General features: G+C 42.1%; 1 protein-coding gene across 1 annotated transcript; it reads right to left on the reverse strand.

The window, feature by feature from the left end:
- Positions 1-19,360: 19,360 nt before the first annotated feature.
- On the reverse strand, positions 19,361-86,162 carry LOC147624254 (clathrin heavy chain 1-like). The gene is made up of 30 exons (XM_086819219.1): positions 85,857-86,162; positions 85,034-85,238; positions 46,982-47,070; positions 46,753-46,831; positions 37,888-38,015; positions 37,700-37,798; positions 37,487-37,595; positions 35,562-35,641; positions 35,252-35,479; positions 35,078-35,143; positions 34,587-34,703; positions 34,298-34,495; positions 34,075-34,191; positions 33,874-33,933; positions 33,672-33,758; positions 33,313-33,396; positions 33,099-33,233; positions 24,922-24,984; positions 24,720-24,824; positions 24,524-24,636; positions 24,056-24,308; positions 23,809-23,945; positions 23,309-23,587; positions 22,213-23,215; positions 21,590-22,075; positions 21,033-21,203; positions 20,737-20,922; positions 20,298-20,420; positions 20,099-20,209; positions 19,361-19,991 (listed from the first exon to the last, which is right to left on the reverse strand). The coding sequence occupies exons 1-30, from the start codon at positions 85,899-85,901 to the stop codon at positions 19,827-19,829; spliced, it is 5,121 nt and encodes a 1,706-aa protein (XP_086675345.1). The 5' UTR covers positions 85,902-86,162; the 3' UTR covers positions 19,361-19,826.
- Positions 86,163-144,179: the final 58,017 nt, after the last annotated feature.

Genomic DNA, 144,179 nt, shown 5'->3' on the forward strand with positions numbered 1-144,179 from the left:
TAGACAAAGGGAAAACCCCAGGAGGGATTACAACCTCTAAGACTAGGAGAGGGAGAAGAGTGAAAAAGGTGGGCAAGGGTGATACCTTGGTCGTAATTCAGGACTGATCCGATGAAGATACCATTGACACCTGTTCCACTCGTTTAAAGGAAGGAGACGATCAAGTGCCGAGGTCATATGAGCAGGCAAAAGAGAGACCAGCAACCCCCAAGGGTGTTGGAGAATATCCAAATGCTGAGGAGGAAATAAGAAAGCTTGAGGAAGCTAAGGCCCTTGTAGAGGAGTGTCAGGTCAACCATGAAGCCAAATTGAGGGCTAACAAGGCTAGGGATACAATGTATCCAGAATGAGATGTTAAAGGAAAGAAATTTGGATGCACCTACTCCAATCCAAAAGAGTCCAAGGAAGGGACTCATAGTAGTGATATGACCCATATCGATGACCATGGGCTTGCGCACGAGGCTATTTTCTTTGTGGTCCCATGAATTTCTGTGTCCTTCACCTCCTAGTCCTCCTCTTCTAAGTCATCGACTTAGGCCATGTCAACCCATTTTGTAACTTTTCTTGTCTATTCTTAGTTTCTTGCTGCTGCTGCTGGGCTTTACATTTTAGTGCACCTTCTTTTGTTTTCTCTTCTTTCTTTTGATGAATAACCTTTAAGACATAAATAGTTAAAGGACCATAGTAGCATCCAAGTTTCCTACCATTGAAGAATCCTTGTGTTTCCATAGTGCAATGATCCTTATGGGGTGAGTTTGCACACAAGGAATGGTCCAATACCTTTAAGACATTCTTGAAAAATTTAGATATCCTCATCTCGTAACTTGGGGATGATCCTTCAGCATCTTTGCTTGTTTTTACAAAGTGGCATCCTCAACTGGATAGAATTAGTCCAATAGCTCTTGGTCCCTCAATCATTGAATGATCGGTTGAAGATTGTAAATATGAGGCTTGTATGTAAGTCATTTTAACTATTGAGAACATAAATAATCCCATAATCATAATTAAGTCTAGATTTGGTGCTCTTATGTTGATGCTTGCTTGTATGTTTGCTTTCTCTTGATCAATGATGTCTTGTTTGGGTTGTGCAGTGAGTATGTTGGATAATGTTGCCTGATCTCTTCCTTCAAACCACAAATGGCTAAGGGTGTAAACCAGCATAGACTCTTGCATTACTCATTGTTTCTCTCTCATTCAAGGCAACTAACTCCCTAGCTCTACTTAGTTTTTGGTGTTTTGTCACTGGCCGATTGGAATGCAAATCCACCGGTTTCTGTTTGATCTAACTTGTTTTCTCTTGTTTCTTTTTGTGTTTTGATGGAGCTATAGACTTTGGATCAAACCCTCAAGGTCAAGATTCAAGGGTGCAAGTTTCGACTTCTTCGTTTTCTTGTATTATTGTATTTTTTAAGTTTTTCAAGGAATTTACAATTTAATCAAGCCATTAATCTTTGTGTAAACACAATTAGATTTCATTGGAAATATGAAAGGAAGGTTAGGAATAGCGAAATAATTCTATTCAAACTAAAATTTAAAAAAAACACTATTAAGTTGAAATTGAAGAGAAAATTTGGGTTTTATTTTGGAAAAAATAATGAAAACTTCTCTTTGGTCAACCTACGTATGAACCCGATTGGGCAAAAATAGTGAAAAATGCTCTCTTTGATCGAGCTATGTATGTGCCCAATTAGGGCTTGCAAATGTACTCATAGGAATGCACATTTCTACATCAGATATAGAATAATATAAAATCTACTTATCAAGGAGTATCACTTTAATTATTCTTTTCAAAATTAGCCATAAGTTTCAAAATGACCATTTCCAGACTTGCCCAAATGGACACATTCCTACATCTTATATACATATGTTCCTTGGTGTAATAGTGACCAAGTTTTTATAGAATTGGGAAATACCCATATTATTCTTGTAATCATCAGTGAGAGAAACTATAGTGAACCAAATTGGCCCCTCCATCCAAGACTCCTTTCATGTACACATGGTATGGGAGATTAGCAGGACATAGTTCACCCTTAGAGGAAAGCATTGGAAATGATGTAGAATCTAGAGAACCTTATAAGGAGGAATTAGTGCACCAAGATCTCAGAAGACCTAGCCCCAAGATCGTCAAGTATAAATCCAAGAGGCCTTGGGGTAGCAGGAATGCCATAATATTTAGGGTGGGAGGTGGAGGAAATGTAGAAGCCTTAAGCTTCACCTCCTCACTATGGGCGATAGGAACCATTAGTGAGTCTAGTATTATGCTAGGTCATTTACATAAGTTAGGGCATCTAGAAAGAAGTTTTGGCATGAAAAATGTTGGTATAGGAATGGAATGCTATAGTAGGAATGATATGAATCCAATACGAATAAAATAGGGGTGCAAAATAGGAATGTAATGTAGTGTAGAGATGAGATTAATAATTAATAAAATATTATTATTGGAGGTGGATAAATTTTATGTGATAATAATTAATGGTGAGTAGTCTGATAAAAACAATGGTTTGCATGCAAGGTTAGGTCATACACAAAGCTATGGCTTATAATTCAAAAGCACTAAAAGAATCCTAATAATATAAGAAAACCCCTTTCTGTTGTACTTAGCCTATTTGAAGGTTGTAAGAGGATACAACATATGGTGTATACAAGAGAACACACACAGAAATAGGATCTTTCACTACATAATACCTTAAAACTCAAATTGCACTACAACAAGGATAGATAAGAATAATGTATTACGGAAGTGATACAATAGATGATAAAGCATGGAGCAGGGAGCTCTAAACTCAACCCACCGTATACACAACTATGGGAACCTTGCGGCATGGAGTAGGGAGCTCTAAACTCAACCCGACCCTAGGAGGATCATACATGCCATAGTATAAATCGACCTTGCATGGCTACCCTCCATAATACCCCAACTTGTCTCGGGGCAAGGGCAACACCTAGCATATACCATACCTCCACCAACCTACCCATACCCATACTATCACCCCTAGCCATACTATCACCCCTAGCCACTGCCTCAACCTCCACCTACACCACTACCCTCTCCTCTAACCGCCGCCAAAGATATCTTAGGATAGTAGCCCAGATAAGAAGGGGATAAAAAATGAGACTAGTAGAGCAACACAACCAACAACTGTAGAATCCTAGACACCAAAATACTATCAAACCCATGAAAATCACAAAATTAATGCCCAAGTTTAAGGAGACTCAAGACCCCATTGCACACTTGAAAGTGTTTCATCAGACGTGCGACACTTATGGTTGGCCTAATGACCTTGTACAAGTAAGCGCTTTGGCCTTACCATGGAAGGAAAGATAGGTTAATGGTTTTGATCTCTGACCTTGTAGTACAAGTAACTTCCTTTGGCCTTACCATGGAAGAAAAGGTAGGTCAGTGGTTCCAATCTCTGAAACTCAAAGACAAGGTAGTCTTTGACACCCTGAAGAATACTTTCACAATTGGATACTCCTACCAGGGAAGCTAATGGAACCCAATTGGTCAACTTTACCATGTCAAATAGTAAGAGAAAGAATTAATCAGAGAATATATCAATAGAGTGAGATAACTTCACTCTCGATGCTCTAATAATGAAAAGTTCTCTAATGAAGGAATCCTTGATTCAACCTTGTATATAATGCCTTGTACTCAGAAAAGCATAAAAAGTTTGGGCCATGTTATTGAAGTATCGTAGACTTTGAGACAATAACTTCATGGGAAGATCGAGTGATAGTTCAAGAGGGATCAGGTAAGGATACAATTTTCATCACCCCTTTGTCCTCTTCAGAGAAAGAATTGAATCCCCAGAGACTTGGAAGAACTAGTCATAGACCCTAGCAACCTGCCTAAGAAGATGGTAGAGTATCCTAATCCTATTCAGGAAAAAGGTAGGCTAGAAGTAGCCTAGGAACTAGTAAGGTCATGCCAAGCACAAATCTATGAAATGAACATGAAGACTAAATGGATGGAAATTTGAGAAAACGAAGTCTACGAAATGGACTTGAAGAGTAAATGATCTTAAAGAGTAAATGATCTTAAAGAATGGCAATTTGAGAGTATGTAATTCTGATGCTAATGAACAACTCCTTAACTAGAGTTGAGTATTGTTGAGGAACTAGAATGTGAAAATGTAGCATAAATATACCAGTGAATAAGCTTGGTGACTACTTTGAGCAGGATGAATCAAATGCAAGTCTACTAGTTGTGTGTAGATGTTAGACAGTCACAATAATCTTGGATAGAGGTTCTTAGTTCTAACTAATATTTGCTAGGAACAAGGGGTAAATCATCTCTAGAATGCACGAACTTAACTGTCAAATTTTTTGATGAAATGGCTATAAGACCAATAGTGCGTATTGTATGTGATCTCAAGATCAAAATATTTTTATTATATTTCACCACACATGCATGGTGATAAACTTCCTCAAACAACTAGGATAATATATTATGTGATCTCAAGTTCAAAATATTTTTGTTACATTTCACCACACATGCATGGTGATAAGCTTCTTTAAACAACTAGATTTATAGGATGTTATTTTGGGACAACCTATTATGATAGAAACATCACTTGTACATGATAGGTCTATTGATCATGTATACTTGAGAAAGGATAGTTAAATCATAAAAGAAGGTGATTTGAAAACATGGAAAACAATCCCCCCACGGGTGATGGATTATTTGGAGGAGTCTGATATGATAAGTAGAATAGTCTCTATTTAAGTTTGTCAATCATGTCAAGAAAGAAAAGAGATAATTAGTAAATATTTTGTGTATACACACCACTTCCTAAGATAAACTTTCATGAAAATAGGATGCATGTATTGAATAAAATTGATGTGATGCCCCCAAGGTAGGCCCAAGGTACGTACTAAGTACTTGGAACTTGACCCACCTTCAATCTACAAATGCTCTAGGTGTTAAAACAAATGCTCTAGGTGTTAAAACAAATCCATATGGGATTTATGATACGCTGACATATTAAAAGAAACATAACCCAATGGGGGTTATAGTCAACATCTTGAGTGTAATAGAAAATCCAGTGATCAAATCTCATCACCCCCTAGTGATTAAAAAAAAGGAAAGAATGCAAGATTTGGTTATGTTTTCCTACTTATAAAGGTGATAAATTTAAATAAACACTCAGACATGAATTAAAATTAATGTGATTTGATGTATGGAAGTAAAAAATCAATCTTGAAACCAATGCATGGTTATATTCCATTAAACTAAGGTTGATGTGTGGAAGTTAGTCTTGAAACCAACACATGGTTATGTTCCATTTATGGGCGAAGCTGGTTATTTTGAGCAATGTATATATGTGAGAACTAACCTTGTGGAATGTAGACTTTATGTTATTGATATATGTAACAGTAGATCTATGAGAAGAAGTAATCCTTGGGTGGGAGGAGACCTGATGTACCATTTGTTGTTGGTCTAAGGGAGATGGCCAATATGTTAGTCCATTCCAAAGGGAGGAGGCCTAATGTACCATTTTTTATTGGTCTAAAGGAGATGGACAATCTATTAGTCCATTTTAAATATGTCATTGTACCTCTCTAGGCTAAGGAGGAGCATCAATTGTCAAATCTCAAACCATAACAAACTCTCCAAAAGGAACTATTTTCATCCTCAATTGCCTCTCAAAAGGCATAACCTTGTCGTCGGCTTTTATAAGCCCTAAAGTTCTGTTGGCGAATAGCCTCTACAATAGAAACCATCACAACCAATGCCTCAAGTTCCTTGTTGATTTATGGCAAACCTTCATCATCGCTAAGCCAACCCTTCAAATAAACATCACTAGCCAACCCTTCAAATAAACATCACTAGCCAACCTTCATCATCACTAGCCAACCAACATGTGGAACCAAGGATTATAATTAAAGTCTCTACCAACAATACTCTTCTAGCAACAACCTTGTGGTGGAAATTTAACCAAGCTGCCTCACCAAAAAGTTAATTTCCTTTGTAACTAAAGAAGGCAGGTGCCCAAGGGAACAAAGGCAACACTCCTAGAAATGGGTTCCCAATGCAATAAAGATAACACCAAGATAACACCGAGATAACATCAAGCTATGATGCTGGTCATACTAACATTTGGATTCCTAAAATATAATCAACTCCTATAAACAAGAAGTTTAAACAAAAGTATAAAGGTGATCACTATAAAATTGTGGATGATGGTCATACTAAAGTTTGGATTCCTAAAAGAAAACCATCAACACTTATAAACAAGTACTTCAAGAGAAACAAAAATATGAATATGATCAACCAACACTACAGGATTGGATGGTGTCAAATAAACTTCTTAAAGCTCAAAGATACTTTGAAGGTAACACATTATTATGGTTACCTAGACATCATAGAGCTACAATATCAACTCAAGTGAGGAGACAATATCAACTCAAGTGAGGAGCTACACATTATTATGGTCCCAAACATCATAGAGCTACAATATCAACTCAAATGAGGAGTAAACATAAGTCATTAGATAATTAAATGCTTTCTCCAACCTTGGAGGTTACCAAAGGAGGTGTTATATGCTCAATAATTCTACCAAGCTAATAACCAAATTTGGATCTCCAAAGCAAAAAGTGCTCTTGCCACCCATCAAAAGATAAGGTGAAAAAGAAGCATCAAATGACCATGGCACTGATAACTCCATAATAAAGGAGTTTATTCCAATAGTCTCTAAACTTGGGGTAAAACAAGAAAAAAATGCTTGCTTCATAAGGTAAGGAGATTTTGATAGAAGTATCAATGGTTGATTAAGAGAAATCATCTAGTTCAAGAGGATTTTTCTCTCAATTGATTCAAAATTTTTATTTGAATGAAGATGGGTAGTTCTTGGCAAAAAAAGGGAGAAATGAAGATGGTCAGTTCTTGGAAAAAAAGGAGAAATGTGAAAGGATAAAAGCCAAGGGTTACCGATTTTAGGGGAAGCCAACATTTAAAATGTGGAGGCCAAAAAATTTCTAAGTCTATAATGGTGCATATACAACCTCAACTTGTACATCATACATGTACATACATCTTGAACTTGTACATCATACATGTCAATGTTATGCATACAACTTCCATATCAAGTCCTAAAACACCTCTTGGACATGAATTCTAGAGCATCTTTGGGACTTAAGTTCTAGAGGTAACTCTACCATATGCACCTCTAGGAATTAAGTCTTAGAGTACTTCTTGGACATGAATTCTAGAGCATCTCTAGGACTTGAGAGACCTAGAGCTCCTCTAGGTCCCAAGTCCAAGACATCTAAGACATTGAGAGTCCTAGAGCTCCTTTAAGACCCAAGTCCAAGACATCTAAGACATCGAGAAGCAGAAGAGTAAGGAAAGTGGGTAAAGGTGAGGACCAAGTCTTGGTCCATAGTGGTTTAGATTATGATATGGCTACCATCACTTCTATTCATTCTCATTGCTAGGACAAGCTAGCATACTATGATTTAGAAGTTTAGATAATGATATGGCTACCATTAGTTCTGCACATTCTTCCAAAGAGGATCCATTGCTAGGATAAGCTAGCAGACTACGACTAAGCATATGAAGAAAAAAGTCCCACCAAATACTCCCAAAGGTATGGGAGAATGCCCCAATGCTAAACATGTGTTAACCACATTGGCTAACATTACTCCATGTGCAGCAACTTCTTCAAGCCGTATTTTGTTCCGCTCAATAATGCACTTCATGTAAAATGATTATGGGAAATCTCCGAGCTTACGATTTGTGTAATGTTTGAAGATGCGAGCTTATGACTTGTGTAATGCCGGTTATGTACATTTAGGCTAGGAGATTAGCCTAGACTAGCTTATTGAGTCCTTGGACATTAGTTGGGTGGTTGACCAATATACAAGTAAGTATTGTATATAAGACATGCTGAATAATGAGAAAAAACATAATCCTATTCTCCCAGTAAAGTTTGAGTCTTGTTTCTCTTGTGATTGAAGTTGTTTGTATGCTTTTCTCTTCTTCTTTCTCTTGTGATTGAAGTTGCTTGTATGCTTTTCTCTTCTTCTTTGTGTCATGCATGGTTAGGGATTGTGTGGGTGAGTTTATTTTCTCTTCTTCTTTGTTGCATGCATGCTTAGGGATTGTGTGGGTAAGTGTGATGGTGATGACTCTCACCGTGGCATCAAAGTAGAGATTAATCTTTCCATAGCTCTCCCTCTCTTTGCTCCCCATCCATTTGGAAAGCTCATTTATGGTGACAACAAAAGAGACAAGGTTGAGGACCCTAGCTCTCCACAAGAGAGAGTTACTCTACCAAGAGTGGCTTTAGGTGCAAACCAGTATGAACCTTGCACTCTCTACTTCTTCTCTCTATCTAGCAAGGTTTAAGTGTTATCTCCAGTGAATATCTTTGGCATGCCGCTCCTAGGAAGTGCCTTTAAAGCCTTGCTATACTTTTTCATTTGGAGTATTAACATAGCCCAATTGTAAATCCACCAGTTTTGTCTCTTGTTTGTTGTTGTTTTATAGTTTATTTGCTTACCTTGATGTAGTGGATCATGGAGAAACCCTTTGGGCTCAAGTTGTATGGATACAAGTGCTCAAATTAAATTTTTTTTATTTTGGCTGACTCCTTGCATTTGTAATTTTCTAAGTTGTTGTTCATCTTAGGACTTAAACTGATTATTAATCTTTGTATAAAAATTGTTAGGTTGCATTGTGTACATCATTAGATAGATTAGGGGAATCTAAAGTCTGTTATCGAATTAAAAATCCAAAATATGACCCATCAAGGAGAAATCAGAGAGAAAAATGTGGATTTTTAGACCAAAACTCAAAAATTACTCTCGTTTGCCTCCGTACATGCTCAACTGGGCCTCGGTATTGCATTCACAAGTCCAAATGCATGTTAGTAGGGAAGATCTGCATAATATTCTCATTACGGAAGGGTCAGATAATATTGTTTATATAAATGCTCATAACGATAAAAACGGTTTAAAACTGATTATCACGTGGCCCTGATTCCACCACTACCAAAATATGACCCATCAAGGAGAAATCAAAGGGGAAATTCAAGATTTTTAGACCAAAACTCAAAAATTACTCTCTTGTTTGCCTCCGTACATGCTCAACTGGGCCTGGGTATTGCATTCACAAGTCCAAATGCACGTTGGCAGGGAAGATCTGCATAATATTCTCATTAAGGAAGGGTCAAATAATATTGTTCACATAAATGCTCATAATGATAAAAACGGTTTAAAACTGACTATCACGTGGCCCTGATTCCACTACTACAAGTGGGAGACCTGTCAAAATCTTGTACGTATATGCCAAAGTGAGAACGCATGTTCTCACATACACATGTTCATAAGCCTTGGCCATGCACGCTCCTAACTTTCCTAGCCATGTACGTTCTTATCTCGGAATGCTCGTTCACAAATCCATAAATTTCATCTAGCCATGCACATTCTCAACTCCCCACACATTCCAAACATTGTGAATGTACCATTGCAAGTCCAATTGGACCTGGCCACACACGTTCCCAACTCTTTTAGCCACACACGTACCTACTCAGAACGCACGTACTCTTGTGAATGCATGTTCACAAGTCTAACAAAGAATATTTTTAAAAATTCAGTTGAATCTAGAATATCCCAAGACCACTGTTGAACTTGTGTCAGTAGGGGGAATTCTCTAAGATGATAACCCTTACATGAATATCTAGGATCACTGCTGGACAGGGGGAGTGCTATAAGATGATCGATCACCCTTACATGAACATGAGGTCAGGTCACTTAATCCCTAGAACCTCACAGGAGCCAAGAAACCTTAGAAACCGAGTATTTGAGCGATAGCGAGGATGCTAGCTTGAGTGAGACCTACTCTTGGAAACCTATTTCTTCAAAGATGAACCAAGAAGTTGGAGTGTCTAGACTCCCTCCCCCACAACTACTCAAAGGAGTTTTGTAGATGTCATTAGAAATATCATCACAGGTGGTCCAATTGAGGAGTGGGAGTCAAAGGCATCAAATTTCTAGCAACAAGAGAGAGACCGTCCGCCCGCTAAGACCAAACATGGAGGAATCCGCTCCCAATATAAATCCTAACCAATCTAGCTCAAAAACGAGAAGCATTAACATTGTAGAGGAAGGAGTCATCCTTCCTAGACCATCAATTAGAATGGTTGCTAAGGTAACGGTTGCATCTGTAACTTTTAGCTTAACTAGCTCAAAGAACATGAATCTTGAAGTGTTTGGACAGCATGGAAACCCATTGTTCCTTATGGCTTTGTTGCATCAGAACCTAGTAGTATGAGTAGTGCGGGGGGATTTAGGTTCAACATGACCACAGAGGCCACAACAACCACTCAGGCCACTAGAGTTGAGGAGTCATTTTTACAAGCCGATGAATACATGACTATGGGAGCCATGTGGATTGGACCAAGGATCCTCGAGCTACAGCCAACTCTAGGATGAGCATATATGCTACCACAGGACAAACCAGCCTTGTACGACTATCCTCCATAGTACCCAAACTTTCCTCAGGGAGACAAGTTCAACACCTAGTTTATACCATGCCTCCACCAACCTACCCATGTCCATACTACCACCCACAACCTCTACCCACACCACTACTCTCTCTACTCTAATCAACTGAGGATATCTTGAGATAGCAGCCCAAATCACCAGATGCCTCCTTGTCTCGGTCTTAGGTGGGGGCATCTATTGATGTAATCTTAGATTGAGTATTTCTCTTGCTATTTGTCATGGTAAAGTTGATCGATTGGGTTCTATCGGGTTCCTTGGTGAGAGTACCCAACTATGAAAGTAGTCTTCAGCGAGTCAAAGTTAGCCTTGTGTTCTGGTTTTAGTGATCAAAACCATTGACCCACCTTTCCTTCCATGGTAAGGTCGACTGGGTGGTGGCGGAGTGTCCCACGGGTTAGGAAGGCTATGGCAAATTGCACCAACCAACACCCATTAGAACCGCTCTATACAGGATGTGGTATGGACCACATGTACAAGGATTTCCCATTAAGAGCATCCAATCCAACCCAAGAGCACAAACCAACTATGAGCATTAATTTGCTAAGTGTCAAGGATGGGTTGTTACAAATGGTTTCTCTAAATGTTTCCACCACTGCTCACAAAGTTGGATAGGCTTCAAGTTCCTGTACTCAAAGAATGCATAAGCTAGCCCGATTCCTACTAGTTGATGAAGTTTCGAAACCTACTAGAGTTACCTCTAAAATCAAAAGATGAAGAACCAAGAAGATAGGTCAAGGAAGACCGTGTGTCATTCAAGAGGGATCAAGTGAGTACACAGTTTTCAACATCTCTTCATCCTCTTCGAAGGAAGAATTGAATCCCTAGCTTGCTTGGTGGACCCTATATAAAGGACAAAAAGTAGGGCCTCATGTTCTTTATATAGGGTCCACCAACAAGGGCTAGGATTGGGCTAACCCTAGATCCCTTTATTTGAGTGTGTTCACACTCTTCCTCTCATCCTTAACCTTGTAAATAATATATTTCAACACCCCCTCTCAATGCCACCATGGAACAAGGTGAGCATTGGACATACAAGTTCAAAAAAGACCCCCTCTCAACCATAGGATAGAAGATAAGGTAGGTAGCCTTTATATGATAGGCTTTTACAAAAGAGATGAGTTATAGAGTGATGTGGTTCACTCCCAATTCTAGTAAGCATGCTTCACATCCCAACTAGAGGAGTTGCCTGGTATGTGAGGAACTTACAAAATTCCCCTCAACCTTAGTGACATCTTTGGTACAATCTCTTCCAAAATAGTATTTTTTACCACACTTGTTACATTTTCGCTTTGACGGATCTTTCTTGAAGCATTGAACTTCAACATAACCCTTCTTCTTTAAAAAAGTACATTTCAAGTTGGATTTGGAGTTTTTGACTTCCTTATGATCTTTTTACAACACAACAGCTTCGAAGATGATAAATGACGGAAAACGCAGACAGAAAAATTCGACAAAAAATGCGCTGACGGAACTATAGCGTTTTTTTTCCTCCTTCCTCTTCCACTTCTTCTTTCCGATAAGGATTGTCTTCTTTTTCCAAGTTTCAAGATCTTACTGATGATGCAAGCTTCATCTTGATGAAGCTGTTCAGCACTCCTCCGTTCTTTTTTGAAGCTTCTCTCCTTATCACCGCCTTCTTAATTGGGAATGGTTTATGAGAGAGAGAGAGAGAGAGAGAGAGAGAGAGAGAGAGAGAGAGAGAGAGAGAGAGAGAGAGAGAGAGAGAGGATCTTAACCTTAGCAAGGCTCTAATACCATGTTTAAGAATTATGGGTATCTAGAGCATGCAACATTAGAAGTAATAGAAGCAATGAAAACAAGGGGACAACAAGAATGAAAGAATGATCGAGCATAAACAAGTTACTGAATCCTCATGACACCATAGCTTGAGAGAACACAAGATGTATAGAAAACTTCTTGTATTACTTTCTATTTCAGCCATTCCAAAGTTGGCTTACCCTTCTCCTTCATGTGTTAAGGATCTTATTACAAAAAGTAGGGTCTCTTGCCCTTTATATAGAAAACTTCTTGTATTACTTTCTATTTCAGCCATTCCAAAGTTGGCTTACCCTTCTCCTTCATGTGTTAAGGATCTTATTACAAAAAGTAGGGTCTCTTGCCCTTTATATAGAGTCCACCAAGAGCTAGTAGGGTTGGGCTAACCCTAGATTCCTTTTCCACCCACATACCCACTTTATTTGAGTATGTTCACACCTCCATTACCCCTTCCTCTCATCCTTAACCTTATACATCATATATTTCAACAACCAAGCACAAATGGAGAACCTTCAATAGTCCCTACTATTGGAGAGGATGCCAATGCCTCTAACTAGTTTCATATCCCATGACCCAAGAAAACTCAGAACAGGGTTTAACGAATGAAGACAAGCTTTGAGGCCATGGCCTCCAAACTCTTGGGTGATGACCAAAGAGTACCACACTCAAAAGGGCCTATACACCTCCCATACAACATTACCGGCTCCGAAGGCTATGTGAGTGATAATGGACAAACACCTAGAGACATAGCTGGACTCGCTGCCTTCCTTTCCTTCCACGTGCAAATTTATATTGGCTCCTTACTCCAAGAAAGTTTAAGTCTATGGAAGGACTGAATGGATGGGAAATTAAAGGCAAGAATGGAAGAACAACCGATTCAAAGTCATATGGAAGAGGTAGTTCTCACCAAGTCTTTCCAAAGGGTACCTATGTGAACAAGCTAGGCCACTACTTTAAAAGTGATGACATGACTACCATCCTCCTTGTAAAATACAGGGACAACCAAGTCACCACCATCTTAGATAGAGGAGCTGGAGTCAGCATCATTACCAAGCAGTGTTGGTAAAAATGGAAGCAACCATCACACTTGACACTCAAAGCCTAGTAGTCAAGCTTGCTGATGGAGCCATATCAAAACCCATGTGGCAATTGCAAAATCCAAGAATTAAAACTTTTGGCCTAAGTTTTAACCACTCATTTATGGTGATGAACTTCTCAAACCAGCATGATTCCCTTCCTATGACTGTATCCTTGGCCGACCCTTTATGAGAGAGACCCGAATGGTCCATGATTGGAACATGGACCACATCTACCTTCAAAAAAGAAATGAAACCCTCAAAGTGAACCTACAAACATGGAAAACTTATCCTATGAGTGGTGGGAACCTTCTATCGAAGACTCCATAACCACCAGTAACATCACTAAGCTAAACACGTGTCAAACCTGTTCACAAAGCATTAGATGAGGAATGTGAAAGTTTCGAGTTTGCCTCAAATCCAGAGCCAAAAGGCTTTGAAAATTGGATGCACATCCTTGCAGCTATTGACATCCTCCCAATGTAAACATGCACAAGATATACAGCAAATAGCAAGGGAATCATGTTGAGCGCAACAATGCAACATGCATCAGAATTTGAAGGCGATATCCCACGACTAAGAGGTGGTAGCTTGGGGCCCAAAAGAAGACCATTGGCTTCATTGGCTTCAATACATCGAAGCCATAGACTCCCATGTAGACTTCTGCCATCAATGGCAGAAGGAGCTCAATCTTTCTGAGATTTAGATCCAAAAAGGGATGAACTAGGGACAAAAAGAAGACCGTTGGCTTTGATACATCGAAGCCATAGACTCCCATGTAGATTTATGGCAGAAAAAGAAGCTAAGCGCGCCCTACAAGAGACCACCTATGCTGAAGACCTAGGACAGGTGCTTGAGCATTTCAAAACAACATACAATGTGGGTGACCACTTTGTACACTTTGAAAAGTGTAAGAGAACCCTTGATGGGAAGCTTCAAACATCTTAACGATGGATTGGTTGAGTAGTAAAGTCTAACAAGGATCCCAAATCTATATACATTGAGAAGGGCCTATCTCTAGAAGAAGAAAAAGGCCTCATTGACCTACTCACAGAATTCCAAGACTGCTTTGCTTTGAAATATACCGACATGAAGGGTTTACTCCCAGAGGTGGTCAAGTAGAGGATTCCCATTATGAAAAAAGCATTGCCATCACCGCATAGGACTTACCAAATCAATCCTAGGTACTCCATAATGGTCAAGGATGAGATTGACACTCATCGAAGCTAGATTCATTTACGAGATAGAGCACATGGAATGAATATTCCGAATAGTCATAGTACCTGAGAAAAACGAAAAGATCTGGGTTTGTTTTAACCTCAAAAAGGTTAATACAACCATAGTAATGGACCATTATCCACTATCATTCACCGAGTATGTAGCAAGCAAGGAGGCCTACAACTTCTTTGATGGGTTCTCAGGCTATAACCAAGTGGAAATAGAACCAAATAATCAACATAATACTGCATTTACCATAGAGTGGAGCACTTATGCGCAATGGAAAGCACATCTCTGGTGCCTTAGAAAGGTACTGGAAATGTGTAGATTATACAGAATATCCCTTAATCCACTGAAATGCCAATTTTGTTGAGGCATGGTGTAATACTAGGTGTGGTGTAATACTAGGCCACATTGTTTCTGAATATGGCATCTCCATTGATGACAGCAAGGTAAAGCTAATTCTTGAGCTTCCACCACCCACTAGGTGTAATACTAGGTGTGGTGTAATACTAGGCCACATTGTTTCTGAATATGGCATCTCCATTGATGACAGCAAGGTAAAGCTAATTCTTGAGCTTCCACCGCCCACTAACTTCAAGGGTGTCCAACGTTTCATGGGACATGTCAGATACTATTGGAGATTTATAATCCTATATGTCGACATAGCGAGAACCTTGTACAAGCTCCTTGTCATCTTTGAGTGGATGGTTGAGTGTCAACGGGCCTATGACACTCTCAAGAAAGCGCTAGCAAGAGTACTAGTTCTAAGATCTCCCAAGGATATTATTTTCTATGTGCACATAGATGCTTTAGCTTTCGCAAATTCACTGCGTTTTGGCACAACCAGGAGAGCATAACATGGATTTCCTTGTTAGCTTTGCCAAAATCGCCAGTTAAATGATGCTAAACAATACTACACCACCATGGACAGAGAAGGACTTTCAGTAGTCTATGTTGTAAAGAAGTACTGCCATTATCTATTGATGAACAAATTCGTATTCTCCGTAGATCATCAAGCACTTCTCTACTTGGTCGATAATCCTTGTGCCACGGGTAGGATAACCCAATGGCTCCTAATCCTTCTAGGGTTTCATAGTGATAACCGTGCAGAAAGGCTCAAACATGTGCACGCCATGCTGATCACTTGTCACGCATCCCCACTGCCAGCTAGAGTGGAGGTTAAACTACCTGATGCCTCGATCTTCAAACTCTACGTTGTTTCGGATTGGCCCGAAGTATTTTGGGTAATGGCTTTCCCCAAGAGAGACACCTCAATTGTGATAGAGCGCAACGCCTTATCAAAAAGGAAGCCCCTTACAAACCAACTATGGGATAATTGTACGAGTTAGCTCAAGATGGAATCATGAGACAACTGTCCTCATCAGGAATTCGAATACGTTGATATCCTTGAGCAAGCCCACTTCAATGTAGCTAGAGGACATTTCTCAACAAACACCACTACCAAAAAAGTTATACTCATAGGCTTGCAATTGAATTTGTAAAAGGTTGTGATGAATGTCAACTATTCATCACTGGTGTTCACAACCGCGATAAAATGTCCATACATCTTGTAGTGTCTCTTTAACCATTTGAGAAGTGGAGCATTGGCTTTGTTGGACCAATTAGTCCCGTCGCTTTCAAGAACCCAAGCATGATTTATCATCGCTGCTATGGACTATTGTACCAAATGGGTTGAGGCCCATGCGACCAGAAAGGTTGATGCAAGGGCAACAACCAAATTCCTTTACGAAAATATAATTACTAGATTTGGATGTCCGCTCGAACTAGTGTCAGGGAAACCCACTTCATTAATGATGTAATTAAATTCTTGCTATGAGTGAATTCATGGCCGGGCATCACAAATCCTCACCCTACTACCTCCAAGCTAATGGTCATCTATGCTATCTTAACCAAGACTATGAAAGCCTCAAGCAATGATTGGGAGCTAAAGTTACAGAATAGCCTATAAAGTAGCCATCCACACATCTTTTAACTTGACATACGGAACGAATGTTGTCATGCCCATGGAATTCTTAGTAACTGATTATTTGAACTTGAACGCTTGGATAAAGCCAGACTAAGTTGAGGCACAAGAAATGGTTCGATGAAAAGCTCAAGGACAAAGATATCGAACTCAAGGATCTAATTCTGAAGCACAAAAAACCAAAAGCATAAGCTAAAGTATAAAGGGATGGGACCATAAAGATCTGCACCAATTGAAATGCTTGGCGGTATCAAAATGCAAGGATTCTTCGACGGTAGCAAACTTAGACGCTTTTATGGCCCTTTAACTGTGAATGCCTCAAAGGCCATCACCAACAAAAAGAAGAGAAAATGAAAGAAATCGCACTAAAACGAGAGGCCCAACAAGAAGCTAGGCTCGACAACAAAAGTTGTGTAACCTAGCCCAAGTTGTTGACCTAAAAGAGGAGGACTAAGCCCAACAAACTTTGGCTAGCCATGACCACAGTGACTGGCTTAGAACATAGGCTCACACTCGTCGCCCTCATGTCCCATGAAACTTGGTGTCCGCTAAGCCAAGCTCCAAAGCATGACTTTAATTTGGTCTTCCTCTCCTCCCCTTTTCTCCAACGGTGTCCTCTCAGTATGAAGCTCCATAACACTTAGATGGCTCAAGCTCTCTCTCACACTCCATCTTCCTCTCCTTCGTTTTCTCGAACGATGTCCTCTCAATATGGTGCTCTATAAACACTATGGCTCACTCTTTGGCTCAAGCTCTCTCACTCCGTCTTTCTCACACGCATGAAGCAAGGAATCAAGAGTCTCTCTCTCTCTCTCTCTCTCTCTCTCTACTTAAGCAAAAATCTTTAAGAGTGTGTCCATATAATAGTGAAACCTACTAATAAACAAGGCCAATCATTACTTCAACTAATTAGGGATTATAACATTAGCTTTTTCTGCCTCTATAGATCAAAATAACATGAACTCTAGACACAACTCTTAGCTGAGCTTTTCCTAGCTCTATATATCAAAATATATTAAAAGGTATATATGTACAAATTAGTATAGAAAAACCCAAGATGGTGCTCCATGCCCCCTTCTTGAGATGAATCTACTCAACATAGTGTGATCTCCATTGGGTTGCTTCTGCAGAAGGAGGTGATGCTATAGGAACACACAATAGAATCATTAGAAGCTATACGGGTGGGAGCTTTTGATTCTCCCACAAACCTCAAAACACAAAGACAAAGATGTAATTAAGAAAAGGATAAGTTATGAGGTCCACGAAGTAATAGCATGAGATTTTCAACACAATGAGTAATTAAAAAAAAGTTCACTTATGAAGTCCATGAAGTAATAACATAAGACCGTCATCACAATGAGCTATCAACCTCCAAAAAAAAAAGAAAGAGGACTTCTACTCAATGTTCAATAAAAAAAAAGAGGACTTCGCAATTGAAAGGAAAACTAAAAGAGGACCAATGTTCAAAAAGGTGTTCCTTTCAATTCACTCCTCGATTTTCAAGGTGTAATATGGTAGGTGCATATTCTCTTTTTTATTGTAAGTGCATTAATTAACTGCCATGTAATGCCACTTACATGGCATTTAATTAATGCCTTACGAAATACCATACCCCCCTCGCCCTCCAAAGCTTCCTACTCACCACCGCCTCCCCCGAGCGGGCATCCCCTCTGCAAAGGCTTTCTGTGCGCCAGCCCCAACCCTACCGGCATCTCCCCCTACTCTCATCTCAGCTCCCCTCTACCGCTTGTTCGCCTTGCCTCCGGAGCCTCACTTCCTACTCGCCTCTTCCTCCGTCGATTGCTTGCCTCCCTCAACTCGAAACTCCACCCCTGGGCAATTCGTGTCCCCTGACCTGCCTCTATCCATCCCTCCCTTGCACACTGGGAGGGATTATAAACAGTCTGCTCTACGAAAGGAGGGGGTGTAGGAGTGCCCAACAGGTGGAGGAGGGAGGAGGTGAAGGAGGATGATGTAGGACGTGTAGCAGTACGCAATTTGCTCTAGCGTTCCTCGGAAGCATCCAAAAACACCATATGTCAAGATCATGCGAGATTCTTGCCCAAAAAAAAAAAGTGAATCGTTTTCAGGACGGGAAGAATCCATTTCGCAAGAAGACTCGCGACTTCACAACTGCATCTTTCATAGCAAATGTTAGAACTCAACCTTTTAGCGAATCTCCCTTCAAGAGCACATTCAATTGGGAAATGAAGGTGATATTCTTAATGCAGCATCAATGTGTCATAAGTTTAAATTTCTATGTAAGATGTCCACTTCTCTCCTTGACCTGTATTTTTTATATCATTTCTCCTTGCCGTGTATCTTATATGTCACTGTTTTTTCCCGCACGTCAATTGGTTCTCACTTGCAAGAATCACCACATGCATATGAAGGGATTCGAATAGAATTCAACTCGTACTAATGACAACAGTTTGATAAGATTAGTAAAGCTGCATTTTACAATCTGACAATAATGACAATTCTAGAAACCGATAAGAATATTTCAACAAAAAAAAAACTGGGATGAGTTAAGTGGTTAAATTCCACACCCCACCACAATTTTGGAAATCACCATTTCCGGACAGTAACAGTACAGAATGATTTCAACAAAAAAAAAAAACTAGGATGAGTTAAGTGGTTAAATTCCACACCCCACCACAATTTTGGAAATCACCATTTCCTTGGCACCCAGCAGAGAAAGATTTAGTTGGATGAGAGAGATTGGTAAGAGAACTTCTCAAAACTCCAGTCACAGATCTTGCCTTCCATGACCATACGAATTAAACAAACATTGTTGCAAGATAGAACAACTCTCTTGTTTAAATTTCGAAGTTACAAAAGCTCCCTTGTACAACTATGCACATAAAAACTGTCTCTTCAGTGTATTAGCTTTATGTTACAGGCCTCTCTGCTTCTCCATAGAAATCAAGTAGGCAGTAAAATAGGTTAGCTTTCACTACAAATGCTGACCTACGTCTTATTTTAAAAGTAACCAGATAGGGGTCTAAACCTATCCTACCAGTACCATCTACAAAAAATAATAATAATCACTCACGTCACAGTTGACTAGTTCTAAGCCATCCATAAGATGGCAATGGTAGCACAAGCCCCCCTCACATCAGTGTCACAACAGAAACTGCTGTCTGTATAATCCATCTGCAGTGTGCTTTGAAAAATAGAGAACAAAATTGCCAGGTTCCAACCACGTCCAGGGGAACCATCAGAATAGTTTCCTCAAGCCATCTTCATGCATCAGAGAGTTAATATCCAGCCATAGGAGGCATACCATACACAGGCATACCAGGCATCCCTGCCACACCAGGCATTCCTGGAATTCCTCCCACAAATCCTGGGTCATAGCCACCACTCATGCCAGGCATTGGAGGGGCAGGTAAGGCGAGTGGCAGTAATTGGGCGTACATATTCTGCACAAGCAAAACAAAAACCATTTCAAATGAGATTGAGATTAAGCAATTAAATACAAATCTTCTTCCTCCAACCACCGAGAGAAGAGAGAGAGAGAGAGAGATACCTGCTGTGCAACCAGCTCTTTTTCCTCTGCCTCTTTTGATTTTACCTCTTCCTGGGCTTGGAGTTTGTCCTTCACCAGGTCATCAACTTTACCAGTGTACTCTCGCAAAAACTGTAACAAGTAAAATATGCAGTCAGCAAAAGTTTCTCCTAAAGTTGCTCTTTGTACCCTTCAATCCCAAACCAATCTAGATACTAACCTGCATCAAGTATGGGAATACAAAATCAACCATATTGTTCATCCATGCGAGCTCTAGAGCAACATCAGCCCGAATCAAGTCATAACAAGTAAATAAGCACGATGCAAAGCACTCTTTCTTTCCCTGCGCACACAAAACACCATAAACATTGAGCTCAACTTTAGTGGCAGAAAGCAACCAATCTCTATCCTGTCCCACACACCCCCCCCCTCTCCACCCCCCCACGGTCCTCATCATTTTGTCCATTCCCCCGCATTATTGACCAAAAGTCAGTGTCTACATGCGTAAAAATATTGATGCCTTTTCTAGACCTGCCTATTACTAATCTGTCATGCAATGTGCTAATTAATCTGTTGGCTTCGATCCACAAAAGTACAACACTGCTTATCATCAACAGCCAGCAAAAAATAAAAGTTAAAACCAGAAAAAAGAAAAGCACCTGGTCCACAAAGAAAGCCAGAAGCTCCTCAGCAAGATCACGATCACCAGATTGCGAGCAGGTCTCCATGGCATCTTTGTACAAGTTATCCTTCTTCGAGAGGGCCACAGACTGTCTCCATCTTCCAGCTTTCTTGTAGATAAGAGCAGCAATACGTCGGAACTCCAGAAGTTCATGTTTCTCAACCTGTTGCACATCACAGCAAACAGCTTCTACATATTTGATCATGTGGTCAAAAAAATGTCTGAATAAGAGAATCCGAGTGAAAATAATCTCAGAAATCAATTGAATGTTACCTTCTGTGCCAACGTGATTTGATCAAAGTTGTCATGCATGTCAATTGATTCCCTAAGCCTGTCATAGTCCTCTTCTTCAATGTAAAGTGCATTTAAAGCATCATTGACTGCAGCATTATTGGTACTTTGAACTGCGACCATATATGGCTTCACCAGCGGCAAGTGTCCAGCCTGCAAAGAGAACACAATTATGATGATGAATCAACAAAAAACAGCTTTGAGAGCATAACTTTCATAAAAAAACACAACAAGAAATTTAAGCTCAGACAGCACCACAAAAAGAAGCAATTAACGAGTGCAATCTCCACTTTCAAGAATGACAAAACATGGCTATTATCCTGACAGATTCTCTTATTTGATACTCACTTGTACAAAAACCAGACATACAGAGATCATTTGAGTAAAACAGGTGCGGGTTGAACAGTTGTGAAAAGTGACCATAGAAGTGAATGTAGCAACATAGCTACAACCATGTCTTGAAATAGTAAACCCCAAAACAACCAGGCCCTAATTTCAGGAATAAAACTACATAAAATAAGTAAGACTGGATAACTTACCTTCCGCATGATATCTACTACTCGGGTATGGTCCACTCTGGGAGCCAGAACATTCAAAAGATCATTAATTAGGTCAGGGTGTTCTTGTAAATAGAAGTGGACAGCCTTATAATACAGCTCTACATTGGCCACCTTGACAGCAACATCCTTGAATTGCATATGATCCCATGCTTCAGGAGAATGATTCATGATAGTTGTAGCTGCATTGTCAAACTCGTCATACTGTATATATAGGTAAGTCAGCTCTTTCCAATGCTGTTGCTCATCACATACACGGATAAGCTTAGGAATATTGATCCGAGTTGAGAAAAGTTTCAAATGCTCCATCAATTTTTCTGGCCGATATCGTGCATAAAGACTTCCAAGCTCTGTAAAGATGCCCATATGCGCTCTTTCCAAGCCAAGGCCACTCTCCATCAGAGTGATAAGCTCATCGAAACGGCCTCTATTTTGATAATAATCACTGACTTCCTCCAAGTCATCAACCTGGGTGCAAAATAACAATGAAAATATAAAATCAATACTCAAAACACACAACATTGCATGGACACCAGAGAAATAGAATAGCAGGCACACCTATTTGCTTAGGAAGGTGGACACAGGTCAAAAGATGGATAAAGTACCTGAATAATGATGTTTAAACCGCATATTTGAGCTAGCCTGAACTCTTCAGCATCAACACAAGCAAAGCAAACCTCCTTCCAAGTCTTTGAGCTGTTAGCCTTGCGTGCTGCATCAACTGCACCTTGAAATTGGTGGAGTTTCACAAGAGTACTAGCAAGTCTAGGCCAATTGGAAATGTGAGTAAATATTATTTTTGCTGCCTCATAGAGAGCTTCATCAAAAAGACGATCTCCCACAGTTTGTAGATTTGCCACATTCGGCTGCAGAATGAACTCTTCTATATCACCCAACCTGTCTATTTTGCCATAAGCATAAATAAGCTCAGAATCAACCTTGGGCTCCTTCACCTTTTTCCTCACCATCAGCAAATACTTGACAAGGTCCTCGAAAACCCTTGCTTGCTCTGCAGCTCGGATAACATCAAGAAATTCAGTTGCATCATTGGCCCGAATGAAGGACTCAATTGCATCACTTACAAGCCCCTCTTTCAGCTGTGCTTTTGCAACTTGACTCCAGACCTCATCCTCCTCAACACGAGAAGCAAACTCAACAGCTCGCTCAATGCTACGAATATTGTCCAAAAGGACATTAACAGCCTGGACGTTTAAGTTGAACTTTTTGAAAATAGCAAAAGCCTCCTCGTACAATTCTGAGCCAACAGCAATCTCTCCAACAGCGGGCCCATCAAAATTATCCAGACGATTCACGTAATCCATGACTCGTGACTTGTCAGCCTTTATAGCCGTGAGTATAAGTAAGTTTTGCAGGTTGGGATTGCCACTGAATGCCGAGTTTTGGAGTACAATCTTCTCAAGAAGTTCAATAAGCTCATGAGGCAAATCTGCTGTCATAAAAGCCTTCACTGTTGCTGAAACCTGCTCGGGGTTCTTACTCTCTGGCAAAGCTGTTGATACGACCTGGTCAATGAGCTGGCGCCTGTAAGGATTTTCTGGATCAAGTACCTTTGCCCACAGATCTGGGTCCATCCTTTCCACAATGTACCTGAAATCGAAGCAGAACAGCATCAAAATACGAGATGCACTGTTGCATTAAGAATGTCGCCAAAGAAAAGCAGCTTGAACCAAGTAACAATACCTTGCTTGAAGCTTGAAAAGTGAGTTTTTATTGGTCACGTTTACCAACTCATCATCACATTGGCCACGTCTGTATGCAACAACTGCCAGAGTTGGGTCTCTCTTCTCACAGTACTTGCCCACAACTCGGGAATCATAGTAAGGGTTGGTAGTAAGAAAGTGCTCCGGATTGTTGTTGGAGTCAATGATAATCTTGCCAAGTGCATTATGGACATGCACATCTTGACTCCCCTCACTAACAAGATGCTCCAAGAATTGTGTAAGAAGCTTCAGGCGGTTTCTGAAAAACAGGGAGGAGCAGAAAAAGCAAAGCCACAATAAGACTTCAGAAAAAAGAATAACAAAACGGTACTCAGGCTTCAGAAAAGATATGCAAAGCTGCACTAAGATCTAGGACACAACTTCACAACAACATAACGGTACTCAGGCTTCAGAAAAGATATGCAAGGCTGCACTAAGATCTAGGACAACTTCACAACAACATAAAGGCACACTGATCACCTTTTTTCACACTCTTCCACGAGAGGTTCAACTGGAAGTAGAGAGCGAACAGAAAGAATTAGGCCCTTGATAAAGTCATCAGGGCAATCATCATCTAGCAACTGACCAACAACAAGTGGGGCATTGCCTGGATTGACCTGAGGAGCATTGTCCACTTGGTTTTTCAGTGTTAAATATAAACATTCTAGAAATTAAGTTCAGCTCTTAATGCCATGACAAAAACATAAAATCAACAAGTTGCACTCACCTTCTGCACATATCCTTCAATATAACGAAGCATGTTGTTTGAGTAAAGATAGTGTGTAAGATCCGGAACAAAACCAAACCGGTCACAAACATTGATCAATGGGCGAGCATCTGGAAGTTTTGCTTCCATCAGGAAATTCTTGGTTTTCTCAGCATCATAGAAATTGGACTCCCTTGTTACCCGTTCAACTTCCTTGATTTGGCCAGTTTTAGCAGCAGCCTCAATGTACTTGAAGTGTATATCCGGATCCTCACTGGAGGTTTACAAAAATATCCAATCAGGCCATGAACAAACACGTATATTAATTTTGGGGGTTTCTGCCAGTTTTTTGCACATGTTTTGGGATGTTCCTGGCCTTACATGCCATTAGATCACTACCTAGCAATAATATCATGCCTTGGATTCAAGAATAAACCTCTTCTCCCCATAGAATTTGATTTTGTAGATAGCAAGGCAAAAGGCAACTACCTTGAGCTCAGATAAGATCCAAGGAAGAAGTACAGCCCCTCGTAGGACTTGAACTGTTCAAAAAGTTTGACACAGAAATCTACTCCCAGCTGTTCTGAATATTCTTTTGCAACCTGTTGCGTAGCAATTTAACTTGGTTCGTACATCAATAATCCACTCATACAAAAGCACTTGCACACAAACAAATCTTCCTTGCCTGCACAATGATCTGTAGGTTTCCACGCATATTGACCAGCAAAAGCTCTTTCATGCATTCAAGAGCCCAGTCCCTTGACAATGTTCCAAAAAACTCCACCAAGGACTGTCCACTCAACAACAAGAATACACATGTTACACCTCATCTCCTCAGTAAATAGTCTTAGTACCCAAGGAAAATATTTAGACAAGTGAAATCAAACCTGTGGCTCAATTGCATGAGTGTTGATTATGACTCGCTTGATGTCTGTCAATTCTGTGTAGTGCTGCAAACAAACATAATGTGAAAAACATCGAAGCTCTTACAAACACAAGAACCTGCTCTCTCAAAAATGAGAGTGGACACAAGAACTTGTTGCTCACAAGGAGGTAAAAATAACACCAAGGGAGAGTCACAAGAACCGTAGGGAGGGTAGACAACTTGTTGCTCACAAGGAGGTAGAAAATAACATCAAGGGGTACAAAACAATAAGTAACAGAAATATCTAGTACAAGGTGGTTCCAAACGTAGTGAACGATACATTTAGTACATTTGGAAAACGTGCTAAAAAGGTGCCAAACATAGTGAACGCTGCCCCCGATATATATATATATATATATATATATACATATACATATATATATATACATATATACATATATACATATATATATATATATATATACATATATATATATATATATACATATACATATACATATACATATATATACAAAATTCATAGTTTACTTATAAAATTTTGAAATATGAAGTTTGAAGATTCATCAATGAGCATTAAAGCACTTACTAATGCTACCTTTAATTTCAATTTTGCGAGGGAGAGGGAGAGAGAGAGAGAGAGAGAGAGAGAGAGAGAGAGAGACTTAAACGTGTGACAGATCTCTCCAAATTAGCCTTTATGTTTGAAAAGCAGCTCAGGACCACAAAAGCAGTCCTACTTTTTGCGATATAACTCTCTAAAATAAGTTGAATGGTTGAAAAGAAACCTTCAGCCATAAAAGCAATCTGCTTTTCGCGATAGAACTCTCCGAAGTAACATGTGGATATGGAAAACACCCTTGGTCCACAAAAGCAACCTCCTTTCCACAACCAAATTGTCCAAAACATCTCTGAATCCACTTGTCCAATAGCGGGCAACCCCTATATAAGTTCAGGAATGGAAAGCACCATTACTGTCCATCTCTGTATTCCCTATTTTCAGCACCTGGGCAGCCAATAGAATCAACAATGATGTCTGGAAAATTTTACAAACATGCGACCAACTTATGTAGGCGTGCACGCTGCCATAGGCAGCTGTTTACAGTTCTGTCCAGCCCTGTGGGTAAGTGCTTCAGTCAAAAACAGCATGTAAGAAGGATGCTTTTCAGCCCAGGAGCCTCAGATATCAACGATCAGCACATGTGTGCTTTCCTTGCAAGCAATCAGCCTTGAAAACCTGCTAGGAGAAGGCAAAGGTTCTGGCAGAGACAAGCAATGCGCACAGGTGCAGACTGCACAAAAAGAGGGCGTTTTTCAAAAGCTTGATGATGGTGATGATAACGATGAAGATGGTCTTCACACACTCCACGATCTCCTTCATGATGCTACAAGAGACTATGAACTTTTTATACTTGAAGAGGACTCCGCTTTTTGCCAAAATCTTAACCAAGCTTTTGCTTTTGTCTTTTTCCATTTGCTTTCCACTTTATAATAAAATATTACTCACTTTTGTCAAAATTCTTTAACTTTGTTTTTCTAACTTCGGGGCCTTGCTTTTCGGCCTTTAAGTTGCTTTTTGAAAAAGTGGCTTTCAGCTTTTTGATCCAGCTCAATCTCCTCTTGCCACACCTCTTGCCAGTGGTGCCCCTAACTCGCTATGGTTGAGGAATGACCTACATAGCTCGTGCCTGACTTATCCTGGACTGGGATTACGATGGGATCACGCCTTAGGACAATTATCATCCTAAAGGGTGCTAATAATGTACAACGTTGCACTGATGATGATGAGCCATCTTGTCACCATGCACTACAGTGTAGAGTGCATGTGACATTCCCTCCTGCTTAGCTTGGTAGGAGGTTCATGGCTTCCAAGTAGTCCGCCAACAACTGGGGGTACTCTTAAGAGAACTCCTCGTCTAGCCTAATGGCTTCGTAGGTACCCCGATCTCGGAACTTCGTATAGAACTGACGTATTCGTTGATCGGAACCATGCTTCCAACGATGAAGGAGGATCTGCTCAGGCTCAATGACTTATGCTTCGTCAACCACGTTTGGCTACCATTCATTTGAAACATTAAACACGTCTGGTCCAGCATATGGTTTTAGCCAAGAAACATGGAAAACATCATGCATTGTCCAAGCATTGTCCAACTGTTAGGCAACTTCAACTTCATGGAAACATCACTTATCTTTTTAACTATTGGAAAAGATCCAAAACTACGAAAAGAAACCTTGGGACAAAGTTTGTCCACTTGTTTCAATCTATGTTTCATGATGCGCAGATAGATCCAATCCCCTTCCTTGAAGTGGACATCTCATCTAGACTTGTTTGCATGTCTACTATAAGCTTCCTATGCTTTGGTCAAGCAGTCTTTAACTGACTCAATGATTTCGAAAAATGCTTCCGTTGTTTTGTTAGCCACAATCTCGTCAAAAGAGAAGAGAAACGACGACCAAAGGCTGCTTCATACAGAGTCCGTCCGACACTGGATGAATGAGTATTGTTCAAAATGGCTTGGACCAATGGAAGATAATGTTCCCATTTGGACTGCAAGTCATGACAATATGACTTGAGAACATCAAAGGCCAACTAGTTATAGATTTCTATCTGGTCATCTGTCTAGGAATGAAATGCACTAGAGAACTGTAAACATAGTTCCAAGGTTTTCGAATAATGCTCTCCAAAAATGCAAGGTAAACCTGGAATCTCTGTCCGAGTTAATGGTGCTAGGCAAACCACAAATGGAATACCAATGTTTGAGAAAAAGAAGGGTTACGTCCTCACTTGTGCCCGTATGTTTGCATGGGATGAGCATGCAGAATTTACTGAAGCGATCCACAATGAAACACTGAGTGTTACGGGATCCGGTGGATGCTGGTAGAGGCCCTACAAAGTCCATAGATATGTCGATGAAAGGTCTGTCGGGGATAGGCAAAGATTGAAGTAACCCAGCCTTCTTTGTATGTGGATCCTTAACTTTTTGACAAATCTTACGGGCTTGAACATGTGTATATACATCACGCCTCATTTTTTGCCAATAAAAGGACCATTCTAATTTCTCGAGGGTACTCTTGATACCTCTATGTCCTCCAACTAAAGAGTCATGGGCATCATGGAGAAGAGCCAATCACTTTTTCCGAATAACACAGAGGCGGTTCTTGAAGAACAACCAACCGTTCTGCACTGAATAATGTCGAGGCTCAGAAGTATCGAGTAGCAAACTCAGGGGAGTCGACATACTAGTCTTTCATGCTATCTAAGTCCTTCCCCGTGAATTCAAGAATGGTAGACTCATGCACTGCCTAGACACTGGCCTTTCGACTAAGAGCATCTGCAATTGGGTTATGCTTACCAAGAATGTACTCGATCGTTCCTCCAAATTGTTGGAAGAGCTAACTCCATCTGGCTTGCCGATCACTCGACTGGGCACTTGGCATGGTTTGAAGCCACTTAACTACCTGGTGGCCTATTTTAATTGTGAAAACCTGTCCATAAAGGAAAGGCTTTCAATGTTTGAGCGTTGTGATCACACCCAAAAGCTCTTTGTCATAAACCGAATAATTTTTTTCGGCGACATCCAACTTTCGATTGTAGTAGGCCACAAGTCTATTGTCCTGCTGGAGAACTCCACCTATGGCTACATTGCTTGCATCGGTAATGACCCCAAAAGGTTCATCCCAAGATGCTAACTTCAAAACAGACGCATCTGAGGCAGCTTTCTGGAGTGCATGGAATGCATCAAGCGCCTTGCCTGTGATTGAGACTTTTTATCTACGAGTCTTCAACCCCTTGGCCAAGTCGGTGAGAGGTGCTGCAAGGTTGGAAAACTGGTGAACATGGGTGTTGTAGGCTTGGCAAAGACCTACGAAAGAACGGATCTCTTGAGCGGTACGAGAGATGTTCCAATCCAAGATCTCTCTTGAATCTTAAAGGGGCCCAATCGAATCCAACTGGAACCGATGATATAGCCCAAGTATTGAAACTCTTTAATGCCGAAGATAGACTTTTTGGCAATTATGTAGAGCTCATTATCTCGCAAAAGTTGCAAGACTTTCTCGACATCTTTCTCATGCTGCCCCGCAGTGGCTGAGAATACAAGTATGTCATCAAAAAATATGAAGACACACTTACCAATGAGGACTGCGAAAATCTTGGACATCATTTTATTGAAGGTTGCGGATGCATTGGTGAGCCCAAAAGGCATGACTACGAACTCGTAGTGACCATGCTCTGTCCGAAAAGCTGTTTTTGGAACGTCAGCTTCAAAAATGCGGACCTAATGGTAACCACTCTTAAGGTCGATGCTAGTGAAAAATTTTGCACCGTCTAAACGCTCCAAAATGTACTCAATCCTTGGCATAAGAAACTTATTCTAAATGGTGAGTTTATTCAATGCCCTATAGTCTACGCAAAGGTGTGCAGACTTGTTCTTCTTTAGGAAAAATAGGATGGGTGCGGCAAATGGTGAGGAAGAAAGCCAAACGAATCCGGCTCGGAGGAGCTCAGATAACTGTATTTCTAGCTCGCTCTCTAAAGTCTTGGAAGGACGACAGGAAAATCTGCTAGGAGGTTTTGATCCAGGGACCAAATCGATATGATGATCCTCATGACGTGATGAGGGGAGACTGGGCAACAGATCGTCCCTAAGCAAAATGTCCTAATGTCTAGACATGAGGCCTACTAACTAAGGGACTGAAGATGAGATAGTTGCTACCGATGAGGTAGAGGCTATTTGAGTACGAACATAAAGTAGTGCCCCTTCCACTCCCTTGGGATAGCTCGTCGGGCCTGGAGATGAGAAATCAATGGGATGCCAAGAATGCTTCTATCTCCATGAACCATGACAGGCTCAGGAAAACCTTTACAGATAGTAAAATTGTTCCACTCCCAATCAGGAATAGGCTCATATTGACGAAACCACTGGATTTCTAAGATCATGTCACACCCCAAAAGAGGCGAGACAGTGAAATCTTGTTGGAATGAGGTCTTTTGAACTTCAAAGGCAAACTGTTGTGCCTTTTGAGATATGTGGATGCGGAGACCAAGTGTGAACCCGTCCACATCCAAATGATATGCCACTATTGTGCAATTCATCTTGTTAGCCAACTGGGGAGAGATGGCGTCCTCAGATCTGCCCATATCGAATAGGACTACAAACTGTCAACCCTTGGTAGAGCCATAAGCTTGGATGAGGCTTTTCTATACAACATCTCTCACCCTCCTGCTTAGAATCAAATACCACGACCACGGATGGCATATGATGCATAGAAGTTAAAAGCTCAACTACATTTGTGGTAGTAGGTGGGACTGGAGGAGCAAGAGATGCTGTGAAAACTGTGGCAGAAGGTGCTTTGGAGGCTTGCAACGCTTGCAATTTATGGCAATCCTTCTTACCATGCCCGATGGTATGACAGAAAAAGCATCTGTTTTCTGACTGATATTTCCTTTGCTCCTCTGGAGGAAGAGAACCTCCAGTGATGCCTGCTTTAGCCTTTTCCTCAAGGATTTTCTTAGACTTGGATTCCTTATCCTTCTTACCCCCTGAACTACACAGCACATTGCTGTTGTTTGCTGGGATTTGGTGCTGGACTGTGAAGTCTGATTGCTTGGGCTTGCCTCCGTTCATCTTCATTTCTTCATTTTGAGCAAGAGTCAAAGCCCGGTCATATGTACTGGGTTCAAAGTTACGAACTATGAACTGGATGTTGGGATCTAATCCACGAATGAATTGCTCCATCTTGACCTGCTCACATAATCCTAACTATTGTGCTTAAAGTTATAAGCTTTCCAGAAAACTAAAGCACTGGAGACCCGTTCTGTTTGAGTCCATAGAAAAAAAAACTTGAGTCCTTTCCAGGCTAGTTATATATTGGGCAGAAGAAATCTAATACATAGGTCATGAACAAATGTATCCCAGGCTCCAGCTAAAAGCTATGACACCTGTGGTTTGGTCTGTATGAAGACTACACTAATGCTGCCACCAAGTAACTGCCTCACCCGTAAGTCGGGGGGTTGCTGGAGGTGGAAGTCGTGCTGTTGTTGCCTCCAAGAGTTGGAGACACTCCATGAGAAGCAAGTTCTGAGCTCTGAGTAGAGCTATGGTGCCTCCAAAGTCTCCTTCGGGGGAGACTTCTTCGGCTGATGTGTACTCTCCTCTGTAGACATGATGTTGAAGTCGGTGGTCGGCAATCTGACCATCAAAGGATGTCCTCACGCTAGGATGCAGCGTGTGGACAAGCTGAATCTGATATCAATGTAACATATAGCGGAAGTATTCGTAATTAAGGATCCTGTCACACAAGTCTCACACATATCCTGACTTTCGCAAGTTTAGCAATCCACTTTTATGCCTTCAAACTTTAAGAGATTTGAGAGAGAGAGAGAGATTGTACACCGTATGGAGTCCCAAATTACCCAATACACCGTATGGGGTCCCAAATTACCCACTAAAGGACCCCCTGTCCCATTACCAAAATAGTATTTTCTTTATTACTTTGAAGAGACTAACTTTGGATTGACGATAAGCCAAACGCAAGATCTCGGAGGACCAAGAGTCGGGCTGAACTGTACACGGCTCTAGAAGCACCAATGATGACCAATCTTGAGCCTATGCATCTCCCCAATGGAATGAGAGAAGGCTGCAAATCTGAGGCTAAGGTAGGGGCTGATTGGGACTGGTTCTAGGCTGTGAATGAATGTTGAAATGAATATGAATGCTGAATTTTACCTTCACCAAAGTGAAGTAGCAAAACGATGAAGATATGTATGCTGAAAACGCAAGGTGATCTAAAGGCTGAATGTTGTATGCTGATGCGTTTAGGTGGATGAAGCCTGAATGCTCATGCGTTGATGCTCCTAAGTGCTGATGGATGAAACGCTGAGGGCTGAAGGGCTGAATGCTTCAATCGCTTATGCTCCTTTGGCTGAAGGCTCCAATCGTTGAAGGCTTGATTTGATGGCTGAATTATGATTGACTGAGAGGAATGATGCAAAAGCATGCCTATTTATATGAACAAAGAGCTGGTCAACTGGCATTTAATGCTGGCCGACTGTAGCATAAAAAGCTACACGACTTGTTCATGCAAAATAATGATTTTAAATGCTGTAAATTGTAGGAAAAAATACCTGATAAATGCTAAATAAATATTCTAAAAATACTAGATGTTATTTGAAGGCTTCTGCAATGATCTATATGCAATGGATGAATGATATGCAATATGCAAAGTGCTTTCTAATGCAAACCCTAAGGTTTCTAGTGACTCTACATGCATGAATGAATCTCTTCAAGTGAGTTAAGGGACTTGATTGACGACTAACTCGCTATGGTTGAGGAATGACCTACGTAGCTCGTGCTTGACTTATCCTAGACTGAGGATTACAATGGGTCACGGCGTACGACAATTATCATTCTAAAGGGTGCTAATAATGTACAATGTTGCACTGATGATGACGAGTCATCTTGTCAACATGCACTACAGTGCAGAGTGCATGTGACAAGTAGTGCCGCCCGGGCCAAGAGGTGGAGAGGCGACGACGAGGAACACGCCTACGTAATCTCAGTGGCACGCACAAGGGCAACATGCTCTAATACCAAATGTAGACTTTAGGGTTAGGGTTACACACGCCTAAGCTAAGGAGGAAGAAAGATGTCCATGGTTGTGGATGTAAATAGAGAGAGGGGTAGAGAGAGAACATAGCTCAAGAGAGACTGTATTGCACATACAATGTATGCTTATGATTGATATGTTAACCTTCAAAATACATTGCCTTGTCTTTCTCAACACTTTACTCATGGGGCAATGTCACTTGGCTAAACCAATGACATCACTACTTACACTAACACACTAGTGGCTATAAGCCCCTATTCACACACACACACATACACTCTTTCACCTCTAAGAGGTGTTCACACACATGAACTCCAATTTCCCCAACAGTCCATGATAGATAGTCGCAAAATGTCATCACTCCTACAAATTTAATATAACCCTTACACAAGTTCAAACCAATAACACAAGTTATCCCTTCTCTAACTAGCTCATCTCCCCTTCTGTAATGATTTCACAGCACTTGTCTACCCAACTTACATTTAGGTGAATGAACTACAAATTGCATTTTTAACTTATACAACAACCTGACAGCATCAATATGTCCAGTAGACCAAAAACTTGCCACATTACCTGGAGTGCGCGCATGTATAATCCTGCCTTCTCACACAGCTGAGCAACACGAGGACGATCGTAATGGCTAAACATTCCATTTGCTAAAATTGCATCAGCGACATTGGGAAAAGTTACTAGATTGATTTCCAACACCTGCCATCATTTCTGGGACTTAGCTTACTCTTACCACAAAGATACAAAAGCAGCGCAATAAACCATAAGCATTCATTACCTTGGTCTGTAACATGGCATGCTCTGGTAAGTTTGGCTTCAGAACATCCAAAAGGAAGGATGTGGCCTCCCTTATCAAGTTACGCTGCAAAAATAAGCTTCCATAAGTCTTAAGCACTTGAGCTTGTTGTTAGATATCTATCGAATTAAAAGGCCTTAGATATCTATGGAATTACAGGTCAACAATCTATGTTTCACTAATCCCTGACATAAACATATTTATTACCATTCCTAATTTCCTTGTGGCACAATGGTGAGGCACTAACAGCCTCAAATCTTCCTTTTCCCATCAGACCCCACACCAGCATATGAACAGCCACAGTCGAGATTCCCTAATCTTTGAAAACAGTAACTGCATACCTGAAGAAACAGGTCTGTTATAACATTGTAGTCAACCGGACATCCACCCTCCATTTGGGACATCATCAGTGCAAAATTAACAGCGCCCTTCAGAAAAGAAGGAACCCCACTGTCACGATTCAGCAAGGAACTCCACAAAGTTGATAGGCAACATGTGATACATGAGCACAGAAAAGGACCCCCCAAAAAAAAAAAAGTCTACCTGCGGATCTGTGCGCAATATTGTTTGCAGTAGGAACAGATAATCAGGAGTGTAGCCAACCTGCATAAGGCCAAAATAGCACAAGTGGGGAGAACACTATATCAATGCATCTACCAAAAAGGTGACAACCTTGAATTCAGTCAGGTGTACACGGGCAAAACCAATAGCAAACATTTTGATCCTTAAACAACAACAAAATACCTGTTTGGAATAGACCAAGATTTTATCAAACTCTCCTCTCTCGGCAAATGCAGCAACAACTTTGGGTGTAGCACGAGCTTTGATATAGATTTTCAGTGCCATATCATTGTCCACCGTCTAGAAAACAGAAAAGTGAGCACCAATGTTCCTTTCAAAGAACATGAAAACAAGTGATCCAAACCCCCCGCCCCCCCCGCCCCCCCCCCCCAAAAAAAACACTTACCTTTACAAGATCTCCCAGCTCTTCACTGCATTCCAGTTTATCCTCTGCCAGCCAATTTTCTAACAAGTTCTTTTTATTTTGGTTGACCACCAGTCGTGAGAGTTCTAATGATTCGAACGCATTCAATTTTCCCTTAGTTAGCAGAGTTCCAAAGTATTGCAGCAGAGGAGGAGTTTGCCCAGGTTGTACGGGTACGCTCTGCAGAGTTTTCATGAAATCCAAAAATTCATGAAACAAAACCAGTAAGACCGAATTAACAGCACATACCAGCACCAACAAATCTATATACCTGGAACTTGGATACAGTGTCTGGAGTGCGAAGAATGCCTTGAGGAGACTCTGCTGCAAGCTCTGCAGCCTCCTTATATTTCATTTGAGAAAACAATTCATGAAACCGTTGAACCACCTAGTAAAACACATTGGCAAAACTTATCATCGACACCTTCCATAACTTCTGTTTTTTTACTTCCACATCAGGAGTCCTAATTGCATATTCAACCATTGCAATTGAATGGGTAAACAACTTCACTGATCTTAAACAATGCATGACAATCAACATGAAGGTTTCAAAATAAGTTTTAACAAAACAGAATGCAGATACATACAAGGAGTTTAGAAAGACAGGAAGAACCAAAAGAAAAATCATGAAGTTGCAACAGGACCACGGGTCCACATCGAAAGCTAGAATCAAATAGCTCACAACACCAGATAACACACAAAGGAAAGCAAGTCATCTCAAATCCAAATGAAAAGTTTAAAAAGCTTCAAAGAGAGACTTACCAAGTTCTCGGCACCAGGTAAATTCCCTCGTTTCGCAAGATTTACCGCAAGTTCCAGATTATTCAACTGCCATGGTTTAAAGACAAGCTTCACAGGTTTGCAATTTGCCACAAATGAAACAACATGCTTGATAAGACTGTTTGGTGAGTACAAGAAAAAGGGAAACCGTGTCACCTGCCCACTGACAAATGGTACAATGGTAGCCTCATTCACAGTAGCTAGCAAAACCTGGCCCCGCCTATTGATAGCATAAAATCCTCCTGATGAAGGAGAATCTACTGTGAGGAAAATAGGGTCAGGGCTGATCCGATTTCTATACACCGCAGTTGCAGTCTCCAGATCATAAACAAATAAAAGCCCCAGCTTTGTGACGACATATATTAAGCTGTACTTTTGAGAGACCTACAAGCATTAGCCCAATAAATTAGACATCAAAGTTGAAGATTGTGCGTGCCCCACCCCCTTCCACACAGAACAAACCCACCTGCATTGACACTGGAAAATCATCAGCGAAGTCTGGGGGAAAGAATAAGTCTGCCTGCTTTTTAGCAAATCCAGGCTTGCCTGCAAAAAATAAAAAGATCAGATTTCCGTTCATTGTAGTTTCCCTTCATTTCAACGCATACAGATTAGGTCAAATCTCTCTCTTCTCTTCTGTGTGTCTGTCAAGCATCTTTACATTAATCTGTGTTAATTGTGTTAATCTCATTTTAAGGTTAGTTAGCATGGTACATTGATATCAGAGGGTCAACGTCCTGCACAAATTAGGGATTGTGTTTTTGCATCGACGCCCAAACTAGGGATGCGTTTTTTCACTAGCAACCAATAAGGGTTTGTGTTTTTGCATTGAATTCGCTTTTTTTTGCTCATTTTCAGCATAGTACAGAGGTAGAAAGTCTAGATTCCAACCTAGCACAGTCCTAGAGAGTCTAGGAAGCATGTACAAGTCTAGGGATAGGGTTTGTGGGCTGATTATTGCAACAAAACAAGATCTCTTCTATTCTCTGGCTAAAGACCTAATCCGAATTAACAGTTTGGGAGCATACCATCGAGAATATGTTCTCCATGATGAAAAGAGACTAGTTCATCGAGTGGAATGTTGATTTCTGAAAGCGTTGGGAGAACCACTTGGCAACATGCTGACAAGATGGGGGAGTCCACCCATGGAGGAAGCTCAACAAGAGCGAGTGTCTAACGGTGCCGTACAACTTTCAAGACAAGAAGTGGCATCAGAGACAAAGTTCCCAGGTAAAAAGCAACTTCTGGAGGATGATCTTGATGTGCAGACATTACCAGACTTAAGATGATACCAACATAGGAGGGACAACCCATCTCAAATCCCATACCAACTAGACATTACCAGACTTAAGGTGAACAACATAGGAGGGATAACCCATCTTAGATCCCATACTAGTTTTCGAAGTTCAGGAATGTCTCTCTGCATCAATTGAGGAGGAGGATGAGTTGAGTGCTTCAACAGTTCTTGCGTATGCCAATAGAGCATGAAAAGGAAAAGGGGCCAGTTCCAATGCCCATGGTATCCGAGGAGGACATGATATCATGTTGGAGGTTGAGCCCGCAGGTTGCAGGACAAGCACCATGTGCACCCTTGCTCCAAATTAAGCAAGAGGGACACGTGCACACCGTTCAATAGTGTGGCATGCACATGTCTCTAACTTCTAGCTAGTTTAGAGGGTGTGTTCGTGGCAAATCTTAGTCAATGTTAGGGATTTTCAACCATTTCATTGTATTTGGTCCAAGCACCCAATGGGCAGCCAAGCGTGGACATGTTTTATTATTATTAAACACTTTCAATTGTAATTTTATGGTTGGTAACCAACCAACCCTAAAGGCCAGCCAACCAGCCCATAGGACACTAAATAGAGAGCAAGGACTGAGAGTCATTCATGTAAAGTGTAGGCATGTGCAAGGAGACAGTGGGCAGCCAGTTGACTAAAGGGCTCCCTGACATACTCTGAGTGCACGCATCATGGGCCTCGGCATCACCATCAAGAACGTGCCCCATTCTAGGGTTTTCTTTTCCATTCATTGTAATTTACATTGATATCAATGCAAAGTAGATTAGGTCAAACCTCTCTTGTCTAATGTGTATCACACATCTTTGCGTTAATGTCATTTGAAGTCTTTCGTTGTTAGTTAGCATGTTACAATAGTAACAGCTTAAACTCACCATAGTGATTGTCAATAGTTAAGTATGTCAAGAGTGTCATGCTCATAACCTAGGAGTGAGGGCTACATTTATAGAGTATGTAACAGAGTCGAAACCCCACCTAGTATATGGCCATAAAACTAATATAAGACCCTTTTTAAAAAGTGATTATTCCCTACAAGGATCAAGAAAGGTTACTAAGGATGGAAAGTAAAACGTGCCCCAAACTTTGATAGTACCTGGCTGTGCACCAAGCTCAATAACATGGAGCTTTGAGGTAAGTTGACCGCCTGAAATCGACTTGGTTGCAAAGGAAATCAGAGTCGAAGTAATATCATTGCCAGAAACCTAAAAATCCCAGGGAGCAAGGATCAAGATCGACAGGTCTGCCAACACCTGTGACACCATAATGCTGCAAGCATTGTACCTCATCTAAGAGCACAAAAACTTACCTTAAAAGTTGTAAAGCTTGCAGCATGGGCTTCAATAGCCTGACTTCGTTGTTGATCGACTGAAAATAGCTGCATATTGCCTTTCACGAGTTGAGGGCGCTGCAAAAGAGCAAGAACAGCATCAGACAAGGAACCATAGCAAGGTCCAAGCAGTACTAACACACACATTGCACTTGCCCTCTGATTACCTCAGGTGCTCCAGGGGCAATGCCAATAAGAACTAGCCACTTCTCAGATGGATCACATCTATAATTGATAATCTGATTTCCTGTCAGATTGGCTGTTCGATCGAACAGTCGAACTGGCTCTGAATCACCTGTAACAAAGGAGTGCCAACAGTCTTGTACTATAACAAAAAGCTTGCAGAGGATTTATCTACTCACAAGCATTAGGCTGTATAATGCACAGAGAAATCTGTAAAACCTGATTACTTACTTTCACCATTCCTAGAACACAACCATGCCAATCAACAAAGATGAAACATAGTATGTTCTACAGCACAAAAGCAGAATTTCCAAAAGAAGTGTCATGTGCACAGTGTGTATCTACCGTGTGCTACACGCACACAAGACTAGCTTCGAGGTTTGGGGAAGCTTGGAGCTAGGCAGGCTGATTGGCGAGCTGAGTTAGGGATAGACTAACGGGCGGGCACCCAAGTATGGACGGGCGGGCACCCAAGTATGGACGCCCGATGACCGGCCAAGAGCCTATAAAAGGGTGGCCAAGGTTAGTCATTAGTCATATAGAGTCTCGCGTGATTTGTGAGAGCTCTATGGTCTGGAGCTTGGATCTAGTGCAGACGTGCACCTGCTTTACGCAGCCGAGGCCAACAGCAATCTCGAGGCCCGCAAGGGTAGCTTCGTGGCGGTATGGGACGTCGCAAGGAGGAGATTGGTCGATACGTCAACCTAGTTAGCTCAGCTCTTGGCTCGGTGGGGACAGCCAAGACTGTGGGCTTGCTTGCCCATGGCTGTCATGGTTGGGAGGTGAGTCAGGCCTGCACCCCCATGTTGTTTGTTTGTTTGCAGGTTTCGAGTCTTGTACCAGGAGCGTTCCACGAGGAGATCCTTTGGGGTTTTGACAGTGGTATCAGAACGTGCCTCGTGAACGAGCAAGTCCGTAGGTAGAGAAGATGAGGTCGAAGAAAGGTATGTGTTCAAGAAGCTTGCTGTTTTTTCTGTGCATATTGCTGTTTTTTTAGATCGTATGCGCTTTTTCATCAAAGAAACCCGTGATAAGGGTGTAGGTTGATGGTAGGGTTGTTTGTTTGCAAGAAAAAGGCTGAAGATTCGTGTTTGTGCAATCACATGAACTGTTGAGAGAAAACAGTTTGCTTTTGGTAGAGAGAGAGAGAGAGAGAGAGAGAGAGAGAGAGAGAGAGAGAGAGAGAGAGGGACGCCGAATGTTGTATGCGCAGGGTCGGGTGCTGCTGGCCGGGTCTTGCACACGGGCAGTGGGCGTAGGCGTATAGACGGGCATCACCAATGCGCAGTCAACAGCACCAACCAGGCGCATGAGAGCGCACGTGTGCTGTCGAAGTGGCAGCGCACGCAGGCAAGCAGCCACGCCTATGCGTGGTCGGCAAAGCATGTGCGCAGCCTGTAGCGTGGACAAACAGCAGTGCGCAGGCGGCCACACCTATGCGCTGGCAGCAAGACACGTGCGCAGGCAGCGGCGACTTCAAGCTCACGCAAGCAGCCCGCAACGCTAAATCCAAGAGGGAAGAGAAAAAAAATCCAAGAAAGCCTTCGCTGATTAGAGGCGTTTTTTATTTTTTTTAGATTAAACTTTTTCAAAGTTTAAAGGTCCCCTCTAAGGTTTAAAGGTGTTTTTAAAGTTTAAAGGTTCCCTCTAGGGTTTAAAGGTGTTTTTTTTTTTAAGAAAGCAGAATATATATATCCATATATATATATATATATATATATATATATATAAACACAAAAGCAAAAGCTTAAATAGCTTTTGGGAAAGGTTATATAAACCCCTTAAGTGGGCTTCTTGCCACACATCTCTCAAGTTTTCAAGCTCTCAAGCTCTCAAGTTCACTTGCACTTTTATTGTGCAAAGATCGAATTTTCTCTCCACTTGCCCTCTTCACGATGTCGACCCAAGAATCGGAGTTGGAGCCCCTTGTCGAACGCGAAGGCTTGCCGGCTACTACGGAAGATACCATTGCCGATCTTTTTGACGATTATGTGTCAAAATCAGATTTCCAAGAGTTCAAAGTTGCTCTCGAAGCTTCTTCTTCGGAACGTCAGGCACAAATCGCCGCCCAGATGCAAGCTTTGCAGAACTCCATCTCTCTCTTGACCACTACCCTCTCTACTCTTTCGGGTATGGATACCTTGGCCTCTGCTTTAGGCCCCAAATATCTTGAAACCGGCCTCTGATAGAAACCAGAGTGCGGTAGACTAGCAGTCACCCGTCCACTTGTAGTCTAGATATGAAAACAGAAAAGATTGGGGCTAGAGTGCCCAAATTTGAAAACAAGGCGACACCTATTGGCCCCAAAGCTTGGCGCCCCTTGCGGTATTTCTTTATTCAATTCCAAAAATATGAATGACTGAGTACAACAAAAATCAGCCAAGAGATTACACCTGTATGTCCAATTTGACGGCCCACAATCCCTCTCAGCACAGAGGATCCATGCACACAGATCTGTGTCTCAAAATAACACACTGTGCCTCCCTCTGATCAGCCAAGACCACTAAGCAGGGCAGCCATGAGCATACATCTGGCATAACTCAAGTACATGATTCAACATCTCAGCTCATACATACATGTACTGTCCAAACTCTGTCTCAACCCTTGTCAATCTGCCATACCCCTCCTCTCACAAGGGGCCAGATAGCTCATATCTGCAACAAACATCAAGTAGTAGAAAGAGAGATAGATGAACAGATGAGGAGCTTACCAAAATCAGCTCGTGAAACAACACTGGAGGAAGCAACGATACCAATCTGTACTTGCAGGCACTTGTTTCCACAACCCTGCTTCACACGCATGCACGTACTTGTCTGTACCCTCCTCCTTGTGTTCACTTCTATGCTGTCTTTGACTATATAGATCTGAAAACAGCCCCGTACCCGTCTGTACTACCTCAGGATACGTGCCAAAAGCTATCCTTGCCTGCAACCAGCACTTGTACACACCTGTACCTGCGCAGCCAGTAATAGCTGCCTGCTGATTTGCTGTTGGTTGCCTGCGCCGCCTGCAACAGTGTTGCCCAGCACCTGTACTTGCACCAAATCTGGCCGTACAGTGTACCTGCAGAAGTACAGAACTGTACTTGCAATCGTACAGCCTGTACAGCCTGAATTCAGCAGCTGCAGCCACCTATTGCAGCCTGTCTCTGTCCCACGGCTCAGCGCCCACGTTGTCCACAGCAGTGCTTGCTGTCGTACAGTCCTGTACGGCTGCTGTACGGCCTGCTCCAGCACACAGAAGTCAGCAGCAGCAGCCCTTAATCGGCAGTCGACCTCTTCTCTTCAGCATTTCCACGCATGAGAACCAACAAGAGTGCTCCACGACTCTTTTTCCCAAAAGCTAGAGAGAGGGGGAGGAGAGAGAAGCACACACTCCAAAAGTGGAGTAGCCTCCTTCCCATAAAAATCGTAGGGCCCCAAACTTTAAAAGTCCCTAGGGGCCACTAAGGCCAAGGGGCAACTTTAATAAACATTAAAAGTTTAATGTTCTAGTTCCCCCCTTCACACCTAGGGATGTCCACACATCTTTAACTCTGTCCGGGCACCCCCCATGTGAATCATTCAATATTCTGACTCAGCAATCACCATGCCCACACTTGTGCTGTTCCATTTTCACAGGGCCATGACAATATTACTTCGGAATCGGAGGCGAGCAAAAGCAGCGTACCAAGGAGATCCTGGACACTTGACTACATAAGTGGCAGGTCCATTTTCAGTTTCATCCACATGATGATGGAAAAAAGATCCAATTAGCAGCTGGTTTCCTCTCACGCAAAGCTTTGCTTTGGTGGAAGGAACTCAATCCTAAGCCAACAACTTGGGCACAATTTGAAGACGTCTTCAAGAAGGAATTCCTCAAGAAAGAGGATGATTATGATGTTGTTGCCCGGTTTACAGCTTTGACCATGACATCGCAGCACCTCACTTATGAGGTCTACCTCCAGAAGTTTAGGGACTTGCAAATGAAAGCTGCAAAGATGGATCCCACTACTCTTTTGGGGTTCTTCGTAGCTGGTTTACCAGACTCATACCGTTTACAGATTAAAAATAACAAATGCAAAACATTGGACGAGGCCATTCATTCAGCTCGTATCTATGATGATACAATGGTCTCTTCCAAGTCGAAACCCGTTACCGAGCAGGGAAACAAGCATAAAAGAAAGTTCTCTGCACCTATGGCTAACACGATTGAAGGAAAGTCTTTAGACCAACCTTCGAAGAATTCAAGTTCGACACCAACGAAGAAGAAACGACTCCTTAAAGCTTTGCAGCTCAAGAAGGAGGGACGTTGTTTTATCTGCCAAGAAAAAGGACACATGCGTAACGAATGCCCAAAGCAAAAGGGTGCAAAGATCAACGCAGGACCCAAGCCAAAGGCAGCTAACCAATTGTCTTTGACAGGTACGTCAGTTACTATACTTTCTCGCTCTTTGACAGGTACGTCAGTTACTGTACTTTCTCGCCCTAGTACATGCTCTGATTGTCTGTTCAACTCTGAAGTATTTGGCTTGCATGATCTTCTCCGAGTTTATGGAGTCGTGAATGGCCATAGAATTCACATTCTTCTAGACCCTGGCAGCTCACACAACTTTGTTAATTACAAACTCGTGCAGAAATTGAGTCTTGATACAACACCCAACGATCATACCTATGAGGTACGCCTACCTGCGAGAAGGTAAGTATGGGGTCGAAAGGTGGAGATGCTACCAATCCGGAGGACTACAAAGATACTCTGAAATGCTATGTTATGCACCTAGAAAATGTAGACTTGTTATTAGGGATTGAGTGGTTTAAGACTCTTCAAGTCCAGATAGATTGGTCTAGTCATATTTTTTCTTTTCAGCATAAGGACACCCAGTATAGTATTTTAGGTGATTGTATACATCCCTCTCAGGGACCTCTTGTAAATACAGTTGATTTTGGAAATATAATGGATTCTTCTTTATATACCGCTTTCCATTGTGTATTGATTCCACTTTCTTCCTTTCTCATCCCTTCCATGGATGTCAATGAATTAAGTGTGTTTGAAAGCAAAGAATTACAGAAGATACTTAATTTGTTTCAAGATGTATTTTCTAAGGAACTGCCATCGGGTTTACCACCTGAAAGGGCAGTAGATCATCGTATTGACTTGATCCCTGGTGCCCATCCTGTCAGTATTCCACCTTACAGGATGAGCCAAGCTAAGGAAGATGAGTTGGCTAAACAACTCGAAGATTATTTGAGGATGGGCCAGATCTGTCCAAGTAAATCACCTTGGGGTCCACCTGTGTTGCTTCGGAGAAAGAAGGACAACACCTGGAGAATGTGTATAGATTATAAGAGATTGAACAAGCTGACGATTAAGAACCGTTATCCTCTCCCTAGATCAGATTACCTGATTGACCGGTTAGCAAGAGCGAAATAATTCACGAAGATAGATTAACGTACTAGCTATCACCAGATACGTATTCATGAAAGGCATGTCGAAAGAACCGCCTTTCGGACTAGGTATGGCCATTACGAGTTTCTCATATTACCTTTTGGGTTAACCAATGCTCCAACCACTTTCCAGCAAATGATGAACGATCTTTTTCCTGAACATTTGAAAAAATTTGTGGTGGTGTTCCTGGATGATATTTTGATATATAGTCGTACTCTTGAGGATCATGTTAGACACCTCACGATTGTCTTATCTATTTTAAGACAGAATCGACTATATGCTAAGTTAAGTAAATGTGAGTTTTTTATGACAGACATCATTTACTTGGGACACAAGATCACTAGAGATGGATTGAGCATTGACTATGACCGAGTTCAGAAGGTTTTGGACTGGCCTATACCGCGAACAGTGAAACAACTTCGTTCTTTTCTCGGTTTTGTTGTTTTTTTTCGAAAATCTGTGCGGGAGTACTCTCAGCTCACACTACCGATGACCGACTTATTGAAAGGTCGTGGACGTAAGTCAAATCGGTCTATCACTTGAAATAACGATTTGGATATGGCCTTCAGACTTTTGAAAGATAAAGTCAAGGAAGCACCTATCTTAGCATTGCCCGATCCTAGTCGGCCTTATGTTCTTGAAACTGATGCCTCTGACTATGCCATCGGGACTGCTCTATTTCAAGATGGTAGATCGGTTGCTTTTGAAAGTAAAAGCTAGACGACACTCAATCTCGTTGGCCAACCCTTGAGAAAGAGCTTTATGCTGTGATTCATGCTCTCAAGATTTGGAGACATTATTTATATGGCTCCAAGTTTGTGGTATTGATTGATCATCAGTCAATCAAGTATGTGTGTGATGCGGATGATTTGAGAGGAAGGAAAGCTCGTTGGGCTGAGTTAATGCAAGATTTTGATTTTGAGATTCGTTATAGAAAAGGGTCCATGAATAGTGTTGCAGATGCGCTTAGTCGAATTAGAGAGGTGAATACTTTATCGTTCACCGAGATTTCTACTGACTTATTTCAGTCATTGAGAGGGCTTTGCAGGACTGATAGTTATTTTGGTCCATTTTGGCAGAAGATCCAAGACGGAAGCTCATTGATTGACCAAGACTCGATGACTGAACAGCCTACCATTCAAGCTGCAGGAGACCAGTGGATGATTCGGAATAGTTTACTATTCCGTAATGACAAAATTTGTGTACCACATATCCCGGACATTAGGTCCAAGATTCTTAAGGAGTGTCACAACGCCCCTTCTGCTCGATACCTTGGGGTACACAGGACGCTCTCGTTAGTGAAACACACTTTTTATTGGCCAAAGATGAAAGGGTATGTAGAAGATTATGTTCTCAAGTGTCAAATTTGTCAGGCAAATAAAGCTGAACGCTTTAGACAGGCTGGGTTGTTGCATCCTTTGCAAATCCCAGGTAATAAATGGAAAAGTATTTCCATGAATTTTATTACTGGATTGCCAAGAACACATCAAGGCCACGATTCTATTTGGGTTGTGGTATATCGCTTGACAAAAATGGCTAGATTTTTACTGACCCGGAAGACTATTACAGCTACGCAATTAGCACGACAGTTTATCGAGCAATTGTTTAGACTGTACGGGTTACCGCAGGACATAGTCAATGATAGGGACTCTAAGTTTACGAGTGATTTTTAGAAACTTGTTTATGAAAAGTTGAAAACAACTTTGAATTTGAGTTCCTCAGATCATTCTCAATCTGATGGCCAGACTAAAAGAATGAATCAGATTTTGGAGGATATGCTTCGAGCATATGTATCCAAAAGACAGAGTTCATGGGAGGATTATCTTTCTATGTTAGAATTTGCATATAACAGTACTAAGCATACGAGTACAGGTTTTAGTCCTTTCATGCTTATGTATGGTTTTCAACCTAGATCACCTGTTACAGTAGGATTCTCAGGACTTCAGCATGATGCAGCACGTAATTTTTTGCAAGATATGCAAGAAATGTTACAAGTTGCGAAAGAATCTATTAGAAGTGCTCAAGACCGAGACAGATTTTATTCTAATAGACATCGTTCACCCAGAGACTTCTCTGAAGCAACGATGGTATATTTGCGAGTTCCGAAGATTCCGAGACTTTACATACAGGTTGATCTCCGAAATTATTCCCTAGATACTGTGGACCATTTCGTATTACACGAAGGATTGGTTCAGTTGCATATGAACTGGATTTGCCTTCTCATGTGAAAGTTCATCCTATATTTCATGTCAGTAGACTTAAGAAAGTACTGGGTGGAACAAACCAGTTAGTTACTCCTCAAGAAATTATAGATGTCGAGAATATGACATTTGTTCCGCATGAACTTGAAAAGATTCTTGGATTTCGTGAAAGAAGATTGCGTAATACGCTTATCACGGAATACAAGATCAAGTGGAAGGATCGTGTTGAGGAGGACGCTACATGGGAGACATTGACTACTCTTCAGAGAGATTACCTTGGCTTTTTAGTGAGCTCAGGAGTGAGCTCTTCGAGGAGGGAGAGTATGTCATGTACACAGTGTGTATCTATCGTGTGCTACACGCACACAAGACTAGCTTCGAGGTTTGGGGAAGCTTGGAGCTAGGCAGGCTGATTGGCGAGCTGAGTTAGGGATAGACTAACAAGCAGGCACCCAAGTATGGACGGGCGGGCACCCAAGTGTGGACGCCCGATGACCGGCCAAGAGCCTATAAAAGGGTGGCCAAGGTTAGTCATTAGTTATATATATAGAGTCTCGCGTGATTTGTGAGAGCTCTATGGTCTGGAGCCTGGATCTAGTGCAGACGTGCACCTGCTTTATGCAGCCGAGGCCAGCAGCAATCTCAAGGCCCGCAAGGGTAGCTTTGTGGCGGTATGGGACGTCGCGCGAGGAGGAGATTGGTCGGTACGTCAACCTAGTTAGCTGAGCTCGTGGCTCGGTGCGGACAGCCAAGACTGTGGGCTTGCCCACGGCTGTCATGGTTGGGAGGTGAGTCAAGCCTGCACCCCCATGTTGTTTGTTTGTTTGCAGGTTTCGAGTCTTGTACCAAGAGCGTTCCACGAGGAGATCCTTTGGGGTTTTGACAAGAAGGCAACTTAATAAATATCTAAAGAATGGAACATGAAAAGCTCAAGCTTTCACACAAAGTTATCCCAACAAGTTTGGCAAGCTTTTCTATGAAGAATGGAACATGTAGAAGAATGAAACAAAAAAAAGCTCAAGCTTTCATTCAAAGTTATCCCAACAAGTTTATCAAGCTTTCTAGAGAAAATGGCAGAGACCAGCTTCTGAATGCTCTGTGTATTTGACTAATTTTTGTTAAAAGAAATCTAAGACCATGCATACTGAGTAAATACAGAAGTTAGCTTCCCTTTATGACATGACAAGTGACATAAAACAAAGTATTGATACAAGCCTTACACACCTTCAAGAGTCCAGTGATAAACAGCAACCTGAGTTACAAGACCGAGCATCTTTGGTGTGATCCACTTCCAGAAAACCACCTTTAAAATATGAAACAAACTTGTGATCTTTCCACCACAGTTAAGAGTGACAAAATTATAAAATAGTAAGCTTGTTAAAACATCTTCCTCCTCAACCTGACAACATCCTAAACTAGCTTCAAAATAAAACACTTGCACAAGAAACTCAACCTGTTCAGGCATTTGATAAGACTTTATTTTTGCCTTTAACTCAATGTTGAATATTTGCAAATGATCCTGGGTCGTTGAAGGAATTTGGGCTGCAAAAAAAATAGAGTAAGATAATGACACTGAATTGAAAAATCTTCAAACTCAATGAAGGCATCAAATCTCATTTTCCCATTGGAAGCACTTCACGTGGTCAAGTCAAATTCAGGATCAAGCAGCAAGCTCTGATTTAATTAATTGGCTTTGGCCTCTGCAGAACCGCAACCTCAAATACATGAAACATTGGTATGTCAATGAGAACATATAACACTTTTTTAGCTCACAGCCAACTTCTAAACTGGATTGTCAAGGTATAACTCACAAGTAAACTTCTAAACTGGGCCTCATGACAGGTTTGGCAGCACTTCTTACTAAACAACTGACACAGAACTAATCCTCTTAAACGACTGCATGGATACTAGAGACCTTACAAGCCCAAATGATTTGAGAACACATTTTTTCCTAGTAAGAGACATGACAACAAAAACGAGTAAGAGAAGAAAGAAAAGCTAGACTAGTGCAGCTGCTGGTCTGCTAAACCTAAGTCACCACAATGGTAACAAGAACAAAAATGTCGCAGCTCATCAAAGTCTACTGATAAAATTTCAGACCATCACATTCCATCATGCAACATGTTATGCCATCAGCACCAGAAAGAAGTTTAGGCTTTATGTTTGAAGGTAGGCCCAAGGCAAATCTTTAGAGGTACCCATAACGTAGGACTTTATTTTTGTCTTTAACTCAATGTTGACTATATGTTCCTATGCCATTTAAAAAATACGGGCTGCAACACACAAAAAAAAAAAAAGGGGGGGGGGTGGTAAGACGAGATACTGAATTTTGAATTCATAATTGGACTTGGCCTCAAATATATGAAACTTCGGTAGATCAATAAAAACAAAAAATGCTTTTCTAGCTAACAGCCAACTTCTAACTTTGTCAAGGTAGAACTCATAAGCTACTAGGCCTCTTGACACGTTTGGCAGCACTTCTTACTAGGCAACCGAGCGAAATAATACTACTAAACCACAGCATTGATACTAAAGACGTTACAGGCCCAATGATTCAAGAACATTTTTTAATTTTTTCCTAGTAAAAGAGACATCAAAATGAAAATGAGTAAGACAGAAGCGGGCAAAAGCAAGGAGTCAAAATTGGACGCAAGTGACTGGACCTCCCCCAACTGTGCACCTGCCTTCGCCATCACCGGCTTCCCTCTGCCCTAGCCTCCCCCCCTTTCCTCCCACCTGCACCCCTCTCACCCTTCCGCCGGGTGTCACCTCCTGTCCCAGTCTTCTTCCGCCCAGTGAGCCCCTGCATATCTCCTTCTTTAATGGCGGTATTACTACCAGATATAACAATTCCTACATTCTCATTCTCAGAATTCAAAGCCATTCCTTTCACACCGCTGGCAAATTCTACCATTTCCCCCGCTTGAATCTTGTTCGATCCATAAACACGTGCAGTTCCATCCCCCAACCGATACCACTCAACAGATCTCACCCTTTTTGCCGCCCTGCCTTCACCTCCTCTAGGTCAATGAAAACAAAAAATGCTTTTCTAGCTAACAGCCAACTTCTAACTTTGTCAAGGTAGAACTCATAAGCTACTAGGCCTCTTGACACGTTTGGCAGCACTTCTTACTAGGCAACCGAGCGAAATAATACTACTAAACCACACCACTGATACTAAAGACGTTACAGTCCCAATGATTCAAGAACATTTTTAATTTTTTTCCTAGTAAAAGAGACATCAAAATGAAAATGAGTAAGACAAAAGGGGGCAAAAGCAAGGAGTCAAAATTGATCGCAAGCGACTGCACCTCCCCCACCTGTGCACCTGCCTTAGCCCTCCCCTCGCATGCTCCCCTTTGGCATTTATCTCAGCAGCCCCCAAACGGTGATGGCCTGCGCACACACCCGCCCCACCCCCCCCCCTCGGGGCCCGTTTTTGAGTAAGATAGAAGGGGGCAAGAGCAAGGAGTAAAAATTGGACGCAAGCTACTGACCTCCCTCGACTGTGCGCCTGCCTTCGCCATCACCACCTTCCCTCTGCCCTAGCCTCCCCCTTTCCTCCCACCTGCGCCCCTCTCGCCCTTCTGCGGAGTGTCACCTCATGTCCCAACCTTCTTCCACTGAGTGCCACCTCCTGTCCCAGCCTTCTTCCGCCATCACCACCTTCCCTCTGCCCTAGCCTCCCCCTTTCCTCCCACCTGCGCCCCTCTCACCCTTCCGCCGAGTGTCACCTCCTGTCCCAACCTCCTTCTGCCATGGATTTTGCTTGACCCTTCATCACCTTCATGACCCTGTCTTAGCTTCTTTTAGCCCTCCCCTTGCATGCTCCCTTTAGCATTTATCTCGATTCTCAGTACCCCCCTTCGGGCAACATCTGCCTCGACTCTCCCCCCTCCAACTCCAAAGATTCTAGACTGTTATCTCGTTGAGACCCCCCCTCCAAGTTCTCAACCAAAGGAGATCGCTAACAGCCTCTCCAAAGCACTCTCCCCACCCCCCCCCCCCCCCGAGCTATGCCAGATCCGAAGCAATAACAACCAGCCAACTCCGTCCACCGGTTGATTCATCATTTTTCGGGGCAGCCAACGCTACCAACCCTCTCTACCTTGCCCCCCCCCCCCCCCCCCCCCCCTCCGCAACTCTAACCACTGGTTGATTCATCATTTTTTGCTACCTCTCCAATCTGAGCCAACCTTCGCCATCGCCTACGCCACCCCCCCCCCCCCCCCCCCCCCCGGCGGGGTTCCTTCTTCGCCTCAGCCCTTCCTTCAGGCAGCACCTCCCATGCATCTGTTAAGTTTTTGTCGCGGTGGAAGGCTGTAAACAACCTATAGAAGCAGTCAACCAGCTCCAATGCACCAAAAAAGCAAGCACCTACCCCAGAATTGGAGTTTTCTCCCATAATAGGGCTTCCTTGCTGAAAATAGGCCACACGTGTGCTTTTCTGGTCCAGAAAGGAGGCACCTACTTGAAGGAGGTCCAAATATTGTCAAGTGCCTAGCTTTTGGCCGCCACGTGTATTTAACAAGTCTTGCTCAATGTGTACCTGCACCAATAATTATTAGCATGTGAACTCATAAAGCTGTAAATTGAGTTTTTGGGGATACTTACCACCTGCAGAACACATGTAGACCACCTGTCAGTCCCAAACAGGTGTGCACATACACGTCCACGGGGTGCCCAGCTCCCATGCACCCAAAAAAGCAAGCACCTACCCCAAAACTGGAGTTTTCTCCCATAATAGGGCTTCCCTGCTGAAAATAGCCCACACATGTGCTTTTCTGGTCCAGAAAGGAGGCGCCTACTTGAAGGAGGTCCAAATATTGTCCAGTGCCCAGCTTTTGGCCGCCACGTGTATTAAACAAGTTCTGCTCAATGTGTACATGCACCAATAATTATTAGCATGTGAACTCACCCATCTGCTCAGTTGTATCCAATAAAACGTCCAAGGCTCACGATCCTTCCGAAACCTTCCTGGAACATAAATACAAAAGATCTCCAAGATAGCTAGTTCCAGAGAATTTCATCATGTCAGGCTCCATGAGCCATACATGTACACCCCATGTCAGGCCCCACAAGCCACACATGTACTATCATGTCAGGCTACACCAGCCATACATGTACTGTCATGTCAAGCTCCATATGCCACACAAACACACCATGTCAAGCTACACCAGCCATACATGTATTTTGTGACATTCCCCCCGACTTCTAAGCAGTTGACTTTAACAAAAAAGCTTCCAAGTAGACCTTCAAAAGTTTCGGATAATCCACAAAATAATCCTTGTCCATCCATTTTGCATCCATAGCCAAATAGTTTTTAAACTTCACAAGATACCTGCGCACTAGCTGGCCACCTGCATGCTTGCGCTCTTTATGAAAAACTATCTGCTCAGGTTGCAATACCTCCTCAAGTTCATCCACTTCTGGTGGATCTTCCAAAATTAGTTCCATAGGAGGTGGGGTCCCACATAAGGCCTCAGCAAACTGACATGAAAGGCATTGTGTATTTTCCAGTGATCGGGCAATACCAATCTATATGCCACTTCATTTATTTTCTGCAAAATTTGGAATGGCCCGTAATACCTGTTTGAAAGGTTAGGAAACTGGCCTTCATTACCTGGCCGCTTCCGAAGACGTGCTTTCTAAACTTAAGTAATATCCAATCACCTTCCTTGAAAACCACCTCTCACCTGTGTTTCTCAGCTGCCCTTTTCTGCTTAGCTTGAGATCTTTTTATGGCTGTCCGAACCTGTGCAAATGCAGTATCCAAATCACGGACATACTCATCTTCTGCAAAGATTTCATCTTTTGTTCGTAAGATAGGTGGAAACACCACCTTGCCATAGACTATCTCAAATGGAGCCTTATTAGTTGAAGAATGCACTGTGTTATTGTATGCAAACTCAACCAATGGCAAATACTTTTCTCAATCTAACTTCTCTTCAGACACATAACACTTGAGCAAGTCAAGCACAACTGAATTTGCAATTTCACTCTGACCATCCGTCTTAGGATGATAGGTTAATGAAAAACTCAGCTTTGTGCCCATATTATCAAACAATGCCCGCCAAAATAAACTGGTAGTCTGAGGATCTCTATCCCCCACAATAAACTTGGCATGCCAAGATGTTTGAAAATATGGCTTGATTGTTTTCCTCACAAGAATAAAGTGTGCATGTTTACTAAAACAATCTATCAAATCCATAATGAAGTCCATAGCAATGCTTTCCCATGGTTCCTGTGGAATGGGTAAGGACTGAAGCAAACCAGGCGTCTTGTGTCTGTGAAACTTTCTGACACACTATGCACTCTCGCACATAAGCTTCAATATCCTTGCGTAGAGCTGACCAAAAAAAATATCTTTCCAAAGCCTGTGTAGTAGCCACAATACCACGATGACCAGCATATGGTGGAGCATGACACTCTTCCATAACCTATTGGCGTAATTCACGCACTACACAAATACGATTCTGCATCATCAGCAACCCATCTCTAATCAAATAAGATGGAGCAGCAGTACCATGATTCAAATCAGCCCAAATGAGCTGAAAATCTGTGTCCATACATATCTCGCATCCCTAATAAGTCGTGATGATAGGCGGTAGTTATGGCATGCACTTCTGGCATGCGTGGCAAAGCATCCGCCACCAAATTCTTCTTGCCCGAGATATGCAAAATCTAAAAATGGAACATGGACAAGAAGTTGGTCCACCTTAGATGCTTCTTCGAGAGTTTAGGCTCTGAAAGAAAGTGACACAAACTCTGGTGATCTGTTTTTACCATAAATTCGGCCCCCAAAAGATAATGCTTCCATGTTTAAAGGACATGAGTAACCGCCGACAACTCTTTCTCATAAACCTGCAAATACAATTCCGCATGTTGCAGGCGGCGGCTTTCAAAAGGCATGCACTTCTGCTGGCATGTGTGGCAAAGCATCCGCCACCAAATTCTTCTTGCCCGAGATATGCAAAATCTGAAAATGGAACATGGACAAGAAGTTGGTCCACCTTAGATGCTTCTTCGAGAGTTTAGGCTCTGAAAGAAAGTGACACAAACTCTGGTGATCTGTTTTTACCATAAATTCGGCCCCCAAAAGATAATGCTTCCATGTTTAAAGGACATGAGTAACGGCCAACAACTCTTTCTCATAAACCTGCAAATACAATTCCGCATGTTGCAGGCGGCGGCTTTCAAAAGCCACTACATGTTCCTCCTGGTTCAAAACAACCCCCAAACAATCTCCACATGCATCACATTCGACCACAAAAGGTCTATGCAAAATTTGGAATAAGAAGAACTGGCTCTGATATGATGGCATCCTTCAACTTTTGAAAAGCTGTCTTTTCGGGTTCCGACGAACGGAATGCTACTTTCTTTTCGTTAGATCATGTAATGGCGAAGCTAAGAAAGTAAAGTGTCGAATAAATCGACGATAATAAGAGCATAAACCAATAAAGCTCCTAACATGATGCACATTCTGCAGTTCTGGCCAATCCTTGATGGCTTGAATGTTTGCGGGATCCATGCGTACTCCATCTTTGGAAACAATATGCCCTAAATAGTGAATTTTTTACAAGAAGAATTCACTCTTCTTCCCATTGATGAAAATCTTATGTTTCCTTAGCTCTTCAAAAACAATGGCAAGATGCTCTTCATGTTCAGCCTCACACTTTGAAAAAATAATAATATCATCAAAGAAAGTTCATGTGAACTTGCGGTGAGGTCTAAAAATTATGTCCATCATTCTATTGAAAGTGGCGGGAGCATTTGTAGTCCAAATGAGACAACCAAATACTCATATAATCCAAATGATGTTCGAAAAGCCGTTTTGTGCACATCTTGAGGTACCACTCAAATCTGATGGTAGCCACTCTTAAGATCAATGCGACTGAAACAAGCAGCTCCCTCAAGTTTATCAAGAATATTATCGATTCAAGGAATCGAACCTATTCTTGATAGTAATCTTGTTAAGGACCCTATATAATCAACACATATTCTGTATGTCCCATTCTTTTTCTACACAAGTAAAACTGGAGAATAATAAAGCGAAGAACCTGGCCTTATCAACCCCTTCTCAAGCAAATCATTTACTTGAGTCATGATTTCCTCCTGTCAGACAGCACTCACCCTATAAGGAGGCCAGTTAGGAGGAGAGCTCCAGGGATTATGTCAATACAATGATCCTCTGGCCTCTCTGGGGGTAACTGTCCTGGTAGTGAATCAACAAAACAATCAACATATTCACTTAAGAAATCAATCTTATCTTGATCTATGGGAGTTACAGCATCATACTCAACATTATCTCGTACAAAGACCAAGCAAGAACATGCTAATTTCTTTATTGCCTTTGAAATAGATATATGGCTTACAACGAGTATGGTACTCCCAGTAGTACCCGCATCAATACAAACTTCCCTACCCCTATGAGTGAGTAAACATAACTTTCTTTTCTTTGTGCAAAATCTTAGGATCCAAACGATAATGCCAAGGAATCCCAAGTATCACATCACATCCCGTAAGTGGTGCCACGAGGAAGCCTTCATGATCCAAATATCCATGTATCTGTATGAAGCTTCCCAATGATGGAAGTGACCTTAACTTCCTTGCCCTCAAAGGCAGCATCTACATAAAATTCCATGTCCAATTCCTCGGGATTTAACCCAATAGCAACAGCCATCTGTATGGATATGAAGTTATCCGTTGAGGCATTATCAAAAAGGAATAAAGCTATTTGGTCCTTTAACTTGCCCCAAGCATTGCATAAGATTCTACTCTTTGGTTCATGTGCAGTGTTACTCTGAACATCGGGTATAACATTCACACTCGGTTTGGCATCCTGCACATTATTCTTTTTGAGATTCTGGGGCATTGAGCTTTCATGTGATCCTTGCTCCCACATGTGAAGCACTTCCCCTCTCTCATGCAATCAAAGATATGCGATATGCTATCTAGACAGCTTAGGATCATCCTTTTTACCCCTCGGTTTGGCATCCTGCACATTATTCTTTTTGAGATTCTCGGGACATTGAGCTTTCATGTGATCTTTGCTCCCACATGTGAAGCACTTCCCCTCTCTCATGCAATCAAAGATATGCTATCTGGACAGCTTAGGCTCATCCTTTTTACTCCCCGGCTTCTTTTCTGAGCCCCCTTTTGCATCCTTGGACTCATTAGGCAAAAACTTAGGTGGTTGTCCACCCTTTTTCTGCTCATTTCCAGCCCTAAATTTTCCCTTGTATGAGCTGAATTCTTGTCTTTTTGATGTTCCCTTGCCATGCAACTCCTCAGAAATAGTGGTCGAATATATGAGCTCCTGTAAGGTGTTGTGGGGATACACTGCAAGGCTCTTTTGAATGATTCGTTGCAGCCCTGACTCAAACTTTCTTTTCTTCTCGTCCTCACTAATCGTCATGAAAGGTGTGACTTTGAGAAGAATCCGCCAAAAGTTTGAAACATAAGAGGAAACGGATTCGCCTTCATCCTGTGTTAGCCAATCCCATTCCTTTCGTACATCCTTCTCAAAATGAAGAGAAAGAAACTCATCATAAAATTGCGCTTTCAAAGCACTCCATGTACGGACAGCTGTCCTATCCAAAAGCTTTGCCATCCACCAATCACTTGCAGTCTCTTTAAGAAGCATACCCACATGCCTAAGCATAGATTCCTCGGTAAATTCCTCAATGCAAAAGGCTATTTCAAATTGCCTTGTGAAAGCAAGTGCCTTAGTAGTATCCAACTTTCCATTATAGCTCTCGAATTTGATGTCCTTGTTTCCTGACTTGAACTCTTTAGCCTTCTTGCTATGACGAGCATCCCGACGCTCTAATACATCATCCTTCTCGTCATGTCTACGATGGCAACGGTGCCCAGATCCACGGCTGATTTCTTGTGTAACACCTTCGACTCTGGATGGAACTTTAGGAGCAGGAACATACCTAGAAGGTGGAGACACCATCGACAATGCATGAAGATCTTATGCATCTCTCAAATGGGCTGAAAACCCCTCATCATCCCCACGAGCTGCATGTCAATGTACATCATCTCCTCGGGCTACATGCCCCCTCATATCTGTTGCATGGGCTGCAAGCCCCCCCTCAAAACACTTGCTTGGGCTGTATGCCCACTTACATCACTTGCTCTGGCTGCATGCCTTCTTACATCGCTGGTGCGGTTTGCATGCCCTCTCACATCACTGGTGCGGGCTACATACCCTCTCACACCATCGGAGTTCCCTTGCCTACGAGGCTGCCGTGTGAAGACTCCGAGCCGCCTTTCCGAAGTAGGCGACACACAGATCTTCGCCATCACTTGCTCTTGTTCATGCAGTACCGCGTCTTTGAGTAAGGCGTTGTACATGCTCGTGATGGTGGATAACTTCTCCAGATATACTTGGGTCTTCTTTCTGAAGTCCAAGGATGAGGCTTTTCAGCGCTTTTGTGATTAGAGAATTGAGGGGGGGAAAGAGACCGATTCCTCGGTCAAGGCTCTCAGGACCGACAGAGAGGGTGAGTTTACATCCCAAGAGTTTCAGCAATATTGTAAGGCTCAAGGCATTCGGAGAAAACGGAGTTGCAGAGAGAAAGAATACGACCATTATGGAGATTGCCCGTGCTATGCTTGAGCATTCTTCATTACCTCGACGTTTATGGACTGAGACGGCTTCTACTACTGTCTACATTCAGAACAGGTCTCCTACTACTACTCTTCCAGATAAAACTCCATATGAGGCTTTCCATGGTGAGAAGCCCTCTGTTGTTCATTTCCAGGTATTTGGTTGTTAGGAGTATGTACATGTGCCTAAGGAGCATCGCTCCAACTTGGACTTGAAGTCTCAACGCATGACTTTTCTCGGATACAGCACTGTGTCCAAGGCATATCATCTATATGATCAGCACGCCGGAAAAGGTGTTGTGAGCCATGTGCCTAAGGAGCATCACTCCAAGTTGGACTTGAAGTCTCAGCAAAGGACTTTTCTCGGATACAGCACTGTGTCCAAGGCATATCGTCTATATGATCAGCAGGCCGGCAAAGTTGTTGTGAGCCATGATGTGGTGTTCGACGAGACTCCTCTAGCAAGTTCGAGCAGATCTGTGTCTGGATGGTATTTTCAAACAGTTCGTGATTCTTGGTTACATGAGCTTCCTTCTGCTCCTCCACTTGGTTCTCTCAAGCGAACTTCCAGAGTTTCAAGGAAACAAATCCATGAGCAACATGTTTTTTAACTATGCTCTTATGTCCTATCATTCATGGTCCTTCTCATCCCACTTCTGTAGACGAGGCTCTTTCACATGAGCCTTGGCGTCGTGCTATGCAGGCAAAGCTGGATGCTATTGAACGGAATGGCACTTGGATTTTGGTGCCTAGGCCACTACAGCGTAAGGTGATTGGTGTGCGTTGGATCTTCAAATCGAAGTTCCGAGCTGATGGCACCTTGGACAAGCACAAGGCGACATTGGTTGCCAAGGGATATGCTCAACGCCATGGAGTCGACTTCGAGCTGATGGCACCTTCGACAAGCACAAGGCGACATTGGTTGCCAAGGGATATGCTCAACGCCATGGAGTCGACTTCGATGAGACCTTCGCCCCGACGGCCCAGATGACTACCGTTCACACCGTTCTTGCTCTTGCAGGACATCATAGATGGCTCGTATTCTAGATAGATGCCAAGTCGGCTTTTTTGAATGGAGAGCTTACACAGGAGGTTTATGTTGATCAGCCGCCGGGATTTGTTGTTCCAGGCAAACAGGATCAGGTGTACCGGCTGAAGAAAGCTTTATATGGTCTGAAGCAAGCTCCGCGGGCTTGGTACCAACGGATTGATGAGTTCTTTCAGAAGCTCGGCTTGCACCGTTCTCATGCAGATTTGAGCCTTTATATCCTCCTTGAGAGGGGATTGATTGTTATCATTGTGGTCTATGTTGATGACCTCATCTTTACCGGTTCTTATTCTATGAGGATCCGTTCAATCATGGCTGCTTTGGAGACAGAGTTTGAGATGACGGATCTTGGCCTTCTGCATTATTTTCTTGGCTTTAAGATTTGGCAAACCCCAAAGGGCATTTTCTTCTCTCAGCAACAGTACACACGAGAGATAATTGACTGATTTCAGATGACTGGATGCAAACCAGTATCTTCTCCTATGGATACTAGTGAGAAGCTTTCTCTTCTTGATGCTTCTCTAGGGATTGATCAAGGACAATATCGGGATCTCGTCAATTGTTTGGTTTGGTTGACCTGCTCCCGATTGGACGTGTGTTTCGCAGTCAGCTTATTGAGTTCTTTCTCATCCAAACCCCGTCAACAGCATTGGCGGTGTGCTCTCAGAGTTCTTCGGTACTTGCGTGACACTCTGAACTTTGGCATCTTCTATGGCCAAGGATGCACTCTTCTTGGATGGTCTGATTCAGATTGGGCTGGAGATACAAATACTCGGCGTTCGACCAGTGGTTGTGTTTTTTCACTTGGGTCTGGAGCCATTTCATGGAGCAGTAAAAAGCAACCTACTGTGGCACTTTCCTCTACAGTGGCGGAGTATCGTGCGGTTTGTTATGTTGCATGTGAGACGATTAGGTTGCGGAGATTGGAGGAGCTTAGCTATCCTCCTACCGAATCTACTCTTCTTTTGTGTGACAATCAAAGTTGCATCGCCATCGCCAAGAACCCTGTGTTTCATGCTCGTATGAAACACATTGAGATACAATATCACTATGTTCATGAACGGGTTCTTGCTGGAGATTTGCGTTTGGAGTATTGTCCTTCAGCGGAGAATGCAGCAGATTTGTTCACCAAGCCAGTTTCTCAGGCTTCCTTGGCTCTTCATCTTCGGCTTCTTGGAGTATAATCAACATCTGGTGCTGAGAGGGGGTGTTAGCACATTCATCCCCAGTTTCTGCTCATATTTGGTGTCCCTTTTGGTCCCTTTTCATGGCCCTTGATTGTGTGGGCTAGCCACCCTATTTTTCTGGGATTTTTCCCATGTCGGGTACCTTTTTCCAAGTCAGCCAGCCCTCCTTAACTATAAATAGGTGGGCTAGCCTCTCACTTTTCTCATAGTCTACTCTTTCCTTTTGCTCCCTCACTTATGACACTCTTCCTGTCTCTTGCTTGGGACTATATCATTTCAGTATATTCATTATAGTTGCTCCATATCTCTCTATCTCTTGCATTATCTGCTCAGCACACGACAACTCCATCCATCGGTTGATTAATCATTTTTCAGAGCCGGTAGAGATGACCATCGCTGCCTCTCCAGTCCAGGCTCTCCCACCATTTGCCTCGACTCTCCCCCCTCCAGCTCCAATTGTTCTAGACCGTTCTCTCGTCGAAACAACTGGTGTCCGAAATATGCATACTCTAGGGCTCAAACAGAGTGGGTCCACATGAAGGCAAAGATATGTGCCCATCTGGCCGGCTTCGCCCTAGGACTGACATTGATTACTCTCCATCAAAACCCATGCCCAAAGACTCTTAGAGTGGAGGCAGTCCCACTTCTCACCGCTCTAAGTTATGCGGATTGTCTCATGGAACATCCAAGGGTTGGGGGGGCCCACCGTGCTTCCAAGGCATGGTGTCCTTAGAGAGGAGAGCTCCACCTCCCTGACTTGATCCATGACACTCTGACAGGTTTTGTTCAAGATCGGAGCATTCTGGACATCATCTTCACCTTCTGGGAGGCGACAGCTTTGTCCTAGATACGGTAGCAGCACCTCATAGTGCTACTCCTAGACTTTGAGAAAGCTTATGATAATGTTGATCGGAGCTTTATGAAGGGCAAGATGCGCTAGATGGGGTTCCCAGTGTAGTGGATCCGTGGTGTTTCACAACTTTACTCAACCTCTCACAATAAGGTTCTCATTCACGGAGCCCAAGGCGACAGATTCCCCCTTTCCTGCTTGGTCTAGCAGGGCTATCCTCTGGCACCTTACCTTTTCCTATTCGTTGTTGAGGCCATGCACAGTTTTTTTCTTTCATGTCAGAAGAAGCTACTGGATTCAGAGTTTGTAGATGACACAACAACTTACCTATCGGGAGAGATTCGCTGAGGTAATGAAGATCTTTTGTCGCGCATCAAGAGCGCAGATCAACTGACACAAGTCGTGTAGTTTCTCGTTAGGCTCTACACCGGCCCCAACTTGGTGCCCAGTTGAGGCTTTCCAGTGGATCGTGAGGGGCACTCCACTCCACGTCTTGGATGCCAGGTGCCCATCGATATCTCTCCGCAGCAGTAGCTCGACCTTCTTCTTCTCAGCATTCGGAAGAGGATTTTGTACTTCAGTTTGCGAGACTCTTAGCTTACCCGATCAAGTGGTCGATCCAAGTCCTTCTTGCCACCATGTGGTACATTACTTCCTGTTGGGCCTTCTCTCAAGCATGCATTGGTCAAGTACAACGGTTGATACGGAACTTCTTGTGGGCCGGCAATGACGAGAGGCCTACTCGAGGGCCAAGGTGGCATGGAGAGTGATCATTCAGCCACGACACAAAGAGCTTACCCAGTCAAGTGGACGAACCAAGTCCTTGCCACCATGTGATACATTACTTCCTGTTGGGCCTTCTCTTGAACATGCATTGGTCAAGTACAACGGTTGATACGGAACTTCTTGTGGGCCGGCAATAACGGGAGGCCTGCTCGGGGGCCAAGGTGGCATGGAGAGTGATCATTCAACCACGACACAAAGGGGGGCCTTGGCATCATTGACTCCGCTGCTAGGCAAGCTGATTGTTAGAGGACTCCTTCCCAGTGGCGAGCCTTGGAAGGACTTCCTCTTGACCCGTGGCATGGAGAGTGATCATTCAACCACGACACAAAGAGGGCCTTGGCATCATTGACCCCGCTGTTAGGCAAGCTAATTGTTAGAGGACTCCTTCCCAGTGGTGAGCCTTGGAAGGACTTTCTCTTGACCCGGATTTCAGCCCGTACTCTGACTCTACGGGGGCCCTGGCCACAGAGTACCAAATGGATATTCATAGAGATGCGGGCCTACGGATTTAGCCCAACTTTTGAGGACAATTTGCAGCCTGCTTACTCTGAGCTTGGGATCACCTCAAGTGGGCCCATAGGCAACTAGCTGCAGTAGCCTCAAAGGAGCATCTTCGACAGCCACTAATCTGGAACCCCCTGATCCATTTACCAAGTAGCCATATGTTGGGGACACGCCCACATGTATCATGGGGCGCGTTGAGCATAGGACCTGCCAGGTTCCTTGGAGATTGGCTGTAACTCGTGGCGGTGCCCGGGGGACTAGGGCCTTTGACACACTTGTTGATACCATCAATGCATATTAAAACATTTAAACATGGCCACAGTCTTAACTCATATCCATCATCACTTTGCATAAAACATAAAGCTGGACAAAACATCCACAAATGCTGAAAATGGAGCTTGCACGTGTGACACCGCATAGAGGCCGGAATGGGCCGACTCCCCCCCTTGGAGTATTTTATTACCCAAGGAGAATAATATCATGTACAAGCTTTGAGGGCCTTACTCTCCCCACGCGAGATGCCGGATTATCCATATACAAATGCCATAACACAACCCAACATGAGGCAACCAAGCCGAAACATAGGCTTTAGAAATGCCAAACCAACAATATAATCCATATACCTCCGTGTGGGTACTGATTCTTTCCCAAAAACCACGGGTCTTCATGCAATAGAGCTGGTACAGCAAGTACAACTCTCCATTCAGTCGGTATAGCAGGTACAATGGCTGGTACACCCAGTACAATGGCTAGTACAATAGGTACGGTGGCAGGTATAGCCGGTACGGTGATTGGTATAGCAAGTGCAGAAGCTAGTACAATCGGTACACTGGGTGGTACAGTAAGTACAAAAGCTAGTACAACTAGTACAATGGGTGGTACAGCAAGTACAAAAGCTGGTACAGCCAGTACAAGGACTGGTACAACAAGTACAATGGCTAGAAATCATAATAAATGATGAAATACCCTTGCCTTCAGTATTTCTTCACGATGGAAGCCTCCAAAACAGTCCCCAACAGCCGGTATTCTTCATGGGCAGCCTTCAAGAGAGAGAAAGAGAGTAGCCTATCATTAGGGCAGCCTGTAACGGTGGTAGAGGCTAGTGTGCAGCAAGAGAGCCTCCATTAATGAAGAGAGAGGGCTCCAATTTATCGATTTGGACCTCCCATGAGCTAAAATGGCAAGAGAAGGCTACAATGACAAGTGGAGAGTCACACAATAGCTGAAGTGACAAGTGTGAGGCCACTTGTCTCACTTTGATCCACTTTCTAACAAGTGTCAGGCCACTTGTCTCACTTTGGTCCACTTTCTTGCCACATGTCCCAATCTAAGAGATGGGTCCTTCCATAAACTTTATCTCTAAAAATATCCCAACTGGTAGACATTCTGTCATATGCACTTTGCCAACTCTTGGTATCTGCTCAAGACGAGATGTAATGATGTAATGACGCGAACAGAATTTCCATAGGAGTCAGCCCAAAAATAGCAACTCTCCTAAATTTTAGGAGTGTGGTCCTTTGTATTCTAGGATAACCCCCCATTCCCAAAGACATCTTGGAGTCCACCAGACCCCTTTCATACTGGGAAATGTCTAGGCTGGTGACATTGGCTTGCACACAAGTAGCTGCCCTCGGAGGTCAAGAGAGAGGCCTAGCAAGGATCCGGGGTAGAGACAGACTAAACCTCAACATCGACTCTGCTATTCCTCAGGAGGTGGCTAACACCTATCCAAGACCCGATCCACCTCAGTGGTTAGGTGCGTTTACTAGACATGATATTCTATTGGAAATCCATGGAGCGGATGAGGGTTTGATGGGGAGAAACCTGTAATTAGGGTTTAGAGTTCATTCATGGGAGACATACACAGAGAAGCAAGGGAGAGAGAGAGAGAGTTGTGGGGATAAGTCAACTCATGAAAAGCATGAGTGTGTGACTCCCCTATCACACATGTATATTGCACTAGTACACATAGTGCACTTAGTACATTAAAAGTACTAAGTGTACTATGTACTATAACTTATGGGCTTGTACACACTATAAGGGTGGGCATAACGCCTTTACCCCAACAACCTCCCACTTAAAGGCAAAGTGCCCTTAAGTAAAGGAAAAAAAAAATCAGCATGTACATGATAATATACAAGGCCATATCAAGGCTGAAAATGGCCTCATCCAATGCCCATCAAGTGTCTGCAATGAGCAAACCGCTCCGGAGGCAAACTCTTCGTCAACAGATCAGCCGGGTTGTCATCCGTGTGAATCTTAACAAGCTGTATTTGCTTGTTCTCTATCACCTCTCTGATGAAGTGATACTTCACATCCACATGCTTCGTCTTTGCATGAAAAACAGGGTTCTTTGCCAACTGAATGGCACTCTGACTGTCACAATGCAACAATGGAATATCCCCTGTATAACCCAAATCAACCACTAACCGAGATAGCCATAATGCCTCCTTGCAAGCCTCTGTGGCTGCAATATACTCGGCCTCTGTAGTAGATAAGGCAGTGCACTTCTGCATCCTGGATATCCATGACACAGCACCTCCTGTGAATGTAAATACATAACCGGTAGTAGACTTCCGGTTATCTGGATGACCGGCATAATCCGAATCCGTGTAACCATGCACTAATGCATCCTGTTTGCCAAAGCAAATGCACAAATCCTGTGTGCCCTTCAGGTATCTCATGACACCTTTCACTGCTTCCCAATGCTTCTTGCCAGGGTTGGCCATGTATCTAGAAACCACTCCCACTGCAAATGCAATGTCCGGCCTAGTAGCAACCATGGCATACATGAGACTGCCACAAGCTGAAGCATACGGAATCTTGGCCATATCAGCCCTGTCACTATCCGACTGTGGACTGTCCATAGCACTGAGTTTCACATATGGAGGCAAAGGAGTACTAGCTTTCTTCCCCCCGTCCATATTGAACCTCTGCAAGACTTTGCCAATGTATTCCTTCTGAGACAAATACAACACATGCTGATTTCTGTCCCGAAGTATCCGCATACCCAAGATGTGATTAGCATCACCCAAATCCTTCATATCAAAGGTTTCATGCAGCCTCTTCTTCAAAGCATCCATCTCTATACGAGATTTCCCGGCAATCAACATATCATCAACATACAAAATGAGAATCAATAGACTGCCATCCAAAGCTTTCTTGGTGTACAAGCAGTGATCTATGTCACTTCTCCTGAATTTCTGTGATTTCATGAATGTATCAAATTTATGATACCATTCTCGTGGTGCCTGTTTTAGCCCATAAAGACTCTTTTTCAGCTTGCATACAAGCTTCTCCTTTCCACTCACTGCATAACCCTCTGGCTGCTGCATATATATCTCCTCATGGAGATCACCGTGAAGAAAAGCAGTCTTCACATCCATCTGAATCAAGTCCAGATCATCATGCGCAACCAAAGCCAACACAGCTCTAAGTGTGGTCATTTTGACCACTGGAGAGAAGATCTCATCAAAGTCCACACCATATTCCTGCTTGAAGCCCTTAGCCACTAATCTGGCTTTGTATCTTGGCTTTGCATCTGGTGCAACTTTGAGCCTGTATACCCACTTGCATGGCAAAACCTTCTTGCCTGCAGGCAAAGGCACCAACTTCCAAGTTCCATTTTTATGCAGAGAATCCATCTCTGACTTCATGGCACGCTCCCATAGAGCCTTGTCTGCCCTCTGTAAAGCCTCTTTGTAACATGAGGGCTCCCCACAGTCAGTTAGCATCAAGTAGTCAACCCCTGGAACAAACCTGTCAGGGGCTCTGGAGGGTCTAGTGGACCTCCGTACCCAATGACCATCATTTGCAGGTTGCTGTCCAGCCTGCATATCACCCATTGGTGGCTCCTGTTCCATGCCATAAGGCTGAAAAATCATGCCCGGTATATCCTCCAACTGTGGTATATCCATAGGGATATCTTCTGCCATATTTGGCTGTCCATTTGGACCATTTTCAGCACCATTTAAGGGCTGGTTTTCCTGCTGTAATGGCTGATTTACAGCCCTTTGTTGTTGTCCATGATGTCCATCGTCATCAAAGATGACTCTGCCAGGCTCCTGTTGCCTTGCAGGCTCCTTATACATGCATGTTTCATCAAAAATGACATCATTGCTGCGTATGATCTTTCTATTCATGGGATCCCAAAGTCTATACCCCATTTCACCTCTGTCACCATATCCTAGGAATATGCATTTGTGAGACTTAGGATCAAGTTTGGTGCGCATTTCCCTGCGTATGTGCACGTACGCAAAGCAACCAAACACTCTTAAGTGCTTGTATGACGGAGGCTTCCCTGTCCATACTTCTTCTGGCACTTTCCCACCAAGCCTCGTGTTAGGTGACCTGTTTATAAGGTGTACGGCTGTCATAACAGCTTCAGCCCAAAAACCATGAGGTAATGCAGCATGTGACAACATAGAACGGACCTTCTCCTGAATGGTCCTGTTCATCCTCTCTGCTGTCCCGTTTTGTGGAGGATCATAAGGAGTAGAGAGCTCCCTCTTGATGCCTTTAGCATCACAAAAGTCCTGAAACTGTTTGGACATATACTCTCCACCATTGTCGGAACGCAAAGCCTTCAGTGTTTTGCCAGTTTGATTCTCAACAAGAGCAACAAACTTCTCAAACACTGAGAATGTATCACTCTTCAAACGAAGAGGATAGACCCACACCTTGCGTGTGGCATCATCAATAAAAGACACAAAATATTTTGCCCCTCCCAAAGAAAGCTGAGGCATCTCACATACATCTGTATGCACAAGCTCTAACTGAGCATCTTTCTGTCCAAGAGCTTTCTTGTGGGGGCACTGTAGTTGCCTACCATAAATACAATGCTCACAAAACTGAAAACTTGAAAATTTGAGAGAAGGCAAGTAAGTAACCCAAACGAGACAATTGCTCCATTCCTTTGACACTCATGTGTCCCAACCGGCTATGCCACATAGAAATTTCCGACAGCTCGGTTGCATTTACATTAGCATGGTGACAAACACCTGCATGCATAAAGTAAAGAGTGTCCACCTTAGAGCCTCTGGCAACAACCAGTGAGCCCTTACTAATCTTCCACTTTCCACTACCAAATGTGGTAACATAATCAGCATCATCAAGCTGTCCAGTAGAAAGCAGATTCTTCTTGATCTCAGGCACATGCCTGACATCATGGAGCATAAGCTGTGAGCCATCTGAAAATACAAGCCTTACATCACCTCTGCCAAGTATCTTGCATGCATGGTTATCACCCAAATAAACCACTCCTTCATTGCCAGCAGTGTACCTGACAAACAAGTCTCTGCAACCTGTGACATGAAAGGAGGCACCTGAATCAATGATCCATGAGTGCATACCATGACCACCTGTAAGAAGTGAATGGGCATCAAGTGAAGACGTAAAGAGGACCTCATCCTCACTGCCACCTGCATGTGACACATTGATTTCTTCGATCTTGACTCCACTTTTGCCCTTCGGCTTTACATCTTTGGCTTCATCCTTCTCTTTGTCTTTGCCTTTTCCTTTTTCTTTTTGATCATTTTTCCATTTGTAGCATTGTTTTTTGATGTGTCCCTTCTTGCCACAATAATGGCATTCCAAATCCTTTTTCGAGCGAGATTTGCTCCTTCCCCTTTCTTGGCTTTTCCCCCTTTGCTGGGATCTCCCACGTGCATTCATTGCATTGGACTTTCCCACAGAGTTGTTTTTCCTGTTCATCTCTTCTTGAAGAAGAGCACCCTCAACATCTGCATATGACAGCATAGCATGCGAATTACTAGTGGCTGTCCTGAATGTGTCCCAACTCTCTGGCAAAGTGCATAACAAAAAAGTGGCTTTGAACTCATCGTCCATTGCCAACTTTTGATTAATGACCTGGCTGACAATACCATTAAACTCATTGAGATGGGCTGTCATAGAAGCCCCTTCCTTCATCTGAAGGCCTATGAGTTTCTTCAACCAATACACTTTGCTTGAGGCACTTTGTTGGGCATACAAGTCCTGCAATCTCTGCCACATTCCCCAAGCTGTCTTCTCTTCACGAATGCTGAAAAGTAATGAGTCTGACACAGACAACATGATAGTAGATCTTGCCAGCTCATCCATATCTTCCCACTCTTCAGCTGTAAGAGAAGCGGGCATCACACCCCTTTCTTTGATAGGCTTGTGCTGCTTTTTCTGGAGCAACACATTGTAGCACTGGGTTTGCCAAATATCATAGTTATGCGAGCCTTCAAGCTTCTTGATGTGAAGCAATGAAGAGCTCTCACCTGTGGTTGCCATAGCAAAATGCAACCTGTAATGCCTGACTCCCTGCAAATGTGCAAACACTGCACCAAAAGATGTGCAAACACTGCACCCAAAGCACACAAAGTGCTCACAAATGTTCTCCCAAGCTTTATCTCCCACTGCGGAAGCAAGAATGCAACTTTTCTCCCACTTTTTGTGATGAAAACACCAAAATCTGGTTGCTGCAGATTTTGGACAGCACCTTAAATGTGCTCTTTTGCCCTTCCAAAGTACTGTACAGCAGTACTAAGCGCTCACCAATGATGTACCAAACCTGTACCGGCAATTTCAGCAGCTGAATTTGAACCTTTTGATCACTCAAAACAATGTACAGCCATGCCAAACCATGCACAAAGCTGTGCCAAATCTGTACCAGCAGGTACAGTAGCAATAAATGCTCTCCTGGCTGTCCAAATGAGTGAAAATCAGATTTTTACAGTCACGAACACTGCATAAAACAGTCCCGAACAGAAATTGGGCAAAAGCCCCTTGACTGCAAGCTGATTTTTGAGGATTCAAGGCATAAATGTCTTGCCTGCTGCTTTGCCAAGCTCAACAAGCATACAAACTTGAAAAGCCCCTTGATTTGAGATCAATTTCTGATCATGCATGGTACATTGACGCACATAAAGGCATCCAGAGTGTTTGCGATGCTTCCCCCTGGCCACATATACATCAAATACATGAAAGCCCCTTGATTTACAGGCACATTGAGTGCTTGTAAGGCATCAGCACATTATCCACAGCATCAAATGCGATTGCCTGCATGCAAATCAACTCAATCGGCACAAAAGCCCCTTGATTTGCACTGCAATTTGCTGCAATTTGCTGCGATTTTGCCCAAATGTGCGATTTTTCACATCATACAGCATGTATGAGTGCTTAATTGCACAATTACATCAAAAGCCCCAAATTTCGACATCCAATTTCCTGCAAATTGATCCTGATTTGACCAATTTCCTGCAAATTGATCCTGATTGTGACCAATGTCACCCAATTTTGCCAATTTTGCTCAAAATTGAGCAATTGGGCACCTGTACCTGCTCAATTGTTTGATTTGACAAGGAAAATCCAAAATTGAAGCAAAATACCTTTGATTTAATCCAATTTGCAGGCTGAATTTTTGTTGCAGGAATCTGCTTCTGTTTTGTGCAGGTGAGAAGGGGGGCACTTTTGCTGCAGATTTGATGGCTGCTCCAATCAAGATCATGCGTTTGTGCAGGTACGGCTAATGCTGGGCGCTGGCTGCTGCTGAGGTTGCTGCTGCGCTGAAAATGTTACTCTGGTTGGGCAGCGTGGAAGTACTGCTGGGCAGTAGCAATTCGACGCCAGCTGCTGGGCAGCGTGGCTGCACACCTGGCTGACCTCCACGACCAGCTCTCCACGCCTGCAGTCGACGGGTTGTCAAGAGCGCTTCGCTTCCTTTGCCAGGTTCGCTCATTGACAGTGCCTCCGACCGGTAGCTCTACGCCGTCACGTCACCTTCGCCCAACGCTTCTCGCCTTCGCTCAACGCTTGGCGCCAATGATTACGAATTGCTTGTGTTCGCTGCTGGCCTCCTCGCTATGCTGCCTTCGCCTAGTAGTGCCTGTGCTCGTGGCTGCTGGGCAGCCCGCCTGGCTGCTGGGCAGTCCTCGCTTGGCTGCTGGGCAGCTGGGGCAGCCCACGCTGATGGCTGGGCAGCAGTTGAGCCAGCCCACGCTTACTGGCTGGGCAGAGATCAAGAAAAATACAGGCAGTTCTGTCAGAGATTCAGCAGGCGACCAGCTCCAAGAAAGATTCAAAAGGCGACCTTGCTCTGATACCAGTTGATGGGGAGAAACCTGTAATTAGGGTTTAGAGTTCATTCATGGGAGACATACACAGAGAAGCAAGGGAGAGAGAGAGAGAGTTGTGGGGATAAGTCAACTCATGAAAAGCATGAGTGTGTGACTCCCCTATCACACATGTATATTGCACTAGTACACATAGTGCACTTAGTACATTAAAAGTACTAAGTGTACTATGTACTATAACTTATGGGCTTGTACACACTATAAGGGTGGGCATAACGCCTTTACCCCAACAGGGTTGTGGTTTGCTCACTTTTTCTATTGGTCCCCATGGCAGATTAGAGAGATCAAAAGCTCCCCAAAAGCCCCCTTGGAGGATTTCAATGGCTACACCTTACAGAGGGTGAGGGTGATTGGATTTCAAGCACATGAGTGGCACATAGACCCCCCGCCAGCCAAGGAGAGACTCTAGCGGCTATAAATTTGGGAGAGCCAACCTCTCACGCACTTCCAGTGTGGGACTTGAGAGAGTGGACTTGGCGTGATCCTGCTAATCGGGATAACCCCTTTTGTGCATACACAACGCGGCTAGGCCGCAGGATTCATGATATTCTATTGGCAATCCATGGAGCGGATGAGGGTTGTGATTTGCTCACTTTTTCTATTGGTCCCCAGGCAGATTAGAGAGATTAGAAGAAGCCCCCTTGGAGGATTTGAGTGGCTGCACCTTACAGAGGGTGAGGGTGATTGGATTTCAGGCACATGAGTGGCACATAGACCCCTCGCTGGCCAAGGAGAGACTCTGTTGGCTATGAATTTGGGAGAGCCGACCTCTCACGCACCTCTAGTGGGACCCGAGAGGGTGGACTTGGCGTGATCCTGCTAATCGGGAGGAAACTCTCGATACCCCCTTTTGTGCATACACAACGCGGCTAGGCCGCAAGATTCACCTTGGCAACCATCACATTGGCAGTTGACAGTCACATGGCCTCCCACAACGATTTCTCTCGGATTTTAGGAAGAGACTTTGGGAAAGTTTTCAGCCTCGAAAGATCACTCTATTTCTTTGGTTGTTGGCTCCCAAGAGCTTGGCTGTTGGCATACGGTTAGCCATTCGTGGTCGGCCAGCAGCCTGTCCAAGATGCGGCCACCCTCGGAAGTCTCAATGACGCTGTCTTTGGGATTGCCCGAAGGCTCATCAATTTTGGCAGCAGATTCTCTGCATCTTCACGATGGACCCATCCTCGACCCGTATCATTTCATGGGACACTATCGCTTGGTCCACAGAGCCAGGGGTTGTCATAGCTTATGAGGAGAAAGGTGGGGGAACTAGCCCTTCAAGTCTCTCACATTCACATTTCGATAGTACCGGTCCCGATCCCATCTACAGAACACTGGAGTCCGTGCTCGTCATGATCCACATAGCCTTGAATGTGAATGCCCAACTTGCCAATAATAGGTATAACTTGCACTTCACTATCAACAAAGGCAGTCCAAACTTCAATTTGAGGACCCATGTACTCCAATACCCAAAGCAACTGCCATCTGTGTAGAAATGAAGTTCTCAATTGCACAATCATCAAACATGAACAAAGCGGACTGATCCTTAAGCTGTCCCCAAGCCTTACATACAACCTTGTCTTTGCTATAATGTAAAGTGTTGCCCTGCACATCCGGAACTATACAAAGAGAAAGGAAAAAGAAAAATGTGGTGGTGGATTCACTTTCTAGAATGTGGGCATATCATTATCGGCCATCACGGAAGTGCATAAGGATTGGATTGAGGAGATTCAAGAGGAACAGATGCTTTATGATGAGACCTTGCAAATAGTGGAGAAATTACAGCATAGTGTTTGTTATGATTTACCTCATTTTCGGTTACAAAATGGTCTCCTCTATCACAAGGAAAGGGTGTATCTTGTGCCCGACTCATCCTTCAAGAAAAAGGTCATGGATGAGATGCATTCTACTCCCATGCCAGGACATTTGGGTTTGTTCAAAACCTATGATGCCATAAGAAGAGCTTTCATTGGAAAGACCAATCGAGGAAAGTCAAAGAGTATGTTGCTAAGTGTATGCCTTGTCAACTCAACAAGGATCCCACACACAAGCTCGGTGGTTTGCTTCAGCCTTTACCTATTCCGGAGGCTAAATGGACGCATATTGCTATGGATTTCATTACCGGCTTGCCTTCTACCAAGAGGAGATGAGATAGCATCTATGTGGTAGTTAACCGATTGACAAAATCTGCCCATTTGTACAAACAAAAGTGAGACACTCGGCATCTATGGTGGCTCACCAATTCATGGAAAATGTGTTCAAATTGTATGGTATGCCGCAGCAAATAGTGAGTGATCGTGATGTGAAGTTTATGGACACATTTTGGCGTACATTGTTTGATAGCATGGCACCAAGTTGACTCCTAGTACGGCCTACAGCACCTATCATAGTAGTATTTTGAGGCTATATATGGCTACAAGATGCATGTATCGATCGTAACGTTCAAGCAAGAGAATGCAAATCCACATGCAAGGGAAGAAGTGGAAAGAATGCAAACTCTTTTGCAAACATGCAAAGAGAACATCAAGAAGTCTCAAGAGAAGATGAAGCATTATGAAGATGCACATCAAAGGCCATTGAAATTCAAAGAAGGGAAATTTGTGTTCTTGAGAATACCTAAGAGTCAATATGGATCTCTCAAAGGCAGTACCAACACAAAGCTTGCACATCGTTATTACGGGCCATAGAAAGTTGAGAAGGGTTGGTGAAGTGGCTTATCAATTGCTACTTCCATCTACTACAAGAATACATGTTGTCTTTCACGTATCACATTTGAAGGCATATGTTGGGCCAGAGATGCAAGTATTGGATGAGCTTCACCCATGAGTGAAGATGGCATGGTGGAGTACATTTCCGAGAAGGTGTTGAGACAAAGAGAGAAGGTATTCCACAACCGCACTTTGCGTGAATACCTTGTCAAGTGGAAAGGTTTACCTAAAGATGAAGCAACATGGCAACCCGCCTCTATGTTGGAGGAGATGGAACACCTTTTTGATGCATCCGAGGTGCATTCTTGAGTCAAAACTGAAGGGTTTGAGCTGTTAGGGTTAGGGTTTGGAAGGCACTTCAACAGGAGGCGTGAGAGTCAGAGAGAGGAACACGACTGCTCATGTATTGATTGTGATAAAATGAAGTACAATAGCCACATAAAAGGATGTGACCTAATAGTGTGTTCACATGGTCCGGCCATAAATAGTGCCAGGTGGACCAAATCACTTATAAATCTTTATAAGTGAAAGTAAGCTAAAACTGGGGAAAAAAACCTCCACTAACTGAAGTAAAAAGTGCCCCAGTAACCTACTGATGATCACTAGCACTCCTCTGGGTGCATACACAACATGAAACCCAACAAACCCCCCTGGAGTGATATGTGATCACTGTACATCATCCACCAAAAGGAAACAAATTCAAAGCAGTGCGGAATGCTTCGAATTTCGGACGTGGTAGCGCCTTGGTGAAGATGTCTGCCACATTCTGATCTGTAGGGCAGTAAATCAAACTGATATCACCTGCCTGGAGTCTCTCCCGAACAAAGTGATAGTGAATCTCAATGTGTTTCGTGCAAGCATGAAACACAGGATTCCTGGCCACGGCAATGGCACTCTGACTATCAATATAGATAGGTGTAGGCTCCTCTATTGAAATATCCATATCAGTCATAAGACGACGCAGCCATACGCACTCAACGGTAGCAGTGTAGGCTGCTCTGTACTCTGCCTCACAAGATGAAGTGGCCACTGTGGTCTGTTTCTTGCTTAGCCAAGAAATACATGAAGAGCCAAGAAAGAAACAATTTCCACTAGTGGAATGTCTGGTATCAAAATCACCAGCCCAATCTGAATCGCTGTAAGAATATAGCTGCATGTCACCCCCCTCAGGATAAAGCAATCCAAGAGACAAGGTACCCTGCAAATACCAAAATACACGCTTCACAGCTTGCCAATGTGACAATCGCGGGCTGTGCATGAATCTGCTCAACTGAGATACGGCATACTGAATATCTGGCCGTGTAGTACACAAGTCAATAAGGCACCCAACAGCCTGAGCATATGTAGTGGCATCAAATAAAGTACTGTCATCCTGTAGTGACAGTTTCATCCCAGGCTCCATAGGAGTGCTGATTCTTTGCCTTTAACATACATCTGGCCATCTCCATGAGTGACCGATTCTTCCTTTCTGCAACCCCATTCTGCTGTGGAGTATAAGGAGTAGTATACTGATGCTTGATACCTCTACTCTCAAGAAAGGAATTCAACATGTGTGACACACATTCTCCCCCTCGGTCAGAACGGAGAGTCTTAACCTTGCATCCTGACTCTGTTTCAGCAAGTGCTACAAAGGCCAAAAATGCATCATATACCTGTGATTTCTATGTCAACGGATAGACCCAGCATATACGAGAGAAGTCATCAATAAATGTAGCAAAATAGAAGCAACCTCCTAATGACTTCGTCTGCATGGGACCACAAAGATCACTGTGTATAAGCTGCAACTTTGCAATTGCTCGTAGAGCCTGATCACGTGGAAAGGAAAACCGATGCATTTTTCCCAAAATACATCCTTCGCATATGTGATCTGGAGGCTTCTCCATAAGAGGTAGGTCTGTCAACATGTTATGTCGCTGCATAAGCATAAGACTACCAAAATTTACATGCCCCATGCGAGCATGCCATAACTCCGCATCAACCATAGCTGGAGTAAGAGTGAATGCATTATAAGCAGACTGATCCACTGGCTGAAATGCATCCAATTGATAAAGTCCATGACATAATGTACCAGTAAGCATCAAGGTCAAGGCATTAGCTTTGTCTCTGACTATGCATTTGTCATCATCAAAGTTGACTTGCATACCACACTGTGCTAAAGAAGAAATGGACAACAGATTCTTCTTTATCCCTAGTACATATAAGGCATATGTAAGGCGAAGAACAGAGCCATCAATGGCTGTGAGCTGAATCTCCCCAATGCCACGAACTGGATATGAAGCATTATTAGCACACTGAACAGTTTTGCCAACAGGGGCAGGGCAAACATTACAAAACAAATCCCTGCGAGATGTGATATGCTTTGAAGCACCACTATCAAAATACCAAGTACATGCATGCTCAGTCACACTGAGTGCCTGTGAAGACCAAGAGGCATCATAATTGCATGTGTAGAAACAGTAATCCCTGTCTTCAACAAAAGAAGCAGTCTCCGGAGGAGCTTTAGAGGCATCATTTACAGACATCCCAGATTCCTTTGCCTTCTCTTTGGCAATCCTCTTCCTACACTCTGTGATGTAGTGACCTGGCTTCTTACAGTAATGGCATTTGCCCTTCTTCTTGGGCTGTCCATCACCTTTCTTGGTATCCTAAGATGAACCACCATCACCTGAATTCTGATTTGAACTCTTTGGCTGAACTTTGCCTTTCCCTTTTTGACTTGTCGTAAATGCTTGTTCAGCACTTGTGTTCATGTTCATGTTCTTCCTGATTCGCTCTTCCTGTAACAAGAGAGCAACAAGTTTCTGATACTTTAGAGGCTCAATAGCATTCCTCATGCTGAGGTTCAAAGAGGTATGAAAAGCCAAGTAGGATCGTTTAAGATGGTGGATACAAGCTGTGTCTCAGGAATAATCTTATCCACATTGATGAGTTGCTCTCTCAAATCCTACAGCTTGTTCAAGTGGCTAGACATATCATCTCCTTCATGCATCTTCTGATTTTCCAGCTCTCTTTTCAAAAATGAGATCCGTGCCTCATTACGAGCAGCATACATTTGCTCCAAAGTCACCCATGCATTCCGTGGAGAGCCAGCTGAACGAATATGAGGTATAATAGACCTCTATACTGACAATGCAATAAGTGATAAGGCTTGTGCATCTTTGGCATCCCATGTCTTCTGAGCATTTGTTCTTTGAACAAGCAGTGGCTGACCTAGTGCCTGTGCCTGTTGTCCTCTTCCACGAGCACCCCCTTGAGGAGGAGTCTCTAGAGCCAATGGACCTGGACGTGGTTCATCACCACTAACGAAATCCCAAAGACCTTTTGCCACGAGCACATTTCTCAGCATAAAACTCCACAAGGAGTAATTCATGCCATCCAGCTTGTCTTCCTTAGACAAGTACGTGAACACATCACTCTGCTGTTGATTTGCCATTATGCTAGTGCACAATGTTGTACCTGTGTATAAAAAACCCAAAAACAGCAACCCTAAAAGCAACTGTACTCCACTAAGTACAACTGACCCAAATATGCCTGCACTCTCAATCCTCTGAATGTGCAACACAATGCACCACTAACTGAGTAGAGCAACAAAAGTGGCTCACACAGTGCCAAAATGCCCAAAATTACTGCACCCAAAGCCTTGCAAAAGCCTGTAGAAAACCTCCCTGTATCTGCCAGAAAACTTTCACAAAGAAAATGCCCAAATTTCAAAACATGTAAAGCTTACCAAAAATGTGATTTTGCAGGTACACTTGGCCGTAGGCTGTACGGAACAGTAGCAGTGTACTAGGTGACTGTACGGAGCAGACTGTTCAGAGCACAGTACTGTACGGAGGAGAAGCGACTGTACGAGGCTGCAGGTACTGATCGGCTGTTGTACGAAAACAGTCGGCAGGTACTGTACGGAAACAATTGTCGCCTGTATGGACAGACAGGTGCAGGTTTGCTGCAAATATACGCAGCAGGTACTCTACGGAGCTGCAGGTACTGTACGGAGCTGCAAGTACTGGGCGACTGTGTACGGAGCAGAGCAGTCTGATGGCGTGGACTGTACGTGCAGCTGCAGGGTACGGAACAGAACAGGCGAAGAGCCTGTACGTACAGGGCAGCTGACGGCGAACCAGTACGGGCAGTTGCAGCTGTACCGGCAGGACAAGCGAAGGCAGCTGATAGCGTGGAACTGTACGGGCACTAATGGCGAGTGACTGAGTGGCTGCAGCTGAACTAAAAGCAGGCGAGCTGATGGCTATGGCCTGTACGGACAGCTAGGCTAAGCTGCTCTGATACCAAAATGAAGGGTTTGAGCTGTTAGGGTTAGGGTTTGGAAGGCACTTCAACAGGAGGCGTGAGAGTCAGAGAGAGGAACACGACTGCTCATGTATTGATTGTGATAAAATGAAGTACAATAGCCACATAAAAGGATGTGACCTAATAGTGTGTTCACATGGTCCGGCCATAAATAGTGCCAGGTGGACCAAATTACTTATAAATCTTTATAAGTGAAACTAAGCTAAAATTGGGGGAAAAAACCTCCACTAATTGAAGTAAAAAGTGCCCCAGTAACCTACTGATGATCACTAGCACTCCTCTGGGTGCATACACAGCATAAAACCCACCAAAAACAGTAAAAAAACAGCTTGCTGTAATTAGGCATACAAGAGGTTCGAATGGATGCAATTAACATATACACTTCTTAGCCATGAATGACAATGAGTTAGGAAGTATTACATGAAGTTGTGGATTTCTCAAAGGCTCAAATCATGCTCTTTTGGACAGCTTTGGCAAAGAAGTGTGAAGTGGTTCATGTTGGTGCTTATGCAAACCATCCATACTATGGTTTTACTTTGTGCATGTTTCGAGGACGAAACATATTTAGGTGGGGATGGTTTGTAATGAAGCAGATTAAGACATTTACATGTGTATTTTGAGGGCCTTGGGCTATATGAGACATAGGACTCATGGGCTTTGTATGTAACCTTTGATCATTTTCACTATTACCTTTCTTGGAGCTCTTATGCCCAAGCTTCTATGATATTCTTCTCCCTTAGAGATGAAGTTTGTGACTACACCCATGTTATCTACTCCATGTCTTGAGTGGGTCATTTGCTTTCTTGCAAGAACCACATGCACATTGAACTTTGATGCATTCACATTATCATGTTTCTTCTTGTTTGGACATGCATTCGCAACATAGTAACCTGGACCGGCAGAAACGGTCGGTTCGGACCGGGTTGGAAACGGTGTTTCCGAGTTTCCGCGAGGTCGGAAACGGCAAGAAACGGAGTTTCTTTTGAATTTATTTAAGACATGTAAAAAACATGCATAGAGACATCCTATTAAATAAACTTATGTCAAGAGATGCAAAAAACATGCATAGAGACCTCAAACAAGACACATCAAAGACTCAAGTGGACATTAGAATCATAACACTTAACATAATGTAGATAATGGACATGTATGATGTCGCGGCAAATTCATGTGAACCATAAAAAACTGAAGGCTGAAGGCTGAAGCATACATAGCGAGCTGCAAATTGTGATCATAATACATCATACATATCAGCAATGATCATCAAACTTGGGAGTCAGAGGTGCCCACTGTGGCACTGCCAATTTTCAAAATTAAATGGTTCAAAAACTACAAAATAACCGACATGCCGGCTGCCCCAAAAAAAATGTACGGAAACGGCGTTTCCGGCGGTCTCCGTTTCCGGAAACGGCCGAACCGTTTCCAGAGGGCGGAAACGCCGTTTCTGGTTACTATGATTCGCAATATCTATTTTTTTCTTTTCGATACACCATTCTTTTGAGGTGTATTTGGCATGGTACATTAGTGTTGAATGCCCCCCTTAGACAAATATGCATTAAATTCTTTGGACATGTGCTCCCCTCCTCTATCTATGTTTAGAGTTTGCACTTTTACACCCTAATATATTTTCAGCCATGTGTTGAAAGTGCCTCAAACACATAAACACCTCTGTCTTTTTCTTTATAGCATAGACCTAACTAAATCTAGAAAGGTCATCAATGAATGTAACAAAATAGAGGCATCCTCCAATAGATGGTGTCCTCATCTAACCACACTAAACCATCTTTGGGAAACGTTGTCCAATGCATTTTGCCCACTCACATACATGTTTGACCAATGCTATAGGTGGCAACAAAGCGAAAACCATATCATGCCTTTGAAGGTGAGGCAGACTACCAAAGTTCAAACATCCAAATCAAGCATGCCATAGCTCAGCATCTGTCATGCTAGATGTGGTAGCAACTGCAAGTGCAACATGTGCAACTCTCTTATATACATCAAGCCTATAAAGGCCATGACATAAAGCACCCAAGGCAACAATAAGATCTCCATCACTGTAATCATGTAGAGTGCATTTGTCGCCAACAAAGCCGACAGCTAGGCTTAACCCAACAATGGTTCTTATGCTAAAACTAATGGGCATGGTAGATCTCACTCAAAGAAGAAAGCCAAAGAGTTGAGAGAGAGAGAGAGAGAGAGAGAGAGAGAGAGAGAGAAAGAGAGAGAGAGAGAGAGAGAGTTGGAGAGAGTTATACATATATATAGATGTATATATATGTATGTATGTATTCATATGTGTTAAATAGAGAGAGAGAGAGAGAGAGAGAGAGAGAGAGAGAGAGAGTAAATTTGAGATAGGAAAAATAGAGATAGAGTTAGAGAGAGCGAGGAAGAGAGAGAGAGAGAGAAGAGAGAGGAGAACTTTTTAACGTCGTAGGAAACTATCCCAAGAGAGAGAGAGTGAGAGTGAGAGTGAGATACATAGAGAGGGAAAGAGAGAGAGAGAGAGAGAGAGAGAGAGAGAGAGAGTGTTGGAGAGAGTTATACATATACATAGATGTAATGTATGTATGGATGTATGTGTATATATATGTATGTATGTATGTATGTTAGAGAGAGCGAGGGATAGATAAGAGAGAGAGAGAGAGAGAGAGAGAGAGAGAGTGTTGGCAAGTGATAAGGACATCAACTTTGAAAACTTCTTTGGGAAGATGGAAATTACCAAAGCTCTTGCTTTTATTCGGCAATTTGATATATATACCTAGATGAATCCAGAACATGCCCAAATTCACCTTTTAGGAACATGCATGTTATATACTCATGGTAGTCAACCCACAAGACTATATAGCTATCAACTCCATTATGCATACACAGTATGGACTAGATACTACGACATCCCCACTAATGTCATCAGTGCCCAACAGTGGGTGTAGAACTCTGTATCAAGATATGCTCTCACACACGCACTCCACACACACACACACACACACACAAGAACATATATTCACACAAAGCCCTTCGTACTGAGTTTCTGTCAAACCTCCGGAGATGCAGGGCAGACTCAGCCATGATGAAGCCTAGCACTAAGGGAAGTAGCAAATAGAAAGAATTAGCACAATATCAACTGGCCGCAACTCGAACGAAAACTTCACAATGTGAAATCTGCATGTCCGCTAATACGGCTGAATTATATACCTAGATGAACCCAAGAACATGCCCAAATTCACCTTTTAGGAACATGCATGTTATATATTGATGGTAGTCAACCCACAAGACTATATAACTATCAACTCCATTATGAATCCAAGAACATGCCCAAATTCACCTTTTAGGAACATGCATGTTATATACTGATGGTAGTCAACCCACAAGACTACATAACTATCAACTCCATTATGCATAGTATGGACTAGATACTACAACATCCCCACTAACGTCATCAGTGCCCAATAGTGGGTGTAGAACTCTGTATCAAGATATGCTCTCACACACGCACTCCACACACACACACGAGCAAGATTGCTTTTTGCAATTTAGACTTCTCGAAGAAGTCTAAATTGAGACACGTGGGTATGCATCTAAAAGAAAAAGCTAGTGATTGGTGGATGGCCAAACTTTTGGATCATAGTGATGCCCGCACATGGGCTGAATTTAAAACTCAATTTTATGCCCAATCTTTACCACCAAACTTTGATAAAAATGTGTGTAAAGAATGGGATTGGCTGAAACAAGAAGAAGGGGAGTCGTTGCAGACTTACATCGCCAAATATTGGAAGGTAATACTGAAAGTTAATCCTTTCATGACACTCTCTCATGAAGAAAAGAAAATAAAGTTTGAGTCTGGTTTGCATCCAATCATTTAAGAGTCTTGCAATGTATCCAAATCAAACTCTTTAGCTCTAAGATGTACTAGGAAACACTTGACATACTTCAGCTAAGAGACTCGTATGTAAAGCATGGGGACAGGTGAAAATCAACCTACACTATTTCTTTTTGATGATGCATCCACAGACAATTTCATTTATATGGAGATGGCTCCCGCCATAGGTTCAGATGTATCAAATTATGAAACCCAAATGGATGCAGATGCAAGTTAATGTAACGCCAATCATTGGCAAGCTCTGTATTCACATACGGGGCTATCTTCATCATGAGAGTTTTATGGTTGCTCCTCTCACGGGCTATGATATTTTGTTGGGAATGCATTGGCATGCTCGTATGGAGCCAAAGAAATCATACAAAACAAAGAAGATCAGTTTCATGCATAGAGGTATTGTTATAGATGTCGGTACTCCAAGAAGTACTACACCTATTGTCAATCATTTACAAGTCAATAAGGTAATAAAGAAATCATCTTGTTCTTACTTGGTTTTCTCCAAGAGAGAGTCCTGAGCATGAAAGAGTGAATGTCGATCAACTATACTCATGTTATCGTCGATTTATTAAGCACTTTGCTGAAAAAAGCTATATTTCAGGGGAGTGATGTACAAAAGAAGGCTTTTCATGGTTTAAAGTAAGCCATCATGTCTTGACTGATTTTGATTGTGCTAAATCTGCATAAACCATTCTCCGTGAATGTGATGCATATGGAGATTGTATTGGTGCAGTATTAAACCAGGAAGAACATGATGTAGCATACGAAAGCCGTTGATTGCAACACGACGACGACACGTGAAACTCCATTTGTAGGTTTATGAGAAAGAGCTTCAAGCAGTGATTCATGCTCTCATGATATGGAAGCATTATTTGTTGGGAGCTGAATTTACCGTTAAGACGGATCATCAAAGTCTTCGGTACTTTCTTGCGCAAACGAAGTTGTCTTAAAAGCATGAGATGGACAAATTTCCTCTCTATGTTTCATTTTCAAATTTTACACTCCCGAAAAGAAGAATGTGGTGGCTAATGCGCTTCCCCAATCATAGCCACATGGGACGCGAAATGGGGACGAGGAACGGGGACGGAAAAGATTGAGAATGCCCATTCCCTGTGACTATAGAGTGACATGGGACGGAAATGGGAACGGGAAGATGCTGCCATCCCCAACATTCCCAAGTATAAAAATACCCATTCCCTGTGACTATGCCTCAAGTTCATGCCATTACCATGGCCTGTCATCAAGATCTCTCAATTATACACAATGCCTATCACACAAATGATGATTTTCAGCATATATGGACTGATTTATAGCAAGGTAGTTCAGCCCCAAATTATTCCATGCGTGATGGTTATTTAATGATGCACAACCGCCTTTGTGTGCCATTACCATGGCCTCTCATGCCCAAGTCCCCTCTCATGACAGCTATATAATCACTCTCCAGGCCACTCGGGAGAAGGCCCAAAAAGAAGTCTCTCAAATATGTGCAATGCCTATCACGTAGATGATGATTTTCAGCATATATGGACTGATTTACAACAAGGTAATTCAGCCCCAAATTATTCCATGCATGATGGCTATTAAAAGATGCACAACCTCCTTTGTGTGCATAAAAATTGAAGGCAAAAAGTGTTGCAAGAATGTCATATACCACCTTCTGCAGAACATAGAGAAATTCTTGCCACTACGCATTCTTTGGAGAAGTATTTCTTTTGGCCTCAGATGATTAAAGACATTGATGATTATGTACGCCAATGTTTGGTTTGCCAAAAGGTCAAATTTGACAGTCATAAGACTCCAGGGTTGCTTCAATTGTTGCCGATTCCGAATCAACATTGAGAAAGTATCGCCATGGGTTTAATCATGGATCTTCCAAAAATAGAACAAGAAAATGATGTTATTTAGACTAGTTCAATAAGGAGCAAGGAACTGATGTAATTTAGACTAGTTCAGTAAGGAGCAAGGAAATGATGTTATCGTGGACAAGTTTAGTAAGCAGGCACATTTCATTCTAGTGCGGAAGACCATAAAGCCAGAGCATATGGCGAAGATATTTTTGGCCCAAATCTTCAAGCATCATGGCATGCCAAAAACAATTGTGGGGAACTATGATCCTCACACCACTAGTCCCTTTTGGCGCGCTCTATTTGATAATATGGACACCAAGCTGCATTTCTCTTCGGCATATCATCCACACACGGATGGATAGAGTGGAATTGCAAATTTAGCAACGCTTGATTTGCTGAGATCTTAAGCCAGATTGGGAGTAGTATCTACCACTTGTTGAGTTCGCCTACAACAATACAATGCATACTTCTGCGGGTAAGGCACCCTTTGAAATTCTTATGGCAAAGTTATTTTGCATCCTATCCTACGCACAAAGGATGAAATATTTACAATAGGTGGGTATGCCGCGGATCTAGATACTACCTTTTCACGAGTCAGGACAAACATAATGCGATCCCAAAAAAAACATAAGAAAGCTACAAATAAGCATCCAAAACCAACATTCCTGAGTCTAAAAATGCTCATTCCCTGTGACTATGCTCCTTACTACATATATGGACACTTTTCAATTGCGGACAACTGATTAGAAGCCGAGAGGGATGTCACAATCCTCTAGAGATCTTTGACATGCGGAACGATTTCCGAGGATGTTGTCTCAGAAGAATTCAAGAGCATGATGGATTCACTCGTAGAAGAGTTGGTGACTCTAATGAGTGATTAGAGTTGGTGACTATAATGAGTGATTAGAGTTGGTGACTCTAAGTCAATAAGGAGAGTTGGTGACTCCAACTACTAAATTTATACTCATGCAAGGGTTGGTGACCCTAGTGAGTGTATAAACTCGTGAAAGAGTTGATGACTCTGTTCAGTGAGTATGTAAACTCATGGAAGGGTTGGTGACCCTAGCGAATTATCTGGACTCATGCAAGGGCAGTTGCTCTAGTGAGTACAGTATTTGCATCCACCATGGGCGGTGCCCATGGTCATGACTATTTTGGTATACAAGATGGCAAGTTGGGAGATTTAATCCAAATCATTGCGCAAAAGCATTTGCCTCTAAAATGCACTTGCATGTGTGACTTGTTTTGTTTGCCAGGACATTACTCGGTATTTTGCCTGTGAATGTCCATAGGACGTCGAGGACGCCTAGACACCTTGAGGACGGGTGTGTGCACACCTGTTTGGGACTAAGACAGTGATTTTATGTGTTTTGCAAGTGGTAAGTGTGCACACTCAACTTTATTTAATTATTATTCCTTTGTCTACTAAAGTTTATGGTTGCAAGTTCAAACTCATTAAAGTTTGGTCGGATAAACTTCATAGTTCACATCAGGTTGGACTTTATTAATGAGAGCCAAGACCAATTATGAGTGTTGGACACCCCGGCACTGGACCAAAAGCCCACGAGTTGCTAAAAGTGGCTGAGGAGTTATTTTTATGGTACACGAGTTGCTTTTCTAGAAGGAGGTGTGCTGAACAAGTCAAGGCAACCAAAAGGGGCAGGTTGACTTCTTCTTGAGGAGCACAGGGCTGATGAATAATAGGAAGAAGAGCTTTGAGGCTAGCAGACTGCTGTCGTTGAAGCCAAATGGCTGGTCGACTACATAAACACATGTTGCAAAGCTGGCCGTCAAGGATTTTCTCTCTTTCTTATGCTAGGCCGAGTTGTATACAAGCCACAGGAAGCCAGTTGAGTTGCACATAGGCACTCTAGGTCTGGCCAACATCTTCTCTTGCTTATCTACAGGCTGGTTGTGCTAATTTACAACATGATTCAAGAGGATATCAAGGGTTTCTTGCATAGTCACAGGAAACGGCCGTTTCAATCCCTAGAAACATGTTTCTCCATTTCAGGACCCCATCCGTTTCCATTGCCGTTTCTCAATTCCGAAGTGATATTGCCACAGGAAACAACCATTTTCACCCCTAAAAACTCGTTTTCCCATTTCCATTCCTAGACAATTTCGTTCCCATTTCTCGTGTTTAGTGACTATGGTTTCTTGGGTCGTAGCCAATACAGTTTCCATTGCCGTTTCTCATTTCCCAAGTGATATTGTCACAAGAAACAGCCATTTCCACCCCTAAAAACTCGTTTCCCCATTTCCATTCCTCGACAATTTCATTCCCATTTCTCGTGTCTAGTGACTATGGTTTCTTGGGTCGGAACCAATACAATTTGTGCCTGGCTTCAACCCTACTCTCCAGTAGCTAAACGATTTGGCTAAAGTGTTCTTTAGGGCCTGTTTGGGGCTGTTGGTTTGCAGAATTGTGTGGACAACCGTGAACCTAAGAATACAGTTGGTGACTGTTTAGCCCTGGTTGGTGACCAAGGGTTTGGTTTCATTGGCAGGCACTTGGTGACTACTTTGCCCAGGTTGGTGCCCGAGGGCTTGCTTTCATTGAAGAGCAGTTGGTGACTGCTTTGCCTTGGTTGGTGACCCAGGGTTTGCTTTTTTTATTGTGTAGTTGGTGACGGCTTTACTCCAGTTGGTGACCGAGAGCTTGTATTTCTTTGTTTATCACGGATTTGAATAAATCTGTTGCTAGCAAAGGAGTGGAACTCTCGGGCACTTGCATATTGTACTGGAGAATACTATGTTGGTAATAAAGATACCTCAAGGGGGGGTGGCCCAACTTCAACCCCTAGTGTTGTGTCATGTGCAAGATTATCTTATGTGGTTTCAAGATGTATATGTGTGACAGATGTATTGATTCATGCTCATGTTGTGATGGATGTTGAATGTATGTTGTGATTTGGGCCACTGGTTACTGTATTCACGTGCCTGTCTGTGACACCACTAATGGCTGTGAACCTGCAATTGTAATGAAAAAACAAGTGTAGGGATTACTCGTGAATAGTTTAGGCCAACTACACAACCAATGCCAAAACAATTCCATCTTTGCTTTGTAAGAGCTGCAATATTCATCTCTCATTATTTGTGATTCCCCTTTCCTTTCACTTTACCAACTTGTGGTCACTCTCTAGACATTACGTGAGGACTCCAAAGGAACAACATTAATTCCTGCCAACCCTATCCTCCTGAACTTGCCTAAGATGGGTATCATCAACTTCCAATAACAAGGTAATTGGCATCCCATACCGGTTCTAGGTTATTTAAAATTACCAGAAGTTGGGTATCCTCAAATTCCAATAACAAGGTAATCAGCATCCCATACTTTCTTCTTCACTAAAAAAATATACAACCACTACTAGCTTAATTTCAGGAATTAGTATCTAATCTTACAGATGTATGAAAGAAAACAAAGTATATGATAGACATATTTAATAAAACGGAAAATTGCAAACACCAACACTCAGAATAATTATATTACAGAATACTAGGGCATAAGCGGTGTGAAACTTTGACTTATCATTATCATTCTCAACGTGGTTTAACTTTTGTTCCTTGCTCCCTGCCAACCTCTCCTTCCCTCACTTTATCCCTTCCACAAGAGTCTTTTTCTAAAAATAGCATTTGTAAATAAAAGGTCTTAAAAGTACCTTTGAGAGCAAGAATTCTGTTGTTGGGATTCATCAAAGCAGAATCTGCAGTGATAGGCCGCCGCAGAGGCTGCATGGGCATGCTCATGTCAATAATGACAACGCTATTTTGTGGAGATGTTTCACGCACACAAATGTACTTCTCTGACTCCATGGTCACATGTGTGAATGTAATAAATTGTTGATTTATGCCCAAGCTTGGCAGCTGCACAACAGCAAACGTAAGAAGTCATCGGAGTCAGCCTTAGGCCAAATTCATCCTGCAGATATGTACACAGCATTCTGAAGGTATGGCAAACAAGGCAGTGTAACAGATCCTATTCTTCTTCTGTACCAATACTCCTATCCAGGTCCTCCTCGTAAAGATAAAAATGAGTACATACTTAATCTGGATCAGAAATAACAGATCTAAAAATCCTCCATTTGCTTAAATACACATAATGCCTCAGCAGTTTGAAATAGCACCAAGTACAACTTTTTTAACGGCCCGACTATCCTCTAATTACTATGAATGCTAGCTTCAGAGATGCAATATGCACCTCTACGTGCTAAAATAAAGCCATGCCACAACCTCTAAACCTGAGACGGCGCATCCTCCTACTACAATGTGACGGCAAATAAACTACAGGATCTACGTATCGACCAAACAAAGAGGTTTAAAGATTTCTCGTCTGATAAACTTATTAGAAGACCGTATCCCAAGCGTCCGCTTCATTCAGACATGACTAGGAGATAAACGGGAAAAATACGAGAATTTAACACGTTTGGCAGGGGTTGAGATGGCGTTGGGGCGGGGAGAAAGGAAGGGCGCCGGGAGACTCACCGTGAGGAACTCTTTCATGGCGATCGGAGCGCTGGCAGCCGCCATGGCGATGGAGAGAGCACCAAGACGAAGCGCGGAAAAATGGATCCCGGAACAGCAGCGAGAGGACCGAGTACCTACCTGCGGCGCAATGTCATGGCCACGCGGAGTGCCGAAGTGCGCAGATCCGAGATCGCAGACTGCCAATGGAGCGTCTAACGGCGCAGATCAGATAAAATAGAGCTTGGGAGGAGTCTGGCTATGGCGACCCCGGAACTAACCTCTGCTTTGATGAAATTGAAGATGAAAAGTGAGAACCACAGAAATGGAGAAGACAATCTCTGCATCTCACTTTCATGTTCCTGTCATTTCATTTGCTTTCATTTGCAGCCCAGCCTTACCAACGGACACTTAATTTTTAAGAGTTTTTTTGTGTGGGAACTAGAAAAAACCAGCAAACTACATACAATGGACATCCTACATTTTACTTGTATTTATTTATATTTATATTATATAACCGCAAATTACTGTAGGGGCAAGTTGGCACGCTTCCGCTCGAAAAATTATAAGACCAAGGAACGTATCCTTCCTTGGAAGGAACTCAGTGTATTAAGTAGCAATTTGAGTTTAGTAGTGTGAGTTTAGAAATCGTGTTTTGACTTAGTATCTTGTTAGCTTGCATTTGTATGAACCACATGTGGGTGTGACTATGTAAGGCTATTCTTTTCAATCCTATAAATGCTAGTGCCAAAAAAGGATCATAGTCAACACAGCAAGCTAGTGTAGTAATGCACCTTTAGATTTGCCCATTAGAGGGTGCACGTTTCCTTCCTTGGAAAGAACTCAGCGTATTAAGTAGCAATTTGAGTTTAGTAGTATGAGTTTAGAAATTGTGTTTTAACTTAGGATCTTGTTAGCTTACATTTGCGCGAACTGCATGTGGGTGTGACTATGTAAGGCTATTATTTTCAATCCTATAAATGCTAGTACCAAAAAAAGATCATAGTCAACACAGCAAGCTAGTGTAGTAATGCACCTTTAGATTTTCTCATGAGAGGGTGAAAGTAAGGCCCCTCATCAAAGCCTTCACAGTCACTTCACCTGCGTCCACGTCGTAACACATGATTCCTTTACACTAATTGGAGAACACTTGTAAGAACAATCAAAATTTAATGGTGAATAGGATAAGAACCCTGCATTAAGAAAAAAAAAAACAAGAGGGGAGACCGTTTTAGTGTTGGTAGAGATGTCGTGACCTATATGAGACAATAGAGACATGCATGAGAGAACCATTAAGAGCAACAAAATGTTGCAATCAAAAGGTTAAGGTAAGACAGAGAAGGAACAACAAAGTGCCATGAGAGCATCAGCGATAAAACACGATAACTAGCCACACTCTAAAGCTATGAGCCAAAGGGATAGGGAGAGAGAGAGAGAGAGAGAGAGGGGGGAAGAGGTAGAAAGACATCAAAACATTTCATGTGAAGCTATAAAAATGTGTATATCTAAGCTTTATGATTAAATGGTTGTTCACTATTGTTCCATTTTTAGGTGTGCCTACACCATGTGTTTATATTTAAATGTATATATAAGCTTTATGATAGTCTTGCAATTAAATGGTTGTCCATTGTTGTTACATTAGAAGCATACCACTTATGAGCTAGGAACCCAAGTAACCAACTATAACCATGGACAAAAGGGATGCTTTAGTGCAAAAAAAAATGCATGGGATGTTTCCAATGACTCCTTATGAGAGATTCCTCAATAAATTTACATGCCTAGCAGGGAAGAAAGCTCCCAAATGTGTGGTCATTTACATCTAGAGGAGAGAAAGGGATTATCATCAATCTTTCAAGTTTTAGACTACAACAAGCCAAACTCCAAATGGATAGGGAAAGGGAGGGGGAGAGAGAGGGGGAGAGAAAGGGGAAGAGGTAGAAAAATGTAAAAACATTTCATGTGAAAGCTATAAAAATTTTATGAGAATGAATTTATGGAATATTTTATATATTCCCATGTTGTGTAATTATGGATTCTTAAAAGAATTCATGGAATATTTATATTCCCAGGTTTTTATGTTATGAATTCTCTTAGACAGGTTTAGATAGGGACGCCTTTCTAAACCCGGTACATCGTAGCTTACTTTACGCATACGTGGGTGAATCCGTACATGCGTGGAAAATATTGGTTGCATCGTCTTGTTAATATGAAATTTTATATGGATGTTTATTTTAATCGATTAATTTATTAATTGATTGGCTAGTTGATGCAAGTGCAGATCATCGGACTAGATAATGGAGCCGAGCTGGTGATGCTCAAGAAATATACTTTGAGATGACAAATTTTGAATATCAACAAATAATATTTGATTTTGTGACCGACAAGCACCATTAATTTATTTGGACACTGTTCATATTTATTGGCAATGTATATATGTTAACTGGGACATGTGAAAGCTCCCTAGTGCATATTTTATTTTTAAAGACATATGCACTTTTATAAGATTCAAGGCTCACACCTAATTTTGAAAGGAAGTCTAGCTTGCACGCACAAGAAAGCTTTTTTTGAAGCAAGCCACTTTTGAAGAACTTTTCTTGAGGAAGTCGACATTTTTGTAAAAGCATACTATTCTTGAGCCCCAAAGGCTACTCATGAAATATATTTAAGTACACCAAGAGGAAGCGTGGGCTTACTCTTGTGTGGGGGCAGACTGGACCCAATATCGAGTATTGAGTATATTGTTTGTTCTATTTATTTTCCAATATGTTATTTATTGCAATCATTTTTATGGGTTCATGTCAACCTCCCACAACAGTGGTATGATTGCAATTGAATGAAGCCGTGAAGAGCTAGTGGATAAAGAGGTGGAAAAGCTTGGCCTAAGGTTTAAAAATTCATTCAAAGCGTACAAAAGCCTAAGGTTTTTCAAGAAAGCTTGATTTTTGTCTAATGGGTAACAAAAGCCCATAATTCTATTACCTAATGGTCCATCCATTATGGGTAACAAAAACCTATAATTCTATTACCCAATGGTCCATCTAAGGTGGAAAACCACTTGTCCATTTTGAAAACCACTTCAAATCCAAAAATGGTTTTTCTATTTTCAATCCCTCTTTCCAATTAGACACAGATGGATTCCTCTCATCTTAGAGGCCCGGAAACCACCCTCAGCATCTCTTTTTTATTTAATTCATCTTCCCTTTCTCTCCAGTGATGCACGGTGACTCTCTCTTCCTAAGTTACTTTATTGAAAACGCCTGTGCATCGTGCATTATTGTCACAAAGATTTTTATTAAGCTTTACTTAGTAAAGCTTAAAGCTATTTAAACTTAGCTCTTTTTTAAAGCTTATAGAAACTTTCTTATAAAATCTCCCAACCCCATCCAAATTTTCATTTTTTTGTCTAAGCCTTATTCAGCCTTTGCAAATTTAGCCATATTTTAAAATAAATAAATAAATCTTTTTATTTCAGCATAACCCCTTTATTTACCCATAAAATCCCCTTTTCATGCCCAAAAATTTCCAAAATAGCCAGAAAGTTACATAAAAATTCCTTGAAAATTTTATGGAAATCTGCACTCAACTTGCCATTCTGATCCAATGGCACAAAAATAGGCTTACAGCCAGTCATACCATACTTGGACAACATGTCCAAGCCATACTGTCTCTGCAGTAATCCAATACCATGTGGTGACCTAATCACCTCAATGCCCAAGAAATATCTGAGCTCCCCCAGATCCTTTATCTCGAACTTCTGTCTAAGCAAGATCTTTACATCAAAGATCTCTGCATCATGGTCCCCCGTAATGATCAAGTCATCTACATAGATGACAACAAGCACAACCCCTCTATCACCATGTCTCACATACAGCGAGAAATCTGCATTGGCTACATGAAAGCCAATATTGACAAGATATTCAGAAATCTTGTCAGACCATGCTCTTGGTGCTTGTTTTTGTTGAAATTTGAGCTAAATGATGAGCTATGGTGGATCAAACACTAGAATCAACATAATTAACAAAGTGATTAGCAAGTGATTAAGACGTAATTAGTGAATAATTAGCACATAGATTAATGTAGGCATGGATACTCAAAAACCAGCAAATTCTCATTAGGGCTATGCCTCAATTTATAGAGTTTACATCAAGCATCAAATCCCATTGATTTCTCCATGATTCACTCCCTGAATATCTCCACCTCTTGCCTGATTCTCTCCACCTCTTCTCTTTTCCTTGAATATCTCCCAGAATATCTCCACACTCCTAAATTCCCTCATGCTACCCATTATTCTCTCCCAGTAGATTCTCCTAACCTTTTCACAGGTTCTTTCACAATTACATCTCCTCTTTTACAGCCTCTATCCAAGAGCTTGTTCCCACACACACCCTATTCACTTGTATATTTCAACACCTCCCCTCAAGTGAATAATCCTAGCACACCTGGACCCTGTATCAAGTTTCCCTCTTACTTGATAGCCCGCGACCAGTGCCTCAAGTCCCTAAACTCCATAGTCCTTGACACTCTCTCTCTCTATGTGTCCAAGGCTACTATAAGTGCCCGCGACCTTGACTAAAGTGCTCACACATACATCTACCACTTGGCCTACATCATCGGTGGCTCAGAGGTGGTTTTACTTTGTTGGGGCAGGTTACATTGGGTTGTGGGCTCTCTCTCTCTCTCTCTCAGAAAAGATGATCCGACTCCACTTCCCTTGGAGCCTCCATGAAGTTTGCCGATGTCGTTCCTTCTTCACTGGGTTTGCTGTAGCAGTCTCTTGCCATGTGTCCTGGCTTTCCACATTTGTGGCAAGTGAAGGTCCTCCCTCCTACTCTGCCTCTTTCTCGTCCTCGTCCTCGAGAGAATCCTCCTCGGGTGAAGAATGCTTTTTCCTCTCCTGCTGTTGAGTCGAGCTCTTTCTTCTCTTTGCCTCTGCTCTCTTGCTCTAGTAGAGCTGCTTCTATCTCGTGTATCTTCAGTTCAGGTACATTCTTTAGTGTTGCTACAATGTTTTCATAATCTCCTTTGTCCACACTCTTCAAAAGTACAGCTAATGCTTCATCATCTTCTACCTTTTTGCCAATAGCTGCCAGCTGTTGCTTAATACTTTTATATTTGTTCAAGTGTGTGATTAAGGGTTCACTTTCCTTCATGTCCAATTTATAGAATTGCATTAATAGATTTATCTTGAAATTTTTTGCTTGCGTACCAAATAATTTATTGAGTTCATCCCATGCATCTTTTGCCCACTGTATCCCTGTGATATGATGAATGATCTCATCATTTAAACTGAGTGCAATAAGCCCCAATGCTTTTTCATTCCTACTCTTCCACTCATTTTTCCCTCTCTCTGGGCATTCATCTCTCCCTTCAACTAATCCCCACAGATTTTTCCTCATCAGCAAATACATGGTTTTTGTTTGCCATGTATAAAACTGTTCTCCATTAAATTTGGCTATTTCCTGTGCTGAATTCATGGTGATGTGAAGGGGGTCTTACCTCTTGATCCAAATTCAAGATTCAAGGGCAGTGTCTACCCTTTTACAACTCAATCTGGTGTTTAATAGATGATTACAACAATTTTATCAGCATAAAATCACCAGAAATTACATTAAATTGAGAGTAACCAATTTGTACGGGATGGTTGGAGTATCAAACCAACTCCGATTTGCAATCTGAAGCTTTAGGGATCTGTATCAGATACCTAGTGGTTAATTTGAACCCTCAATTGCACCAAAGTACAGTGATTAGCACTGATTAATCACTGATTAGCAAATTAATGCTCTGGTTTGTGTGCAGAAAACAGAGTATGCGGGGAGCTCAGATCTGGTGCCTTCCACTTCAAATGAGCTCAAATGCTTTCAAAGGCATCAATCGCAATGAGTCTAGTAGAGGATTAAGCCAAGAAACACAAGATTTGACCAAATAATGAAAGCTTAATCTCTGTTTTACCAAAGTCACCTGCAGATTTGATGAAGAGCTTGGATCTCTCTGTAGACTTGATGAAATTGATTTCTGTCTTCACCAGCTTGTAGAGCATGCTTGATTACCCCTTGGGCTAAGAGGAATTGAAGCAATTTGACTTGAGCAAGTAGTAATGGCAAAAACTGCAGAGAAAAAAGGTGCCTGCAAAAAACGCGAAATCTCCTGATTCCTCCGGCGGTTTGCTGCGCCGTTTCGATGGGCTGGTAGCCAGGGGTGTTGGCTAGCTTAAGCTAGAAGCTTGTGACCTAATGTGATGTGTGCTAAGTGCTAGAGACCCTCCACTGGCTGGGGGTGAAGGGGAAGAGTGAAAACTCACTAAAAAACTTGATTTTTTGCTAATTATCTACTAATCCTGATTAATTCACTAATGGGCTCATAAATCTGGTTGATTCTAGGCATGGCTCTGATACCATGTTGAAATTTGAGCTAAATGATGAGCTATGGTGGATCAAACACTAGAATCAACATAATTAACAAAGTGATTAGCAAGTGATTAAGACGTAATTAGTGAATAATTAGCACATAGATTAATGTAGGCATGGATACTCAAAAACCAGCAAATTCTCATTAGGGCTATGCCTCAATTTATAGAGTTTACATCAAGCATCAAATCCCATTGATTTCTCCATGATTCACTCCCTGAATATCTCCACCTCTTGCCTGATTCTCTCCACCTCTTCTCTTTTCCCTGAATATCTCCCAGAATATCTCCACACTCCTAAATTCCCTCATGCTACCCATTATTCTCTCCCAGTAGATTCTCCTAACCTTTTCTCAGGTTCTTTCACAATTACATCTCCTCTTTTACAGCCTCTATCCAAGAGCTTGTTCCCACACACACCCTATTCACTTGTATATTTCAACAGTTTTAAGCCATACAAGGCTTTCTTCAACCTGCAAACATGCTCGGGGTGACTCACATCCTCATAATCAGGTGGCTGTAACATATACACCTCTTCTTGCAAATCCCCATGCAAGAATGCATTCTTTACATCCATCTGATGTAAAGACCATTGCTTTGACGCAGCCACCACTGCTATCACAACTCTCACTGTTGCCATCTTGGCAACTAGGCTGAAAGTTTCCTCATAATCAATGCCATATGTCTGCGCATATCCTTTGGCTACCAATCTAGCCTTGTACTTGTTTATGCTTCCATCACTGTTATGTTTTACTTTGTACACCCACTTGCATCCAATGGCTTTCTTGCCTTCAGGCAACTGCACTAAATCCCAAGTCTCATTTCCATATAGTGCATCCATCTCCTCATCCATAGCTTTCTCCCAACACACTTTTGCAACAGCCTCATTAATGTATGTGGGCTCTACGACCTGCACAACCTTTGCCATATATGCATAGTGATGTGCCACATAACCATCATAGGTAAACCTCTACACAGGGTTTTTCACTCTCCCAGATCTTCGCAGCTTTTCATTCATGGCTTCCATAACCTTCTTTACACCAGGTGTTCTCATAGCTGGGATCCCAAGCTCCTCATCAAGACTCATATCAGAGCCACTAGACTCTCCATCAACATGAGAATGCCCTGCATAAATGTCAGGCATACCAAGGAGCTCAACCACTTTCTCTTTTCCTTTACATGATGTACTAATCACATTTGCAGGACTGGTATTATGATGCAGCTTGCCACTCCATGGTCTATCAACAGACCCACTAGATGAGGACTCTCCTGATCCACTCAAAGACTGTGATTGCTGACCTGCATTCTGTGCAACCACACTTCCACTCACATCAGCCCCAACAGCTTCTTTTTCAGCAGCATACCAGCTGCTCATCTCATCAAAGACAACATCCCTGCTTACCCTCAACTCACGGGTAGCAGGGTTATAACACCTGTATCCCTTTTGCTCAAGGGAATATCCAATAAACACACATTTTTCAGCTTTTGGATCCAGCTTAGTTCTCAGCTCATCTGGCACATGTACATATGCAATGCATCCAAAGACTTTCAAATGAGAAATCAGGTTTTCTGCCAGTAAATCTCTCCTCTGGAGTTACATCATGTATGGCTGCAGTTGGAGTCCTGTTCATGATGTATACTGCTGTAGAAACAGCCTCAGCCCAATAGCTATGCGGCATATTCTTCTCTTCCATCAATGCTCACGCAATCTCAGCAATGTGCTTGTTTTTCCGCTCAGCAACTCCATTTTGCTGCGGAGTGTATCTGCATGTAAACTGTCTCCGAATACCATTCTTCTTCAAAAATTTAGAGAACTCATTGGAGAAGTACTCTGCCCCTCCATCTGACCTTAGGCACTTTACATATTTCCCTGTTTGCTTTTTAACCAAAACTCTAAAATTCTGAAAGTGAGTGAACACCTCACTTTTCTCCTTCATGAAATATACCACACTTTTCCTTGTGTGATCATCAATGAATGTCACATAATAATACCTGCAGCCTCCCATAGACATGGTCTTCGTATAACCCCATACATTTGAATGCACAACATCTAGTACATTTCTGCTCACATATCTGTTACGTGGAAATACATGCTTTGTTTGCTTTCCAAATTGGCATGCTTTACATATTCTCTGCATACCTTCCACTTTAAACTTTGGCAGCCCTGTCACAATTCCTTTAGTCTGCATAGACTTCATTCTCTGCACATTCACATGTCCAATTCTTTTATGCCAAATGTCTGTGTCTGCAACAATTCCTGAACCATTTGCAAACATCGCAGCACTCATTTCAAGCATGTCTACATTCAACGTAAACATTCTGCCCACTCTGTTGCCTTTTGCAACCAACCTGCACTTGTCTTTAAAGTCTTCAACATAACAACCATCAGGGTTAAACCGAGCCTGCAAACCCTGCTCAATCATCTGGCTAACTGAAACCAGATTCTTTGTTATGTTCGGAACGTGAAGTAATCTGCAAGGTACTTCACTCTACCATCCTGCATAGACAATGGCACATCTCCGACATGGGCAATTGGATGAGCAGTGTCATCCCCTGTTTCCACAAAACCTGGTCTTTCAAGGTTTTTCATCTCCTTGAACCACTCCCCATGACTTGTCATGTGGTTCGAAGCACCTGAATCCACATACCATACATCATCTTTTTGTGCTGCTTCAACATTTCAGACATGGCATTCACGACATGCTGCATAACAAACAACCTTTCATTATCCTCATTGTTTCTGCTTGAGGATGCATAGTTGTTCTGCTGCACTTTCCCATTTTGCATGTCAGCCTGCTTCTTATAACATTCTGCCTGCACATGTCCAGGCTTACCACAATAAAAGCATTCACGTGCATCATTATATTGCCTTTGCCAATTTCCACGGCCTCTTTGACTCCCCTGCCTCTGAATTTGCCTCTTCCACCTATGTGTTGTTGATGTTGTTGTTGTGTATTCTGGGATTGTTGTTGTTGCTGCTGCTGGCCATAATTCTGATTACCTGTTCGGCCACCTCCTTGACCGCGTCCACGGCCTTCTCTACCTCGTCCTCTTCCTGAACTTGTGTAGAAGGCCTGTTGCTCTGAATTGTTTTTATTTTGTGAAGACTGTTGGTCTTCACCCAAGCTCTTCTCTTCTATAATCAGCATAGACACCAAATCTGTAAAGTTGGGAATGTTTTCCCGACCCCTACATGTTACAAGTGCAACCAACCAGGCCACTTTGCTACTCGATGTTGGAAGAATCTTAGACACAACTGCTCAACTACACAACATTGAAGACGTGCCCAATGATGATGGTGATTACACTCTAGATTGGTTTGAATACACACTACATGACAATGGTAATCCCAAACAAAGTGATATGCCAGGTAACACTATTTTATTCTATTCTTTGCTTAAGATGAAGGGTAAAATCAATGATCATGATATTATTGTGTTACATGATGATGATAGTACGCATGATTTTATTTCAAAACGTGTTGTTAAAAAGTTACAATTAGAAACATACCCATCACTTTATAAGGTTAAATATGTATTCCAAGGCACATGTTACAGTGGTACCAAGGAATTTAGGTAGCTAGAAATTGTCATTAGTCCTTATAAAGAGAAAAGGGATTTCTTAATTTCACCATTGCACACTAGTGATATAGTTTTGGGTATACATTTCCGTCATCAATTCAACTCTCAAATTGATTATGACACATACACGATGTGGATCACACACTAAAATGAAACTTTAACACTTCAAAGTAATGCCACAAATGAACTTTTTCCACTACTATCACACATACAAGCTAAACATGCTTTACATAAATGAGACAGGGACTCTATGATACATGTAAATAAAATAGAAGCAACTGACCATACTTTATCACCTAGCCAATAACTCTTTTTAGATCAGTTCAAAGACTCTTTTGTTGATGATCTACCCCCCAGATCTACCAGATCGCGGGCTCTCGAGGGACCAGATTATCCACTTGATCTAGGGAGGAGAGGTGGAGGGGCACGACTTCTTCTACTATTATGGTCCACCTGATGAGGGGGCCTAGCCCTCATGAGTACCTATATGGCATGACATGCTTCTCATGATGTACTTTTATAGCATGCTGCATAGCTTTTTGATTTTCATTTCAGTTTCAGTTCTAGTTTCACACATTTCAGTTTCATTATGCTAGTGCATCGACTTATGTATTCATGTATGTTCGACATGTGTCTCAGGGACCTCCTTCAAAGACAATAATAAAATTTCATTTCATTTTCTCTCTCTCATGAAATAATTAAACCATTTAAGGAAAACAATAAGAGAACTAACACTCCTTGTAGACGTTTGCCTGTCACATTCTATCTTGGCTCCCTGTATACAAGTACAGGCCTGCAACTTGCAACCACTGTATCTCTCTAGTTTTTCGTCAGAATATAGTTGAGTTGGTACTTAACATTATGGGAATAGGCCTGGTCTATAATTATTAGCGGGCCATTTTGCTAAATTCAACCGTATGCAAAAATCAACCTACTTTCTGGGGATCCTTATCATAAATATGCTATTTTTATCCATAAATTTAGTTTCTTTATATTTCTCTAATTGTTTAGAGATATTCATATACTCTCATATTTAACTATAAATTTTATTGAATAAATATAATTAAATTCTCAAGAAAGTTCACTCATATAACATTAGAAAAGTGCACACATCTTGAAAATTTTAAGAATCCATGATTACACAACATGGGTATATATCAAATATTCCATGAATTCATCCTCATAACATGCCCTTGGGGTTACAAGCAACTATTCTTAGCTGTCACAAAATCATCAATAATAATCATGGGCTAGAATCCCTATAAGATGCAATCAAGAAAGGTAGGCGGTGAGGTAACCATTGAAAATCTTTGATTGGGTGGCCTTTATATTTGACCAAATATCTATAATAAACATTACCTTTTCTTGTGGTTGTTTTCACATGGTCCAAAATAATCTCTGGTTCTATGATTTCAGAATCTTCATCTAATATAGATGGGTCATTATATACTGGATAGGCAAGAAGAGGACCTCTAAATGGTTTTAGGAGACTAATGTGAAAAGAGTTATAAATATGCCAATGTGACGAAATATCTAGATGATAGGCATTGTCATTTATTTTGGTCAGAACTTTGAATGGGCCATAAAATCTAGGGGCTAATTTAATTGTAGGGTGTTTGTCGACACTTTTAAGTCTTCTTTTTTCAACACCAAGCCATACATGATCACCTTGGTTGAAAGAAAATGGCTTGCATTTATTGTTTGCTTAGATAGTATATTTTGTTTAAGATTCAGCTATAGCCTCGTGTGCTTGTTGCAATATACGGGTGTGATATCTAGTGAAAACATCAGGCGGTAGAAACAATGTGTGAAAATCAAGAAGCAAGTATCGATAATTTCTTAGCATAGACTACTTCAAAAGGAGCTTTTCCTGTAGCTGAGTGTGGTGTATTGTTGTATGCAAATTGTAGAGTAAATGAAGATGTTGATCCCAATTTGTTGGTGTGAAAATTGTGTAAGACCTCAATAAATCTAAGATAGTACTATTAGTAGCTTTAGCCTGGCCGTTACTTTCAAGATGGAAAGCAAAGGTAAAATCAATTTTGGATCCTAGGTTTGAAAATACAGCAATCCAAGAATGATTACAAAATCTAGAGTCACGGTCAAATACAATAACTTTAGGTAGACCATGGTGTGTGAAAACATGTTTGATAAAAAGATGTGCAGCTTGTGAAGCAGTCAATGTCTTTTTTCACATGTAGTGAAATATACTTGTTTACTATATCTATTAACAATAGTCCAAAGCATATCATTTCGTGCAGAAGTAACAAGTAAACTAGCAATGAAATCCATAGATATTTCTTGCCCAAGGACTTTCTAGAATAGGCAAAGGCATAAGTAAGCCATGCTGTTTTCCATGATGTCGCTTAACTCGTTGTTGTGGTAAATAAGACATTCAGAAACAAAATTAGAAACATCATTCTTTACGTTAAGCAATAAAAATCATTGAGCACAGCTTTGAGAGTAAATGATTCCTCTATGGCCAATATAGGGTAAATTATGCAATTCTTCCAAGATAAGTTGTTGAAATGGAAAAGTTATGCATAAATGCTTCTCAAAGAAAAGAAATCCATCATGATATGAATAATTATCAATAGGCAAGTAATTGTTAGAGTTTAATTTTAACCATACATGATAAAAATCAGGATCATTCTCATAAGTATCACACATAACATCAATAGAATGCATATCAAGAATAGAAATGTTTGTAATTGAAGGACGTCTACTTAGTGCATCAACTCTACCACATTTTCTTTTCCTGGTTGATATTGAATAAGAGGATGAAAACTTTAAATAAATGATGCACATTTAATGTGATGGTCATATATCAATGGTTGGGTGAGTAGATGTCATATACTCTACTGGTTTGTTTCAATGAGAAATTCAGAGCCCATTAAATAATGTTTCCATGTACGAAGTGTATGAACAATAGCAAGTAGTTCTTTGTATTTAGTTTTGGATGGTTTAATTTTTTGACTTTCATATACAAGGGGATGACCATCCTACATGAGGACTGCACCAATACCAGATCTAATAACATTAGTGACAACAAGGAAGAAAGGTCTCAAAAAATCAGGTAATTGAAGTACAGGGCTATGTGTAAGAATATGCTTAAGCATATCGAAGGATTTTTGTTAAGATTCTCCCAATAGAAAACAATTTGTTTTCCAAGAAGGAAGGTCAAAGGTAATGCAATCAAAGAAAAATTACAAATAAATTTTATATAATAACTACACAACCCTAGAATGTTGCCATATATATAGGCAGTGATGTGTGTGAACACACTTAGGACTGCTGGGGCACTTTTTCCCTCTTTAGGAGGTTTTTTCCCCCGGCTTGTATGTACGCCCATCATTCTAGGGCTAACTTATCTTTTGTACATTGACACAATCTAATACATTGTGTGTTGTGTGCATTCTTGCTTCTTCTTCTCCAAGCTTTGTGTGCTTTCTTGCAACCCTAATTCCAACAATTGGTATCAGAGCAGGCATCAGCTCCTAGGGCTACGCTGCTAGCACCCTCGGACTCACGTTCTCCGATTGAGGTGAGCTTTCACGAGCGCTTACAGGTCCCTATACTCTGCAAATCAGTCCACAGGGCTTTGCGTTCTCAAAAATTGCATCTGAGGTCGTTTCGGGCTCCGTTTTTGCATACAAGTTCTACACAGGTGTTTTCGTCATTTTGTGCAAAAATTTTGACAGTGCAGTTTTCTGCAAAACAGGCATACGTATTCTATTGTGAACCGTGCTACATAGCACAAGTTGTTTTTTGTTCAATCTTTGCTTCATTACAAGTAGCTTTTGCATCAGTTTCAGTCAGTGGCCATGGCTGATAACAACAATGATGTATTTCGCATGTTGTTTTTGCTGATGACAAATTGGATGGAGATAGCAACTACCCACTTTGGGCATACATGATGCAGCATGTTTTGGTTGCAAAAGGAGTGTGGAACATTGTGCAGGGTATGGATGTACGTCCAGGTTCTGTGGATGTAGAATCTGTTGAGGATGTTGCAGGTTCTAGCAACTCTACTATTGCTGCTGTTTCCCACTGCTGAACAAGCTCATTGGGATGGTAAAGATGCGCAAGCTCATACCTTGATTGCACTTTCTATCGAACGTAACATCACCCCACATATTCGTTCAGCTAAAACAACAAAACAAGCTTGGGATATTCTAGGTGGTTTCTATGCAGGTCGTAACGAGGCAAAAATCTCTTACCTGCGTAAAGAGCTAGAATCGAAAATTATGTAGGAAGATGATGACATGAATGTTTTTCTTGCTGAGATTAAAGATCTCAAGGAACAGTTGATTTCTGTAGGTGATATTATTCCTGATCGTTCTCTTGTGCAGACTGTTCTTGATGCTTTACCTGAGTCATATTAGACTTTTGCTTCCACGTGGAGACTTGTTTACTGAGGACAGACCTGATGTTGTCAAGTATGATAATTTAGTCAATAAGCTCTTGCAAGAAGCGCAGTCTAGGCAAAACAGGGCTAGGCGCAACGTGCAGTTGATCAGGCATTTGTTGCTGCCCAGAAGAGAAGAAGTGGTAAGGCAGTCCCTTCCATTGTTTTTATCTCCTATTAATAGGTCTGCAACTTCTTCTCTTTCCACAGGTAGCAACAATAGGTCTGAGAAGGCTCTTGATAAAGGCAAGAAAAAGATCAGGTGCGACTATTGTAAAGCAACTGATCATGTCGTTAAGAATTGCCCTAAGCTAAAGGCTAAAGAAGCAAAGAAGAAAGAGTCAAATGCAGCCACAATAGCGGATGCTTCTATAAATGCAGATTCTGCAAATGTTGTGCAGGATATAGAATGGGCGTTTAGCGTGTATTGCCAGTATGACCCATCTATACATGATGCATGTTTGGCAGTTTCTGTTGACTCTGATGTATGGTATTTTGACAGTGGTGCTACGAAGCACATTACCTCGCATCGTGATATGTTCACTCGTCTTGAGGCTGTCCCTAATGGGAATACTGTCACATGTGCAGGGCATTGGTAAAATTATGCTTACTGCTGCAAATGGCAGCGCTTTCACACTTTCAGATGCTTTGTATGTGCTAGGGATAAAGAAGAATCTATTGTCTGTCTCTGCGCCTGCTAGACTTGGACTTGTAGTCAAATTTGTGGATGACAGATGTACTGTTCATGATTTGACTTCTGGTGATATGATTATTGTATCTGGCACCTTGTTTCGTGGGCTATATAGGCTCAATTCTTATGACAAGTGTGTGGAAGATTCAGCAAATGCAGTTTCTAGGATGAAAAGGCAATTTCAGATGCAAAACTATGGCATGCTCGTTTTGGTCATCTGAACTTTGCTAGTTTGCTGCCTTTGCAGAAATTTGATATGGTTGCTTCATTGCCCCCTCTTGAGGCACCATTGAAACATGTTTGTAAAGGCTGTATTTTGGACAAAATGCAACGTTTTGCGTTTCCAAAGGATGGTTCTGCGCGGGCCACTCACAAATTGCAACTTGTACATAGTGATGTATGTGGGCCTATGCAAACTCCGTCATTTGGTAAACACTTGTACTTCGTGACTTTCATTGATGATTACTCAAGGCATGCATGGGTATATCCACTAAAGGCAAAGTCCGAAGTGTTTTTGTGCTTCAAACAGTTTTTACTTATGGTTGAAAATGTACCCAATTGTACTATGGGCACCCTCCGTTCTGATCGAGGGGGAGAGTACGTCTAAAGAGTTTGATGCATTTCTGGCTAGTCGTGGGATAAAACACCAATGTACAATGCCGTATATCCCTCAGCAAAATGGTATTGCTGAGAGGAAAAACAAGTCACTTATGGAGATAGCACGATGTATGGTCAAGAGCCAAGCTTTGCCACATGCGTTTTGGCTTGAGGCTGTCATGTGTGCTGCATATATACTCAACAGGTGTCCCACTAAGGCCTTGCAGTCTGTTACTCCATACGAAGCTTGGCATGGCAAGAAGCCTTCTATTGGTCACTTACGTGTCTTTGGTTGCTTGGCCTATGCTTTAGTACCTGTGCAACAACGTAGAAAATTGGATGATAAGGCTGTCAAATGCATTTTTGTTGGTTACAGTGCTGAGAGCAAGGGTTACAGATTGTATCATCCGCAGTCAAAGCGTATCTTGATTAGTCGAGATGTTGTTTTTATGGAAGATGCTGTGCAGCCTTTGTTATCATAAGTTGAAATGAAAGCCAAATGGCAGTGTTGATCGCTATAAGGCTAGACTTGTTGTTACAAAGGGTTATGCTCAAGAAAAGGGCATTGATTTTGAGGCGACAATGGAGGGTCCCTCCCGAGGTGTCTCTGTCTGAATGCCCGTAATGTCCTCTGGCATCGTGAGACTAGTCTCCTGTAGTGGCCTCTATGTAGGTGCTCTATGCGTCTCTGCTCAATCATCTCATATGTACATCCTTGTGGGTACAACAGTGGTCTTTGTAGCCATGTCGGGTCCGGAATCTGTGGATCCTCCCTGTGAGTCTCAGTGTGGTCTGGTGGGCTATCTAGCTCCTCGGTCTCTCGCGCATCGTGAGTCTAGTGGCCCTGCATCTGTCTAAGTCTCTCGTCTCTGAAGTGAAAGCCTCTATGACGAATAGAGCTAGGCATCTTTGATCCTCATAGTCAATGACCCTGGAAATAGAGCCAAAGCCATCTCTAAAGAGATAGTGAAACCTCCCCCGGATCTCATAGTACCCTGGGCATTTGCATAAGAAGTGCTCCTTTGTCTCAACCTCACCCATGTCACATATGGAGCATGTTCGGTCCTGTCTGCTGACTCTCCTGCCTCTCCTCATCCGCCTCAATCTCCAATATGTGGGACGAAACTCTAAGCTGTCCAAGAGACATCTTGAGTGCATACAAGAGATGTATCCCCATGTACCCTGGAGGCTCAATGAAACCCTCATCCGAGATCCTGAGAAAATGACTGTGGTATGCAACCATCTTCACAGGCAAACGTGTGGGGAGGATCCATGTACGGAATGTGTAGAGCTGGAGCAGGTCCGCACAAATGACCTGGCTGATCTGGTATCGTGATAAGTGAGGAGCGTCGGGACTGTATCTGAATGGTGGAAGCCTGTCTAGGTCTAGGCGAAGCGAGTGAAACCATGTCAGAGTCTATGGAACCAGCATCTATGAGTACCTGCATCTGCTAGAGCCTGGGATGAAGTCAAAGCAAGCCATGGAAGCCGGGTGCGACCCTCTACTGTGTCTCCAAATCTGAGCATCCGCTGGAGGTATATGATAGTCTGGAAGGTTGTATCGAGGACCAATGGTGAGGCTCCAAACTCTGCCAGTAAAATGTGGTGGGGTACCGAAGGCTTGGCTCTGATGAGCCTCGAAAACAGTAGAAATTGTACCCTCTCGATCGCTCTCCAGTCGTCCAATCCGAGGTCGCAGGCCCAGAAAGGACTCCCATACATGGTGGCAGGTAGCACTAATGTGTCGAACAAGAGGGACTTCGTGTTCGGGTGCCGGAAATGAGACTGATGACACTATCTCTCAAGATGCGCCAGTGAAGCATATCCTCTTCGCATCCTGTCTCGAGCTGCTGGTATCATAGTGAAGGAAGGCCCTGTGAAGACCACCCCCAGGTACGTGTAACATCTGACCAGCTCAACCTGCTCTCCTCCAAACACGAATCCCTCATGTCTCTGGAATTCTGAATAAGAGGTGTTAAAGATCATGACCTTGGTCTTCCCAAGGTTAACATTCAACTCCCTCTCATGGCAGAATCTATGAAGAGCGTCTAGGTGCATCTGAAGTCCCTGTGTAGTGGACGAGATCAAGACCATGTCATCGGCATAAAGAAGAATCGGAATAAGAGCTCCTACCAACATTGATCCCTCCCCCCCCACATGTAAGTCTCTAGCTCGTCAATGCATAACCTGAATAAGCAACACATGCTAAAGTTACACGACAGCACATAAGCATTAAATCCAACACTTAGTTCCAACCATCCCTAATTTCATATCTCCTACACATGGAATATTCAGAATCACCCAAGTGCCATGCTTCGAACATAGGGTAATTAGGCATCCCCAATTAAAAGAAGGATGGATGAACAAATCGTGACATCCCTCTTGCCCGGGATAGCAACTGTACTCAGCTGCATCATATCAACTGGCCCATGTTTGAAAGTAAGATTGGGTGAGGTTGGGATAGGTGGGACAAAACCGTTCAGGTATCCATTTAAAAATTGACAAATAGAGTATAACTGTTCTGGAAGAGAATGCTTATCTTATTGTAAAAATAAAAGAAAATTTAAATGATGTGAATGGTTGGTTAAATAAAGTCAACACATACCTCCATTGTTGTGTTGTGATTGAAATTATTTGTCAAAACAATTTAACACTCCAAAAGATGTGAATTGTTATGCTTTCTTTGGATAGGGAATATAAAGTTCTTGAAGATAATTTGTGAGAAACTTAACATCATAACAATGAAAGATAAATTGATTATGGATACAAGATAATAGATACTAACCTTGAGTGTTGAAAAGTTATCTGAGAGGATGTGAGATTATAAATAAACAATAAATAGAAATGACTTTTCAATACATTGAAAGTTCAAATACAAATACAAATATGAATGACTAGCAACAATTTTAACAATCTTGATTAATAAAATAAAAACTTGAATTTAACTATTTAATAATAACTCACTCTTATGAATGAAAAATAACAAAGCTCAAGACATAAAAGAAAGATAGATCAAATTAAACTGAACAAAATAAACTTGTACAAAATGTAAGTCATAATTTCATTGAGATTTGTATAAATACCTTTATAAGATATTTATAGCAAGAATCTCTCAAATTTGAGGAAAGCAATCCTTAGGTTTGAAATGCCTCAAATCAACAAGTCTAAATATATGTACTTACCTTAATGTCAAAGGAGATGATGATGAAAAGATTAATTTCTATTTGAAGTTGAAATAAACTTGAATAATAAATATGAAACTTGGCAATCATAAGATTGAGTTAAGAGTAGGAAGGTAGCACCTTACATAGATTCGATTGCAATGATGTTCTACAAAATAGCAAAAGCACTATAGTTCAATTATTAATAGGTTAGTCCATAACCCACATCTTTGATTTTCTTTCCCTAAGCATGTGAAAAGATCTTGTACTTGGCATGTAGCTCTCATACCACTATTACAAGATCTTTTCTCCAAGTACAAGATTTCAACAAATTTTATAAATTACTTTAAATAAGTTAACTACAAGTTAATACATCAACCTTAGAAGAAGAATTAAATGAAAAACTTAAAGGCCCATAAGCACACCTCACAAAGTTCGGAAGCCATTTCAAACGACAATCTCTTGCACTTGCTTGTGAATAAACTTGATTTTAAGCCACTCATGGATAGATTAGATATCATTAACCATACCTTGAATTTAATCAACACCATGAAGAAGCCATTGAGGGTAGAATTGGTGGGTTCATGAGGGTAAGCAACCTATGCATGAAGCTCATTATGATGGTCACAAAGGAGGTAAATAAGCTATACAAGAGGCTTCCATGAAGGCTCCTTCATATAGGTTTATGATGGATGCTAGGAGACCCCTCATAAATTGAGGCCTTCTCCATTTTAGCTCGCTACTTCTCGAGTGAATAGCAAACCACCACAAGCTTCATTAAAGCCTATGGATCCATGCTAAGGGGATGCCAAGAGGGTACCATCTTATCCAGAAGAAAATTATCCCATCATGGTAGATGAGGAGATGCATTGGGATGAGGATGGGGTCGATCATGATTTGGAGCACATGTCTTTTGCACAAAGACAAGTGGAAGTTCATGATAGTTGGATTTACCTTCATTCATCAAGAAAGAGTATAAAGACTGTTTAATTTACCAACTCCTACATGCAATCACAAAAAAATAAGCCATATCATGATGACATTGATGTATCACACACACTATGCACATGATAATAATACACATGCACATGATGATACGTATGATGATAGTGATATATGTGCACATGATGACATGGACACATATGCACATGATGACATGGACACATATGCACGTGATGATGGTGTTGTGTGTGAGTTAGATCATGTGGACGTGATCTTGAGGGCAGGCATGTCATTAAACATTACGAGTGATGATATTTCTATGTCTACCTACATTCTTAGGGATCATGGGGATGTATTAGTTGATCATGAGGGTCTTTTAGATGATCATAGGCATTCAACTAGTGATACATCTATTGTTGCTCATGAGATTGATGATACTTCACATATTCTTTAGCATATGATAGACCATGAGGAGCATAGACTTGAGTTCCTGGTCTAAGATGTGTTGGGCTACCCCTCTGGAGATTTCACATTTGGAGATAGTCCTCATATAATCACTACTTCTAGTTATCATATCTTACTTGGTAGTGTTAATGTTAGGATAGTTCATGTATTTGAGCACCTAAGCATAATACATGAGAGTAGTGATGAGTGTGTTGAGGTGAGACCTTGCAGGAGAGGTAGATTTATACACATGGATCTAGAGTGTTTTACTTTTAATTTAGAGATCTTTTTAGATCTAGTATTGATAGAGATCGACTTATGGGATATAGGTTATCTAGGAGGACCATTGATGGAGATAGATCCTACCTATGAGGATGACCTTAGTGACCTTGAGGATACCATGATTAGTGATGTGGTTGATGATGCTAGTTATCTTTCATGTGTGGATACCTTGTCGGTATTCAGTGATGATTATGATGATCATACTTCTATTTGGGAGGATCGTTATATACACAAGGGATTGTACACATGAGAATATGATGCATGGTTTGGATCATGCTTGTACACTTATTAATGCAACTGGGTCATGCCTTGGATTTTTTGAGTGATGCTACATGGGACGATGGCTTGGATTCACATTTGATCTTGCATGATCCTAGCTTTGAGTCATATTCCTATGGCTTCCATGACTATCTACGTGATCCTATTTTCTTTGGAGCTGGGACATTTATCTTTGGGTGCATCATATGTCATTTGAGATATATGTTAGATGATTACGTGACATATCAGTGAGATGCACATATGACAGATCTTGGGTTGGCCTATACGCTGGCTCTTTTATACAAGGATCATTCAGCATTTTAGCTATGGGATATGATTTCATATGGTGGATACCTGGATGTCGGCTTTAGACTATTGTCTTGCGAGAGGAGGGGCCTATGATCTTTCCCTCGGACTCGAGCTTTGTTTTCGATCCAAGAGCTATTGCTACATTAGTTTCAGGGATCCACAATGCATACCACGACTATCCATTTGATCATGGTGGATACACGGCTAGCTTCAACATTGACATTAGTTTCTTTATCTTCCATTTGATCTAGGCGGATGGAGAGCCATTTCTTGGGAGTTTGCATGGATTAATTTTCTCTTTGATCCAAGTGGTTTTCTTGGTTAGCTTTATCATTGACAGGAGTCCATCATCCTTTCCATTTGATCCTAGGGGCTTTGCGACTTTGGCAATTCATGTTCAGGATATCTACCTGCTCTCTCTGACCTCGACATTGACACAATGATTGTGGGAGATTTTGGCTTCTATATGTAGCCTTTTGTATATGTATATGTTTTGCACACGACCACTCTTTGATTTTGAGGACAAAACCATTATAGGAGGGGATGGTTTGTAATGAAGTAGTAACTTCGCTAGTTAAAACTAGGGATTATGGTCATGGGGCTCAAGTATAAAAGGGGGATCATGGGTCACTATTGTATCTTTTGGACATCTTTTGACATTTGATTACTTGGACTCTTGGAGCCTTTTGGCTTTCATACTTTGGCTTATGGAAGGCTATTTCCATCCTCTTGAGAGGTTAACGTACTTAGGCATCATGGCTTTTGTATGAGATTATCTCCTTAATACATGTAATTAATCCATGGTGATTTTTCATACCTTAGCTTCTTAATCTTGCATTAGAGATTCTTCACTACTTCATTAGTTAGAATTAGGGATTATGGTCATGGGCTCATTATAAAAGGGGGCTCCTGGGTCACTATTGTATCTTTTGAACATATTTTGACATTTGATCACTTAGACTCTTAGAGTCTTTTGGCTTTCATACTTTGGCTTATGGAAGGCTATTTTCACCCTCTTGATGAGAGGTTAGCTCACTTAGGCATCATGGTTCTATGAGATTATCTCCTTAATACATACATTAATCCATGGTGATTTCTCATATCTTAGCTTCTTAATCTTGTTTAATCTTACATTAGTGATTCTTCACTACAAATCTTCTCGTCTTGATAAAGATGTTGTGCTAGAGGAGATTGAGCTAGAGGGTTCGGTGCTGTAGTTCGAGGCAAGAGAGTGGTTGGGGAGGGATGGCGAGGTTGGGTAGGTCAATAGTTACATCCATCAGGTTGTCCACCTTTCACTTAGTTTGCAAAGGTTACCTACTTTAATGGTGGCGTGCACCAAGAAGAGTGCCGCATCCACTTACTCCTTTTATTATGCCATGAAATCGATTATGTGCCCAACAATATTGTGGATCATGGAAGAGAAAGCAATGAGAAAATTTGGAAGAGGTGGCCCTGAGAGTTTAGTATGGTCTGGGGGGGGAGAAGCTCTCAATAGAGGTGAGATTTCCATCTTGGATCCACCTATGAGTTTTAGTAATATTTTGGGCTTCTTGTGCACTAGAGAATATGTTATTCCTTATACTACCTCAGCGATAGACATAAATGTGTGGGAGGGGCCACTAAAGTATGCTAACTCTTCTGGGTCCTAGTGGCTAGCACTTGTGCTTGTTGCCTGTTGTGTGGGGGTATCCATCATGCTCCTTTCTAAAAAGTTGGTAAATGTGATTGTCTCTTGATCCAACCTCTGTTTCTTGGGGTTAGGAGAGTCGACAAAAGGGAGGGCGCTACTAGGAAGGAGGCCTGCTCTCTCGAGGTGGTGTTAGCTACTAGTTCTATCCCTAAGACTTTGAGGGGGATATGCTTTTCATCCTAATAGACCGAGAGGTTTGAACTTTGTTCCTGCAGAACCCGATCAATTCAATCAGGCAATGCCACCTAATATTCGATTGTCTGATAGCATCAGCCTCGAAATTGATCTAAGAATCATTGAAAGAGTTCTGTCCCGCTTCTCCATCCATCCCTTGGATAGACAGAGAAGCGGTCAGGGGATTGTTCTCTACCTGGAAGGTGCACCTTTCCCTCTAGTTTGCCTTCTAGACTGGAGTCGTAGAGGGTTCGAGAATCTCTTCCCTTTCGGTGGCATAGTAGAGGACTTTTGTGGTGAGGATCATTACTACTGTGAACTTGCCACAACTGGGTTCTTGTGTGCTCTTGCCGCACGTGTCGGAGCTAGGGACTTGCCAAGCACCGTGTGCGAGCCACGAATGGCTGCAAGCACACAACCAGGAAACTAGCAAGCTCAAAACAGGGAGCAATGGTGTGTCACTCACCGCTCAGACCGCCGTTGTGAAGGATTCTCACGCCGTGATGAAGAAGGAGCCACTGCTGCCGCTCTACCGCCTCGCCGCCGCCGTGCCGCCACGCAATGCTCGATCGCTACACACTCTCTCTCTCTCTCTCTCTCTCTCTCACACACACACACACGCGCTCTGGAGAAGGGAGATGGAGAAGATGAAACAAGAGCACTCCTTGTATTCAACACTCAGAGAATGAGAGGTTTTATGTTACATTTGACTTTTATATGTGACCTGGCCGTTCACACATGGGCGCCCACACATGGCCGGTTGATCCTAACACTTATCCTGATGAAATTCGAGGTGCGCCTCTCATCGACGATCACCCAATCCCCTTACCCTTTTCATGTGGTGCCGATAAGCCCGGCACATGACTCAGAATACGTAAAATAATTATAGGATGTAAAAAGTAATACGTCTCAATGTCTGCCACCCCACAGGTTAACATGCCCCCCTTCCTGATGTAGATTCCGTCCTCGGAAGCTATGGTATGGTAAGCTCGACAAGGTTTGTTGTGGTAGACTGTATCTGTAAAACAGGGAAGTAGAGTGAAAGCATGCTTGGTCTTCAAAAGATATAGAGTGTATCAAAAATAAAATCAAGCATGTTAGACCACAATGAAAGTATGCCATGAGAACCTAGTTTAAGAGGTCACATTAAGGAGATAGCGTAGCAAATTAACAGGAGTTTAAAATTATTGAAAATAATTCAAGAGTTAGCAAGGTGTCGAAGGTTAATCAAGGTCTACAAACTGGCCTAAGTTAAGGAAAATTACCAAGCTTAATAAATAAACAGATGACCACAATGTGTCTATTCTAAGAACAAGCTAATCCCAAGAGCCTAAGGACATAAGAAATATCAGAGTCGTAGGAGTCTTTTGCCTTTATTTCTTTTATGTTGTGATAATTTTTATAAACAATGGTTTGGCGACCTCCCTAAAGCAAAACTAGCATCGACCCTTGTTATATGTACATTATGTGTGCTATGTTATATACACATTATGTGTGCATATACTAGGAGGCTAACCCACATTAGGCTTGTGAGCATGGGAGCATGGGAACAAGCTCTAGTGGAGCATGGGTTAGGACTAACCTTAAGGTTTAAGGTTAGGGTCAGGCATCCAAGGGTCACACATGAGGAATGGAAAGTCAAGAGTCACTTGAGGGCCCTCCTATATAATAGGGGCATGGGGCACACTCAAGGGAGCTTGGAAACTTGAGGGCTTGGAGGCTTATGCTATGGTCTCTTGTGTAGAGGTCCATATCTACTCACCTACCATTTCACACTATAGCTACATGCTATTGGATTGTGTTATACCTCTTGATGGTATGGGACATCAAGGTAGAGGTATGATGTATTTCATTCATTATTCATGTGTGCATCCCTTGGGCTCGGGGGTGGTTGGGTGGTTGAGTTTATGCCTGATTTATGCATGTTTATGCATAACAATTATCTAGAGAGATCTTAGGGTTTTAACAGTGGTATCAGAGCAATCTCTATTTAATTGTTGATTTTTTTTAAGTAAATTTTAATATTTACTAATAAAATGTTATTTTTTGTTGATTTGTGTTGATGAAATGCACATGGATCATCGTTATGGTGATTGGAACGTGTGGTACTTCAATTCAATGGACGAATCGACGTTGCGGGGGAATACTGTGAGTTAATGCTATTTTTCCCTATTTTTTATGGTTAAAATCGAGCATTAATGAAATTTTTTACAAAAATACCATAAAGTTTATGGTGGATATTTTTGTAGGATGGATTCCCTGAATTTCTAGAATTTTTAGAAAATTTTTCCTATTTTTTTAGGAATTTTTTGAGCATTTTTATGATTAAAAATGTATTTTTATACATTTTTTGCGGGTTTTTTCCGCGGGAATGCAATCAAATTTCTGTCAATTTCTACTGAAATTCAGTAGGGGACAGCATGTTGATGCATGAGATGCTCTCCCGTGTGCGTGGGACTCTCTCCGTCTCTCAAATCTGATATTTCCTTCATTTTTCCATGAAATTTCTCTTAAAAAGGAAATTTTTAAATTAAACATTAATCATAATTAATGTTAATTATGATTAGGAGTTTAATTAAAAATCTTAATCAAAGATTAAGATAACCTCTCTGATTAACAGATTAAAAGAGAGAGAGATGGGAGTAGAAAGTTGGAAAGGGAGAGGAGAGGGTGGAGAGGGTGGAGAGAAGAGAGAAATCCATCTCTCTGTCTTACGCGCAGTCGACGGGAGGGGGGGGGCTGCGCAGCAGCCGCCGGCGGAAAAACGCCCCCCCCCTAAAAAAAATCAAAACCAAGTTATAAGCTAAAAAGCTTATTTTTTCATTTTTTTTAAAAAATGAGTTTTTTATTTAAAAAAAACTTTTGAATATATTTCAGAAAAAAGCTTGGAAAAAGCCTGAAAATTACAGAAAAATTTGGGATTTGAGGAAAAAAATCCATGAAAATTCCTGGAAATTTTTTATTGAAAAATTTTGGCTTTTCATCTTCCGGAAAACCTTTGGCTTTCCGTTTTCCCGAAACCTTTTGGCTTTCCGAATTCCGGAAAAACTTTTGACCTTCCGTATTCCGGAAACCTTTGACCTTTCACATTCCGATTTTTTTTGTCTTTTCATTTTCCCAAAACTTTTGGCTTTCCGTATTCCGGGAAAACCGTTGGAATTCCGAAATTTTTTGACCGTTCGTATTCTAAATGCGTTCGGGGTTGATTAAAAATTTTAAAAAATTCCTGAAAATTAGTGGAAAATTAGACAAAGGTTATTTTAAATTTTGGAAAAATGTGAGGTTGGTGTTTGGCATGTGGTGTGTCCATTCAGGCGCCCATGACCATTCAAATTCCTTTAAAATTATATTTTTTGACCCAGAAAATTAGAAAAATCCATTAAAATTAAAAATTTTTTATTGGATTTGAGAATTGTCGGGCGGAATTGGAAATTTCGTGAACGATGGGATTCTCAGGGAAAATTAGGAATATTCTAGATATTATATTTGGAAATCCTAAAAATTGATATTTTTTAAATATCAATGGTATTTTGGCAAATTTAATTGCTAAAAATTTTCTGGAAAAATATAGGTTTGGAATGCCATGAGATAGGTTTGGTGGAATTCAAAATTATTATATTTTGAGATCCTATAAATTTGGGAAAATTAGAAAAAAATCATGATAATTCTTGTTCTCGAGAATTTAATATTTTCGAGGGTTATTTAATGTTGAAGTACGTTTCCTCGTGCTGACATTAGATAGATGCGGGATATTCCCACATTATTAATACGATTATACCTTGTATTAATGGATATTTATGTTTGGATTAATTCTAAACGATGTATTCATGATTTTTTACCATTTTTTAGCCATTCTTTTTGGACATGTTCCTTAATTTCTTTTGATGGCTATAATTTTCGTTCAAAGTGTGTTTCACCTTTGACATTTTTCCATGATAATTTATTTTGGCACTTATTAAAGTGTGGATTGTGCTTAATTTCTTAAGCCTAATATAAACTCTATCATGGATTAGTTGATCGTTCTGTTTTGGTGGATTTTTATTGGATATTTTCTAAGTTTTATATGGACTCATCAGGTTTTGCCTAGATCACTTATATCTAGGGTTTTTTATTGAGTGCTACACGCATGTGTTTCACTTTCTTACTTTGGAGTTTTATTTGAACATACACAATGTTCATATACTCCGGATTGATGAGTTGGCCACCACCAATTTTAATGCTTCTTTTGGCATGATTAAATGTCCATTAGATGGTATGCATTGTTTTTTATGATCAACTATGTTATTTATGGATTGAAGGAGCTTCTATGCTTTTATCCATGGTTTTATAAGGATCTTTTGATCTTTTAAATAATTACATGTGCTTTGAAGGTAGCATTTGCCTTCGTTTTTTTGCACATAATTTTGGAGTATATTTCTTATACTCTTGTGTATATTCCAACTCGGATACCTAGTTGCTTATATATCTAGGTGAGTTATTTTCTACCCTAACTTTATTGTGTTTTGGGTAGTTATCATTAGAAAGGCGCCAATAATTCAATTTCTTTTCTAATGATGTACTCGGAAGGATTTATTCCTTGATGTAGTCTCAGGTATATAGAGACAGGTTTAGTATGTGAAAGTCTGGATAAGGCCATCTTATTCCTTTTATACAGGATTTTATTCATATTTTCCTAGACGGCATACTAGGGAGTTTCAAATTGTTAAGGTATGTATGGGTGGTATCATGGTGGTATGGGACGCTAGTGATCCCTCACATATATTATCTTATGGGATAATTTGGGCTCAAGATTGTTGCTTTGCTTACATCACTTAGCATGTTGACCTCAACATTCAAAGACAATCTTATTTTCTAAATTCACTAGAAGTTATAGTGTGGGCATTCTATAGATAAACTTCTTTTATCTATAGCCTACATGTTTTAATGAGGGTAATCTCGTCGGCATTTTCACTTGTTGAAATCTCTTTCTTTAGAGTTCAAACAAGTTTATCTTGTTGTATTCGGATAAGGAAATTTGGATTCTTCCTTTGTTGGCATTTTTTCTCTAGTTCCGTACTTTAGGTGATTTACACAATCAACCTGATAGGTTTACGGATGGACATATGTGACTCATCGAGACGTTGATGACTCTATGTTGATATGGGTAACTCGAGACGTCGATTATTCCATATGCAGATGTGGGTATGTCGGGGCGCCGATGAATCCCTGGTTTCTGCTGTTATAATGCCATGCTTTCCTACTTTATTCCGAAAGATTTACAACGAAAAAGTTACTTTGAATGTGAATTGTTCTGATCATCCGCAGTAGTCTGATGGGCAAACAGAGTGTATGAATCAGATTATAGTGTATATGCTTTGTGCATATGTCTCTAGAAAATCATCATATTGGAAAATATCTTTCAATGATGGAATTTGCCTATAACAGTTTTAAATTTACGGCTATTATTTTAGTCCGTGCATACTTATGTATGGGTATCAACTCAGGGCACCTATTGATGTCAGTCTCTTAAGGACATCGAGCTTGATGCATCGAGGGATTTCTTGCGAGATATGTAGGAAATTCTGACCGAAGCTCGGGATTCTATCAGGAGTGCTCATGATAGGGCACGGTTGTATGCTGATAGGGGACGCTTATCTCGGTCTTTTTTGAACCAGGAGCGTTGATTTATTTTAATGTTCTTAAAGGTTCTCAGACTTTTTCAATGGGAAAATGCTCGAATTTATCTCCTAGATATTGTGGTCCATTTCGAGTTATATATCGGATTGGCACGGTTGCGTATGAACTAAAACTACCTCCAATTGTTAGAGTTCATCCAGTCTTTCATATCGATAGATTGAAAGGGAAACTGGGAGGTGAGGATGACACAGTTACTCCTCAAGAACTCGTTGAAGTCGATGAATTATCCTATGTTCCACATGAACCTGATAAGGTACTTGAATTCAGGGAAAAGAAACTTTGTAGTTGACTAATCCCTGAGGTTAAAATAAGGTGGAAAGATAGGAAAATTGAGAATTCGACTTGGGAGTCGGTTGAGATTGTTCAGCGCAGTTCTCCTTCTTTTCATTGCAAGAGTGCAATGTTTTGAGAGAGGGGAAGTATGTTATATGTACATTATGTGTGCTATGTTATATACACATTATGTGTGCATATACTAGGAGGCTAACCCACATTAGGCTTGTGAGCATGGGAGCATGGGAACAAGCTCTAGTGGAGCATGGGTTAGGACTAACCTTAAGGTTTAAGGTTAGGGTCAGGCATCCAAGGGTCACACATGAGGAATGGAAAGTCAAGAGTCACTTGAGGGCCCTCCTATATAATAGGGGCATGGGGCACACTCAAGGGAGCTTGGAAACTTGAGGGCTTGGAGGCTTATGCTATGGTCTCTTGTGTAGAGGTCCATATCTACTCACCTACCATTTCACACTATAGCTACATGCTATTGGATTGTGTTATACCTCTTGATGGTATGGGACATCAAGGTAGAGGTATGATGTATTTCATTCATTATTCATGTGTGCATCCCTTGGGCTCGGGGGTGGTTGGGTGGTTGAGTTTATGCCTGATTTATGCATGTTTATGCATAACAATTATCTAGAGAGATCTTAGGGTTTTAACAACCCTGGTGCCATGTTTACCACCACAAGGCCTTCTCCAGGAATCTACTAGCTCACCTTAGGCATGGCTACCCCCTACCAACCCAAGGCATCAGTCTGGAGTGGAATACTCCTCACCTACCAAGTGTCAATAGGCCGATAGGCCGACATGAAAGCACATAACAGACATACATTGCCATTTTTTGTAGGCCTTTCTTTTTATTTTTTATTTATCTCTTTGGATTTTTGCTCCCAAATTATCATGCGTTCTTACATCCTTTCGACAAAGGGGGGGTATGTCTTAGAGGTCAACACACACGGCCAGGTTGTTTAAGCATTAAGATGGTTTCAACCCTAGACCTAAGACAACCATATTCTAAGGTTAACTAAAGACATCATGTATTCCCAAGAATTTTTAAAATAAGGTTAAACTCAATTAATGATTTACACTAACACCTTAGGCAACTTCAAAAACTAAGTAGTGCTTGACAAATTCCATGTGGTCATGCATTATAGTTCATGTAATTAATTGAACAGTAAAAATAAAAGAGAGTGGGCATGGAAGAATTACACCTGTATTTTGGAGATCTCCTTGATTCGATGTGAGAAATGCCCGCAATTTGATGTAGATATCCATGTATGAACATTGTGGTAGTCCCAGGACTATGAAAGTGAACCCACCTCAAACTTTTCAACCTGTACAATTAACTAACAAGCACTATACCTCGAGAGGCACATCAGTGGAAAAAAATAAGGACTCATTTAAGGACACAAAACTAGAAACAACTTGAAAACACTAACCTACCTACCAGTCACCACACTAATACTGAGGATCAAGGTAAGAGGATGTTGTAGAGTTCTGGCAGTAGCCCTAAGGCTAAGCCTCTATCCGCATCATCCAAATAAATAAAATCAGCCTCGGTAGTGCCATGAGTCTCATCCACCCATTCATCGTCATATATATCTTCTTCGTCCTCCCATCCACATAGACTCGTCCAGAATGTAACTATGCGAGGATAGTCATCCTGTGGAAAAGTAAAGACTTGGGCTATATCGGGGATACATCCTCTACGGAGTAGGGGTCAGTTGTGGTCAATAGGCGAATTAGCCATTCTAATTCCTCAACATTTCCCCCGCCGGGGCTAGTACATCTATATGACCCAATTCGGTTTTAATTACAGAATAACACATGTTAAATATCTGAGAAAGGTACAGATGGTACCTCTCACCAAAGGTGGGAGTGGATGAAGTGTGTGATGCTCGTGCATCTGCCATATCTGCAAACATAGATATAGCATCAGTAGGTTCATGAAGACAGGTCAATCTTGTTTCTAATTGTGTGCGGATAACTCTCCTCTTAATGTGCTCTTACTCTTTTTACTATATTTTTTTTCTTTTCTTTTCTTTTTTGTGTATGAAGCTATATATATACATTCCCTCAAATTTGGAAGTTACATGGTCAGGGGAGAAGGTTAGGGAGGAAGCAATAGAATGTCGAACGTGAGTACATGCTCCCTCCTTCTTTGGGTAGATCATTTTTTTTACAATGATGTTGTAGCCCTTTGGAACCAATTTGTCCAGTGGGTTATAGGTGGTGATGTGGGGTAGATAGCTTTTTATGACCCTTGTGGCCACATCAAGTTGCAGAGATGGTAGTGTACGCTCCCATGAACGAACAGAGGATATGGCTTCCGACGATACATTTACAAGGGGAGACGTAGACTCATTGGTTTCTTGGTGGGTATTGACAAGGGTAGGTGTAGAGCATGCAGAAACTTCTATATCAACGTGTGAATGGCATGAGGAGCTAGAAGCTTCCTGTGACTCCCCCCTTCCTGAGCTAGGTGGTATCGATCGATATCGATTGGGAATCCAAACTAGCTTTAGAAGAAGTGGTGTGGAGTACTCCGTTACCTTTCCCTTACCACGGTCTTGAATTGTCATTGGGGTGGCAACATTTGGCTTACAAGATTTTACAGAGGATGTAGAGGAATTCAACTTATGTTTAGGGACCCAAATCTGGTCATTCCCTTCGTAGTACCCTTGGGCTGCTAATAATATTTTAGGAATCCAACGTGATGTTACCTTGCCTTTTCTAGGGCGGGTAGCTGCTTTCCTACTACGAGGCTTCTTGTTGTCTGAATGAGATTGAGCAGTAGAGGTAGCCATTAATGAAGCTTTTGGGACCCATTTGTATGTACTCTTCGATAAAGTAAGCGGAGCCTTGGGGACCACACTGCCTGTCTCCACTCTTGGCATTGAAGTGTTAGAGGGGTGGCAAACAATCAAAGATGGTGTAGTCACTTGACTTTGTGATTTTTCCTTATCTAGCATTTTGTCCAGAGTTGATGGCTTAGGTGTGGGACCCTGAGTGGTCAGGCTGAGAGCTGGTTCTTGCGTTGTAACTCGCCTGGTTGCCCAATCAATATTGCACTTGGTGGCTAACATCCATTTGCGTCCTAAGTTTTGTCATGAGAATATATTTTAAGTCCTCTTTAAGAATATTATTTTTCCCTCTTGAGTAATTTGGGGACGCCTAGGTTACTCTTGCGTCATGCCGGCTAGGTTAATATCGTGGGTGACACCACTATAAATATTAATACGTGCGGTATATGACGTATGCTTGGGGCCGTCTATGATTATTTCAGTTAGGTTTGTATTGGCAGGGTGATTCTTGGAGTACTTACGCCTGGTAGTCATGAGTTGGTTATGGTTTGTGCCTGTTTAATATTTGTGGGATTAATTTAATTATTAATTGGGCTTATATTTTCAGGTGATGAAGATTATGAGGATTGATGAATAATGTCGAGGAGAATGTTTCTTATGCGCATCATATTTATTTTTACAAGCGTAGCTTGTAACCTTAGTAGTTGATTTTTCCATTTTGATACATTGGGAAAAATACATTTATAATGTTGAATTTATTAAAGCCTAAAGGCTTTACCCTAGCCCCAATTTTTGGAACACTCTATTTTTGTTGTGGAAGAGTGTCGTGCTCTCTAAAAGCACACTTTGTATATTTTTGGGGGCTACGGCCTATTTTTGCTTGAAAGCTAATAAAAATACTCTTGTGTGGGGAGGGCCACGCACAAGGGGGGAAGATTGCACCCAGCATGTTTGTCTTGGAGCTAAGTATTATGTTTGCTATGCTCTCGGGGGGTGCACTATATGGAAGCCCCTCCTACGACGTGCGTTCAAGGGGTATTTAAAAAACCCCTTATCTGTGAATTTTGAGCTGATAAAACTATCCCTTTTTCTTTATAGACTTACGGGTTTTTTTCCAAAGTACAATTAAAATACCCCTCTTGTAATTGTATTTCTGTAAATTTATCCAATATTTTGGATTTAAAAAACCCCACCTAATGATCGCACGTGGTAGACTTACATTTTTTGAGGTGCACCCCCCGAGGCTATGCTTTTGTTTAATTTATTTGATTTTGTTGAAACTTGCAAAGCATGTGTTTTCATGGTTGAATTTGTGTGTTGACTACCGAGCATTGAACAAAATCACTGTCAAGAACAGATACCCTATCCCTAGGGTAGATGACTTACTTGATAAGCTTAGAGGTTCAAAGGTCTAAAGCAAGATTGACTTAAAGTCTGGTTATCATCAAGTACGCATGACTGAGTCAGACATATTCAAGACTGCATTTAGAACTCAGACTGGCCATTACGAGTTTTTGGTTATGCCATTTGGTTTGACTAATGCTCCAGCTACATTTAGTTGTATGATCAATCGCATTTTCCTAAAGTTTCAAAGCTTTGTTGTGGTGTTCTTTGATGATATTCTTGTTTTCAGCGAGAATCGTCAAGAGCATGAGTAACACTTGGAGCAAGTGTTAATCTTTTGAGAGAAAATGAATTGTATGTCAATCTTGAAAAGAGTTCTTTCTTTCAAAAAGAGATTGAATGCTTAGGCCATATAGTGTCAGCTGAAGGAATCCATGTGGATCCTAAGAAGATTGAGTGTATAGCCTCTTGGCCTACACCTCGAGACATTCATGACCTTAGATCTTTTCTAGGTCTATGTAGTTATTATAGGAAGTTTGTCAAGAATTTCGCTTATATTGCACATCCTTTGACGGAACTTCTCAAGAAAACTACATTTTTCCATTGGACCGAAAGTCAAGATAAATCTTTTCTAGCACTCAAGGATGCATTAACTCATGCACCAGTTCTTACACTACCTGATTTTCAAAGACCATTCTTTGTGGTAGTAACTGATGCTAGTGGCAAAGGTTTTGGTGCTGTGCTTATGCGCAAGACAACCATCCTATTGCCTATGAAAGTCGAAAACTAAAACCTGCTGAAACAAATTATAGTACATACGATAAGGAATTAGCAGCAGTTGTGCATGCCTTGAAGATTTGGAAGCATTACCTAATGGGTTCAGAATTTCTTATCAAGACTGATCAACAAACCTTTAATCTTCTTGAAGGGAATAATCAAAAACTCATAAAATATATCAAATATTAAAACAACTACTTGAATTAAATTGAAAATTAAAGCATATAACAAAACATAAGGCATTTGCTTTCGCAACTCCTTATTTCAGATAGGCATATCAAATGGGCATCTTTCATACAAAGTTTCCAACCCATGATTCAATACCAACCTGGAAAGGAAAATGTTGTTGCCAAGTAGAAGACCACATATCAACAACATTTCTGCTATTGAAAGTGAACCATTTGTACTTATGAAAGAAACTTATAAAGTAGATCCAGATTTTTTTGAGATATGAATCAAATTACGTGAAAACAATTAGACACCTCAAGGAAATTATTCTCATAATGATGGCTATCTTTTCTTTGAGAAAAGATTATGTGTTACTCAACCCTATAGACAACTTGTCTTGGAAGAGATGCACCAACCACCATTCATGGGACATAGAGGAGTTTCCGTAACACTTCAAGTAGTTTCTCGAGAATTCTTTTGGCCTCATTTGAAAAATGATGTAGCAAAATTTGTAGCTGAGTGTAACATTTGTCAAGCAATTAAAAGCTACAAAGGCAAAGCTTTGGGATTGCTTATGCCTTTACCCATTCTAGACCGACTATGGGAACAAGTGTCTATGGACTTCATTACAGGCTTTCCTACTACTTCTAGTCATCATGACATGATTTGGACAATAGTGGACAGGTTTAGTAAGCAAGCCTATTTCATTCCATGTAAAAAGACACTGACTTCTCAGCAAGCTGCGACCATATTTGTCAAGCAAATCTTTGTTCATCATGGTCTACCCAAAGTGATAGTTTCTGATAGAGATTCCAAATTTTGTAGTCACTTTTGGATTGCTCTTTTCTCAAACTTAGGCACTAAGTTAGATTTTTCTACGGCTTTTCATCCTGAATCAAATGGACAGACCGAAGTCACGAATAGCACTATCTTGGATATGCTTAGAGCCTATGTTTCCCAGCAACCTAGTTCATGGGATAAGTACATACATCTACTCCAATTTGCTATAATAATACTCCTCATTCTGCTCTACTGGTCGAGCACCATTTGAGATTATCTATGGTAGAGCTTTGCCTATTCCGGCTACTAGACTCTCACATAAGATTGAAGCTGCTGACCAATATACTCGAGACTTTGATCGCATTTTATCTGAAGTGCGTGATTGTATTGCAAGAGCTCAAGAGAAGTATACAATTCAAGCAAATAGGAAGGTGATTATGTACTTTTGAGAATTGAGAAGAGACGATTGAAGAGTGTGGAAAAATTCCCTACAGTTAAACTTACACCTAGATACTATGGACCATTTAAAATTATTGAAAAGATTAACGATGTGGCCTATAGACTAGAGTTGCCATCTAATTGGAATATCCACCACAGCTCTTTCCATATTCATCTCTTGAAACCCTTTCGAGGAACACTTTCTTCTCACCCAATTTATGAGGAACCACCTCTTGTTGAAGGAGAGGAAGATGTATTATTGATCAAGAGACGACAACAACAAGAACTGGGAACCAATACATCAAATATCTTTTGACATTCAAAAACCATCCTCAAGAAGATGTAAAATGGATGCCCGAGAAATTTTTCCGAGCTTATCCTGAGATCCTTCGTTCTTTTCAAACCTAGCAAACCCGCAATTGAGGGCAATTGCAAACTCAAGCAAGAGGGATGTCATGAGAATATATTTTAAGTCCTCTTTAAGAATATTATTTTCCCCTCTTGAGTAATTTGGGGACGCCTAGGTTACTCTTGTGTCATGCTGGCTAGGTTAATATCGTGGGTGACACCACTATAAATATTAATACGTGCGGTATATGACGTATGCTTGGGGCCGTCTATGATTATTTCAGTTAGGTTTATATTGGCAGGGTGATTCCTGAAGTACTTATGCCTGGTAGTCATGAGTTGGTTATGGTTTGTGCCTGTTTAATATTTGTGGGATTAATTTAATTATTAATTGGGCTTATATTTTTAGGTGATGAAGATTACGAGGATTGATGAATAATGTCGAGGAGAATGTTTCTTATGCGCATCATATTTATTTTTACAAGCGTACCTTGTAATCTTAGTAGTTGATTTTTCCATTTTGATACATTGGAAAAAATACATTTATAATGTTGAATTTATTAAAGCCTAAAGGCTTTACCCTAGCCCCAATTTTTGGAACACTCTATTTTTGTTGTGGAAGAGTGTCGTGCTCTCTAAAAGCACACTTTGTATATTTTTGGGGGCTATGGCCTATTTTTGCTTGAAAGCTAATAAAAATACTCTTGTGTGGGGAGGGCCATGCACAAGGGGGGGAAGATTGCACCCAGCATGTTTGTCTTGGAGCTAAGTATTATGTTTGCTATGCTTTTGTTTAATTTTTTTGATTTTGTTGAAACCTGCAAAGTATGTGTTTTCATGGTTGAATTTATGTGTTGAATTTCTCAAGTGTTCCACAAGATATCCTAGAGAACGATTCCGTTTTCAAGTTTACAGTTCCCTCCATGGTACCAGCAGGCATAACCAAAAAGCTTTGAACCATAGTCCCCTTGTCATAGGCAACAGGAGTGTGCAGAATTCCTGAGATAGTGGTTTTCTTCTTATTGATACTCTTAACTTGGATGGTACTCTTGGATAAGGGTGGTTTTCCAAGTTGACACCACACTCCATATGACAGAAAATTGTGCTGAGCTCCCGTATCCAATAATGCATTATATAGAACCTTCCCGTAAGGACTTTGTAGCTCAATTGGGTATCGTAGAGGCGGATTAGATTCTAGTGAATCCTCCTCTGCCTCCTCGAAAAATGCTTGCGTAATCTCCAAGTTGGCCTCTCGTTTGGTGCCTAACATGTTACTGACGTTCTTTAGCTTCAACTCTCGCTTGTATCTTCTTTAGCTCAACCTATTTTTTAGCTGCCTTCTTCTGATGGATTGCATGTAGTTCTTCTTGGCTTAGGGGGTCATAGTATCTTTTGAAATTACTCCCATTGAGGAATCCAACGGTTTCAACTCCATCGAGAGTCTCCACTCGGATGGTACCTTGCGGGGTAATTTCACATACTCTATAGTACAGTCCCTTGCCAGCATATTTTAGCTTCTTCTTTTTGTTATGCACTCCATATATCAGGACTTTATCCCTAACTTTGATGTCCTTGTTTTTCAGGTGGCGATCAAACCGCCAATTATCTTTCTTCGTCTAACCGCTCAAGGATATACAAACGCTCTACTAAGGTATTACCATCAAAACCCTCTTGAGTAGCAACACGAAGACTAGGAATGACAAATTCCCACGGCATGACTGCTTCTTGGCCATATACCATCTTGAATGGTGTGCAATTAATAGCCATTTTGTACGCAATACGATAGGCCCATAAAGCTGACGTAAGTTTTAGATCCCAATCCGTGCGATGAGCCTCAACTGTCTTTGTCAGAATAGAGATTAAGGTCTTGTTGGTACTCTCGGCTTGGCCATTCGCTTGTGGATAATAAGGAGTAGATTTATAATGGGATATCATGAAATTTGTTGTGAGCTCCTTAATCACTTCATTTATAAAATGCGTACCATTGTCGCTTATAAATTCAAAAGGACAACCGAAGCATGTGATTTTGTGATTATATTTTCAAAGAGGAACTTGGCTGTCGTCCTTGCATCTGCCTTACGTGTCGCTTTTGCTTTAGCCCATTTGGTCACAGAGTTAGTGGTGGCCACAATAATATAGCGAGATTGTGTGTTATGGGACCTACAAAATCTAAACCCCACTTTTCAAATGGTTGGTTTACTTTAATTGGATGTAGGGGCATCTGATCTTTTCACTGGGGTTTCTTGTAGCGTTGGCATTCATCACAACCCTTCACAAAAAGTGATGCATCTTGGAACATAGTGGGCCACCAATACCCTGATTGCAATATCTTTCGCGCAGTTAAGTCTCTTGAAAAGTGACCACCGGCTACGCCCACATGTGCCTCTTGCAAAATATATAGATACTCATCCTCTCAGGCACAACGCCTAAGAACGTCATGCTTTCCTCTTTTATAAAGAGTACCAGCCATTAGGCAATAGGGTTTGCATTCCTTGATCAGCTTTCAAGCTAGATCTTTACGAAGCTCTTTGGGTAGAAAACCATTAACCAAGAAGTTAACAATCTTCTCACTCCATTCAGGCATTGTCTCCACCATGAACAAGGAAGTGTCAGGTAAGTCATCATCAACTCCCGTAGGACCTTCACCATTAGGTATGCGAGACAAATGATCAGCCATGACATGTTTTTTGCCAGGTCTCACAACAACAGTGAAATCAAACTCAAGAAGAATCAACAACCATCGTGTGATTCTTCCTGTGGAGCATGGTTTGTTCACCAGATACAACAATGCTTGATGATCCACATAGAAAACAAACTTGGTGGCAAGAAGGTAATAACAAAATTTCTTTACTGCATATATCATTGCCAACCCTTCTCACTCCGTAGTGGCGTAGTTCATTTCAGCATCATTCAACTGGCGAGCTGGCAAAGCTAATGGGGTAGTCTAGTTTATGTTCTCCAGGTTGAGTTAGTAAACACCCAATAGCAAAGTTTGATGCATCAATATGCACATGGAAGATTAAATCCCAGTTAGCCATTCACAAGATTGGAGCACTTGCCACCAGGGCCTTCTTTAATAACTCATATGCATGGTCACAATCTTCGGTCCAAATAAACTCGATGAGAAGCTTGTACAATGGTCGAGCTATCTCAGCGAAGAATAAAATAAACCTTCGATAATAACCAACATGGCCCATAAAGCAATGGACTCCCTTATAGTTGGTGGGTGGGGGCAATTCCAGAATGATCTTGATTTTACTTTCGTTGGTGGAAATCCCATTTTTGGACACTATATGCCCTAGAATAGCTCCGTGTTTAACCCAGAATTGGCATTTGAAGGGATTCAATGAGATGCGATATAATCTACACCTTTTAAATACTTTTCGTAAACACATCAAGTGCTCGTCCCAAGAGGAATGAACACAAAGATCATCTAAGAAGGCTTCACAAAAGTCCCTTAGATATTCCTTAAAGGCTGTGTTTATCAATCGTTGGAATGTTGCAGGTGCGTTGGTTAAGCCAAAGGCCATGACGCGAAAGGCAAACACTCCAGACTCCGTTTTATAAAAGCTGTTTTAGCTTGGTCCTCTACTGCAATTGTGGTTTGATTATAACCAGTGTACCCGTATAAAAAGCTATAAGCCTCCTTGCCTGCAACTCTTTCAAGCACATGTTCCGAATACGACAAGGGGTAATGATCTCTTCTGGTGGCTGCATTAACGTTTTTGAGATCAACGTGCACTTTGAGTTTCCCATTCTTCTTTGGTATAATGACTATCGGAGAAACCCATTCTGAGTGCTCAATAGGGTATATGAATCCACATTTTATAAGCTTTTCAATTTTCTCTTGTACAATCTTTGCATACTTAGAATTCATTGGGTAGGGACGTTGCTAGACTGGTTTAGCAGTGCTAATCATTGGAATTGTGTGTTGCACCACATTGGGTGGAACACCGTTCATATCATGGTATGTCAAAGCAAATATTCCTTGAATTCTTTAAGAAGCATCTTAAGTGTAGCTTCTTCCATCTTGGTGAGGTCTTGAGTAATAAAAACTGGTTTAGACTCCTCCCCTCTGGATCTGCTAGTTCTATCTCCTTAACTACTACCGGGCCATCGTAGACACCGCTACTCCCATTGGTAGGCGTTCGTTGAGCTTTTGTGTAGATGACTTTACGTTCCCCCATGGTAAAAGATTTGAAATGCTCGGGGTGGGGTGTTAGTCTACCAGTTCTTGTTGTGCCATGCTTTTTTCTTTAAATTTCGCTTCCTTTTGTTGCTGAGCTAACTCTCAGTTTTGATGCCTTTTCGCAGTACGACTTAGTTTCGGCTTCTCTTCGATTTCTAATTGGGCGATGTCATGAGGTTGCAGACTACACCACATGACTCTTTGGAGGTATTCTTTTTCCAATTATCCACTAACTTTTGATGAGCGTCATATGCTCCCCTCTATTTCCCCATGTGTCTATGGTTGCCGCTAGGTGTACCCAATCTACGTTATCTGACTCAGTCATGCCTAGTAGGATATCCATATAAGGAGAATCTTTCCCATCATCGGTCTCTTTTTTGCATGTGTAGCAATACTTTAATGGGGCTGAGTGAATAGTGGTATCCGATCGATTATCAATGATAACCTTGCTTCTTAAAGGATGTGCGCGACCATTCTAAAGATCAACTCGAATGACAGAGTCATGGTTTTTCGACAAGTCATGCACCATTTGTGCTTCCCTCATGAAAGGTTGTCCTAAGATCATTTGATATGACATAGGATGCTTAGAGAAATCCATTACAATGAAGGTATGCCTTACCTTGTATCCTAGAACTTTGATCTTAAGGTCCCTTACATTCCAATAGGTTTAGCTATAGTTCCGTTTGCCATCTTATCCACTATGTTTGTGACTTCTAGGTGAGGTCTTCCCATAGATTCCCAGTAGTTTTTAGTCACAATGCTCACTCCAGCACCACCATCAAGGATTCCCTTTAGAGTTAATCCCTTGGTAGTAATGGGGAGGGTTGCATTAGATTCGTCCACCTTCAAAGTACTATCCCAACTTGTTAACAGGTATTTCAATGACCGAGTCTTCATCTAGGTTGGGCTGTAGATCCAAATGTTCCTCCACATCTTGAAGCATGTCAGGTCTATCCATATTTGCAAATTGTGGTAACCCCACCTTCAGTTCTCCATTGAGAAATGCCCGAAGAGCTAAGAATAGCTCAGGATCTCTGTATAACTTGGATATGATCGTGGTTTTGATTTCAGAGAACATGAAATCCATTAGTTTGGACACATTCAACGGTACTTTTTGAGATATCGGCCCTTGACTAGGGAGTGGTGAAGATGGAATCACTTCCTCTTCGATGGGGTCAACATTCTTTCAAGCAAGAAGGGTGTCTGCCCACTTCCTGATGTCCTATCCTCACTTTCTTCCCGAATGATACTAGGTATAGCTAACGGTTTATGGCTCCTGTGAGGCTGAACTTGTGTAGGAAACACTGTGTCTGGGATCTTAATTTTTTAGGTTCTGGCTCCAGTTCTCTTTGTGTTTCTTCCACCAAACCCCTTAAGTGTTGCACTCATTCAATCTTCTCTCCTGGGTTTGGGTAAGTCCCAATTTTTTTCTTGAGGGTTTTTGGCTCACGTGGCTTGTCTTTGAGAGTCTCAGTCAGTCTGGGTAGCTGAGAGGGCATTAGCTGACTTGGTTGTGGGGCAAGAGGAGTTTCCTTTTGTTTCCCCCGATTTATGTCTTTGCTTGATTCTCCTTTGTTGCGCTCCTGAGTGGGTTCCTCCCTTAAAGTAGTGGCTTTGGTCTCCATGGTTTCTATTGAATCAGAATCATCTTCAGGATCATTCATATACACAGGGTCGTCTCTTGTCCCTATATTAGTCTTTGAACTAGGTTTGGAGCTTCTGGCATTAAGCGATCTCTTCCATCGCGTTTTCTTTTTCTTTGCTCGAGCAATTGATGCAGTATCCCTCTCTTCAAGAATGTAGTTTTGATTTTGAAGCATTGACCGTGTGACTACATTTGTGGGTACAACAGGTATGGTTCTTAGTGCCTCATTAGTGACCTCAACCAAATTCAATGGCGTAATCTTGGGTGCAGTTGGATTATGTGGACATTGAGCAATCAAATGATCTATGCCACAACGATTACATGTAAGTACCGGCATTCCCGATGTGCTCCCTTGATTTGGTTGCATTTGAGTAGCGATCTTCTGTAGCCTATTAGGGCACTCCGCTAAACAATGTGGTCCACCACAACGTAGCATTGAAGAGGTGGTCTCCTGGCAAGGGTATTAAGGTTTTGCCCTCTTGTGTGGCGAGAGCAGCCGCTTGATATACAGGCTTGACTTGCCCGAAATGATCCTCCATGTAATACTGGGGAGTCATTTCAAACGTACCAATCCCATATGGAACAGTGGGGTCTATATCCTCTTCATAATCCCCACATGCACTATGTGACTCATAACCCATCTGGTTTATAGGGGTAGCCCTCAGATGCAGAGGTTGTGGTCCTAGCACTGGTGGTGGTAACGGCATAGACTGGACTAAATTTAGGTTCCTTGGAACTATGTGTTGTGATGGTTGCTCGACAGGTGGTGTAGGCACATCAGTGCGGGTACTTATTGAGGTGTGTTTGACCAGGCTAGTGGTGCCTGATTTACTAACATATGCTTAAGTACTAGGAAATCCTTAGATTGATGGCCATACTTACCACATGTATTGCAAGTCCCATTGAATTTAACTCTGAATGTGGGACATTCACTCATGCTATGTGGCCCTAAGCAAACCGAACACCATTGTTGCTCTCTTCTTGGGTATATATGGCTATTTTGAGGAGCTCGATTACCCCTAAAGTATTCTTGGAGAGCCTTTAGTAAGGTTAGTTATAGACATTTCGGATATCTTGGGCTCCTTGGTAATAGGTTTTATAGTCATTGGCTCGTGCCTAGATACTTGCGAACTAACAGACTTTGTCTATAACTAACCTTTAGTAAGGTTAGTTATAGACATTTCGGATATCTTGGGCTCCTTGGCAATAGGTTTTACAGTCATTGGCTCGTGCCCAGATACTTGCGAACTAACAGACTTTGTCTCCGAAGACACCTTTTTACCTGCAATCATCAAGTTATCTTCTAACTAGATTGCATTGGCAGTGACTGCTTCCCACGTCATAAGACCTCTTTCTAATGACTAGGCCATTGTATATGTCCTCGTGGCGCAATCCTTGGATGAATCTATTAAGAAGTTGGTTGTTATTGAAGCACTCGTCGGGGAGTACAGAGAATTTAGATGCTTTAGTCGACTAATAAAGTCTCTCATTCACTCTCCTTCCTCGCGTTCTCAGCTTTTTGGAGTTGAGATGCTACACCCCAAAGCACACCCTCACGTATGTATTCTTTCAAGAACAATCTCTTGAGAGTGGGATAGTGAGTATGCTCTTCAACCCTTAAAGTGTGATATACCAATCTCTGGCTTTTCCACTCAAGGTGGTTAAGCCTAAGGCTTTACACTTATGTAGCTCATCGTGCTCTTCCAAGGAATCACACAGGTGTTCAAAAACTTCAATGTGCTTCCTAACATCTTAGTTACCACTGAAGTTCTGAGTGAGCTTGGTGTCGGGAGGCTAGGAAAAGAAGAAATGCCTCTATAGCTACCTACCCAGTAGCTTTGGAAGACACAACAAACACAAGGGGCACCACCAGCACAATGCTGGAAACAGAAATCACTCTCTCACTCTTCACCACCCAACCCACACCAGATAGACAACACAAAACAAAACCTATCATTCAGTAGAAATCTTCATCTTTACATAGCTGGACATCTAAAATGTCCTCAGAACCATCCTCATCCAAAATCCATTCACAATCTGCCCATTCCCCCTCATTTATATAAATTATCACAGACCAATAACCAGAAGAACTATTGGAAAACACAACTTCGAAGAGTGTAGGATCCTCAAAATATAACTCATCGACATCTGGACCTAATTCTAGGATTAGATACATGACGGTAAAACTGCACTCCAGCAAAATATATATGTATATCCCAGTAATCACCTTTGCCCTGTAGCCTTCTCTTCAGCAGCATCCGGTTATAAAGACTGCCACACCTTCTCTCTTTGGCAGCTTCTCTCTTTGGCAGCTTCCCTGTCCAGCTGGAACCAATCAGTCACCACAGCAGCCTACCAAAACCAAGGCAACTCCTTCCTTTGAAGCTGCAGTGAGGACGGTCTCCTTCGCTGCAAACCACCAGTGTACCAGCCCCTGCCCTCTTCACGGCAACCTGATTCTCTGTCACCAGCACAACAACCAAAAACCTCTGCTGTAACACCAGCCCAACACCACTGAAAGGAGACGGCGGCCCCTTCTGCTTCAGTCAACGCCAGCAACAGCCCTCTCTCTCACCACGCCTCTGCTCTCCTACCAGCAGCAGACGACCACCACCTCATATATGCGATCTTGTGCACCTGTCTCCTCTGGCTGACCAATGCCACTTACTTCTTGTAGCCAAGGTGGCTCATTCGGCTCAGTCACCTTTGGCTGTTCTTCACACGAGAAGCCCCCAAAAGACAACAAGGTAGCCTTGCACCTTTTGTCTGCAGCCCCAGCCCTCTACAAGGTGGCCACACCTTCACTCTGCTTCTAGCAGCTACGCTAACCAGGCGCTCCCACTAACTCTCATGCACTGCTGTGTGGCTGCTCTCTGTCTGTAGCTAGCCGCAGCCACACTCAAAAAACACCATCGGCGGCCCTTTGCCAACCTTGTGCATACCAAAAAGCGGCCATCTCCCGACCTCTCTTGCGCACACAAGAGGCCCCCAACTAACCTCTCTTCTTCTTCACTGCTGTGGACACCTCTACCACCTTTGCTGTCGACACCTTGCTTTGGCGGCCCTGGCTTCGCTACAATATCCTGCCAGGGGTGGCTCCCCTCTTCGTTGCCAGCCTCTCTCCTTTTGTGCAGTCGACGCGGCTCTCTCTACTAGCCGACACCCTTCCACGCTAAAACCCCAAAAGCAATCCTTCTTAGACGATGCGCTACCAGCCACCGCTTTGCTGCTCTCCTGAGGCGGCCACCACACGTCTCTGCTTTAGCTCCTCTGGCAGACCGACGACCCCACTGGCTCCTGGTCTCTGCTACAACACCAGCCCTTCAAAGCTTCTCCCTCTCTCCGTTAGCTCTGCTCGATCACCAGAGAGGCATCCCTTTCCTAGGCGGCAACTCCCCACTTTTCTCTTCGCCAACCTTCTAGGCGATTCCTTTCACGCTGGTGAGGGTGCTGGCAACATCGAATAAGCCTCCACGTGCCTATTTTTAGCTGGCCACGTTAATCATTGTTTTATTTATTTGGAAAATGGCCACCATAACATCCCTTTTCACACAAAAGCTCAAGGCTACGTCCTTGGTCCCTTCTCCTTTAAATTGCCCATACCTCCACACACATTCAAACACAACTCATGAAACCAACACCAATACTTGGGGACGCGTACACACATTTCCAGAGCCATCGAACGCTGATATCACCTTCAGTTGACCACACTCCGGAAAAACCTGTACAAAGCTTACAGCAAAACCATTCTCTCTGTACAATTGCCAAGGCGTTCCTGGACAAAACTCTCACACAGGCCATGCACACATATATACACGAGCCCAAAAGATCTTTCAGAAAAAACTCCTAACATACTTTGCCAACCCCCCCAGCCTGCTAGAGCATTTATGCTCAGCAGCAAACAGATAAATTCCAATAGCTATCCACCAGGATCAAAAAGAAATCTCGGAGCATCTACCTTCCAATCCTTCAAGCATTTTCCTCTGACAAATAACCATTGATATATCCTGTTATGGTCTTCCACTTTCAGCAACCCCCTGGGCTCTTCATATATGGCTTCATCAATATATACTGCATTTCCTTCTCCGTACAGCTCATATGGTCTTGTGATAGAACCACTATTCTTCACCTCTACTCCCTTCCGACACATTTAATTCCCACTCATAATCATATACTGATTTAACAAACACTTGATCTTCAACTCCCACCTCATGATCATCCAATTTGCAACCTGCATCATTGGCTTCCAACTCTCCCTCTGGACAAACTGCCAGACCAAGACTATAGCCAAACCACTCATCCATATGCTAAGAATCAACATGTGGTGTGTCCACCATAAACCCATTTCCCTTCAGCCCATCAACATCAAACACAGCAACTTCATGCACTGTGGACTCATCATTGTCACTTCCCTGTAGTTTCTTCAGCTTCAAGACCATTGGTGATCCTTCAAGATTCTCCACATTTTGCACAGGCATCTCTACCAAGTCCAAGCTCTCTAAACTCCCAGGCAAAGCATCTTGGTCCCCTCGACCAACAACAATAGCCTCACATGCATTCTCACTACTGACAACCGACTCATTCTCTTGGACATGACAAGGAACACACACCATATGATTAGCAACCACACATCCAAAATCTATCACGTCATTATCCAAAGTAGTATCTAACTCATCATCAGTTACACCATCAAGCCATGTACCCGCTGTGCCCTTCAAAAAGATTTGGAAGAGCCTTAAAATTTGATCCGGATTATCCACATGGTTGGTAATACATGCTACCTCCATTTGCTCCAAGAAATCCTCTACATCCTCATTCTTATCACCGTGAAATTCAAGATAAGCAAACGCCATGGTTGCAACCTGTAAACTGAAGGAACTTGAAGAAAGATCCTCAGTGGGGGCACCAGAAAACTGTCGGGAGGCTGGGAAAAGAAGAAATGCCTCTATAGCTACCTACCCAGCAGCTTTGGAAGACACAACAAACACAAGGGGCACCACTTGCACAATGCTAGAAACAGAAATCACTCTCTCACTCTTCACCACCCAACCCACGCCAGATAGACAACACAAAACAAAACCTATCATTCAGTAGAAATCTTCATCTTTACATAGCTGGACATCTAGAATGTCCTCAGAACCATCCTCATCCAAAATCCATTCACAATCTGCCCATTCCCCCTCATTTATATAAATTACCACAGACCAATAACCAGAAGAACTATTGGAAAACACAACTTCGAAGAGTGTAGGATCCTCAAAATATAACTCATCGACATCTGGACCTAATTCTAGGATTAGATACATGACGGTAAAACTGCACTCTAGCAAAATATATATGTATATCCCAGTAATCACCTTTGCCCTGTAGCCTTCTCTTCAGCAGCATCCGGTTATAAAGACTGCCACACCTTCTCTCTTTGGCAGCTTCTCTCTTTGGCAGCTTCCCTATCCAGCTGGAACCAATCAGTCACCACAGCAGCCTACCAAAACCAAGGCAACTCCTTCCTTTGAAGCTGCAGTGACGGTCTCCTTCGCTACCAGCTCCTCTTCGCTGCAAACCACTAGTTGTACCAGCCCCTGCCCTCTTCACAGCAACCTGATTCTCTGTCACCAGCACAACAACCAAAAACCTCTGCTGTAACACCATCCCAACACCACTGAAAGGAGACGACGACCCCTTCTGCTTCAGTCAATGCCAGCAGCCCTCTCTCTCACCACGCCTCTGCTCTCCTACCAGCAGATGACCACCACCTCATATACGCGATCTTGTGCACCTATCTCCTCTGGCTGACCAACGCCACTTACTTCTTGTAGCCACTTACTTCTTGTAGCCAAGGTGGCTCATTCGGCTCAGTCACCTTTGGCTGTTCTTCACACGAGAAGCCCCCAAAGAACAACAAGGCAACCTTGCACCTTTTGTCTGCAGCCCCAGCCCTCTACAAGGTGGCCACACCTTCACTCTGCTTCTAGCAGCTACACTAACCAGGCGCTCCCACTAACTCTCATGCACTGCTGTGCGGCTGCTCTTCTCTGTCTGTAGCTAGCCGCAGCCACACTCAAAAAACACCATCGGTGGCCCTTTGCCAACCCTGTGCATACTAAAAAGCGGCCATCTCCCGACCTCTCTTGCGCACACCAGAGGCCCCCAGCTAACCTCTCTTCTTCTTTACTGCTGTGGACACCTCTACCACCTTTGCTGTCGACACCTTGCTTTGGCGGCCTTGGCTTCGCTACAATATCCTGCCAGTGGCGGCTCCCCTCTTCATTGCCAGCCTCTCTCCTTTTGTGCAGTCGACGCGGCTCTCTCTACTAGCCGACACCCTTCCACGCTAAAACCCCAAAAGCAATCCTTCTTAGACGATGCGCTACCAGCCACCGCGTCGCTGCTCTCCTGAGGCGGCCACCACACGTCTCTGCTTTAGCTCCTCTGGCGGACCGACGACCCCACTGGCTCCTGGTCTCTGCTACAGCGCTAGCCCTTCAAAGCTGCTTCCTCTCTCCGTTAGCTTTGCTCGATCACCAGAGAGGCATCCCTTTCCTAGGCGGCAACTCCCCACTTTTCTCTTTGCCAACCTTCTAGGCAATTCCTTTCACGCTGGCAAGGGTGCTGGCAACATCAAATAAGCCTCCACGTGCCTATTTTTAGCTGGCCACGTTAATCATTGTTTTATGTATTTGGAAAATGGCCACCATAACATCCCTTTTCACACAAAAGCTCAAGGCTACGTCCTTGGTCCCTTCTCCTTTAAATTGCCCATGCCTCCACACACATTCAAACACAACTCACGAAACCAACACCAATACTTGGGGACGCGTACACACATTTCCAGAGCCATCGAACGCTGATATCACCTTCAGTTGACCACACTCCGGAAAAACCTGTACAAAGCTTACAGCAAAACCATTCTCTCTGTACAACTGCCAAGGCGTTCCCGGACAAAACTCTCACACAGGACATATATACACGAGCCCAAAAGATCTTTCAGAAAAAACTCCTAACACTTGGCAACTTGTACCGCCTTGCCTTCTAGGCTCTCTCTCAGGTATGCCACGCATGTTTTCGGTAATAGATCGTCTGATCGTTTGAGCAAACGCTGCTAGATCACCTAAGTGAGCAGGCATAGGTGGTGGAGGCACTTCTGGGATGGCCTGGTTGACAGTAGTTGGCATTGGTCTTGGTATGTATGTAGTTGACGTAGGATATGATATGTGACTAGGCATAGATCCTCTTGGATAAGGGTTCTGATAAGGTATTCATAGAGCATACGCCACTGACATAATAGGAGGCGTAGGAGCTACATGAGCATGAGTAGCAATAGGTACATATGGTTGATATGCACTGGTACTCATTGTTGTAGGTACTGTACCACTAGGTAGTGGTGTTGTACTAACTACAGTGGTATAACGGGAGCACTTTCCGTCATGCTCATCATTGGAGTAGGCATTGTGGATTCCCTAATGGAAAGTTGAGCCAAAGTTGGAAAGCTAAAGTTACTACTCGTGGGCTCAACCTGCATTGAGACTCCAGGCCAAACAACATACGAAGGATCTATGGGACTCACCGAGGGAGTCTCCAATTGCGACAGGGTTGGTTGTTTAGCCTTGCCCGTATCCAAAAATCTCATAGGGCCAGTTGAAACTAGGTTCACTCCCCTATTTTGCCTCTTGAATTGGATAATTCTATGGATAACTTCACATATCATTTGTTGTTGTTCATCTAGATTGGTGGCACTAGATGTAGATCGTATGACTTCTAACCAACCTACATCGTATGTGTAACCCATGTATAGGTCAGTAAGAGTCTCCGTGTGTAGGTCATATTCCCAATTTTCATTGAGAAATATCCCATCTAAGCTTGGTGTGCCAAAAGGTTCTCTCAAAGTGGACGCAATGTCACTTCTTGTGGTTTGATTTCTAGGGGCCTCCATAGGGCCTTCATTACATGAAGTGGGTAAAATATCCACATGGACACTCTTTGGGAGGGCAGGGTCTACATGAGATGTGAATGGCGAATCTACTTCCCCACCTCCTTCGTTTACTTCACTTGTCTCGTAGGCTTAGAGCGCGTAGCTCTACTAAAAGTCTCTATTAGACGACTAAACATGCTAGATCCAGGTTGTGGGGCCGAAACTGGCACGTTTTGGCTTGCTTTCTTAGAGTTCTGGGTAGGATGCCCTTCCATGACTTCAGAGTTAGAGGACGAGTCATTAGCCGCTATTCGTGGATCTTGGGTTGCACTTCCTTAGGTTCCAACTAAAGGCCAAGATGCTAACGTGGAGGGATCGTGGAGGGATGGTGTGAGCCTACGTAAACTGAAACGCTTTCTAGTTGCTTAGACTCTAACACCCGACCAGAGCACAGATGCATGTGACGTGGGTATCCTATAGGCGTTGGTAACTACCCTTGAAGCCCACACAAGTGGTTTCTCAGGTGTTTCGCACCCCGTTTTTACTTGTCTTTGTCTTGTTTTCAACCCGTTTTTACCTCCTTACTTATGGTCGAAACTAGACTAAGGTGTGTGATAGCTCAAGATAACCGAGCGTATCGTTCAAGGGGTCCTAACATGCTTTACAACACAGTGTTCGCCTATCCGGAGCTCCCGTGGCTCTCAGAACACTCTATTTGTGCCTAGGTGTGAGGCTTAAATTAGAAAGTCCAAGGGTGCCTGTGGGGGGAAAGGTGAAGGCTTTGTCGTCCCACATGCCCACTGCACTCCTTGGGGGGGTAGACTATATATAGAGCTTCACTCCCCTTAAGCTTTCAGTTGAGAGAAAGCTATGGAGGCTCACTCTCCTTTATATATATATATCAAAAGATTGAGGCCGGGGTCGAGGTCGATTGGGGGTTTTTTCTTTTTCAAAAATTTTTAAATAAAAAATTTCTTTCCATGTGGGTTGGGTTGATTTAAATTTTTTTAAAACTTAAAAAATATTTTTAGAGAAAAATAGCTCGTGCACCTAGGGCTGGCCGCTTGCCGCCTCCCTTTGCGGTCGGCTGCCAACATAGCAGCACAGCGCGTAGCAGCTCTTCTACCCTCTGTCTAACAGCTAACACACAGAACTGAAATGTGTATTAAATGAAGAAAATAGAACTGAAAAATGACTGAAGAACAACAGCAAACACACGAATACGCCTCTCTTTGCCTTTCCTGTAGGATAAAATAGACTTCAAACAGCAGTCCGAGTTGCATCTGGAGCTTGGTGCAGGGCAAGTCCCCCGGCAATGGTGCCAAAAATGTACGCTCTTGCCGCACGCGTTGGAGCTAGGGACTTGCCAAGCACTGTGTGCGAGCCACGAATGGCTGCAAGCACACAACTAGGAAACCAACAAGCTCAAAACAGGGAGCAATGGTGTGCCACTCACCGCTCAGACCACCGTCGTGAAGGATTCTCGCGCCGCGATGAAGAAGGAGCCGTCGTCGTTGCTCTACCGCCTCGCCGCCGTCGTGCCACCACGTAATGCTCGATCGCTACACACACTCTCTCTCTCTCTCACACACACACACATACACACACACACTAGAGAAGGAGATGGAGAAGATGAAGCAAGAGCACTCCTTGTATATAACACTCAGAGAATGAGAGGTTTTAGGCTATATTTGACTTTTATATGTGACTTGGCCGTTCACACATGGGCACCCACACATGGCTGGCCGATCCTAACCCTTATCCTGATGAAATTCGAGGTGCGCTTCTCATCGACGATCACCCAATCCCCTTACCCTTTACATGTGGTGCTGACAAGCCCGGCCCATGACTCCGAATACGTAAAATAATTATATGACGTAAAAAGTAATACGTCTCAATGTCTGCCACCATAGGTTAACAGTTCTCATAGATCCTGTGGAGTTCATGATGGAAATGGTTGGCCCAGTTCACTAGTAGACCTTACTTGAGAGTAGGCAAGGAGGGAGAGGTTGCACTTTTTGATATACATGTCTGGTCAGTATAGTGAGGGCACTACTGGGGTAAGTAGATCGAGTCTAGTGATGTCCTCTAATTTGACTCCATCTTTGTTGAGATAGGGTGCTGGATGATGTCTCGACTGTGCTCCACTCAGCTTCTCATAAGGCTCTGTAGTTTGGGGCAAGTGCAAGGCTTATGAACCGCATCTACTATGAGGGCTAAGGACAAGTTGGAACCTATTGCATCATAGACAGTGCCAATGCTAAGATGGGTGTCATAAAAGAAGATAAATCTAAAACAAGTGTTGAGGTCGAGGCCCCAAGCGGGAAGATCTACTAGCCTATCAAGTCAAGGTCTGTGTAGATGCTCCATGACCTCTAGTCTTCTGGCAATTTGGTAGCACTCCTGTAGGTGTGGTAGGTGAGTTTGTGCTCCAACTTCTTGTTGAACTAGATGTGGTTGTGAATCATGTGGCCACTGACTTCATGGAGTAGCTCCACTCCCAATGGGGAGAAGTCGATGGTATTCCAAGAGCTTGGTGACGTTGGTGGCCTTCCTCTTCTTGGTGGGTGGTGTAAGGAGCTCAACATATGAAGAGGTCTTCGAGGCCCCTGTTTATAGTCGCCACCATGAGGATAGTGGAGAAGGTAGAGGTTGGGAGGATTCTAGATAAATTTGGCAATAATTCGGAGGCCCCCACTGGAGAGTAAGACCCTCTATATTTATAGCTTTTAGCTAGGAACGTACGTATGCAGTGGGTATGGTATGTACATATGTTTACATATCATTCTTGGGAACGTAAAATGGTGTATGTGCATGCTCAACTTCGAACATGCGTATTAAGATGTGAATTTGTGTGTGTGTATGAATGTGGAAACACGCATGCACAAATGAGAACGCGTGTGCTGAGATATGAACATGCATACATAGAAATGTGAAAATATGCATGCACAGATGCTGAAAATGTGCATGCACAGATGAAAACGTGCATGCACATATGAGAACATGCATGCATAGATGAGAACGTGTGTGTGTAGATGAGAACGTGCATGTGCATCTTCTTCTCTCTCTCTCTCTCTCTCTCTCTCTCTCTCTCTCTCTCTCTCACTTGAATGATAGAGTGCCTTAGTTAGTGGTATTCTGGTCACTAGAAATCAAGGTGATGAGCCATAACATGGACTAGGTTTTCACCCACCATGCCCCCCCTATCCTAAGATGTACTTAGAAGTCCACTGATTAGAGGACCATTTTACATAAATAAATAGTATTTGCCTCCTTGTAGACTCTCCTTCACAAGTTTCCATCCTTTTGCTTTCTTCTTTGCCCCTTCTCTATTGCTTTTTTTGAGGCTTTTTTGTGTGCTTTTTTTTTGGGGACATTTTTCATGAGTTTTTTTGATTGTTATCCCTCTTTATCTGGCACACGGGTGAGGTAGTATTTTTATTCCACTTAGCGAGGCTTTAGAGGGATGTTGATTATGGTAGGGAAATGGGTGATGTAGGGCCTACGACTACATCATAGGTTATTGAGTTTGAGGTGGAAGGAATATCATGTCCAAGGTATGTTTGGAGATGGTGATGGCGCTTCATGAATTGGTCAATTTTTGCTTTACCCTTTGCTAGCGTTGTACCTGGGGCTTTCGTGTTGTTTTGGTAGCCTTAGGTTGCCATTGTAATCTCTCCTTGGTTTCTTTTATTGTGAGTGATTGAAGAGGTTGGGGGACTGATGGTGTGACCTTAGGGACTCATATACTTCTGGTACCTTCATAATACCCTGGGCCACTAGAAGCATGCAAGCACCCACCATCTTTGGGTAGTGTATTTTTGTTGGGGTTATCTTGTATGACAGGTTGGTTTTGACTATGCTGCTTTGGGTAGCCAGAGTTGTTTTTGTTCGACGTAGTACCCTTGGGCTTCCAAAAACTCCTTTTTGATAAACCATGTTTTATATTTGAGGTTGGGTGTTTTGCTACGTGGTCGGGGCATGGCTTTGATTGGCATATGTTTGACCTTCCTCTTGGGTACCCAGATTTTCCTTTGCCCTTCATAATGACCTTATGCTCAGAGTATTACTTTTGGTATCCACCAATTATCACTCTTATCACAAAAGCATTGGCGTTGCTAGGGGCTAATGGTTGGTTGTGATTCTCCAAGGTTTGAATTGTTAGCAGTAGAGTGGTGTTACTTGGGTTCACTTTTGGAGAGGTGCCTTATGTTAGGGGGGTACTCGACAACGAAGGTTAATCTTGCTTAGGCATGAATTTTATCAGAGCTTGGTCACTTACCCATGCGGTTAAGTATAGAATAGGTCTCTTTTAAGGTGGCATGGTTAGAGGGGGGTACCTTTGGATGTTCGATGGGTTGGAGCATTTCTTTGATATGGGAAAACGATTTTCTCATATTGATGTTTGACAAGAAATGGGCTCCTCCTCTGTCATTAGGACAATTACCTATTTGATGGTCAATTAGTTGTAAGGTAGCAATTCGTGAGTCCTAGTCTATCTAGCATTGATTATGCTACCCCATCCATCCAATAAGCACTTGTTCATGCATGGTACCTATAGGCATAACATAAAACTTCCCTTCCAAGGGGTTATTTCCAATGTAAAACATAGCAGTGAATGACCCTATGCATAAGGTTTTGAATGTGTCCATTCCTTCAACTCTCACTTTTATGGGTGTTAACAATGGTGGTTTACAATTCACACCAAGTTGCATAGGACATTAGGTAATGGCTAGCACCCATGTATCGATGAGTGTGAGCTTGTGTTCTAGGCCAATCTTTGTGGTCATGCCCAACTAGAGTTTGGTAGGGCTTACCTCTCCAGTCCTCTTCTAAGTCAATGATTTGGGCCATGTTAACAGAAATGTGGTGGTTGCACAACTACCCTTAGCTTCTCGCAGGGTTTCACATTTTAGTTTAGATTCTTTTATTTTCTCCACTTTCTTCTAATGAATGGCCTTTAAGGCATTCACATTAGTAGCATCTAAGTTTGCTAGCTATGAAGAATTCTTGCATTTTGACACTCAGCCTTGCTGAGTGCCAAAGCTATGTATAGTAGATCACCTATGAGGGGCACAAGGTAGCCAACAATGCAATAATTTAGCTTGCACTTTTGGTTTTTTGTGTTGTACATGAGAACCATATCTCTGACTTTGATATCTTTGTCTTTTAGCTTTTCATTGAACCATTCCTTGCACCTCAGCTTTTTAACTATCATTTCGTGCAACGCAGTGCGGCTTCTTCCAAGCATTCGAGTTCAAACAATCTATCGGTCACTACATTTTCTGTCAACCTTTCCTTGACCACAATTTTTAAGCTTGGTAGTACTAAGAATTCCATGGGCATGATGCTGCACGACGTTTATTCCGTATGTCAAGTTGAAAGGTATCATGTGAATGGCTACCTTGTAGGCTATTTTGTAAGCCCAAAGAGCAATTGATAACTTTTTTTCGCAATCATTACATGAGGCTTCCACTGTCTTAGGCAAGATGCAAATATAATCTAATTGGTTCTCCCATCTTGGCCATTGGCTTGGGGATAGTAGGACAAGGATTTATGATGCACTACCATCGATTCACTCATAGTAGGAACTTGATTTCATCATTGAGAAGTGGGTCCCTCTATCGTCGCGTACTAGTTTGAGTGGACACCCAAATCTAGTAATTATATCACATGCCTCGATCCATTTGGTATAGTAGTCCATAGAAGTGATGATAAATCATGCTCGAGTTCCTCAAGTAGTTGGGACTAATCAGTCCAATAAAGTCAATGCCTCATTTCTCAAATCGTTATAGAGACATTCTAGGGTGCAAGGGAATTTTGTATGGTTGTGAACCCGAGCAAATTGCTAACATTCATCCTAGCCTTTTGTAAGCTCAGCTGCATCTCTAAACAAAGTGGCCCACCACAAGCTTGCTAATAGAACTTTTTTGGCAGTGGTGTCTACTGCTGAAAAATGCCCTCCGATTATGCTGGTGTGGGCTTGCTCTCAAAAATATTAACATGTTCAAATTCCTGAGAGGAGAGCAACCCATGATCCCATCTTGGCCTAACTTGTACAATTTTCCTTTAATCAATTGATAGAGGACTACCTTTTTTATAAGGGACCGTGCTCTATCTCTATTGATGGGTCTCTCTAGGGGAAAACCATTAGCCAAATAATTGGCAATCTCCTCATCCAATTCTGGAATAATGTAGAGTTTGAATAGCGGGGCATTAGGTAGTTTGTCCTCTACTCTAACCGTGGTGGGCGATTCTCCATTAGGGATGCACGACAAGTGATCGGCATGCACATGCTGTGAGCCTTCTCGCATGATTACCATGAAATCAAGCTCTAGTAGAATAAAATGCCATTGGGCTATCCTTCCTATAGCGTATTGACCCAGTAGAGAAGTGCTTAACGGTCTACGAAAAATATGAATTTGTTTGCCAAAAGATAATGACAGTGCTTCTTTACATCGTAGACCATTGAGAGTCCTTCCCTTTCTCTGGTGGTCGGTAGTTTTGTTCGGCATCATTCAACTGGCGCGACGACTAGCAAAGCTAACAGGGAAATCCATGTTATTCTCTCCTAGTTGTGCCAAAATGAAAACAATTGCAAAAGTCGAGGCATCTATGTGCACATGGAAAATAATATCCTAGAGTTAGAAGATCTTAGGATTGGTGCAATTGCTAAGGCTTTCTTGAGAGTGTCATTGGGTTTTTGAAACTCGTCCGCCCACTCAAAGATGACAAGTAGCCTATACAAGGGTCTTGCTATGTCGGCATACATGATTATAAATCTTCTATATTATCTAAAATGTCCTATGAAATGATGGATGCCCTTGAAGTTAGTGGGTGGTGGAAGCTCAAGAATTAGCTTCATCTTGCTATCACTAGTGGAGATGCCATGCTTAGAAATAATGTTTTGTTTAGTATTACTCCATATACCTTACCCAAAATTGGCATTTGAGTGGGTTAAGGGATATTTTATATAACCTGTATATTTCCAGTACCTTTCGAAGTCACGAGAGACGTGCTATCCATTTAGAATTGATGCAAAGGTCATCCATGAAAACCTTAAGAAACTCCCTAATGTATTCCTTGTATGCTGTGTACATAAGCCTTTGGAAAGTGTTAAGGGAATTGGATGGGCCGAATGACATAATTCTATATGCATAAGTGCCCCACTATGGGGAGGCAAATGCAATCTTATCTTGATCATTCGACTCTATTTCCACTTGGTTATAACCCGAGAACCCACCATCAATAAGGAAGATATACGCCTCCTTGCATGCTACTTATTTCGGCACATGTTCCATGAATGGTAATGTCTAATGGTCCTTCACCATAGCTACATTAACATTTTTGAGGTTAACACAAATCCAGACCTTCCCATTTTTCTTAGGCACTATGACTATTAGTGATAGCCATTCCGTGCGCTCTATCTCATAAATGAATCCAGCTTTGATAAGTTTGTCAATTTTATCCTTGACCATTATGGAGTATTTTGGATTCATTTGATAGGCCCTATGCCTTGATGTGGTTGTGTTACTTCCATAATGGAAATAGTGTGTCTGACCACATTCGGGGGTATGCCCTTCATATCAGTATATTTCCAAGCATAAAGCACTCTTGGAATTCTGTGAGTAGGTCAATGAGGTCTATTTCTTCTTCTCAAGATAGGTCTTGTTCACACCAATTGAGAACACTTGAGCCTTGCAAGATGGAGATAAGGAGAGGAGAATGCAAGGATCTTACTAGTTTTCACCTTAAGCCACTCTTGGTATAGTAACTCTCTCTTGTGGAGAGTCCTCAACCTTGCCTCCTTTGTTATCATCACAAAGGAGATTTGCAAATTGGTGGGGAGCAAAGAGAGAGAAAACTATGGGAAGCTCAATCTCTAATGCTCTACTTCAATGCCATGGTACGTGAGGGCATGAGAGAGTAGATAAGTGAAGGGGGGAGAGGGAGAAGAGAACATACATCAACACTATCACTCACCCACCCAATCCCTAAGCATGCACCTCAAGTGCCTAGGGCATTGGATAGGCCAAATGGCATAACTCTGTACACATAAGTGAGGGCATGAGAGAGTAGATAAGTGAAGGGGAGAGGGAGAAGAGAACATACATCAACGCTATCACTCACCCACCCAATCCCTAAGCATGCACCTCGAGTGCCTAGGGCATTGGATAGGCCAAATGGCATAACTCTGTACACATAAGTGCCCCACTATGTGGCAAATGTAATCTTATGTTAATCATTCAGGTCTATGTCCACTTGGTTATAGCCCAAAAACCCACCATCAAGAAATCTATAGGCTTCCTTGCCTGCTACTTATCCCATCGCATGTTCTGTGAATGGTAACGACTAATGATCCTTCACCGTGGGGCTACATTAACCTTTTTGAGGTTAACACAAATTTGGATCTTTCTGTTTTTCTTAGGCACTATGACTATTAGGGATAGCCATTCCATGTTCTCTATCTCATAAATGAATCCAACTTTGATGAGTGTGTCAATTTTGTCCTTGATCATTTTGGACTATTTTGGATTCATTTGATAGGCCCTATGCCTTGATGGTGGCCATGCTCCTTCCACAATGGGAATATTGTGTTTGAACACCTCCAAGGGTACACCCTTAATGCTAATATATTTTCAAGCATAAAGCAGTCTTGGAAGATCTTTTTTGAGTAGGTCTTGTTCACACTGATTCAAAACACTTGAGTCATTGAGGTCTTTTTCTTCTTCTCGAGATAGGTCTTGTTCATCAATTTAGAACACTTGAGTCTTGCAAGATGGAGAGAAGGAGAGGAGAATGCAAGGGTCTTACCATCCTTTGTTGTCACCATTAAGGAGTTTTTGCAAATGGGTGGGGATCAAAGAGAGAGAAAGCTATTGAAAACTCAACCTCTGCTCCTCTACTTTGCTACCACGGTGAGTGAAGGCATAAGAGGGTAGACAAGAGAAGGGGAGAGGGAGAAGAGAACATACCACACAATCCCTAAGCATGTATGAAATAAATAAGAAGAGAAAGCATACAAGAAACTTCAATCACAAGAT

The sequence above is a fragment of the Cibotium barometz genome, chromosome 25 (assembly GCF_041138505.1).
Source record: "Cibotium barometz isolate CiBa-2024 chromosome 25, ASM4113850v1, whole genome shotgun sequence".
NCBI lineage: Eukaryota > Viridiplantae > Streptophyta > Polypodiopsida > Cyatheales > Cibotiaceae > Cibotium > Cibotium barometz.

Coding starts and splice junctions, on each gene's coding strand:
- LOC147624254 (XM_086819219.1), bottom strand. CDS start 85,901: ATGGCGGCTGCCAGCGCTCCGATCGCCATGAAAGAGTTCCTCACG. Junction 20,421..20,736: donor TGGCTTTCTTTGTGGACCAG/GTGCTTTTCTTT, acceptor TTGTGTGCGCAG/GGAAAGAAAGAGTGCTTTGC. Junction 19,992..20,098: donor AAGAGCTGGTTGCACAGCAG/GTATCTCTCTCT, acceptor TTGCTTGTGCAG/AATATGTACGCCCAATTACT.